Source organism: Phocoena phocoena, chromosome X (assembly GCF_963924675.1).
Source record: "Phocoena phocoena chromosome X, mPhoPho1.1, whole genome shotgun sequence".
Classification (NCBI taxonomy): domain Eukaryota; kingdom Metazoa; phylum Chordata; class Mammalia; order Artiodactyla; family Phocoenidae; genus Phocoena; species Phocoena phocoena.
The window spans coordinates 18,219,575-18,341,470 of record NC_089240.1 but is presented as its reverse complement, the minus strand read 5'-3'; the positions used below and the strand labels follow the sequence as shown (position 1 = coordinate 18,341,470).

General features: G+C 43.4%; 2 protein-coding genes and 1 pseudogene across 2 annotated transcripts; 1 reads left to right on the top strand and 2 right to left on the bottom strand.

The window, feature by feature from the left end:
- Positions 1–10,217: 10,217 nt before the first annotated feature.
- SMS (spermine synthase) lies at positions 10,218–62,993 on the bottom strand. Its single transcript, XM_065900700.1, has 11 exons — positions 62,817–62,993; positions 46,172–46,292; positions 40,971–41,061; positions 40,354–40,418; positions 35,080–35,255; positions 33,409–33,563; positions 32,658–32,747; positions 19,659–19,773; positions 18,727–18,806; positions 12,174–12,289; positions 10,218–10,731 (listed from the first exon to the last, which is right to left on the bottom strand). Exons 1-11 carry the CDS (start codon positions 62,863–62,865, stop codon positions 10,692–10,694), a joined length of 1,098 nt encoding a protein of 365 aa, XP_065756772.1. The 5' UTR covers positions 62,866–62,993; the 3' UTR covers positions 10,218–10,691.
- Positions 62,994–66,917: 3,924 nt separating this feature from the next.
- On the top strand, positions 66,918–68,020 carry LOC136142000 (centrosomal protein of 78 kDa-like). Its single transcript, XM_065900124.1, is given in 4 exon segments — positions 66,918–67,298; positions 67,365–67,669; positions 67,755–67,871; positions 67,873–68,020. Coding segments are annotated over 4 exon segments (951 nt in total).
- A 13,065-nt stretch (positions 68,021–81,085) lies between these two features.
- Positions 81,086–81,610, bottom strand: LOC136142679 (centrin-2 pseudogene; annotated as a pseudogene).
- Between the last annotated feature and the right edge of the window lie 40,286 nt (positions 81,611–121,896).

Here is a 121,896-nt window from a genome sequence, read left to right as displayed (position 1 = left end):
CTTCTATTTCCAGCAGCCCTCACAGCGCCCTGTTGCTTTTGAGCTGGTGTTTTCTGCTCATTTTTCTTTGCTGCTTAAGAGGGTGCCCACATGTTCTTTCCTCTACACATTGCCCTGAATATATCCCAAACATTGTGTTCTAGGACTCCCTCCACGGAGGCTGCGGCAAAAGTGGCCAATAAGTGCTCCTGAAAGCTGTTCTAGCACAACGTCAGGAATGAATCGTGTAACCTCCAATCCTTCCCCTTATTCTTCATTGTATTTTGAATAAACTTGGAAAAGACCCAAGAACGAATTAAAATTTGTTCTGGTTTTACCCTCCACAGAAATAAACAAATTTACCTAAACCCATGAAATCAAAGCATAATCCAGGCTTCAGTAACTTGTACGTTTAGCTGAATAAAAAGTATAATCCCTCATCCTTGTGTTTAGAAACTTCTAGCTGTCAGGGCAATGTCTGCACACTGAACAGGGTCTCCACATCCTTTCAAACTGCGGGGAGAACTTGAAAATATCTGCACTGATCATTGCTTCAAAGTCTCCACTAATTGGCCTCCATCCACCACCAGTTTTGTAATTTTTCAAATGCTGAGGGTGTACATGCCCTTTGGTGAGTACTGGGAGGTTAAACTTGAGCCCCAGATTAATGGTTTATCCAATTGCCTTTTTAACACTGTCCATGAGAACATTCCTAACCCTTGGAAGTCAAACAGGAACTCATTTTAGCAATTACCGTGGCAACATCTATTGCTTTGGAGGCCACCTCTAACAATGCTGATATTTAAAATATTTTGATTCAGCAGTGATTCATGCAACAGCTTTCTGTGAGTTTTTCTGCAAGGCCACCCACCCGATTTTCCACTTACCGGTGCACCAGGTCAGTACCACTCAGAGTGTGGTCCAAAGACCAGCAGCGTCAGCTGATGACTGTGAGAAATGCAGGCTCCCAGTCCCTGCCCCAGACCTCTAGAACCAGACTGGGTTTTAAGGAGATCTCGGGTATTCATTTGCAGTCAAGTTTGTGAAGTACTGCCCTCATTTTTCTATTCCTGTTTCTAACTAGCAGGGCAACTACAGTTCCAGCTGAAACTTTTTAAGTCCTCAATCAGTTTTCTCGTAAAACTAATTGAATAGTTTTTGGTTTTTTTTTTTTGGCCATGCAGCTTGCGGGATCTTAGTTCCCTGACCAGGGATCAAACCCGTGCCCCCTGTAATGGAAGCACAGAGTCCTAACCACAGGACCTCCAGGGATTTCCCTGAATAGCTTTCTTAAAAAAAAAATAAATTTATTTATTTTTGGCTGCGTTGGGTCTTTGTTGCTGCACGCGGGCTTTCTCTAGTTGCGTTGAGCGGGGGCCACTCTTCGCTGCGGTGCGCGGGCTTCTCAACACGATGGCTTCTCTTGTTGTGGAGCATGGGCTCTAGGTACGTGGGCTTCAGCAGTTGTGGCACTCAGGCTCAGTAGTTGTGGCTCACGGGCTCTAGAGCGCAGGCTCTGTAGTTGTGATGCACGGGTTTAGCTGCTCCACGGCACGTGGGATCTTCCCGGACCAGGGCTCAAACCCGTGTCCCCTGTGTTAGCAGGCGGATCCTTAACCACTGGGCCACCAGGGAAGTCCCTGAATAGCTTTTTAATGTGACCCTATTTTCAAATTTAAAATTTTAAAAAACGGGCTTTTTGCCTTAAGTAAAAAGAAGAGTTCAGTCCTACTCTCGCTCTCCATTCTTCTCTTCTGCCACATACGTAGGGAAAGAAAAAAAAATCAAAGCCCTCACGCCCTGCAGTGTATTAGCATAAGCTCAGGAAGAAACATCTAACGGCAAAGAAACAGTGGGGTATTTGAAGCAAGATCTTTGCCGGGCGCCTTCTGTCTCTAAGCCAAGTGGGAGCCCCAAGAACCCGAGTGCGGACCCAGAGCCCAGTGGTGCGCCCTCCTCTGAGTCTTGCTGGTATCTGCATTTAGCTCCACCGCAGCAGACATCCCGGGCAGAGAACTGCTCCCCTCGGTCTTCGTGATCTCCTGCGGGAGCCCTCACAGGTACATATTCTTCTTTGTGTAGCAGTCAGAAAGGCTGAAAGACATAATTTAGCCACTAGAACTTCTGCTGCCTCACGAACATCACATTTTACCGTCTCCTGTGCTAGATCTTAAAAGCAGCACATGCTTATTTGGGTGCTAGACAGGCCCCTTAAGCCTGGTTCCTCTTAGGTTTCTGATTCTGCGTCCAAAAATTTGCTGTCACATCCCTTAGGCAGACAGGAGACCAACTGTGTCAACAGAATTCCTTTTCTTTTTCTTAATGTTTAACGTTTTACTTGGAAATAATTTCAAACTTAGAGGAAAGTTACAATTAGAACTCATCGAGTTAATACAGATACAATACTTTATCAAAACTACCATCCGTATACCAATTTGTCAATTGATGCAATTTTACAGGATTTTCCCTCCAATACGGGATCCAGTGTCGGGTCAAATAATGCACTTATTTGCCTTGTCTCTTTAGCCTCCTTTAATCTGGAAACCTTTTCTCTCTTTTTTTTTTTTTTTTGCGGTACGCGGGCCTCTCACTGTTGTGGCCTCTCCCGTTGCGGAGCACAGGCTCCGGACGCGCAGGCTCAGCGGCCATGGCTCACGGGCCCAGCCGCTCCACGGCACGTGGGATCTTCCCGGACTGGGCCACGAACCCGCGTCCCCTGCCTCGGCAGGCGGACTCTCAACCACTGTGCCACCAGGGAAGCCCCCTTTCCTCTTTTTTGACATTGATACTTTTAAAGAATACAGGCCTTTTGAAAACAGAACATTTCTCATTGGGGATCTAATGTTTCCTAGAGGTTTAGACTCAGGCACCTGTTGCCAGACCAGAGACCCATGCTTCTGCTGAGAAGCCTCCTTGTGGACTCTCCTTGGGTTGGTTCGTTACCCTCTTTTCCCTAATTTGACTAACCTGTGTTGTGTGCTAATTGTGTACAATAAACCAAGTGATTCGTGAATTGAAAAAAAAAAAGATCAGCTTCAGGTAACGCATTCTTAGCCTAATGCCGCATAGGTGATGACAGACCCTTCTCACAACACTGGAAGCATAGGATGTCCACCTGCCCCTTGTTGATTTTGATCACCCAGCCAAAGTGTTCAGTTTCTCCACGAGAAAGTTATTTTCTCTAGCAATGCGTGGTAAGCTGAATAATCACCCCCTGTGGATGTCAACATCCTAAACCAAGAAACTTATATGTTACCTTATATCGCAAAAGGGACTTTGCAGCTGTAGTTGAGCTTCAACTGGGGAAGAGTATCGTGGATCATGCGGATGGGCCCAATGTAATCCCAGTAGGGCCTTACGACAGGGATGAAGCAGGAGTCGGAAAGAGGAGGTAATGTGACAACGGAAGCAGAGATTTGAAGGTGCTGTGCTGCTGACTTTGAGACTGAAGGACCCAGAAGCCAGAGAACGCAGGTGGCCTCTAGAAACTAGAAAAGGCAGGAAACGGATTCTCCCCTAGAGCCTCCAGAGGGAACCAGCCCTGCCAGTGCCCAGATCTGAGCCCTGTAAGACTCATTTCAGACTTCTGAGCTGAAACATTTGTGTTCTTTCAAGGAACTAAGTTCTCAGTAGTTTGTTCAAGTGGTAATAGGAAACTGATACACAACGCATAAGCAATCTGTGGGAGACACCTTAAAGCCACATAAATATGCTCCTTGTCAAAATTTTCCCGCAGATTTGACATCAGGGGATGATTCTTGCCTAATTCAGTCTTCATTATGATGATTACACAATGCTGTTTCAACTCCAGCACTCCCTCCCCCTTAACTAGCTGACACCCAGCTTTCTATAGTGTCTCATCTGTATTTGTGTCCTCCACTTACTTGTGTATTTTCCATATACCCTCATGACTTCCAGTTTTTTTCTGATGGTTTATAATTTATCATTCTGCTTAATTATTTTAAGGCACAAACACTTCTGGATTTATCCAGTGGGAGCCAAGGGTCAGGCTCAAACTAAGCGCAAGTGGCCAGGATCAGGGTCTCGTGGCCTTGCTGCCCGGTTTCCACCGAAACCCGAGCAATAGTCCACTGTAGGCTGACCCAGACCAAAGTGGAGGCCTGGAGTAAGAATTTCATCCAATGGGTAGGGAGCCACCAAGGGCAGAGACATTCAAGGGTGATAAATGGTGAAGCTCAAACAAACAGGAAAGGAAGACTCACAGCAATGGCTGACACCCAAACGGCCACAGATCCTACACGCCGTTCCGGTTTTCTGGTCTGAGTGCTTGCTCTACACCTTTCTGAGTTTCTACTCCTCTTCAGTCTTTGGGGGCACCGAGAAGGAACCCAAAATACACAAGCCCTGGTGAAAGGACCCTTCACCAACACAGCACTTTCACCCGCACTGAGACTGCACCTTTATCATCACGGGCTGCTTTTCTTCTTGAACATGCCCAACCCTGTGTCTACTTCTTCACACCAGCCTTTTCTTGTACATTCCACTTGGAAAATGCAATTCTAAGAGTTCCCTTTTACTCTGCACCTTAACTTCATGCACAAAACATTAGACAAGCTGAGCAAGAGGTAGCCGGTGACGGCATTGGAGTTTATATTCTAGCCGTCTGTCAACTGCCCCCACCAGGCTTCAGTTAAATGCCTCCAGCCCTTACCTGGCAGAGTCAGAAACCACACTCAGGCGTGTTCTTTCCCACCAGGACTCACCTCCTGTTCAGACATTAAACATTTAAATGTATGCGGACAATAGATAAGGGATGAAGACTGTTGAATAAGACTGAGGAGAAAAAACGGAATCACTGAGCATGAAGGGACCACGCAATGAACGCAAAGGATATGTTGACAGAAGCTCCCCCTTAGCCCTGGGAGGAAGAGAGGGGTAATTTCATGCATCAAATTTAACTCAGACAACTGAAAGCAGGCAAAGGCAGAGTTGTCTAGAAAGTAGAGGACATGGAATGCCGTCCAAGGAGCATTTCCATCTCTCTGAAACGAACTTAGAGCTGTCAGAATCACTTACTGAGAACCTAAGTCACCAACATAATCATCAACTGATATGTAAGACTATTTTAGCCCTAAAACAAGAAAAAAGGATTGCCTAATAGGCAGAACCAGGAATGATCTCTAACAAGTCAACTCCAGTGTCAAAGCCCGTATTTACAGAGAACTGCCCCTTGCCCATCTTTACAATCTTGGCCTTCCATCTCTAGGCCCCATGGGGTGGGGAACCCCCCCCCAGTCCTCTCTCTGGATATTGGAGGGCTATCAAAACAGATCTGGCTTGTTAAGCTTACTTTACCCGGGAGAACCCCTGACTCATTTATCCTGTTACGTTCCCTGCAAAGTTGCCCAAAGAGGGACCCATTCATCTGAAAGGAATCACTCATTGAAGTGACCACCGTTTGACTGGTCATTGCCCCGAGATGTGGTCTGAGTTAATGAACCGTCACTGGGACCTCTAGATACAGGAGATAAGCATACCTGTCCAGTCACATTAATCACCTGATTTCCCAGGGAAATCACATCCAAGAGTATTCAAATAGCCTTCCAAAAGCACTGGGCTGTTTCTTCCCATGTTCTTCTCATTTTTGAAATAATGAGTAAAGCAGAAATCAGTGGAATGACTGCACTAGGTAACTGAGATTTTAAATGGTTCTGGCCGAGGAGAACTGATCTGCCAGTATTGATTTGACGTTGTGACAGCAGGGCGACGGGACGCAGCTACCCTTCCCCACCACCTAAATACAATGCAACAGTGGAAGCAAAAACTGTGGGTCAGGGGTTCTTAAGCTGGCATCTATGGACGGAATTCTTTGTGGCTCTGAACTTGGATGGGAAAACCTTTCTATCTTTATTTTCACTAACGTCTAACTGAAATCTAGCATGTCCTTTAGGCATGAGCATAGGTCACAATCCATGTTAGCATGGACAGTACCTATGACTTTGTCAACAACAGAAGTCAGATGCGTTCTTAGCACCTTTCAGTTGCTGCAGATTTTCTACTTATGCTCATTATGCTTCAAAATTACAATATTTGACCCACAACTAGATCCAGCTATGTAACAAGTTATTAAAGCACAAATATTAAATCAGACGTCTTTGAAAAACATTGTAACCTGTCTCCTTGTAATCATATCTACTTTATGTATTAGAAAACATGCTTCTGAGGAGGGGCTCACAGGTTTCACCAGGTACCCAGAGTTCACGGTACCAAAAAGGTTGAGAAAGAACCCCTGGTGTGAGCTTTCCGACAGCAAATTCAGAAGGCTGGAACCTAAATTCAGACTGCTACTAGCCACAGGACCCTTGGGCATATTTCAAATTTTGACTGTTGGCCTACTCAGTGATAATCATAATTCACAAAGCTATTTTTTTTGTTGTTTTTGCGGTACGCGGGCCTCTCCCGCTGCAGAGCACAGGCTCCGGATGCGCAGCCTCGGCGGCCATGGCTCACGGGCCCAGCCGCTCTGCGGCATGCGGGATCCTCCCGGACCGGGGCACGAACCCGTGTCCCCTGCATCGGCAGGCGGACTCTCAACCACTGCACCACCAGGGAAGCCCCCACAAAGGTATTTTAAAAGCAAGAGAGGGCTTCCCTGGTGGCGCAGTGGTTGAGAATCCGCCTGCCGATGCAGGGGACACGGGTTTGAGCCCCGGTCTGGAAAGATCCCACATGCCACGGAGCAACTGGGCCCGTGAGCCACACTACTGAGCCTGCACATCTGGAGCCTGTGCTCCGCAACAGGAGAGGCCGCGACAGTGAGAGGCCCGCGCACTGCAATGAAGAGTGGCCCCGGCTCGCCGCAACCAGAGAAAGCCCTCGCGCAGAAACGAAGACCCAACGCAGCCAAATAAATAAATAAAGCAAGAGAATGTAAAGGAAAGTTGTGTATTAACCCAAAGCACAGCACCGTAAGAGATTATGTGGTACAAAGACACTCAGCAACAGGGTGATACAGAAGGTTGTTAAGTGTTATTTCAAGGCCACGTAGCAGCTCAAATCAAATAATGCTGCCAAGCTGGCCTCGAGAACAGTGCTACTCACAGTGCTGTTCCAAGACTGGGTAAGGAGCGTGCCCTGCGGTGGAGACCAACATAATGCTTCGTTCACTGACGAAGTCTTGCTGGGAACAAAACACTTCAGCTGAAGCAAACAAAACAATGTGCTTAGAACACAAAGAGCTGGTTGAAGCACCACACTTCGAATAATGCTGCTCTAGAGTCTTGGGTACAGGCCAACGATACATCACACACACACAACCTTCACTCTCACCCTCACCCACACACACCCACACCCACACCCTTCACCCTCCACCCTATCCCAGAAGTCATGGGAACAGAATAAAACTGATCAATCTGCTGAGACAAATGTAAACTCTTATGTCAGCAGTAGTTAAGCAAGAAGGTGTCTAGTCAACTGCACAGGAAGGAGCGGCACATTTTCCCTTTGCTTGGTAGCAACACTGTCAACCCAGCCTTCCTCCAGCCCAGGTGGATCACCATTAATCAAATTTTGAAAATATCCAATCACATTTTCAGGAGAGGGCATTACTTTTTTAATAAACAAGTTCTTGACATCTGTTGATGTGTTGACTAGAATTTAAACTACAGCCACATTTGTCTTGTCTTTAATTCAAAAGCAACTATATATTACAGTATATTCTACTTTAGAATATAAAGGAGACTACAACGGTAAATAACACTACACCCATTAAAGTAACAGTGCTTGGATCTTATAACATTTCCTTAAAATGCAGCAAAAGTAGAGGTTGTTTTTAGCTATCGAGTTCAGTTTGCACGCTTTTCTTTTAACAGTTATAAAGATGTTCAAAAAAACCAGGCATCCTTTCTCTACTAGAAAAGAATGATTGTGCTCGGAGTTCACCATTATCACCCAGAATAAAAAATTTCTTTCCATTCCCTTCTTCCTCCCATACCACATCCCTTAGTCTCTCCTGAATGTGTCTTCCGTGGCCTGGCCCAACCTGATCCATCTCATTCCTAACTCTCAGCTCTTGGCAGGACCCACCTGTGTGTCATGAAATTCATCAGCAGATTTAGCCTCAGCCTCAAGCTAGTCTTCAAGTACAAAGTGATGTCACATATTAACAATACCATAGCTAGACAGCAGATACACTTGCTTTCTTTTCTGAAACGGAAAAAAAAAAGAAAACCCTGGGACTTCCCTCGTGGTGCAGTGGTAAAGAATCCACCTTCCAATGCAGGCGACACATGTTCGATCCCTGGTCCGGGAAGATTCCACATGCCTCGGAGCAACTAAGCCCGTGTGCCACAACTACTAAGCCTGTCCTCTAGAGACCGCGAGCCACAACTACTGAAGCCTGTGCGCCTAGAGCCCGTGCTCTACGACAGAAGCCACCGCAATGAGAAGCCCGTGCACCGCAACGAAGAGTAGCCCCTGCTCACCGCAACTCGAGAAAGCCCGTGCGCAGCAACAAAGACCTAACGTAGCCACAAATAAAAATTAATTTAAAAAAGAAAACCCTCTAATTCTATTTACCCCAAACTGTGTTCTAACAGTAGTAGTATCATCATTTTTAATCTTACACAGTACACAGAGACTTTGAAAGCATAGAGCCGGAGGGCGGGGCTTGAGTAGGATTCTTAGTGTCTAACTACCAATGCTGTTTTTAACCTCTATCACAAGAAAAATATTTGCTGAAAGCCAATCTAGTTCCCACGTGAGTCTAACTCCTTTATTATTTTTCCCCCACGCCAATCGAACAAAAAAGAAAAAGTGGACATATATTCATTTTTAAAGAATATCTGTTTCATACCATGAGCCTATCTCAGGAGGAAGAATGTTCTCGGTTGACACTTATTCTGTCTCAAAACACACACTGGATATTTCATTTTTAATGCTTTGCCTACTGCAAATTCATTGTAAATGAACTCCACTAATAAAGCATAAAACCTTTTAAAAAAACAACAGGGGGGGCTTCCCTGGTGGCACAGTGGTTGAGAGTCCACCTGCCGATGCAGGGGACACGGGTTCGTGCCCCGGTCCGGGAAGATCCCACATGCCACGGAGCGGCTGGGCCCGTGAACCATGGCCACTGGGCCTGCGCGTCCGGAGCCTGTGCTCCGCAACGGGAGAGGCCACAACAGTGAGAGGCTCGCATACTGCAAAAAAAAAAAAAGAAAACAGGGGGACTTCCCTGGTGGTGCAGTGGTTAAGAATCCGCCTGCCAATGCATGCGACACGGGTTCGATCCCTGGTCCCGGAAGATCCCACATGCCGCAGAGTAACTAAGGCCTTGCACCACAACTTCTGAGCCTGTGCTCTAGAGCCCGCGAGCCACAACTTCTGAGCCTGTGCTCTAGAGCCCGCGAGCCACAACTACTGAAGCCCATGTGCCCTAGAGCCCATGCACCGCAACTACTGAGCCCACACACCGCACTACTGAAGCCCACGTGCTCTAGGGCCCGTGTGCCACAACTACTGAGCCCGGGTGCCCCAACTACTGAAGCCCGCACGCCTAGAGGCCGTGCTCCGCAACGACAGAAGCCACTGCAATGAGAAGCCCGTGTGCCGCAACGAAGAGTACCCCCGCTTGCCGCAACTAGAGAAAGCCCGTAGGCAGCAACAGAGAGCCAACACAGCCAAAAATAAATTTTAAAAATAAAAAAATTAAAGTTTGAAAAAAAAAAAAGCCAAACAGGACAACCCAGTGATGTCCAACAGTCCAGGTCAATATAACCTCACCTTTGATGTGGATTGTGACCCACAGGTACACTACCAAGCTGTTACACGTACTTCCTCAGGTGAGTTTAAGCTGCTCTTGCAGCTGTGGGCCTCTCCACAACTGTCATCTATCTATGCATCAAAAAACTCAGAAAACTTCACAGCAGCATTCCAAAATGGTCTTTATTTTCACATCTAATACACCAATAAGAGTTGGAATAGAAAGAAGCTTCTGACTTTCAACTTTACAGTAAGGCCAAATCTTTTCCTATCCTTAGGTCAATTTTATAATGAAGAACTGGTGAATGTAATAGGTTGTGTGTCATTTACCACGGTGGTAAATGAAGTCATTACTGCTGTTCAAAAAAGGCCCTAAGGCCATCCTATTAGAAAGAGATAAATGGCACCGAGTGATATAACAGAACTAAAAAAAGACCAAGGAGACATCTTTGTTCTGTGAGATCAGAAGCGAGAAAGAGAAGACCTGGCTGAAATAAAACAACAGACACATGAAATTTCTCATTTGTAATTTTAATCGAAAGCATTGCTATTCAGTTTTTAAAGTCTTTCCTTATAAGCACCAAATTTTAATACCTACGTCAATTTGGGGGGAAAAGAAACTCCCGTCAAGAGCTTCCCTCCAGAAGAAAACAATGGTGTTCATTCTTCCAAACAATCAAATTCGAAGTCTACCAAAACAGAAACAAAAGAAGCCCACACAGAAAAACAAAAACAAAATCAAAAATCACATTCTAGAGGTTCAGTGCATTTAGCAGCCTTCACTGTGCTGTCTGATCATCCTTCAAAAAAATAACACCCTAGTTCACCAAAATATACATTTTCCATTTGATTTTTAAATTAAAAAATAATTAAAAAAAGGAAACTTGAAGGAATTCACAACTAATTGCCTGACTCCTTTCGATGTCATGTACAGCATATGAAGGTCAGGAAGGCTATTTGCAGCACACATGATTAGGGGAAACTGATTTTCAAGGTTTAGCTTTCTTCCAAACAGTGTAAAATACCCACCTGCACAAGGAGTCAAGGAATAAGAACAGGTAATTCAAGGAAAAACAGGCATCACTTCAAATTTGTCTACTGGCCTACAAACTGGAAGATGGATGAAAGCTTCAGAGCTTACAGCACTGTGGTAATGAGAATGAAGGCCTCTTAAACAAGGGCACTTTGCAGCCGGATGCCCACCACCTGTGACGTCGGGGGGGGGGGGGGGGTGGGGAGGGAGGGCAGCAGGTGAGCAAAGAAAAGATTAAAGGGACACAAATATCCTCTCAGGTAACACTTCTGCTTCCGAGGACTCTAAAATGTTTTGGGGAATTAACAAGAGAGGAGAGACAAAGACAAGAGGGAGGTGAGAAGTGGGGTGGGAGAGATGGGAGGAAGAGAGAAAGGAGGGAGGTGGGAGAAGAGGGAGCTAGGAAGAGAAGGGGGAGAAAGGTGGAAGGATGGAGAGGAAAGAGGAACCAGAGGGGAGCCAGAGGGCGAAAGCCTTTTCTCCAGGTGTCATCAACTGCTTTCTAAAGTCTTTCAATGTATAAAGAAGAGCTGGGGAAAAAAAAAAAAAAAAAAAAAAGAAGAGCTGGCTATAACAAATGCTCTGGAGAGGAACCCTGATGAACATGCTCACCTGTTCGCCAGGGAGAGGTGTCAAAGCTCTCCACAGGCCAGGAGGAACCTGGCGGCCCCTCCTCCCTGGGAGACTGTCACGGTCACAGAGCTCAGGCTAGCAGGCAGCCATGAAACCTGCTCTCACAGGAAGCTAGACCCTGCCACCTCCGGTATGGTAGCTTTGGTCTACAGAACACAGTCCGGTTTTTAGGAGGAAGAAATGCACTATAAATTTCCAATGACAATGCTTTCATTTGGCATTTCTCTGGGTTCTTTTCTTATTTCCCTGGACTGACTTTACTAAGTGGAACTAATGGGGAACATCAACATTAACTTTATGATGCCCACTATTATTTTTAGCTCTATCTCTACTGCAAATCAGAATCAAGTGAAGTGTAGAAACTAATATTGAAGTAGGGTAATTTTAACATAAAAGGACAATGAGCTTCTTCAGTCAGCCTGCTCCAGCTGGGACGGTGTCTAGACTGGGGCTTCTGAAGCTTTAAAGTGCACATCAATCTCCTGGCAGGCTGGTCAAGACAGGTCACCGGGCCCCACCCTCCAGTGTTTCTGACTGGGCAGCAGGCTGGGGCAGGGCTCGAGAAACTAGTTCCCAGGGGATGCCACAGGTCTGGGGACTGCCTGTGAGAACCAGTGGTGCCAGACCATTAAAACCACCTGAGAAGCTGTGTCAGGCCACACCCCAGCATCTGAGGGGCTGGGGGGGGCGGAGAACCAGGGCCTTACATGTACTATACAACTAATTCTGTTTCTTTAAAATGTTAAACAGGCATGATATTTACACAGAGGTTCTGATTTGGCAACACAATGTGGTCAAAGGATACAATTCCAAGTATGAAGGGACACAGACGATCTCCTTCGAGAATTCCACAGGACAATACAGGTGCCCCAGCTGTTCTTCATAGAGTGACAGGGCTTCAGTCAAATTGACACAGTTTCCCTAAATCAAAGAGAGAAAAGCAAACAATAGGATTCTTAAGTCCTACTGAACGTCCCACTCATTTGAAGGTCTCTAATAAATGAGCAATTCCAGCTTTAGATAAAAGTTCAGCTCTGAAAATGAGATAAGGTTTCTGTACTTTCACAAATTGCACTGAGTTCTATTTATAGATCCATTAGCTCATTATCCTTCTACCTCATTTACCAAGCCATTTCAAATTATTTGAGTATGAAGCAACAGAAACCAGTGAGACCAATTTCTCATTAGTGACACAGTCATTGTATCAACACCATGCAATTAGCAAAGATTCATACACATAACCCATTCAAAACAGTCACCACTGTGTTGAGAATGAAGTATCAAAAAGATAATGTTCTTGGCTTCCAGAAACTACAACCCTCTTAAGAGTCTAAGATGTTGACACAGAACTATATTCACACCTCTGTGCTTTCCCCCAAAATCTGTGATTTATTTTATTTATTTCAATAGGAGAACAAAAGTCTATTCAGGATGTATACACTAAGGATATTCCCCAGTTCTACTCTTTATCAAACATTTTCTCTTGACTTCATTGTTCTAATTTTTCTCCCTTTTTTGCCACCCCTTTTCTGTCTCCCGAGCAGGTAGGAGTGCTCAATGAAATATAGTGGAAGTCTGCTGGGAAAGATTTATTTTTTGAAATGTGTTCTTTTTTTAAACTCTTGAAGTATAGCTGATTTACAATATTGTGTTAGTTTCAGCTGTACAGCAAAGTGATTCAGTTATATATACTATATATGTTATTATATATTATATATATATAGATAGATATAGATATCTATATATCTTTTCAGGTTATTTTCCATTATAGGTTATTACAAGATACTGAATACAGTTCCCTGTGCTATACAGTAGGTCCTTGTTTATCTATTTTATATATAGTAGTTTGTATCTATTAATCCCAAACTCCTAATTTATCCCTCCTCCTCCCTTTTCCCCTTTGGTAACTATAAGTTTGTTTTCTATGTCTGTGAGTCTGTTTCTGTTTTGTATATAGATTCATTTGTATGTTTTTTTTGTGGTACGCGGGCCTCTCACTGTTGCGGCCTCTCCCGTTGCGGAGCACAGGCTTCAGACGCGCAGGCTCAGTGGCCATGGCTCATGGGCCCAACCGCTCCGTGGCATGTGGGATCCTCCCAGATGGGGGCACGAACCTGTGTCCCCTGCATCGGCAGGCGGACTCTCAACCACTGCGCCACCAGGGAAGCCCTGTATTAATTTTTAGATTCCACATATAACTGATATTTGATTCTGGACAATCAAGGATAAATACAGTGACCCAGCTCCTTCAACTTTCTTCCAGCCTCCAACTTAGATAGGATATGTGGAGCTGCAGCAGCCACTCTAGGACCATTAAAAAAAAAAAGGTGAAGAGAATCAGAAATGCTGGCCAAGACACAGGAGAGCTGCTGAATGCATACAGTACCGGCATAATTCTACAGCAGTGATTCTCAATCTTTAATGTATGTATGAATCATAGGGGGCCTTATTAAAATGAAGATTTTCATTCAGTAGATCTGGGGTAGGGTTTATCATTTGAGCACAATTTCCCCCAAGGGCTTTTCATAATGGATTTAGAAAACAAGATGGATATTTAATACCAACTATTTCCTCTTAACCTCTAAAATTCTTATATATTTATTTATTTATTTTATTTGGTTGCGCAGGTCTTGGTTGCAGCAGGTGTGCTCCTTAGTTGTGGCACATGTACTCCTTAGTTGTGGCCAGCAGGCTCCTTATTTGCAGGTCACCAGCACCTTAGTTGCAGCACATGTACTCCTCGGTTGTGGCTGGTGGGCTCCTTAGTTGCGGCTTGAGGGCTCTTTAGTTGCAGTTTGCTGGCTCCTTAGTTGCAGCATGCGAACTCTTAGTTGCGGCATGCATGTGGGATCTAGTTCCCTGACCAGGGATCAAACCCGGGCCCCCTGCATTGGGAGCGTGGAGTTTTAACCACTGTGCCACCAGGGAAGTCCCAACCTCTGAAGCTCTTAACATTTGGAAGACAACTGAATATATGTGCTGATCACATTCCTTCATAAGAACTTTGCTATCAATTTGCCTCAAAATAGCCAAGTATAATGTAAGATGAAAACTATTCACATATAATAAAGCAGCCTGTGATATAAGCGTTCCTGAGGATGGCTTTCAAAACCAAAGAACCAGTCAGTCACGGGCAAGTGGGTAGACAGAACTATTCCAAGGGCTGGCCTGGGCGGTTTTAACGTAGCACATTCGCTCAGCACATCGTCATCCTTCAGTGCCAGCCTGTTTAGTAACCCATCATCTAGGGTCCTGCAGTGGGAACTGGCCAAAGTGCCCTTGGCCAGCATATAATTTGGTTTCAACATCAAGTTCACCATGAGAGTACATAAACACCACATGTGTAATTTAAGATTCACAAATAGAAAACACTGCCCGGTTGTTTTTAGAACACCTCACTACCGGGGAAGCTATAGAGTGGAAATGCCACCAAGGTTCACAGTTCAAGGTTTTCCTTGCCATCTTAAAAATGACACCACGCTCTCTCTTTACAGAGGGTATATGGGAAGTCCTCCTTACAAAGAATGTGGTAAAGAAATAGGATAGTTTCAATTTATGCTTCCCCAAAATTGTCAAAAAGCAGTTTAAAAAAGAAAAAAAAAAACCCACAGATACCTACCCAAAAAAAGTAATGTGATACATTTCACTTTTCTATGTATTTAAATGGAACTACACTGTTCTTTTCTTACGACACATGGAGGATGCATAATAACAATCTAATGGCAAAGAAGTTTCTCCTTGCCTCATGTTAGCTGTGGGTGACACTTGCTTTATTACTTTATAGATTTTAGTTCTGTTTGTATCTTTTACACAGCTTGTGTGATTTCTGTAATATAAAAAAGTCTGGACTTCCCTGGTGGTCCAGTGGCTAAGACTCCGTGCTCCCAAAGCAGGGTGCCCGGGTTCGATCCCTGGTCAGGGAACTTGATCCCACATGCGTGCCGCAACTAAGAGTTCGCATGCCTCAACTGAAAAGATCCCACATGCCGCAACTAAAAAAAAAAGTCTGGAAGAATACCTCCTTAAGGACACCATTTTTATCTAGTTCAAAAGCAAGCAAAAACAATATGATGATTTAGCAGATCACACGTGTGTAAAACATCTATAAAGAAAGCACAAGAGTAACTGAAACAAAAAAATCACACTAAAAATGGGTTACTTCCAGAAGGCGGGAGGGGATTAGGGAGGAATGCAGACGAGTCAAGCGTACTGGTAACATCCATGACTGCGGGGGGACGGGGAAGTTAATATCTTTGTATCATAACTAATATGAATATCACACACATATTTTTGTACTTTGAAATAACCTACAGTTTTTTTTATAATGGGGGGTGAGGGGAACCTGCCTCCTAGTCCCACAAAAGCAATTCTTCCCTGGATTCAAATTCCCCTAGCCTGCCAGCGGTGGATCGATGAATCCCCACACATTCCAGGACGCCTTCTCCAGCTCTGTGGCCCACAGACAAGGCTGTCTTCAACCAGCCACAGTGACACTAGTGACATCATGAACTTGCCATTGTGATGCAAGCAGTTTTAGGCAGGAACATTTAGCTTTTGTCAGTCACCAAGTTAACAAGCCAAACAACATTTTTGTCCCATCTTTAACCTTACTCCATTTCTAAGCTACAGGCTCAGGGAAGGGGGATGGGTGTGAATTAAAGGTATCTCCTGAGCATGCCACGTGGTAGTTTTTGAAAGTATTACACTGTGGGAATGACATCAGTACATACTGAGTCAAACCACACTGCAGCTCTTGACTCCTGCTTCTTCAAAGGCCTATGCCCCCTTGGTTCATACGACACATTCAACCACCCAACATACTGTGGGATTCCTGGGAATCATAAAAAGAGATCGCCTTGAGTTTCCAACTATAATGAATGCGGGGGTGGGAAGGATGTCCTAATACATCTTTTGGACAATTCTTAGAAACCAGCACAGCCTTAAGTATTTAAGGTGATTTTTAGTAAAAGTTGGCTGGCAAAGGCCAGGTTATCAAAGCCTGAATCATCAGTATTTAGGAATGGGCGGGGATGATCTGTCAAGTAAGCCTTTCTATTAGTTGTCCATACTGAGAAAGCAGTTCCCCAAGGAAGCAGTGTACCAGGTAAATACAACAAAAGAAAACACTCGTGCTTTCTTCCTAACGGTACCTATTCTCTACTATAAACTGACTGGTTTGCAGTAGATCCAAATTGTTTTCAGTCACTTTTGATTAAAGATGTCAAGGCCTCACATTCTCCCCAACTTAAGCTCCATGAGACTTCTATTTGCAGAAACATAAAAAGAACCAAATTCTATCAATATATGCTCTGCTTAAGAAATATCCACTTATGAAAAGCCCAACTCACTGAATTCGGGTTGTTTTTATAAGAATAAGACCACTTGGTTTGAGCAGGTTTCATTGTAGAGTTCCTGTAAAGCAGGGGTCAGAACCCTTTACAGGGTTCCTGTAAAGGGCCAGACAGAAAATATTTTAGGCTTTGCAGATCATATAGTTTTCACCAAAAGTGCTCCAAGCTGCCGCTGTAGCAAAAGCAGCCATGGACGCTCTGTAATGAATGGGCGTGACTGTGTGCCAAGAAAACTGCAAAACCTAGCAGTAGATGAGATCTGGCCCGTGGTTTACAGACCCCTGGACTCATGGCTTTTAAAAAGTCAATTCTACAATGTGTTTTAAAATCATTCTTAAGGATCAGGGTAAAAAAAAGTCCATTCGTCGACAGTTGTCTGTTCCCTTGAAGCTTGCTAACACTTTCACCAAGTGCAAGGTCCAGGATTAATTGCCCGTGCAGGGGGAGGAGGAAGAAAACAGGATGGGATGGAAACTAATTCAAGGTGTCTCTTAAGTTGCCAAGCTGTTTTCGGCACTATGAATCTCAGATCCCGTAAACTGTCTGGGGTCTGCTTAAAAATGCCTCCTTGGGAGAATAAAGTTAAGACCTTTCTAGTAGTTCTTGACATTTAACTATAACAATGCTTTAAAAAAGTTGGGGGGGAGGTGGAATTCTCCTGAAAATGCTGAAGAATTAATTACAGGGACCCGAGTACAATACTGTTTATCTTCTGCTTATGAATCAAGGGATTTCTGTACCAAGTAAAAAGACGGATCATCAATTAGCTGCTTTTGCTGTCATTTTCGAAAAGTTAAGGACTTTAGTAGGTTATATATATATGTATTTTTTACATATCAAGAAATACTAACTTCAAACCTTTTAAAATTAAGAATCCTCTAGAAAATGAGGAAAATACAATTTGCTTCCACCTGGTGGCAGCAGCTCATACTACAGCCAGAGCAGTTTATGAAATTATGTAGATGGCTTCTCCACTAAGAATCTCCTAGAGGATGAGGGGAAAAAACCACGGTCTGTGTCTCCATCTAGTGGCAGTAACTCATACTACAGCCAAAGCAGTTTATGAAATTATGCTGATGGCTTTTCCACTAAGAATTTCCTAGAGCAGCGGTCCCCAACCTTTTTGGCACCAGGGACCAGTTTTGTGGAAGACAGTTTTTCCACGGAAGGTGGGGGGATGGTTCAGGCGGTAATGCGAGCCGTGGGGAGCGGCAGATGAAGCTTCGCTGGCTCACTCGCCGCTCCCCTCCTGCTGTGCGGCCCGATTCCTAACAGGCCACAGGCCGGTACTGGCCCATGGCCCGGGAGTTGGGGACCCCTGCCCTAGAGTTTGGGGGTGGGGGGTGGAATCACAGTCTGTGTCTCCATCTGGTGACAACAGCTTATACTACATCCAAAGCCCAAGTTTAATAAATCAGAAGGTTGTGGTAACAGGACACAATAGAACTCATTAATTCCCTAAAAATGACAGGTCAGCTATTTACAAACTTACTGCTTGAGAACATAATCCAATTATACTGGTCTGTCCTTGAAATTTTTTTCAGTACAATACGGTTTTATTTATCCACTTTTCTACTACATCTTCAACTACTTCCTTCCATATTGACAATGTTGGGGATGATAGAATTAAAATATTGCATAATTGCTCGATTGCTTTATGCCACATTACAAATATAACAACCTCAATAACAATACTAATACCATCACCACCAACATGATTACTGAAAATATACAAAAGATTTTTGCATATACTTGTCCCAGTCTCCCCCACTCACCTCACCACTATTCTTAATAGTTGTATTATCCCTACATTGTCAGAGCATACAGCCATTACATACTATACGCACTCCCTTTTAACCTTCATTTAGTCTTAATTTTACAAGTAACTAAATAGTTAGTGCTACCATTAGTCTTTATGTTAATGTCTCCTTAAGTATTCTGGCCGTGTGAAGCACAAAACATAAAATTTGAGAGTTTTGGGGAAAAAACACTTAAGTAAGTCTATACCTGTGTAAAATATTTCCCATCCTGTTTCAATACTTTCATTGAGAGGTCAAGAATCAGTCTGAGAAACTCCCATGTGGAATCTGGATGTAAGAAAAAAATTAAGTTTTATAAATATGAGTTTACGTGCATCAGAAACAACATCTAAAGTCAAACATTCACATTAATATTCAACAATACAAAAAATAAGAAATAGCCATGAGCTTCTTAAGACCCAATATTCGAGGGCTTATTTGTGAATGACAGCATACTGTCACATATTTTGTGTCTTGGACACACGTGCACATACACGCATACACAAGCAAGATCAAAAGCAAATGTGCATGTACGTAGCAGTGTTCTCACCATACCCATAAAGATTTGACACAAAGGCAGTGGTTGAAATCTGAAAGACAACAGCTTTAAGTAACGGGGAAAGCAGCAACATCTCAAGAGAGAAACTGCAAGGGTGAGGGTCAGCAAGGGTCATCAGGTGGTGACCCGAGTCTGGAAACTCAGCAGGAAGACAAGGTAATAGAAAAAACATGAACACCGAAATCCTAAGCTAGCAGTAATTTCGAGTGGTGGTCTGAGAAGGGGAACTGTCTCTGGTGTGGCTTAGAAACGTCACCATATTGTCCCAGTACAGGTTAAAAAAATCACAGTATGTAAAAGTAAGTTATCCAACAAGCTAGTGTCTCAATGGTATAACTATGAGTCATTTTATTTCATGCTTATTTCAAACAACTGAATTAATTTTTCTCATTTAATGGCAAAACAGGATTTGACCAAAGCCAAATCTAGCCATCCTTCCACCTCTGGCCTCAGTTTAACTACCTTTAATAAATGAAGGAACTTTTCTAGACAATCTCTTAAGATCCTTTCATTCTCACATGGCGCCAAGAAAAACGTTTCCATGAGCATTATCTTGGTTAAAAAGAAAAAACAGAATCTACCTTCTTCCGGAGATGTGGAGATTGGAACAGCTGTCAAATCATTAATCACATAATCAAACTCTCTCCCTTCTTTGGCGTACCTCTTCAGTACTGGAATACAGTCTTCTATTAGAACCTTCCAGAGAGAACAGGAACAGATGCGGGTGAGCCAACACATATGGAAGTAGTTAAACACTTGTAAAAGGAAAGGGGAGACGGCATGCGGGGGCTGAGGGCCACAGCACCCTGCCGCACAAGCAAAAATGACTTCCACCCATACCTGCTAAGAGCTAAAATTCAGGACCTACTGCATGCTCTACAACTCCTTGCAGGTACTATTATCATCCCCATTTTACAAATAGAGACACAAACGAGAGAGGTCACAAAGCCTGCTCAAAGGCACCCAATAAGAAACGGAGCCAAGAAGCACACCTAGATCTGAAAACCAAGTTCACACTTTTAACTCTGCCTCTCCTACTACGTGTATTTTCTTCTACTTTTAGTTTTTCTTTTATACTAAGCACTGAATGACTTTGTTGTCTATTGATTTATTTTTTGCATCTTACCTCTAATACCTCAAGTACTGATGGTAATAAAGCCATGTGATAAATGCCAGCTCTCACAATCACAGAGTTATTAACAAGCAGAGTATAGCAGGTAGAAGCTGGAATTCTCATACAGACCCTTTACAGTAAATACAGGAAATAAGTTTGGGGTTTGCCGTATCTTTGGAGTACTGAAGCTATGAGCTAGGGACCCACCTAGCTGTAGGCAAATTCCTGAACAAGAAAGGAGTTATTCTCCTTGTCTTTTCATTTTTCTACTTAACAAAAAACATGTTCGTGTATAAAAAAAAAAAAAATCACATGTAACAAGTCAGAAATCGAGCTTGCCACAATTCCCTAAGATAAACTATTCCAGATCTTTTCCTATAAATGTTCTTACACATATCCTCAAAACCACAATTCTTGAAGAAACTGGATCTTTCTGTCTGGTTGTTACATAACTCGTTTCATTTACTGCATCAAGTGCAACCATGCAAAGATCTAGAAGGCACTAACACCTCAGCCGCCTCCAACTACATATCAGTCTTGTTTGATATGTTCAGTTTTCCCTTGTGCTCAAAGTCTTGTTCTCATTTGTATAACTAGGATCACACACATCGTTCTGAACTTGGCAACTTTCACCTAACACCATTCTAGGTGATGATGGTTTTTAAAAAATATTGACATACCACTAAAAATGCTATATATTCTTACCATCGTCAAGTCTTGGTCTCTACAAACACAGCCATAACAAACCTCCTTGTATAGATGACGGTTGCCTGGATGCCCAAACATTGGGTTGCCAGAACAAAAGGAATGTGTACTTTACTTTTTAATTCTGAAGGCAATTCTTGCTGCATAAAGCACCTGTGTCCTTGCAGCCTTCCCAGTACTGGATGTTGTCCCCGTTGTTTTATTTTGTCGAGTCCCTTGCTAACTTTTCACAAGAACTTCACGCCACCAATAGGGGTAAGCAGCTTGTCATAAGTTTGCAGGCTATTTGACTTTCGTCTTCTGAAAAGTACCAATGAAAGCGAGTCCCCCTAAAGCCGAATTCCTCTGCCAACTTTATGATTAACCTCTCTATCCAAAACTTTATTCCCTTTCTTGTCCCACACCTGTTCCCCTCAAGCCTGAGGAGTATCAAAGAAGTTGGGGGCGGGGGGTGTTGAAACTGAGCAGGGCCCTGCGGGCCCTCCCAGGTACAAAACCTTTCTGTATCCCTACACCTAACAATCTGATACATAACTCTGGGATCTTCGACAGGAACTAAGGCCCCCACCCCCGTGGAGGCTGGTAACTTCAGGCTGAGCACAAGTACTTACAACCAGAAGACTGATGACTGAGAATCCAGTTAACACCACCGGGGTACCTCACCACCAACCAATCAGAAGAAGACTACACACCCTGCAGCTCTCCCCTCAAATTTGCCTTAAAAAACTCTTCCCTGAAAACCCTTTAGAGCTTGACCTGCCTGTTCCTGCTTGGCCCTTGCAATAAACCTTTCTTTGCTCCAAACGCTGAAGTTTCAGTTTGTTCGGCCTCACTGTGTATCAGGCACACGAATTAGGTTTCACCAGTTTTGATGAGCCAACCAAGAGACTGTGCCCGAGACAGGTCGACCCTGGCCGAGGGCAGCCTTCTTCCCTGAGTCCCCAACAGCCACCAGAGCTCGTTTCACTCAGAGGAACTTGGAGGGACGCTCCCTGGCGATGCCGGATGCCAGCCCTTTCGGCACAGGACTGGTTAGAACCAAGAAACATTCTGACCTACGGCCCACCTTAGGTATCGGTTTGGGCCGAGTCTCTCCAGCATGCGTGAGCTAGGAATTCTACCGGCTCCGTCTAGGTTCACTCCCTTTCAGGAAGTGAGCCACTCTGGGTTCATTGTGAGTCAATCTGATTCTCTTTTGGGAGTCAGACGAATCTGTTTGGAGGCCTCCATCTGGGAGTGGGAAAGCAATTTTGAAATATACCTTATCTGATCTCTTGTCTATGCGACCGTATTTGTTTTTTATATCTGTGTATCAGTCAGTACTTGCATTGGCTGGTTGAGATATCTCTGGTAATGGAGCTCATACTGACACCATGGTTATTCTTCCCTATTGCACTGGCTTCGCCTACAGCAAAGAAATCTGCCTTTCTAGTTACAAAAAACATGTTCATGTAAAAAAAAAATCACATGTAACAAGTCAGAAATCGAGCTTGACACAATTCCCTAAGATAAAGGGACTAGGGGACTAGGCTTGGTCATTTGGCTTCACCTCTGATAGGGCATTGGCTGGCTCTCTCCCTTTCTGGGGCTAGGGAACTGTGACCCTGAGATTGTTCTGCATTGCATTGGTTTGCTCTTTGCTTGGTATTTGACACCACCAGCCATGAAGAACTACGGATGAGCACAGCTCTGGTCCATCTTGCAGTCCCCTAGAGTACATTTTTCAGAACTGGGAGATCAGCTTTGCTCCCATGAATGAAAGAAAATGATATTTCATCGTAACACTGCCTGGCCTCAGTACGCCTTGGGATCTGGACAACAATGGCCCTCTAAATTATAACAGCATCTTTCAACTAGAACTGTTTTATAAAAGGGAAGTGAAATGGGGTGAAATTCCTTATGTATAGGCTTTTGTGCTATGTCGTATCTAAGTGAGCCTTTTGGAACTGGTTTGGCTTTTATTTTGGGTGTGAGCATGAGTGTCTTGGTACACGAGTCCCAATCCTGTTCTCTCTTCCTGGTTTTAACCCTCTTTAAGGGAGTCTTGGTAACCTGAACGCTGATTCAAGTTCATCTGGAAGGGAAGCATGTGAATGTGCGTGAGTGATATGTATTACTGTCTATTACTGTTATTGATTTAAACCGAATTGGCTACTTACAAACTGAAGGAAATCTCACCCTGAAAATGGCTAAGATGGGGCTCTTCTGACATTCCAAAACTAGTTTGTGTGTGCACAGTTAGTAGAGGTTAGCTAATACCTTCGAGATGAAAATGATCTACCTGGGCTCTCAGAAACTTTAATCGTCTGTGATCCCTGAGACCGGGGTGGGGGTGGGGGGGACGGGGACAGGGAAGGGGGCTTTTTAAATGCAAACAGGAAAACTTTTACATCTGTGTCTATATAGACACATGTATGTCTATGTGTACATAATAAATATGTGTCTATCTCCAAATGGCATTGACAAGATTGGTTTGTGGACAAGTTCCATTTAACTGACCTAAAAAAAATTATGTGCTTATTTAAATTCTCAGAAATATAAAAAACTAGTTAAATTTCAGGTTCATGTGATCTGGGAAACATTATTAAATTGATATTTGATATTAAATCTAGCTTAAGCATGTTGGTTTAATATATACATGTCTTTAGAGTCATCAGTATTACGTATAATACTTTTATTGCATCTAGGGTTACTGAAAGTCAGTTCATATTGTTATAAAATTTGTCAACAAGAAAAACAACTTGATGAGACATTTGAGTAAATTAAATGTAAATTAGGTAAGTTTTCTAGGAGAAACCTTCTTTTCAAATGTTTAAAAAATAAGGGAAGGGCTTCCCTGGTAGCGCAGTGGTTGGGAGCCCGCCTGCCGATGCAGGGAACACAGGTTCGTGCCCCAGTCCGGGAAGATCCCACATGCCGCGGAGCGGCTGGTCCCGGGAGCCATGGCCGCTGAGCCTGCGCTCCCCAACGGGAGAGGCCACAACAGTGAGAGGCCCGCGTACTGCAAAAAAAAAAAAAAAGAAAAAAAAAAAAAGGCTGATGACGCGTGCGCCCTTTTTGGCCAACTGCATCATTGTCGAAGTTCTGCCGCTTTTCATGTGCTTTAAAGGCGAGTCCAATCTACCTCTTGAAAACTGTTTCCTGCAATTCTGCATTGCTTTCAAATCCTCTTCGTTGCCTTACCTCAATGTATTTTTGGACGATAGTTATCATTTATAACTGCAGGTTTGTGAACTGCAGTGCCCCTGAGCTCCATTTTTCAACTCGCTTATTTAGGAGCTGGCCGCAAAACCGCAGGATTGCTTCAGGCCCTATTCTGGTTCGGGGGTGGGGGGGGGCAGGCTGATCCTTTGGTTAATTCTTCTTCCTGATTGGAAATTAGAATGACATGTGCCTGTCCAAACAGCTAGAGCTAGTCTCTCATTGGTTCCCCCACTTCCTGTTCATCCTCCGGACAAATTGCAAACTGTATGAAACAGGAGGTTAAAGGTGCTGATTCTCCAAGTGGGGAGATTGTTAGTAAAGCGGCTGGAATGGCAAACCCGCGCACCAGGAGATGAAAAATGAGGTGCGTTTTAGAAACCTTTCCCAGTCACACGGTGTACCATCGTCTGGGTTTCCCATGCATGTTGTAGCTATAGGAAGATTTCCTTGAACCTGGAGATTTGGGACCCTTGGAATGGGTACCACGCAGTATTACTTTAAAGGGTCTGCATTTGCTCACCCAACCTCACCAATCCTCTCAGCCCCAAGATTGCCCAGCCTTATGTCTCATCCAGCTGTGGGTCTAGATGTGGTCAATCCAGGTTGCATCACAGCCCCTGAACGAATTTTGTAAAAATTTCTCTTTCACTGTCTTTTTTTTTGTAATTTATTTTTATAATGGGGTATCTGATTTTCACTGCTGTGTTTATGCCGCTTTACACCCACTTGATTCACTTACAAAGAGATATCAATAAATGTTTTTTTAAGATTCTTAAAAAAAAAAAGAATAGGTTGATGCAAGACTGGAGTTTGGTTTTTTGGTTTTCTCTCTCTGCTGGCAAAACAAAGTTTTCTTACAATGCTAAGCTGCTTTCAATAACAGATTGTGAGTTTTTTTGCCTTTCTGAGGGATCTGACTGTAACTTTCTATATTTGCCTTTGAGATCTTTTATTGTCACTTTGGTTAGGTGAATGGGTATTGTTTCACAATGACCTATGATCTTATTTGACCAGGTGTTTTGAAACTTTTTAATATTTTTGACAAACGTTCCAAATATCAAATTCTAACTGAAGTTCTTTTGACTTCCAGCTAACTTTAGGATGCTTCAGAAGAACGCTAAGGCATCTCAGAGATTAAATGAACTAGGATACTTCAGTATGTTAAATTACATGGGAAGCATTGTCAAATGAATGTTAAGCCTTATCAGGTTATACGGTATGGGCAAATGTTTTTATATTCTTAAAATTATATGAAACACAACACTATAAATCAAATATACTCCAGTAAATTTTTAAAAATTATACGGAATTTCTCAAAGTCTGGTGTGTCCTGATAAAATGTTACTCATAATTCTAGTTATTATAACCAAGTTTTTTGTCAGTTACATTGGGATCAGGTGTTTACCTGTACCTTTTAAGTCTTGTCACTCAGTTACTGTTTTACTGTTTTTCCAAAAGTGCTTCATCTTCAAGAAGATTCATAAAAAGGACTTTTTGACATGTCCAAGTCTCATAAATTTCAGATCATATCGATGAACTGGGTAAGCAATTACAGAATCCTAACAGAAAAACCTGGCGTCTTCATAAACACTGTTAACAAAAAGGATTACTGAGTGAACTGGTGAATATGGTTATAATTTTTATGGGTTTTGTCTAAAATACTACTGGTTTTGATCTGTGTTTTCCAGATATAAGGAAACACTTCCCCTCAAGCTAATTATGACTTACAGCAATGAAACAATGATTTTTTTTTTCTACCTGAGCCCTCCAAAAATTGGCAACTCAGATTTCCCAGCAACCTTATCAAGGTGAACAAGAAAGGTCACTACCTGACAAGCACAGGAGTCTCAAGATGTTTTGGAGACCTCTAGAAGAGAGGAATTCACCCAGATCTACAGACATGGCAGGCAGAATCTGTGGCAAGCCCTTGGCATAGCTTTCCTGGCCCTGATGGGCCTTTTAAAAATTCAGTCTGGGATTCCTTATGAAAAGTTCCAGCACAGCCAATTTAAAGGATCAATTACACGTATGTAAATAATCAGACCAGGTTTGTGAAAGTCTGATTTCCATAATTTGGCTAAAATATTTGGTAAAAAATGAGGGTAATTTTGGATAAAGATTGTTTCAATAGATATTAAATTCTAGTTCTGTTGGGGTCTGTATTTATTGCCTAAGACTTACTTCCCAGATAGCCCCTTGTTATATAGTTGTAAAGTTTAACCGAATTATTAAAGACACTGAGCTTGTTTCTGAAGCTTATAACAGCAACCTATCTTGAGATGAAGATCAGATGTCCCATGACCTGTGTGTGACAAGGCCCTATCAAAATTGAAAGCTACTGTGTTAACCATATCGTTGCCCCCAATGTTCAGGATAGAAAGAAAATTTTCTAGCGAAGTTGTCAGGGTATAACTACTCATACATGACATACATAATTGCTAGCTTTAAGTCTACTGCTAAAAGCACATACACACTGCTTGTGTTACAATTCGGTATAATTAACTAAATGTGTAGCCTATGAAATGTTTCCCCATTAGCATACCTCTGAGCCTGTTGACAGTATCTGATTAGTTTTCCCCCAAAGTAGATACCTAGGCAAATTTATATAAACAAAAAGGAGGCCTAGCACAGAGGAACATGAGGGACCCAGGGGGAGGCAGCAACCACCCTGACATCGAGGGACAAGTACTTTGGTCTACTGAAAGATTTGCAATCAAAAGGGGAAATGATAGAAAAATCTTCACATATGGAAGTATGGGGGAGTCATTCTGGCTTATACACGGTTTAACTTAAACTTTACTGACCAGAGCGGCCTGGTCATATGGTACATATACTTTGGCCATTGAGGAGGGGAATGAATTTGTCAAGTCAAAATGGAAGACATATGGTTCAGACATCCAAGGGAGAACTAGGTGGCCTTTGAGGACGTGATTTTAGACACATCTGTCTTGTTGAGAACTTGAATTTTCTGAACTGTATCAGACTTTGGGATACCACCAGCCTTTCTCGAAGTAGTGCTGGCTGGCAGCTGCAACCTTATCTCAAGGTCTCCTCTTGTAACTATTAAATTTTTTAGACAACGAAACTGCTTTAGATGATACATTAGCAGAAAAAGGAGACATTGTAATGGCCAATAGCTCCTTTCATGTATGTTAATATCGTATCAAAAGTTATAACCTACTTAGGGGGAGACTTGTAACCAGTTAATGTAATTTTATCTAAGCGCCAGGTCCAGACTGGTTTTCAGGCTCATCCTCCTGAATTTCTCAGGGAATGATATCTACTTTCCAAAGTCTGTGTGGGTTGTCACTACTACTCCTAACTAGATCTGGCACACCAAAACAGTGGACTAAAGAACCGAGATCTTTTTGTTTTAAAGATTTTTTTTGATGCGGACCATTTTTAAAGTCGTTATTGAATTTGTTACAATATTGCTTCTGTTTTATGTTTTGGTCTTTTGGCCATGAGGCATGTGGGATCCTAGCTCCCAGACCAGGGATCAAACCTGTACCCCCTGCATTGGACGGCAAAGTCTTAACCACTGGACCACCAGGGAAGTCCCAGGAACTGAGATCTTAATCATACAAGACTCTGATTCAAGACTTGGAACTTGGGAGTATTTCCAACTCAGTGTCCACTCCCCAAGCTGAGGCAGGACTATGCCCCATTTTAGCAGGAAGTAGCCAGACAGGTCATCACCCTATTCCCTCAAAGATTTGGAGAAGGTTGAAACAGGGGTGGGGTATTAAAACTGAGTCATCCATCTCCCCAGCCACCAAAAGTGGACTCCCTCGGCAGAGTTTATGATTAACCTCTTTACCCAAAAGTTTATTCCCTTTCTTATCCCACACCTGTTCCCATCAAGACTGAGGAGTATCAAAGAAAAGGGGAATTTAAAGTGAGTGGGGCGCCGCAGGCCCCTCCCAGGTACAAGTCTTTCTGTGTCCCTATAGATAACAATCTGATACATAACTGAGTTCTTAACCAGGAACTAAGTCCCCCACCCAGGCAGAGGACAGTAACTTCAGGCTGTGCACAAGCACATGGACCCAGCCTGGCTGAAACAAGACGGCTGATGATTGAGATTTCTTTAACACCACCCTGTTACCATCAACCAGAGGAAGGTCACACACCCTGCACCTTCCCCCAAATTTTGCCTGTAAAACCACTTCCCTAGACACCACCAGGGAGTTCGGGTCTTTATAACATGAGCTGCCTGTTCTTTGCTTGCCCTTTGCAATAAACTTTGCTCCAAATTCCATTTCAGTTTGTTTGGCCTCACTGTGCACTGGGCACACGAACTTGGGGTCTACAACACCAGTTCATACCCTTTACACCTTTAGTTAATATTTTAAAATATTAGTAGGGGCTCTTTGTATTATTAACGGGATTAACTCCCTATCAGGTTTGTTGCCATTATTTTCAGACTTTTGGCTTGGTTTATATACTATGATGTTACTGGTTTCTTGTCTTTCCTTATGAGGTTTCCCAACTCCAAGGTTAGATACTCTAAATTTCTCTAAATGTATTAGTTTTAGTATCTGGAGCTTAAGTCATCTGAAATTATTGTTTTCTATGGCTTCTAGGGTTAATTTTGTTCTCATGCAGATGGACAGCCCATTATATGTCGACATTTACTAAATCAACTAAACCTTTTCCCAAACTGAAAACACCTTAGTCCATATATTAGCTTTGTGTCTACACAAACACCAAGGTGTGGTCAAGTCTCTGTGCCATACTTCTGTATTTGTCATCATCATACTTCCTCTATTTGCTTACTGTACTTCACAGTAAATTAATAAGAGGACAAATCTCCCTTCGCTGTGATCTTTTTTTAATTTTTTCTTGGCTAGTCTTAGATAATTACGGTTTCAAGAGAACTTCAAAATCATTTGGTCTAATTCTAAAAACCCCCTTGGGGATTATGGTACCTTTTTCATCTAAGAAATAACTTGTCTCTCCACATATTCACACTTCAGTTGCTTGTCTTTCAGTAAGATCTTAACATAATTCTATCAGTCTCAAAATCATTCTTGTTAAATTTATTCCTAGTATCAACTGGTCATTATTTTGAAAAGGATTTCTCGCCCACACTCAATTTCCATTCAAACTTTTGCATTTAGAATAAGGAAAAAAGTTTTAGTCTGCCTTTATCCTATCGCTACACCAAATTCTCATGAGTTCAACTTGTTTTCTAGATGAGTTTTCTATATTTTGTGAGCATTCATATCCTCTGCAAGTAATGTGGTTCTGTCTATGTTTATACTGTTTTCATTTTCCTACCTTACTGCATTAAGGAGTCAAAAACAAGGTTAAACAGAGCATCCTCTTCTACTTCCTAGTTTTAGTGGAAACCGCTTATGTATTTTGCCATTTAATACAGTATCTTTACATTTCTGATCGTTTCTATTATGTTTAATAGAAGGTACTTTCCCTTCTCTTGTAATTTTCTTACCAAGTTTTTATTAAGACTGCTAAATATTCTCAAATGGTTTGTCACCTGTTAATACCAAATTATTTTATTATTTTTATAATGGATTGTGTTGACAATAGATTTATGGATTGTGTTGATAAGAGATTTAAGATTCATATCTCTTTGGGATTCCCTGGTGGCGCAGTGGTTGAGAGTCCGCCTGCCGATGCAGGGGATGCGGGTTCGTGCCCCGGTCCGGGAGGATCCCACATGCCGCGGAGCGGCTAGTCCCGTGAGCCATGGCCGCTGAGCCTGCGCTCCGCAACGGGAGAGGCCACAACAGTGAGAGGCCCGCGTACCGCAAAAAAAAAAAAAAAAAGATTCATATCTTTATACTTAACTAAATTTTTTTTGGACATAACTGAGAATTCTTTAAACTGCTAGATTTACTGCTTATAAATCTATTTTCTAAAAAAGGATAACATTAATTATGTTTTATAAATGATAAACAGTTGCAAGGACCTGGTATTTTTTTAATGGTAGTATTTTAATGGCTAAGGGGCTTGCCTACTGCTGTCCCACAGACCAGGAACCCCCACCCCTTTAGAGCTCCAGGAAAACTCTCAGCCTCAGAAGAATTTTTCAGACTCCCCACGGTGGCTTTTCTGTTCCTGAAAGGGAACTCCACAGTACTGAAGGTTTAGGTTTGCGGTTCTTGTTACATTTTTTTCTTAATCCATAAGTCAACCTAAGGAGCCGCCAGGGAGACATGAATTTGAAACATTCCTCTGAAGTTACCCTATAAATTGCCCTTTAAACTCTCTAAACTTACTGTCTTCATCTACAAAATAGAAACAGTTGCCACTTGATACAGATGTGAGGATTAACACTTTAGGCAGAGGGTCTGGCCAACAATGCAAACATTTGCAAACAATGGTAACTTTTAGCTCATTGTGAAAAGTCTGTCATGCTCTGAAGAACCTAAATTCCCCTTCTTTTTCATGTGTATAGCATTATATTTTGACTTCCGTGTATACTATAGTATGCTCACTGCCAAAAGCATAGTTTCCATCCATTACCATACAGTTTGATCCCCTTTAGCCATTTCACCCTCCCCTACCCCTTCCCCTCTGAGAAGCACTACTCTGTTCTCTCTATCTATGTATTTTTATTTGGTTTGGTTTGTTCCTTTATTTAAATTTTTTTATATTCCACATGAGTGAAATCAGTATTTTTACAGTATTTCTCTTTCTCCATCTGACTTTATGCTAAGTGGAAATAATACCCTCAAGGTTCATCCACGTTGTCACAAATGTCAAGATTTCTTTCTTTTTTTATGGCTGAGTAGGATTCTATTGTGTATATATACACCACATCTTCTTTATCCGTTCATCTGTTGATGGACAGTTAGGGTGCTTCCATATCTTGGCTATTGTAAATAATGCTGCAATAAACATGGAGGTGCACGTATCTTTTCGAATTAGTGTTACCCTTTTCTTCAAATAAACACCCAGGATTGGAACTGCTGCATCCTCCCTCCCTTTTTAAACTTTCCAACAGTGTAAGTGAAATACGTACTTTCTTTTCCTTTTGCCCATAAAACAATCACAACTGCATTTTAACATTGATATAATTTCTCTCTGTTTAAAAAATTAACACATGTGGGCTTCCCTGGTGGCGCAGTGGTTGAGAGTCCGCCTGCCGACGCAGGGGACGCGGGTTTGTGCCCCGGTCTGGGAAGATCCCACATGCCGCGGAGCAGCTGGGCCCGTGAGCCATGGCCACTGAGCCTGCGCGTCTGGAGCCTGTGCTCCGCAACGGGAGAGGCCACAACAGTGAGAGGCCCGCGTACCGCAAAAAAAAAAAAAAAAAAAAAAAAAGAAAAAGAAAGAAAAAAGAAAAAATTAACACATGTACCATGAAATCAAATTTGGATACACATGTATTAGAGAACATGGGTAGGTGTAGGTAATTTACATAACAAATGAAAGCATGCATCTATATGTTTATAAAACTAGAGGTACACATTTAACATTCTGGTCAAATAAAAATATGCATTTGCTTAGTTATCTTGCTCTACCTAATAATGTAGGTATGGGCACCTAACATATGAATCCTCAAAATACAATACAAAATGTATCCTATAAACTATAATGATCAGTCAACTCACAAGCACAGTAGAATTTAGGAACTTATTTGCTTAGCAAGAAACAATTATTCCTACATCAAACATCATCTACACCCTCTGATAAATACCTGAATTCCTTCTCAAAGACCCAGACACAGAAAGACTCAGGCTAAAGAGACAAAAGTCAAAAGTGGTGGTTGCCAGGTCATAAAAAAGGTACATGGCATCTTTTATACAAGAATGAATTAATGTTATTAAATTCAAAGAATCTGGAGTTAGCCCTTTCTTTCTTTTTTTTAAACTATATGTACACACCTTCCCTGAATACAAATGTATATAGAACTCACATAAAGAGAATAAAGGATAGCAGAACAGGCTACCTCAAAATACGGTGCTTTGGCATATTGAACATTTTGAGCTGTAGGCACTTGAAAAACAGCAAATGTAGGGAGAGGCTTTCTCTGAACTCCCCTTTATCTGCCTAAAGACACATCCTCCAAAAGGAATTCAACTGCCATAGATCCCCTCCCCGAGGAATTCAACCAGGGAAGATCGCCTCTTATCACAGCAGATAAGGCTGACACCAAACACAGACAAACTCTGTCACAAACTATCATACTTCTTTTTCTACTCTTCTAAGGGCCCTGTTCATTTTTCCTAAGTCATTTATTCTCCCTTAAGACTCCTACATCCCTCTGACCCATTAGGATCATATTTAAGCCTAAATTCTAAAGCTACCTCTGAGTTGCTCATTTTTCTGTGCATCTCCCATAAATACATGAGTTTAAAACATTTAATAAGTTGTTTTTCCTCTTGTTAGTCTTTTATTACAGGGGTCTCAGGCAAGTACTAGAAGGGTAGAGGGAAAATTTTTCCTCCCCTACAAGATGACCTATCATCTTGATTATTTATCTTCTTAACCAATTATACTTAAAGCTGTTTTCAGAAGGCACAGTTCTGATGAACATATTATCAGTTGACATAATAAAAAAACATTACCTGATAAATATAATTACCTGATAGCAGTCTCCTTTAAGATTGTCTAGGACATCACCACATGTTTTTCGCATGTATTTCTTACATCCGTCAATCACCATTTGGTCAATGTTCGAAACTGGTTAAGGAGAAATTTCCCCTGGATTTGGATGTATCAAAGAATTCTGAGATATACTTTTTAAAAAGGTTAAGATGAACATACATTTTTTAACACTAATTTGCGTATCATAAGTTTAAAAAATGATAAATGAGACAATGACTTCATTTGTTGTACACCAAGGACACTCAAAAGGAACTCAATTTTCTTCTAATGAAGAAGCCATTTCAGCAACTGCTGAACAGTAGACACAGTACAAAGGTTACTTGCTCTTTAATTCTCAACTCTGCTTCTTTGTTGGTAGCCATATAAAAAGGTACTGGTGGGCTTCCCTGGTGGCGCAGTGGTCGAGAGTCCGCCTGCCGATGCAGGGGACACGGGTTCTTGCCCCGGTCTGGGAAGATCCCACGTGCCGCGGAGCAGCTGGGCCCGTGAGCCACGGCCGCTGAGCCTGTGCGTCCGGAGCCTGTGCTCCGCAACGGGAGAGGCCACAACAGTGAGAGGCCCGCGTACAGAAAAAAAAAAAAAGGTACTGGTACTAAGTGGAAATGTTTGTTCAAGGTAGTCTTTATAACACATTTACCTCGTGACATTAACTTGAGTCTTAAGACAAAAAACGAGGAAGAAAACAAACAAAGCCCACTTAACTTGATCTCTTATACCACAAAGGATATCTCTACCATAGTGACCATCTTTGGTTTCAGTTTGACTATTTCACATAATATGCCCCCATCTCCGCCTCCTAGAATCAGTACATCTTTGCCAGTGTAATCTTCTTTGCCGCTGCCCATGATGGCCCGGGTATATGCCAGATCACTTTCCGCCAAATCTAGTGAGAAGAAACATCCAAAATGGTGACTATAACCAAAGCCATACACCACCTGACTTATACCAGAAAGTGCTAGAATCTAGAAAATTCAGAAATTTTCATTTTCAATCTTTAAAAACAGCAGTATACAGAGGTGTTGTTTTTTTGGTTTTTTGGATTGTGGACTTTCATCAACCCTACTCATCTTAACACCCAACATAAAATGTTACCTACATAGATTATATACATATATACTTTGGTAAGTAGGAAGAAAATTCAGTCTTTAGACTGTTCTGATATGATAATTAAAAAGCAATTGCATGTTTCCAGATGAAATATGAAGCAGAGTTGCTTCAAAAGAATATGAGAGAGGGCTTCCCTGGTGGCGCAGTGGTTGAGAGTCCGCCTGCCGATGCAGGGGACACGGGTTCGTGCCCCGGTCCGGAAAGATCCCACATGCCGCACAGCGGCTGGGCCCATGAGCCATGGCCGCTGAGCCTGTGCTCCGCAACGGGAGAGGCCACAACTCTGAGAGGCCCGCGTACCGCAAAAAAAAAAGAATATGAGAGGTATGTATGTCCATGCCTCTCTCTCACTTTGTCACAGACATATATATACACTACCAAACGTAAGGTAGATAGCTAGTGGGAAGCAGCCGCATAGCACAGGGAGATCAGCTCAGGGAGGTCAGTTCTCGGTGCTTTGTGACCGCCTGGAGGGGTGGGATAGGGAAGGTGGGAGGGAGGGAGACGGAGACGCAAGAGGGAAGAGATATGGGAACATATGTATATTTATAACTGATTCCCTTTGTTATAAAGCAGAAACTAACACACCACTGTAAAGCAATTATACTCCAATAAAGATGTAAAAAAAAAAAAAAAAAAAAAGAATATGAGAGGGAGAAAAGTAGACCGGAGTTCAGGGGAAACAAGACTGGCCAGGAGTTGATAATTGTTGGCACTCAGTGGTGAGTATATGTGGGTTCATCTTACTGTTCTGTCTACTTTGGTTTGGAATTTCCCATCTAAAAGACTTCTTAAAAAATAAGCAACATAAAATAGATAACCAACAAGGACCTACTGTATAGCACAGGGAACTCTACTCAATATCTTGTAATAACCTATAATGGGAGAGAATATAAATAACAATAATATATATTTCTATACATATGTATAACTGAATCACTTTACTGTACACCTGAAACTAACAACACTGTAAATCAACTATACTTCAATAAAAAAATTTTTTTAAAAAGGCAATTACATTTTCTTTTGAAATACAATCTAAATACTAATCACTAAGAAAACTAAGGAAAAAAGAGTAACAAGACAAAATTTTCATGGCTCTACTATAAAACATGAAAGCCCAGACAAGCCACAGGTTAATCCAATGCAAATACTCATCTCAAAAAAAAACAACAACCCAGCAGGGCCATGGACAAATCTGGACAAATCCACAACGGTGGTATCTGTCAGGAAAACACAGTCTAATACATTCTCACTTTGTCACGCGATCGGGGTAGGGATGGAATACTTACTAACATCCCCACTGAGGATGAGAATATTTCCAAATTGTTTTGAGTGTAAAATTTTAATGTTCTGGTAAGGTGAGTCTTCATCATACACCACTTCATCTATGTCGTACTCAACCAGGCGGCCATCTGCAGTGGGCCAGTATCTGTCAATGGCCCCTCCTCGAACTATGGGTGGTAATCTGGAAAAAAAGGAAAACAGGAATGAGCCTTAAAAGAAAGGCTGCTTAGGTGAGGCTGCCTTAAAAGAGGACCTGGGAACAAGCATGTGCAGGAGCCACATGACCCCAGGCACACTCCTAAATAGTATACAACCAATCTAAAACTTGCGCTTTGAGGTCTATACAAACATGGCCACTACCAAATTTCAACACTGTTGTACATTAAGAATTTACTTTTTAAAAAACCTTTCTGGCATACTTTAAATTTTCCCTAAAAAATGTTGAAGGAAAAAAAAAAAAAAAAAATGTTGAAGGAGAAAATGGCCATCGCAGACATCATCCTTCACCCCCAAATACTCCAGCAGGAATCTGTTAAGACTGCCTACATAGCTACTTTGTCACTACCACATCCACTGAAGTCCACATGGATGGAATACCAGCACCTAGTAAGGAATCCATGTTCAAGTATCCCCAACTGCCAATTATCTCCTTCAGAGCTATTCTACTTTTGAATGAAGAATCATATACTGTATTTTGCCGTTTCCCTTTTTTACCCTCATTTAATCGAAAATAGTCTGCTGCAGGAATAGACAGACAGAGAATGGACTTGAGGACACGGACGAAGTGAGAGGTTGGCATGGACATATATACACTACCCAACGTAAAATAGACAGCTAGTGGGAAGCAGCCTCATAGCACAGGGAGATCAGCTCGGTGCTTTGTGACCACCTGGAGGGGTGGGATAGGGAGGGTGGGAGGGAGACGCAAGAGGGAAGAGATATGGGGATATATGTATATGTATAGCTGATTCACTTTGTTATAAAGCAGAACACAGCACTGTAAAGCAATTATACTCCAATAAAGATGTTAAAAAAGAAAAAATAGTCTGTTGGCGTCGTCAACCCTTCACCCCTTCCCCGTGTTTCATGACATTGACATCACAGCAAAGTCCAAACCAGGTGTTCTGCAGGAAATCCCTCAAGTGGGTTTGCCTGAAGATCTCTTCAATAGAGTCAAGTTGGCATATTATGCAAGCATCACAGCAGGGGCATGAGATGTGTTCCTGTCCTATTATTGGTGATGCAAAGAGTGACCACATGGTTAAAGCAGATGCCCACGAGATCCCTACACTTGCAAAGGTACCGTTTTTCCCTTTGAAATTACTAAGCAGGGTGTGGAGCGGTCCTGTGAAACTGGGTCAAGGTCCTGATCTCTCAACAAACCTTCACCAGTGGCTTTGGCATGTAGAACATTCTTGCCTGAACCAATTATTACGAGAAGAGCTGCAAACTGATGATTTTCTCATTCAGTTCTTTCTGTTAATACTGAGTATTTTAGATAGGGTGAATGTACTAGAAACTAACAGCAAAGGACACTACATGACAAGGAAAACCAGACCTGGAAAGGGGGCTTGGCAAATTAAGTGGAACACAAACAAGATGAGAACTCACTGCATACATAACACAACCATGGGCAAGTCCTGTGTTCTCAAGTACAGTGGGGTTTACAGTAAACAAGCCACAGGTACCTAAAATGCTGGCCTGGGCTACCTCTGACTCGCTTTGGTAAGTCTTTGCTCTTCTGCTCACCTGTTTCCAAGAATACAGTCTGAACCTGTTACAGGTTAATGAGGCTTTCTATGAGGAAATACTAACATCCGCAAAAAGCACTGAATTTACAAAGCAAATTCCCATAAACTGTCATTTAATCTTAACTCCTCCTAATTTAACCACCTTTTCATCTTCCAGGAGAACAAACTCAGCTGTTGGAATTAGGCAGATCAGAGGTTTTTCTTGTAAAACGTGGCACCCCAAACAGGACAAACCCCGAGAGTAGGCAAACAGCACTTGGGGGAAGCCTCTTCCACCTCTGGCTGATCGGTGGTGGGTGGCATGAGGTGGGAGCATGAGCTACCTGTGACACTGGATGAAAGTAACAAATAGCAACTCAAGGGCTTTCAGGGGAGGAAACCCACCCCTCGGGGTCGACAGCCAGCCAGCTACAGGCAATTACTGAACTTTGCACAAACCCAATGAAAACAATGTCCATTCTCAATTGAGTCAGTGGTGCCTTGGGTGCAGGTAAGAGCTCTTTCCTCCACAGCAACACAGTGGTTTTTAAAGAGATGCAAAGAAGCAAGGATCTTTTTCTTTTTCTTTTTAACATCTTTATTGGAGTATAATTGCTTTACAATAATGTGTTAGTTTCTGCTTTATAACAAAGTGAATCAGTTATACATATACACATGTTCCCATATCTCTTCCCTCTTGCATCTGCCTCCCTCCCACCCTCCCTATCCCACCCCTCTAAGTGGTCACAAAGCACCGAGGTGATGCAAGGATCTTTAAGGATGGGGAAGCCATCACCTTGATCATACCGAGCAGGACCCTGTGGGGCTCCTGGGCACAAAAGCCTTTCTGTGTCCCCCATTTCTTGATTACAAGAAATGGGGCTTCATTCAGCCTCCAAGACCTTCCCTGAGTGCCGATGGGCAGTTCAAACAGATGCTAATTAGGGAAGGGAGGGGATGTGCAGAAGAGGGAGGAACAGTCAAAGGAAACAATAGTGCAGCCTTGGGGCAAGGTCCTGGTTCCCCTCAAGGGACACACATAACAGTATCTTTGAGCTGTTTTGCAGATGCTGAAGCCCCCACCAGGTGGCAGAAGTTAACTGCATGCTGCCCACAAGCACGTAGACCCCAGACCAGTTGCAACCAGAAGGCTGAGGATGCTGACGCCCACTTACCTCCCCACCAGCCAATCAGAAGAATGTCCACGAGTGGATCACGCTCTCCTTGAATCATTACTATAAAACTCCTCACTACCCCCTCCAGGTCGGGACATGCAGTTCTGAGGGCATTAGTCCACTGTGGCCCCCTTTGCCTGGCAAAGCAATAAACCTATTCTTTTCTACTTCACCCAAAACTCTGTCTCCAAGATTTAATTCAGTGTTGGGGTACAGAGGCCGGATTTGGCTTCACTAACATGAAGCGCATCTCCCTGAAACGGGCTTTGGGAGATATTCTGGAGCCCTACATAACTCTCTTTTTAACCTTCACTACAGAAAATTGAAAATAGATGGTAGAAAGATAGAATATGTCCCGGGCCTCAGGTACACCGTGTAAATTGCAAGAATTTTTCTTTTCAACAAAACATTACTGATGTAAGCTTGTTTTTCCTGTTTCTTTTCTTTTGAATAGCAGGATATGAAAATAAAGTTTCTAATGAATCCCATGGCTTCTTAATTCAGATTTAAATCACTGGCCACAGGGGAGTAATCATTTCAGATGTTACTGAGTCATTTGTTAATGATTCAGTCTCTAACAATGTCATTCCCCAGACAGAAAAGTGGCACCATTCTTGTCCTTTTGAGGCCAAAAACAAAGGGCCTACAACAAAGTATTCCCAACAACTTCCTGCCCCCTCCACCCTGATTTTATGAAAAGATGTAAAAACAGTGACAAGGAAAAACAAGGCCTGTGCTGTTTTGAACTGAAGATCGGAAGTATAACTGCATTCTCACTTCAAAAACTCCCATACCAAAACCACAAAGGAACCAGACTTCTCATGAGTGGGGAAGCCCATAAATGCATTCCATCTATTTGCTCACTCCTAGAAGTAATCCCAATAAAAACCAGACCAATTAAAAAAAAAAAATCAGGCATTTTGATGTTGGCCAATTCATTATCACCGAGTTAAAGACACAGTGGGAACCCGTTCAATTCAGATGGACCAGGAAAGATTAGGAAAATTCTGCAAGCAGGAAAAGAGGGAAATTCCAGAAAAGATTGTAGGTGTGGACAAGTTCTTTAAGGATGGGGAAGGCCCGAGGACATGACACGTAAGCTGAACTTGGGTGGGGTAAACAAGTCTGGGTGCTCCAACAGATTTCAATCAAGTGGCCGAGTTCTACACTGTGTCCTGCTCTCTTCACATGCAGTTTCCTGCTTTGTGTCCATGTTGGAGGTTAAACAATTTTCCAGTTATCTTACATCTGCCCTGGGGCTTTCCTCTAGGCTGATCAAATTTAGCAGGATGAGCCATTATGTACTTAAAGGTCCTTAAACAGCCAATAAGGACTCCCTCTTGTGGAAAGTGCCCTGAAATGGAGAAGTCTGTATTCTGGATGGTCACTTCCATCAGTGATGCCCCGACCTTACTGAAGTCTCTCTGTGTTTCTACATGTACGTGTTTGCCTTTATGAGCAAGGGACAAGCCCACTTTCAAGGGCCTGATAAGGAGCCACCCAGGCAGGGCAAGGCAGAACCGCTCAGAATTACCTGCTGTGCAGCCATGATTAATTCCCAGGACCTACCAGACTCTATCCCTCGCAACAAATGTCAAAACTATTACTTCTATCAAAGCTCTTTTAACATCTGACACCACTGACAAATACTTCTGTTCTGTCCAACAGAACATTTCTGGCACCACAGAAATGTTCTTTATCTGCGTTGTCCAATATGGCCGTCACTAGCCATTAGCTAGAGACATGAGGCGAGACTGAGGAACTGAACTGTTTTTTTTTATTAACTTAGTTTTAAATAGCCACATGTGGCATATAGTGGCTGCACTCCTCAAGAAAGGTTAATGGTCTTCGTTTTCTTCTGAAATGAACCCACCAGGGGCTGCTCAAGGTGGGTGGCCTCTGAAACTCTTAGTACCTTGCAGTATCAATGTCATCTTACCCGAAAGCACTGAGGCAAATTTTCTATCATCCCATGCTGTCATAAATCTCTTAAAACTGCTTAATTCTACTCTGGGGCCCAGAACTCTGAGGAAAGACAAGACAATCTTTTCTCTTTACTGGACAGGGTCGAGGAGTTTTCTAGCTCCCCTTCGAGGTGCCAGCCCCACCTGATTCTCTGCGTTACACAGTTCCAGCCCCTTGGAATCACTGTACACTCCCTTCTGCCTTTGTTCCACTTTGTCTAGCATCTCTTTCTCTCATATACAGTTAGTCTTCTGTCGTAAGGGCCCACTACCTCAGTCTACCAAGTGGCCAGAAGCAGAAGTCGATTTTGATCTCTTCTACATCTTAGACACTGCTCAGGGATAACAGCACCATTCTGATTATTTTATCGATGAACCAAATATAAAAGAACATTCAGGAGTGGACTTACCGCTTCACCCGCTCAGTACTGTCCTGACTCAATTCTTTCATTCTTTCTTCTACTTTGTTCAAAAGCTGCAATGAAAAGAAAAGAAATGGGCTTATCGAATAAGCTGAGCGGAACAGGAGGTTGAGACCGTGTTGGCAGAGCTGTGATACTGGCAGATGCCCAGATACACCTGTCCTCCCCAACCCCTACAGCAGCCTGCAGGCCTGGCACAATTCCACACGCCACTAGTGCAACACAGTGTCAACCTCGCTTCAGCCTAAAGTACCAACAAAATAATGGCAAAGGGAAAGCCTCAAGAATACTGCAGCTGTAACATCCTGGATAAAGGTTTACATTCCCTCCAGTGCAAAAGTAAAATCATAACTCAGTACTCAAGCAGTCAAGGGAAAGATGACAGCCAGGTTCCTAAAAACTACTGAGGAACAACTATTTTCCTTCTAAAATCACTTATTTGAAGGGAGGCAAGTTTAAAATTAAGTGAATATTTAAGATAAAATCGAAATTTTATTGAAAAACAGTAAGTGAAAGTCAGCAAATAGGTGAAAATAATTTTATCATTAAACTGAGCAGTTTTTGTGATCCTCAAATACTTGAGTAAATAAAAGTGGAAAACTGACACTGTCAACTTCTTTGCCTTGCGCATCACCGTCGTAACTCTGAAGGTCCAGCAACACCAATCCATGCGGGTAAATTCTCAAATTGGCAAAGCTACAGAGGAAAGCATAATTTTAAGGTTAGGAATTGCATCACGGCACTCAAAAGAAAAAAGACACCAACCCAGTTAAAAGGCAAAACCACCGCTCTTTTTTCCCTATATTACATAATTGTCCCTGTTGCTTTCTCATTAGAGCCTCTTCATGGGGGCAGGGAAGCCAATCATTTAGGGAAGATTTTAGAGAGAGCCATCAAGTGCTAAGGTTTTCAAAACAGGTTCTTGGGTCCAGAAAGTGATTCAGCAGCAAGTCCTATGCATCTGATTTTTAAGAAGGTTCCTCAGCAGTGATTGACTCCTCCTTAGAAGGAAGCGAGGGTAGTGAAGAGCAAACTGGGTTCTCCCAATTATCCTCAGAGTTCAAAACAGAGCCGTGGTATTTCTTTTGTTTGTTTGAATAAATTTATTTATTTATTTATTTTTGGCTGCGTTGGGTCTTCATTGCTGTGCACGGGCTTTCTCTAGTTGTGGCGAGCAGGGGCTACTCTTCTTTGCGGTGCGCAGGCTTCTCATTACAGTGGCTTCTCTTGTTGCGGAGCACGGGCTCTAGGCGCGCAGGCTTCAGTAGCTGTGGCACGCGGGCTCAGTAGTTGTGGCACACGGGCTTAGTTGCTCTGCGGCATGTGGGACCTTTCCGGACCAGGGCTCGAACCCGTGTCCCCTGCACTGGCAGGCAGATTCTTCACCACTGTGCCACCAGGGAAGTCCCCAGAGCCGTGTTTTTCTGACTGCAGGCAGGTGGTGGCTAAATTCACTGAGCTCGGGGCCTGCAAGCCAGATCCAGCCCGCAGCATGTTTTGTAAAGCCCGCAGATTAAATATGTTTTTTTACATTTTTAAAGAGTTGCTTACGAAAAAAGAGGGAGTATGTGACAGGGACCTTATGTAGCTCCTTACAGGAAAAGCTTTAACCTCTAATTTAGTGTATCTGACCAGCTTTTTTATGGAATAAAAATAAAGAGTGTATCACACATGTGTAAGAATTATCTGAAGAAACTTTTCTTTCAATTAGACATGTATATTTGTATATATGCAGATGTGTATGCGCACATCTGATATGAAATCACTTTTTACTATAAGGTGTGGTTAAAGAAACGTTTGAATGACACTAAATAAGATGAAGAGTTCTGTTTGGAGAATATGGGCAGTGTGCTTAGATTAAAAAATAAATACAACTGTGGGAGTTCCCTGGTGGTCAGTGGTTAAGAATCTGCCTTCCAATGCAGGGGACATAGGTTCAATCCCTGTTCGGGGAACTAAGATCCCACACGCTGTGAAGCAACTAAGCCCGCGCGCTCTAGAGCCTGCGCAGCACAACTAGAGAGCCTGTGCTGCAACAGAAGATCCCGCGTGCCGCAATGAAGATCCTGCGTGCCACAGCTAAGACCCGATGCAGCCAAATAAATAAATATTAAAAAAAAAATACAGGAGAAAGGACAGCCTCTTCAATAAATGGTGCTGGGAAAACTGGACAGGTACATGTAAAAGTATGAGATTAGATCACTCCCTAACACCATACACAAAAATAAGCTCAAAATGGATTAAAGACCTAAATGTAAGGCCAGAAACTATCAAACTCTTAGAAGAAAACATAGGCAGAACACTCTATGACATAAATCACAGCAAGATCCTTTTTGACGCACCTCCTAGAGAAATGGAAATAAAAACAAAAATCAACAAATGGGACCTAATGAAACTTCAAAGCTTTTGCACAGCAAAGGAAACCATAATCAAGACCAAAAGACAACCCTCAGAATGGGAGAAAACATTTGCAAATGAAGCAACTGACAAAGGATTCATCTCCAAAATTTACAAGCAGCTCATGCAGCTCAATAACAAAAAAACAAACAACCCCATCCAAAAATGGGCAGAAGACCTAAACAGACATTTCTCCAAAGAAGATATACAGAATGCCAACAAACACATGAAAGAATGCTCAACATCATTAATCATTAGAGAAATGCAAATCAAAACTACAATGAAATATCATCTCACACCAGTCAGAATGGCCATCATCAAAAAATCTAGAAACAATAAATGCTGGAGAGGGTGTGGAGAAAAGGGGACACTCTTGCACTGCTGGTGGGAATGTGAATTGGTTCAGCCACTACGGAGAACAGTATGGAGATTCCTTAAAAAACTACAAATAGAACTACCATATGACCCAGCAATCCCACTATACTGGGCATATACCCTGAGAAAACCAAAATTCAAAAAGAGTCATGTACCAAAATGTTCATTGCAGCTCTATTTACAATAGCCCGGAGATGGAAAGAACCTAAGCGCCCATCATCGGACGAATGGATAAAGAAGATGTGGCACATATACACAATGGAATATTACTCAGCCTTAAAAAGAAATGAAATTGAGTTATTTGTAATGAGATGGATAGACCTAGAGTCTGTCATACAGAGTGAAGTAAGTCAGAAAGACAAAGACAAATACCGTATGCTAACACATATATATGGAATTTAAGAAAAAAAAATATCATGAAGAACCTAGGGATAAGACAGGAATAGAGGCGCAGACCTACTGGAGAACGGACTTGAGGATATGGGGAGGGGGGAAGGGTGAGTTTTGACAGGGCGAGAGAGAGTCATGGACATATACACACTAACAAACGTAGTAAGGTAGATAGCTAGGGGGAAGCAGCCGCAAGGCACAGGGATATTAGCTCGGGGCTTTGGGACAGCCTGGAGGGGTGGGGGGGGGAGAGTGGGAGGGAGGGAGACGCAAGAGGGAAGACACATGGGAGCACATGTATATGTATGGCTGATTCACTTTGTTATAAATCAGAAACTAACACACCATTGTAAAGCAATTATACCCCAATAAAGATGTTAAAAAAAAAAAAAATCAAGTTCAGGCCCAGGACACCACAAACTCATCTGCACCTGCACGAGCTGACCATCCCCACCCACCACCACCACCAGTCACACAAAGGAGAAGGGCCAGGGGTAAAGGAAGGAGAGAGAAATGCCACCTCTTAACCAGCTAGGTGGTTCTAGCAAAGAATCCCCCGCCAGAGAACCTAGGAACACAGAGAATGCCGAAAGGTAGAGTCAAATCTCACCAGATTAAAACCGGAAATAAAGAAAGAGGAAAAGTTGCAAGGGGGAGAAAATGGAGACCAAGAAAAAAGGTGACTGAGGACCAGGACCACACACAAAGGGGTCATTAACCAGAAGTGAGGCCAAAAGCCCAGCTGGGAGCTGCAGTCCCTACCCTGAGCCAACAGGTGCCTGGGCATGGAAGACAGGAATGAGTGAGGTTTCACGACAGGCCACATGGGGATGGGTCCCAGCTAACCAAGTGAGAGAAGAGTAAGACCAATGTGGAAAACAAGTTTTTAAACTAAGCATATTAGGGAATTCCCTAGTAGACTAGTGCTTAGGACTCCGTGCTTCCACTGCAAGGGGCCAGGTTCCATCCCTGGTTGGGGAACTAAGATCCTGCAAGCTATACAGCACGGCCAAAAAACAAAAAAGTAAACTAATAAGTATGTTAATTTTTCTCTTTTTTTTTGCTTTCAGAACCAACTTCCAACAGCTCTTATTACTCAAAAACTCCCTTCCAGGAAGAATCCTAAGCCTTCTAGAAAACTGGGATTGGTGTCTAGGGCAGAAGATTCAAGAACTGAGGTAAAGAGGTTGGTCGTGGCCAGCTGCAAAGGCCCTTAGGAGGTGGTAAGAGATGCAAGGCTTCACCTGGAGTGGAGGAGGAACCTACCAAGGTGGGAGAGAGGCAAGGCCTGATTGCTGTGTCCCCAAAGGACGGACCACAGCTAGGACAGTGAGACATGGGGGCAGGGAGGATGGAGAAGAGAGGCTGGAGGGCGCAAGGCCAGCTGCAGACCTCTGCTTCTATGGGACTCACCATTAACTGGGCCAGAGCCCGAGGACAGAGGCAGTAGAAGGTTTGGGCCACCCTTGAGAAGAAATCATTTTAGATATGTTGGAGGTATCTGCTACAGGCATATATGGACGTTTGCTACATAGTCAGAAACAACAATCACCACCACAGGGGTGAACCATGTACCCTTATAAAGAAAATAATGGAAGCGGGGCTGAGCTCAAAAGTACAAGTTTCCCTCACCTCACAGCACTGTCTTCTGGGCCTCTGTAAGATTTGGGGGGGGAGTGTCTTCTTTTAATTAGAAAAACAAGGGAGAGAGTATGGGACATTAATGAAGCCACGTGGAATTCTAGAACTTAGAGAACAGAATGAAAGCCATCAAAAATACCCAGGAGTTCACATTTTAAAATTAATAGTGCAAATTACTAAGAATCTTAACGGGTTTTACACACGAGACAGTCTAGAAGATACAAACCAAGACTTAGGGAAATGCAAAGAGCTCAATGCACCAGTGTCTTCTGTTATCAGTCATTTCCTTTCCCAGTCTTAGGCTGACTTTCATTTACATATGATCAGGTAAGAAGTCTAGACCATCTATAAAGTCTTAAGGAGAAAAAACAAACAAAATCAACTCCTGGATCCCTTCAGCTTCCTGTCAAGCTACTTGCAGACTTTCTCACCCTGAATTTGACTACAGTCTGCGTTAGCGGATAACCACGTACTACAGCGCTCCTCACAGTGGGGTCAGCTGACCGGCAGCACTGACATCCCCTGGGAGCTTGTCAGAAATGCAGCAGAAACTCTTGCAGTGGAGCATGCCATCTGGATCACTGCCTGCCGGTTCACACTGCTTATGCTGCTCAAGGGTTCTGGGTCTTGGCCACACAGAATCGCCGGGGGGTGTTTGGAGAAGCAGCGATGCCCAGTGGCCTCAACCTCTGGGGGGAGTGCCTGGGCATGGGATTTTGTGAAGGCACTCCCAGGCAATTCTACTGTGCAGCTAGAGCTGAGAAGCACTGAATTCTAGCCCCTCCTCAAAGATGCCAACGGAGGAAAGAAAAAAACCAGGACACCACCCCACCACCACCCTTTACGCACACATCCACCCACACATACAAACACACATCCCCGCCCCTCCACACACACACACACACACACACACACACACACACACACACACACACACACACACACACACACACACACTGCTGAAGTGCTCAGACCTGAATAGGAGCACTCAAGGCCGCCTCACCTGCCGTTTTTGTTTACGTAGGTCGCTAAATAGCCATGGTCCTGCCAGGTATGCACCGACTCCATCATCCCCTGCTCCTGGAAAATGGACTGGAGGCCTTTCAGAATGGTCTCACCATCAGCTGGAGAACAGGGGGAGAAGGCAAGATGGTCAGAGTGAAACATTCAGAAGCAAAGCCAGCGAGGCACAGTTTGATGAATGAACTTTTAAGAAAACCTGAACAGAGCTGCCAGCGTCGCTTATCCCCTTTGTCGTGAGCTACAACGTTCTGAACCCTATAAGGAGAGGCTTCAGATTACCAAGGAACAAAATATGAATGGCAACACCAACCACAAAACAGCTGTGCCAAAAATGCAGACAGATATTCAGGAAACTAGAAATAGTCTAACAAAATATTCAGGCTAGCCAGAAACCAGAAATACAAACACAATAAAAGACATTCCACTTCAGGTTAAGTAAGTTAATGAGAATACAGAGTACTAGAAAAAGAATTCCATCCACTGTTGATGGGTATCATAAACAACTTCAAAACTTTTGGCTTTGTGTTCCAGGTTTTCTACAATAAGGATGGCTTGCTTTTATTATTGGAAAAAATAAATGGCGCCACTCAGTAACCTATCTCTAACTGGTAGAAACCGAACAACAATTCAATATGGTACAAGCTGCTAGGCATTGTGACCCCATCTCCCATCCCACTCCCTGCTACCAAAGTGGGGCTCAGGTCAAGGACTGAGGTCAAGGTTATAGAAATTGCGTTAACCTCTGTAGGTTCACTTGAAGCCACAATCTTCAAGAACATCCATCATTATGATATTTAGATAAAAACAAAATGCAATTTATTCTTATCTAGTTGTATCTGCAAAAGTACTCACTCCTTGAGAAGGGTAAGATAAAGAAGCAAGATGAGACAAAAGGAATTACTCTGTATTGTCTCAAGAGCCCGCCACAGGCTGGTGCTTTTTCCACACAAAGGAAAAGAGCAGGGGCTGCAAAGCGTCAAAACAAAGCATCCCTGTGACCTGAACCGAGGGCAAAAGAAAAAAAAAAAAACAAGATCCACAGCTGACCACAGTGTGGTTTCACAAGAAAATTACACTAGAATTCCTTCCAGAAACTAAGGAGTGCCAAAACAGACTGGAAGGATTTCCTCAATCTACGCAAGAGTCTATCTCCAATGACATTTGGAACTACGCTCCCAACACCTTCCAGTGCACAATAAGAACGAAGGCCACAAACTGGGTTCAGAGGCCAAACTGGGCAGCACATGTGTCTTATTCTGGCCTATGCAGACATTTTTAAAAATGTAAATTGCCACTTACAAAGCGGATGATTTCATCCACTCCAACTGTCGTGGGTGGAATAGTGGCCCCCCAAAGTTATGTCCACACCCTAACCCCCAGAACTTGGGAGTACAACCTGATTTGGAAAAGGGTTTTTGCAGATGTAGTTAATTTAAGGATCTAGCGATGGATCATCCTGGAGTATCCAGGTAGGTCCTAATTCCAGTTAAGTCCTAATTAGAGACTGAAGCCTGGAAGACCCAGGGAGGAGGAGGGGGGGGAGGGGAGGAGAGGGGTGGGGGAAGACAAAGGTAGAGACTGGTGTGATAATGGCCACAAGCCAAGAACACGTGGAGCCACCAGAAGCTGGAAGAGGCAAGCAAGGACTCTCCCCTAGAGCCCTTAGAGGGAGTGAGTGTGGCCCTGATGATACTCTGTTTTCAGACTCTAGCCTCCAAAACTGGAAGAGAACGCGTTTCTGTAGTTTTAAGTCACCCAGTTTGTAGTACTTTGTTACAACAGCCCTGGCCGACTAATATACCCACCAAAAGTCCTATTTTAACTCTGCTTAACAAACAAAAGCAAATGGAGTAGCAAAAATGGCAGTGAAGGAGTGATTTTTTTAATCTTCTCAATCTCCAAACACAGAGCAATTAGGCTAGCACAACCAAACCTCACAGACAGCATTTAGAACAAAACTAAATGACAGACTGCATCCCCAAACAGCACACCAGGAGTAGGTAGAGACAAGCAGCCCTGGCCCAGAGACCTGGTGGGGTACCAGCAAGTGTGAGAGAAGTGAGCAGAGCGAAGGGACTGCAAACCCCCATAAAAAATACCAACAGCGGTTCACCCACAAAGGAGGGGGCTCCTCCTTTCAGAAGGCAGTGAGCGCCCAGCAGGTCGCGGAGACCTGGGCAGGGTGGAAGAGCCACGACCTGTGCCCGGCCAAAATGAACTGAGGCCCCTTCAGGAAAAAGCCCCGCATCGGGAAGGGACCACTGGAGCAGCGGCCACACCACGGCCCCACCCGAGCACAAGCACCGCCCAGCATGAGCAGTGGCCTCGGTCTCATTCGAGTCTCCCTCGTTCCCAGCAAAACTGTGCCTTTGGGAAACTCATTTGGCAAAGACTAATCTAGCTGGCTTTGCAAAATTCTGGAACTGGTTTCAGGAAATTAAAACGGGGAGGCCTGAATTATATCCCCCAGAACTGTGGTTTTAAGACTGAATTCAGCCCCTGAAAAAAATTTCAATTTCAAACTTGATACAAAGAACTGACCTCGTTCCATTTGTGTTTGTCAACGAAGCCTGGTGGGGTCGGGCCACCGTGGAAGTGACTGAGCTGCGGGGCGGTGGAGACAAGTGCGCCCAGCAGTACTTGAACTGTGACTAGGAAAGCCACTATGCAATTATTCAATCCCTCCCTGGCCAGAACAGATGTTTTCTGTTTTGAAAGTGTATAAAACAAATCATCACTCCCGGTAAACGGCCTCAAGACCGTGTTCAGCTGGCACATCACAAAACAGGACACAAACTCCCCATGCCGGTGAAGAGGGCTGTGCAGGCAGGGTCATCCTGCGGATCACTGGCCAGGCTGTGCACCGACTGAGGGCCCTGGGGCTGAGCTGGAGCAAACTCTGTCCCCTGGGCAGGAAAAGGGGGTGTCTTTGTCTGATACACGCAAAGCCCTTGACTGCTGGCCAAGCCCAGCGTGGCAACCATCCCCTTTTTCTAACTGGCACAATTAGCAGAAAGGCACTGAGTGGGCTAATGGAGGCCCTCCAGCCAGGTTTCAAACTCAAGGAAAACAGATTACAAAAGAGATCCAGTTTAGTGTTCCCTTATTTCTATACTGTGGGCTTACCCCCCCAGCTCAGTAGAAATAGTCCGGGTCTGAATGATCCTTCTGGCTGTTGCCACCGCCCAGTCCCTGTGGCCAGAGTGTGCCGGCCCTGCCAGGGACATGGGGACCATGCCGTTTTGCCCACTGTTCACCTCACTTCATATTCACCTTCCTCCTGACCTGGGGGCTCCCCTGTCACCCAAGCTGCTCCCAGCCCTTGGAGAGGGCTCCAGAAAGCAGAGCTGGAGCTGAAACAACTACCTAGCATCTCTTTTCCAGAACCAAGGTTTTAAGATGAAAACTGGAAACCAAAGAAATGAGATCCACTAGCCTTAACAAGGTAGCTTCCTTGGTCATCTTGATCTCAAGTGCTCAATAAATGTTTTGTGGCTAAATGAAAATTTCATCTAGCTAAATTAATCATCCTTATTCCTGTATCTCTGCAGAGCTTCTGGAACACCTAGACCAGTGGATTTCAATCCTAGCTGTGCATTATAACCACCTGGGGAGTTACAAAACTTCTGATGCCACATCCTAGACCAATTAAAGAAAAATCTGGGGGTGGAACCCAGGCAACACTTTTTTAAAGCTCCCTGGGAAATTCAATGTGCAGCCACGTGTGAGAACCACTGATCTAAACAACTAGATAAAAAAAGAAAAATAAACCCCCACTAACTCCAAGCTAACTACACTACAGTCACTAGAAGGTTATAGAAAATATTCAACACAACAGGAGGCCTGAAAAAAGTCCAAACTCCCTGCTAGCTATAGCCACAGGTAACCCGTGACAGGCCCCCAGAAAATGCTCTGCAATCAATTATCCAATTTCAACCTTTATGCCTGTCTAGTAAGGAGCACGTAACATGACCAAACAAAATGTGCTTGCTCTATCAGGGTTCCTCAACTTGGGTTGAAAGTACAGTGTAAGTGACTTTCCTGTCCCTCACAGGACTTTTGATAATCCCAGCCATACCCACTAAATACAAGAAGAGCCCCCTTTGTTAAAAAAAAAAAAGACCCCACACCCCAATTTCCCAGGGGCAGAAGGGAGGTGGGTAATGCAATCCCTTGAGAACTACTAGATGCTCTACACGTGAGCGAGTAGGAGCCTGGGGTCAAAGCGCACCCAAATTTGGGAACACAAAACAGCAACGTCATAAGTGCCTACGAATCAGAAAATATGAAAATAGATTCAATGCTAAAAGAGATATAAGTACACCGCTTTCAAGTAGACATGGTAATCCAAACTAGGCTAATAAAATGTTGCTTGGCACAAGTTCTTAGAAAACTCTGCCCAGGCAAGAATGATGTGCAACTAGTAAAGCACTCAGAGCCTTCCAAAGTGCTCAGAAACACAGAGACCTGTCCCAGGGCAAATGTGTCCTTTGTCCAATGGGCAACTCAGTGTCCTCGTTTCCAGACCACTGCCCACTTTGTGTGTGTTTATTCAACAATAACTTAAGAAGAATCAACTTGGAGGTCTACTGGAGGTCTAGTCCAAATTAAATATACCGCTATCAAAAGGCGACAAGGGAAGACAAGGTTTCATCTCCCTGCCTCATTTTGTCCCAGGGATCCAGTCATAGGCCTCTCTTGGAGAATGAACCTCATTCCTCTGACCCTGGCCATCAGCTCCAGACAGCCGAATCCCAAATCTGTACATCCAGCTACAACCTGCCTCTCACCCAAATGCTCACCACACTGTCCCAATCTCAAGTCTGGAATAAAATCCAGACTTCCCCACTCCTTCCCACCAATGGTTAATACCCCTGCCACTTAAGATCTCCCTTAACGGTCCCCTGAAGCTTCTCCCACAAGTCCCCCACCACAGCCTCTCTGCACCACTCAAACTCACTGGCCTCACAGACCTCATTTCATCAAACATCAAATGGAGGCACCACTTCACAGGGTTCCTATAAGGAAGCCAGCACCAATGTTCGAGCCCTCCATCCCTCACAGTCGGGCACTGCCATTTAATCATTATCCATAAGGTGGGCAACCCTGTGGACATAAGTAGATTAGCTGCACCCCCCAACATTACTAGCCCAAGTAGAAAAGAGAGTCCTCCCCAATAAAAACCTATGACACCAGGTGCCCTGCTTCAGGTAGATTCCCTCTTCTCCAGCTTCAAGAGGCTAAAATACTGTACCCTCCTTAACTAAGTGAATTCCATTAGAGAGGCTGCCCTCAGGAAATAAGCAATTCTCACACTTCCAGAAAAACTCCTGGACTCTCCACCCCATGACCGTGACTTGTGCCTCTAAGTCTTTTACAACTTCAAACACTTCAACTAAGAAAACTCTGGACATAAATTATGAGGGCTTTAAGCTACACAATGCCAAGTCTCTGCCGCTGCAGGGTCATCACCCTGCACCAGCTGTGGGCCAGAGCCACACTAGTCCCCCCTCTGCACAATTAGGTGGCTGCATTCCTCTCTGCTCTCTCACATTTAAGCAGCACCTGGCTTATAAAATTAGAAGATGAATTTCTATTCTTGCTAAACGTATCTTTATATGCGCTGGAAATGCCACACTTCACCATCAAGGACCACCCCCCTCCCCGAATTTTACTGTCTCCTAGGTCTCTCTCTCCCACAAAGCTCGGGCAATTTAAGCTCCAACAGGTGGTTAATTATTTCCATGGTTGCACCATGCCCAAGTGGTGAGGCCCAAAACCTAGCCTCCTTCCATCCCACCTCCCACTCCCCAGACCCTGGAATTTCCAGAGCCCCCTGATGTGCCTCCTCCATGCACACTTCCCATTTACCATCCAGGTCAGACGCCCCACCCCCGCTCCCACCTCCCCCTCTCAGAGATCTGCACTCTCTCAGTGGGAAGATGGCCCAAAGCTGTTGGCCGATCCGTTTGCAGCTCCCTGCAAGGGGAAACATAAATGCAGGTATCCTTTCCCCAAAACCCCAGACTCTCATGTCAGAGAACCTATGAGCCAGGCTTGGGTTGTACAGTTTACCAGCTTTCTGGTCTCCTCGACAGACCCCTAAACCTAAAAGAGGAAGGTAAGGAAAATGGACTCCAAATACAGTTTGAAATCATTCAAGTATCTGCTTTAAAAAATCCTCTCAGATATTGTCATCTTCACAGTGGTGTGTTCACAGGACAGTATGCATTGGTCAAAGCTCACAACTGTACACTAGGGACTTCCCTGGTGGCGCAGTGGTTAAGAATCCGCCTGCCAGTGCAGGGGACACGGGTTCAAGCCCTGGTCCGGGAAGATCCCACATGCCTCAGAGCAACCAAGCCCGTGCGCCACAACTACTGAGCCCACGGCCACAACTACTGAGCCTGCGCTCTAGAGCCCACAAGCCACAACTACCGAAGCACGCGCACCTAGAGCCCGTGCTCCGCAACAGGAAAAGCCACCGCAATGAGAATCCCGCGCACCGCAACAAAGAGTAGCCCCCGCTCGCTGCAACTAGAGAAAGCCTGCGCGCGCAGCAACAAAGACCCAACACAGCCCAAAATAAATAAATAAATATGTGAAAAAAAAGTACAACCAGCATCCTACTTAATGGTAATAGACTGAATGCTATCAGTAAGCAGGCAAGGATGTCTCAATAAGGCCTAGAGGTCAAGATGTGCCCAAGGTTACACATTTAAGGCTTGTAAGTGGTAGAGCTAAGAGCTAGGATCCAAACTCAAGCAGCGGGCTCCAAAGATCCAGTGCTTTTAATCATGACACTGTGTTGCCCCCTGCTTAGTTAAATACGGGACAGTAAGCCATTTGTCCCAGACACCAAAATATCAACAGGTTATCTACTTGTGATAAGGTGAGAGATCTGGGTTTCCCCCTTTCTATTTCCCTACACCCTGCAGGTAGTCTAAAATGAGCACATAACTTAAACAAAAATATGTAAAAAGACAAATGCATAAACCATTATTTGAACAGCTTCTGGAGTTTCTTCAAGCAAAGCCATATCCTTCATTAAAAGAAAAAAATATGCATGGGAACTCTTAACAAACAAACAAAAATTTTTTTTAAGACCTATCATATTCCAAAGGGAATAAAGTGATAGTAAGCTCTTTTTCTCTCCAACCTACACAAACCCCACTTAGGAACACTTGGACTGACAGGCCCATGATCCCCTTCCTCACAACCCCAGACCAACTGGGCCACTTACCTGCAGCATTAAACAGTTCAAAAATTCAGTGTTAAACCATTTATAAAACCTACACCACTACTGTTTCCCCAAGTGTGATCCATGGCACCGGTTCTAAGAAAAAGGGTCCCATAAGTAAGTCATAGGATATAATGTACAGCATGCGTGACTATAGTTAATACCGTACTGCATATGTGAAAGTTACTAAGAGTAGGTGTTAAAAGTTCTCATCACAGGAAAAAATAATTTTCAACCTATGTATGGTGACAGATGTTAACTAGACTTATTGTGATCATTTCACAACATATACAAGTATCGAATTACGATGTTGTAGTTAGTTGTAACCTGCAACTAATACAATGTTATGTGTCAGTAACACCTCAATAAAAAAAAGAGAAAGGACCCCATGTTGAACCCAGTTTGAGAAATCTTCTAATATTTTCTAGAAATTCAGAATGCCCATTATCCTATCGGTCTTGCTTGACCACTGTGATCTGCAGTCCTTGAGAAGAGATAATTTGGCGCTAAATGTAACAGTATCCTAGAAATTGCTCAGGATCCTCACAGGAGAAATTTCCATTCCAGAGAAAACAGTCGTGCCACACAAACCCATGGAAGTGCTATCTTAAAAATCAAAACGTCTTCATAAAATTCTGCTTTAGTAACTTAGAGAGGTCAAGTAAAGTAGACCAACCTTCAAATCACATGCCAACCCTTTATTTTCTGCCTCTTCTTTTGCCAGGAGAACTTTCCTTATCTTTCAGTAAGTGAAATTCACACCTCTTTATAACAGATCATCTTTACCCACTGGCACAATTTCAAAGTACTCAGCGCTAAGTACTGCAATTAGTGTTAAGTGTTTTATGTATCATTTGACACTCTTCCAAACATTTTATTGGACATCCCACCCAACAACACAGTGTGTGGGATATTGGTATCACTGGTGCCTTCACGCAAAGGGCGAAATTAAGGTACATGAGAAACTACCCAGAGCGTCAAGTCAGCTCAGGAACCCAGAACACGCTCCTGGCTCTTACCAGCTCCTTTTGACTTTGCCGCTTAGCCCATGAATGCCTTTGATCACAAGTGCGGCCACTAGCTCAGGAGCTCACTCCAGAACACAGGTGACATCATCAGTTTAACGAACTGCAGGCCCACCACAACTCTGGGCTCCAGAGTTGCCTTTTTCCTGGGGTCTGGAAAAATGCCCAGTCGTAAGGGTTTAAAAGAGCATTTGTGCAATGGTTTACATACTTGGCTGGCAGAATTCAACTGAGGAGGTTTCCTGACTTTTCAAAAGAACTGAGCCTGTATTTAAACTACCATGAAATGGTGGTTGGAGCCGCAGCACACACCAGCAGGCTTAGGTTACAACTGCAGTGAAATGGTGGATTAAAACGCGCAGAGCATGCGTGACTCCAAAAACTAAACTCAATAATAGCTTTCTTGAACACGTTTTGAAACAGAGGCCCAACCACAATCCAGTAACTTTCGAGCTAATCCTTACGTGCCAAGGGTTAGTATAACCACGGTGGTCTCAATTCAAATTATAAAGCCCGTAATTCCAAATCTTACCCAGGGTCCCAAATCCAACACCAAAAGCTCTAACTTTTCAAAGCTATGAGAGACCACAGCACTTCAGTCTACCTCCCAAGAAGGTAGGGAAGGCCTGTGAATGCTGATTCAAATACGGCCAATTTCATTACAATTAAGAGGATTCAAAGAATCCAGGACTTCCCTGTTGGTCCAGTGGTTAAGACTCAGCGCTTCCACTGCAGGGGGCACAGGTTTGATTCCCTGGTGGGGGAACTAAGATCCCACATACCGGGCAGGGAGGCCAAAAAAAGAAAAAAAGAAGAGGGGCTTCCCCGGTGGCACAGTGGTTTAGAGTCTGCCTGCCGATGCAGGGGACACGGGTTCGTGCCCCGGTCCGGGAGGATCCCACATACCGCAGGGTGGCTGGGCCCGTGAGCCATGGCCGCTGAGCCTGCGCGTCCAGAGTCTGTGCTCCGCAACGGGAGAGGCCACAACAGTGAGAGGCCTGCGTATCGCAAAAAAAAAAAAAAAAAAAAAAAGATACAAAGATTCCAAATTGGTAACTCCTCCACTGCAAGACAAAACTAGCTTTCCCCCACAAAAACAAAACAGACAAAAAACCCACAAATCATCCACCAGTTGCTTATTAAATTGGAAAACACTCTTTTTAAGAAACATCACCTGCAGAGCTTCAGGTTACTTGAAAAAATACCTCACTTGTTAGCTGGGGTGATTGTTCCTAAATGCCTGGATCATGGAATCAATTTCTTAAACAGCTGTTATCCCTTCCAAAGCATTTAAAACAATAGAGAACTATCAAGTAGGAAATAGATGAGGCTTTTTGATACAAAGCACAAACTAACTTTACCCTATACCACCTCTACAGGTTTAAAGACATAGGTATAACTGCGGAACTATACTCTAAAAAACCATTAAGGTTTACACAATTTTTAATGGCAAGCTCACAAAATGAATTCCCAGCAATGTGCAATTATTCAGCCTGGGGTCAAATACAGCATGATCAGTGCAATTAAGAATCTTGCAGAGTTGGGGAAAAGGGAGGTTTTTTTTTTAAATCCCAACAAAGCAAAGGAGCATGCCAAATGTAGTCAGACCCTAACAAGGGACCTAACCCCAAGCAGTCCAGAAAACATTTTCAAAGACAATGAAGGTATGAGAGAATACCTACGTCACACAAAAATATACCTTCCCCAGAGCTGTTAGAAAATTCTGAGTCCAGGTTCTACCTCGAAGCACAAGGAGTGTGAGACTCAAGTGTGTGTTGGGTGAGGATGGAGAATCGGGTAGAAATGGACCTTCATGGACCTTGGAAGTGCTGATAAGGAGTTTCAACTTCATCTGTAGAGTAATGAGGACTCACAGGAGGGCTTTTAAATGGGAAAAGGGACAGGGATCTGTTGCGTTTCTGTTGACTGAGCCCTTCCCAAACAAGGGAGGGAGACAAGTAGGGAGACTGTGGCCAAGGACTGTAGCCAGGAAAAGGGTGAGCAAGGAATCTGAGAGGGTAGCAGGTAGAATCCATAGGACTTACTGACGTGGATGGGTGCCTCGAAGGTTTCTGATACACGGGTTTTTTTTTTCTTTTTAATGAGGATCCTATTATAGTGGTTCTCATATAATCAGTATCAGAATTGCTAGGAGGAAAGCTGGTTAAAAATGTAAATTCCAAGTACTACCCTCCCCTCAAAGACTGTGATTCACGTCGGTCTAGAGTGGGGCCCACGCATGCATTTTCCCATTCATCAGCCGCCCAAGGTTTCATCGTTAAAGCGGGTGTGGATGTTCTCTATCACAGTGGTGGATAAAGTGTGATGGGACAATGATAATGCTGAGGGGGTAGGGAGAAAGCTTTTTCTACTCTTGAACAAAAGAACCAAAAAGCTAGATGCAATCAAAACTGGTTTAGGTTTTATGCTTATAGTTATAGCTATTTAAAATACACGAAGATGGGCTTCCGTGGTGGCTCAGTGGTTGGGAATCGGCCTGCCAATGCAGGGGACACGGGTTCAAACCCTGGTCCAGGAAGATCCCACATGCCACGGAGCAGCTGGGCCCGTGTGCCACAACTACTGAGCCCACGAGCCACAACTACTGAAGCCGGCATGGCTGAGCCCATGCTCCACAGTAAAATAGGCCACCTCAATGAGAGGCCTGCGCACCTCAACGAAGAGTAGCCCCTGCTCGCCACTGCTGGAAAGGGCCCGCGCGCAGCAACGAAGACCTAACACAGCCAAAAAAAATAAATTAAATAAATTAAAAATACACGAAGACAGTGGGAGGGAGACAGAAGCGGGAGGGGATATGGGAATATATGTATACATACAGCTGATTCACTTTGTTATACAGCAGAAACACACCACTGTAAAGCAATTATACTCCAATAAAGATGTTAAATTAATTAAGTAAGTAAGTACATGAAGATGATCTGCTTCCGCCAGAAAGGAGCTCAATAAATACATGGAAGAGCGGGAGCTTGGTGGAGAGGGTCCAAGATGGTTCAGGAAATGGGGGGTGGGGGGTCACCTGAAGCCACAGGCTTTGCTCAGTAGGAAGTGCTAACTGACCCCAGTGCAAACCTCAGGGGAAGGTAAGGCCCATCCTCCTTCCCTGCACCACGGACACTTCCAAAAAGAACCAGGGAAATTTTGCTGAGGATTTGTCATCCAGATCACTGCAACAACCTGGTTAGAATTTACACCAGGGATTCTCTACCCCAGCACCACAGATATGTTGGCTTGTCAACGTTGTGCACTGTAGGATGTTTAAAATCACCCCTGGCCTACTAGATGCTGGTAGCACCTCCCAAGGTGAAGAGACAAAAAAGTCTCCATATAGTGATAAATTGGGGGGGAGGGGGGGAACACGCAGCCATTGCCTTAACTTAGAGGCTTCCCGGTTGTGGAATTAACAAAGGACTTGGAATCAAATAGACAGGGTTTTGAATCACAGGTAGCCCACTTAAAAAGAGAAAAACTTCAATGTGCCTATTTACTCATCTTTAAAATGGGGATAAAACCCACCATATGCCTGTTGTGAAGATTACATAAAATAATGTGTTATGCGCTTAGGGCAATGCCTAGCCCAGGAGGCAATTAGTAAACACTGGCTTTTTTGTTTTCAAAAAGATGTTTTGAAGAAGCGGGGACATTTGCTTACAGCTTTGGCCTGAGTGGAAACCTCCTCCCAAAAGGAACAATATAGAGAAATGACAGTCCCAGTTCTCTCTCCAGCTCCTGGGGGCCCTGAACCTGGGGTCTATGGACTCCCAAGGGCCAAGGGACACAATTCAGGGGCTCTGTGAACATGGATGGCAAAAAGCATACATCCTTATTTTCACTAATTGAAACTCAGCATTTTTTTCAATTATGCTTGTAAAACCACACATTATCAACTACCTGGCCACTGTCACAACAGAAGCACAGCTTTTCCTGATCAAATGACAGCTGAAATACGGATTTCCTCGGCTCTACTCCGAAATTACGGAAATGTGGAAATTATGAGGCCTGCAGCTAGACTGTATTTTGTTATGAAAGAAGCACATATTACTATTTACTATGTCACATATTAGGGGTTTTATTTTGAGAATGTTATTTTAAATAAATGGGTTATTTTATGCATTTAAAATTCTTATTCTGAGAAGCACTCCACAGGCTTCCCCAATGAGGGCCAAAGGCACACAACTTAAGAACCCCTACCCTCAACATTTTTCGGCTAAGCCCATAATTCCCAAGCAGGCTTATGGTTTTTTTGTTGTTTTGTTTTGGGTTTGTTTTTTTTTTTTTTTTTTTGGCCGCGCTGCGCACTTGTGGGATCTCAGTTCCCCGACCAGGGACTGAACCTGGGCCATGGCAGTGAAAGCCCAGAATCCTAACCACTAGGCCACCAGGGAACTCCCGTGTCCTTAATTTACTAAATAAATTTCTGTTATAAAACTAATTTGTTAATTTGAATGACATAAGTCACTTTGTTTCCCTACATAAACTATAGTGATCCAAAGGACAGACACAACAGCATCAGTCACATTTCCTCACTCAGGACCCATCCTCTTAATTCTAAAGGTAAATGTGTGCCTCGTTTTCCCCTAGTGAACTTGAACTAGCTTTCCACCTTTACCATAACATCAGTCAGGTCCATTTAACCAGTACTTCTTAAACATCTATGATGTATCAGAACTGTGTCCAGGATAAAAACCCTGGAGGTCACCCTTCAAAGACACTCCCAGCCCGGGGAAGAAATGGACATGGAAAGGAAGACTGCAACCCTACCCTTCCAGGATGGGCAGAGGTCGTGCGTACCTCACTCGGGTCTACGCAGAACACTCGCTGGCTGCCTAGCATAAACAAACCACGTGTCCTCCACCTGCCCAAAGATGCTTAAGCTGTACTAGTGTGGGACATGTTTATTCTTGTTAGCCTCAGGCTGAGAAGTCACAAAATGTTTTCTAGGCTCAAGAGTCTTCACAGTCCAATACTTCACTTACCAGAGGATCAAAGGTGAGATTTTTTTCCAGCAGAAATTAAAATTTCCTGAGTTACCTCATCAGCCAGAACTAAACAGGCACCGCCAGGCCCAACCTATAATTGCCCTCAGTGGCCCCATGGCTGCTGGGTACTAGCTGGCTTGCACTGGTAACCAAGTTATACAGAATCGTAACATAACATAACTAAGTGGTTCAAGTTTAATTCCATTAAAATCACATCGTGGAACTGGGGCATGAGGAAGGATTACTGACAAATGAGAAAAAGAACATGATTCCAGGCTCCACAGGCATTTGACTCACCCTTGAGTCACATCCAATACTCACATGCCAAGAGTAATGCCTTCTGACTCATTATTATCAATTAAAATAAATGTTTTTGAAGACCTCACAGGTGGTAGACTTCTCACCAAGTGCCCCTTAATGAAAACCAAAAACAGATCCTAGTTTAGCCAGATCCCCTTATTCTACAAGGGTGGATACCTACAGACAGCAAGGGTGACATGCCTCCCCCCAAAATCAAGTGATGGGGGTATACAATAAGAATCAGGGTCCTCTTACTCCCAAAACAGTTCTGTAGGGACTCAAGATCTAACACAGATGCATACATACATGTCCCCTTAGGATCTCTTTCTAGAATGTTCACCGTGTCATCAAAACTTTCTCATCTTTTTTTTTTCTTTTTTTTTTTTTTTCCTCATCTTTGAAAACAAAAAACTTTCTCATCTTGAAGATCAACAATCTGGGAATTAAGAGTAACTGGCTGGGGGACTTCCCTGGTGGCGCAGTGGTTAAGAATCCGCCTGCCAATGGGCTTCCCTGGTGGCGCAGTGGTTGAGAGTACGCCTGCCGATGAAGGGGACACGGGTTCGTGCCCCGGTCCGGGAAGATCCCACATGCCGCGGAGCGGCTGGGCCCGTGAGCCATGGCCGCTAAGCCTGCGCGTCCGGAGCCTGTGCTCCCCAACGGGAGAGGCCTCAACAGTGAGAGGCCCGCGACCGCAACAACAACAAAAAAAGGGCTTCCCTGGTGGTGCAGTGGTTAAGAATCCGCCTGCCAATGCAGGGGACACGGGTTCGAGGCCTGGTCCGGGAAGATCCCACATGCTGCAGAGCAACAGAGCCGGTGCGCTACAACTGCTGAGCCTGCGCTCTAGAGCCTGTGACCCACAACTACTGAAGCCCACGCGCCTAGAGCCCGTGCTCCACAACACGAGAAGCCACCACAATGAGAAGCCCGCGCACCGCAACGAAGAGTAGCCCCCGCTCACCGCAACTAGAGAAAGCCTGCGCGCAGCAACGAAAACCCAACGCAGACAAAAAAAAAAGAGTGACTGGGAATTCTCAATTATTTTTTACTTTCTCTTCACACGACTAAATTATTTGGATGCCACTTCCACACCTCGGCAACTTCGAACCCGCCGGCTTCTCCCGCTCCCTTCCAAACTGCACGTCCATGGTTCTCTCTCCCTCTCTAGCCGGTGCCTGCCCAAAATGTTCAAGTTCTCTCCCTTTTTCTTCATACAATTAAGGGAAGGTTTTCCCCGCTTCTACAATAGAACGCAGAAGTCCATTGGGAGCACCCATTTCAACAGACAACACCTGAATTTAGCTGCAAGCTGTTTAAGGCTTCAGGCAAGGACACTCAGGCTGAGGGAAGGGCAGGAATCTTCCGGCCTCATCGTTACCCTGCTTAGAGCCTGGAAAACTCACACTCAATAAGTACAGGTGAGCGCTCACACAAGACTGCCACCAGAAACTCAACTCAGCAGCTTAGTGGCTTTGAACCACTATTTCTCCCTCACGCCTCACCCTCCCAGTGAAACTGGCAGGCTAATTACTCAAAAAAACCTTTTACAGCTCCAATCACCATTTCATCTCCTGATTCTCCCCAGCCGCCTCCCTTCCCTCCAGCCTCACCTAAGAAAGGAGGGAACTAAGAAATGCTTTTTCTCCTAGTCACTTCCCCACCACCCAAATACGCTGATATTACTTCACAACCCTGTAGCGTTTTCCAGCAACTCCATTAACATTAAAAGCCCTGGGGGATGGGGGTGCCCAACGAAGTGCGCCCTATCCTTCCCCTTTTTTACCACAGGGAAGAAGCAGCTGGACAGGTTGAGAAATAAAGCCAAAGTCACAAGCAGAGCCAATCAACACAGGACAGAAAACTAGGTCTTGTCCAAATCCCTAAGGTCTTTTTTTCTTCCCCCTCATCTTATGCCTTCGGAAATCCTTTAAACTGGGGGAGAACATGCAAAGTGAGTACTCAGAAGTTTAAAAAAAGGGGCAGGGGAGAAAGAAAGTGTGAAAGTAATGTTTTCAATGGTAACAGAAAAGGTGGCTCCAGCCAATTGGAGGAAGACGGTGAAAAAGCAAGACCTGGGTGAGACGCTCCAAGTGGGACAAACCGGAAGCGCAGATTCAAGTCTGCGGCACTCACAGGTTTAAAAGCCACCAGAGGGACTTCCCTGGCGGTCCAGGGGTTAAGACTCCGCACTCCCAATGCAGGGGGCACGGGCTCGATCTCTGGTCGGGAAACTAAGGTCCCGCATGCCGCTGGGCCCGGCAAAAAAAAAAAAAAATCCACCAGAAAAAAGACCAGCAGTCCTACCCCTCCCCCTCCCCCCCCTTAGACGCACCCAGGAAAAAAGGATGCAAAATACCCTTCCTCTCCACAATTTCCGCAGTCGGTCCGGACTTTCCCAGCCCTCTGTTCTGGTCGGCTCGCAGTCTTCCGAGCCTCCCCGATTCGGAGAGTTACAGTTCCCGCGCTGGGACTTCACCCCCCACCCAATAATAATATAATCATCGTTTCCTTTTCCCGTGCCCCGTCCCTTTCCGGGGGATCTGTCTCCTACGCGGTCGCCTGAGAATTCTGCGAGCGCGACGCGGTCCTGCCCCAGGCCCGGCTCGCACGAGGGGAGCCCCCACCCCCGGGGGAATTTACCCGCCTCGGGGAACGTGGAAAGGTCCCGCGGGCAGGCCCCTCGCACGCCCCCCGCCCCACCCGGACTCTTCCTCCCGCGCCCAGGGCGCGAGGGGACCCCCGGCGGGGGCGGCCGAACCCGCGAAGGGCGCGGGTGGGCGACCCGGGCCCCGGAGGGCGGCCCGGTCGGGGTCGAAGAGGGAGCCAGCGCGGCCCTCCCGGGCCCCGCGCTGCCGCCGGGACAGAGCGCGGCGGGAGCAAGAGCGCGGCCTCCACGCGGGCGCCGGTGCAAGCGACAGCCTGGGAGACGACAGCGCCGGGGCTGGGGCCGCGCGACCGTCCGCATTGTTCGGCCCGCGGCGCGCGCCCCGCCCGGCCCCGCCGGCCCCAATCCGCCCGGCGGCGGGAGCGACGGGGCAGGTGGCGGGCGCGCGCCCTCACCTTTGGTGCCGAGCATGAAGTCAAGGGTGCTGTGCCGTGCTGCTGCCATAGTGAGGCGAGGCCCTGGGCCATGCCTGGGGGAGGCGGCCGGGGAGACTGGGGGGCCGCGCGGCGTGTCAGGCTGCGGCCGGCGGGGAGTGCGCCGCGCCGGGGAGGCTGAGGGTAGGAGGTAGGAGGGACCGCGGGGAGCCACCCGGGGAGCGGGGGCGGGGTCGGGCCCGCCTCCGGGAGGGAGGAAGCGAGGACGCCCGCAGCCCCGAACTCCGAGCGCAGCGTGTGAGGCCGCGCTAAGGCAACTGTGGAAACGTGGGCGCCGTGCTCCCCGGCGTGCGTCACCAATGGCCGCGCCCCGCGCCGAGGATCTGGCGGGCGCTCCCGCCATCCGTTAGGTCACCTTAGGTTTAAACCACGCAGCACGACTTCCGGGGGGCCCACCCCCTGCGCTTCCCCCAGACCGGCCCCCCGAGCCCAGGCCCCTCTGATTTCCTGGCCAAGCCAAGAAAATAAAATGCTGGGAACCACCCTGGAGTCTAAAAGTACTGCCGCCTTTTCCTTAACTCTTCAAATGCTACAATTTAATCTATTAGAATTGTCATTTACATTATCTATAGCCAGGGCCGGCTCTGCGTTTCGGCACAGAACAGAAAGCTCTTGGGTATTCAAGTTAGTTGCCTACGTTTTTGCGAAAAATGGGAATGGGGAAGAAGCAAGTGAGAGGAAAACGTTGTTAATGTTGACTTGAGAAATTACAGCTTCTAGAGTTGCTCGTCCAGCACTGATGTCTACATTCGTGGCAGTGAACCTTTTCGCTGTGAGCTTGTCTTTGACTTCGGGGTTGTAGCTAGTGATCAACAAGATGCGACAAAGGAGAGAACATCAGTGTCTGGCCACTAAAGCCCTCTTTATGACACTGACAGTATCACTGGGCAAATGCCTCCATCATCCCATCAGTCCTCTGTGCCTCTCTAGGCGCTCCCAGGCTCCTCAGGAATTGCTGTAATGGCTGGACAAAGTCTAGATCAGTGAAGTCTTGTACCTCCACAAGCGCAGGAGGAACCTAGATATTAAGCTTAATCTCTCCTGCAAACAGTCCCTAGTGGCTGTTTTGCTGAGTCCTTCACCTTTCCACAGGAACTGGGCAGTGTCTTCACAAGTGTCTGTTAATAGACCATCCTGTTAAGAACCGGGGCCCCGGGCTTCCCTGGTGGCACAGTGGTTGGGAGTCCGCCTGCCGATGCAGGGGACACGGGTTCGTGCCCCGGTCCGGGAGGATCCCACATGCCGCGGAGTGGCTGGGCCTGTGGGCCATGGCCACTGAGCCTGGGTGTCCGGAGCCTGTGCTCTGCAAAGGGAGAGGCATAACAGTGAGAGGCCCGCGTACCGCCAAAAAAAAAAAAAACAAAAAACCGGGGCCCCTTTTCAGCCCCCACATTAATTTTCTCCAGCCCAGGCCACCTGTTTGTTACCCTGCATGTTTTCCTTTCTTCTGTGGATCCCAGGGTCCTCAATTTCCATAGCTCTTCTGCTATCTCAGCCTTCAGTCTCTATTCTTCAGACTGCAGCTCTTGCTTGCTTCCTGGGATGCTCTCCAGTTCTGGTCATTCCTCCAGAGTCAGGTCCCCGGGAACCCAGTTGTCCTTGTCTGCCACACTGCAGGGGCAGCAAGGCTCCACAGGCCTCCTCAGGCTCAGAACAGCCCTGCACTTGCTTTAACTTTCTGCTCTCGCTGTCTTGAAATTGTGAATGATTTTTGAACAAGGGGTCCCGTGTTTCCATTTTGTACTGGGCCTGCAAATTATGTAGCCGGTCCTGCTCAGCAGCTCGTGTCCTCCAGGACAGGTGGCAGTGGCCAGCGATAGTGCCCCGCCTTGCTTCTGCGGGTGCAAAATAGACGGAGATAAAAGTCCCTGAGATACTCTGCCATTAACTAATCAGAAAGCCACAACAAAACCCTAACGCTTCATAATGTTAGCACAGCATCAGAGATAAATGGGCCTTGAAATGGAGCTGGCATTGTTGGGTAATTTTAAGCATGTTCACAGCGCCTGTATTACCTACCAATGACACAATCCTGGTGAGACTGTTACAGGTAGGACATGGACAGGAATCAAGGGCTTGAGGCCTTTGTAAATACCTCCAACTGGGCTGTGAGTACCTATTTGGATTCTGGAACGTGTTCTCTTTCCCTGGGTTTTATAATCTAGGCCCCTGACTTCAAGGCCTGTTAGAGGACGAATAATCACTTTGTTTGTGGGAATTGCTTGTGTTAGAGTTGACCGGTGTATCCTGTGCAACTGTTATCACATCAGAGAATTCAGCAACTTATCCTGCAACAAAAAAGCAGGAGAGACTTACCCAACGCCAGCCTGCATTTCCTCATCAACAAAATCTTGGCAATGGTGAAAATGTAGATATCATGGATTAATGTCCTCTTGCCTGCCCTCGTCTGCTCTTGGCCCAAAGGAGGCCTGAGACAGAGAAAAGCAGTACCTGGCATCCAGCAGGAGCTGGCCAGGTGCCCTCCTGTTGAACATAAACAATTCCCCACAACCCTGACATCAGACAAGGCCACTCTGTGACCAGGATAGGACGGAACAAAAACAAGACCACTCCGTAATCATGTCAAAACACGGACAAAGCAGGAACTTGTCCAAACCACCAAAGTCACCCACCCAACGTCCCTGGGTCCTGGCTCCTAGAAGAGACTGCTGCTTCTTCACCAATCCCAGCCTTTGTCTGGTCTTCCCCGCTTCTCGGGCAAGAAGACTAAGACGCCTGATCAGGACTCACCCCCGCTTCCTGACAGCATCCAATCCAGAGCGACACCCGGCTTCCTTAAACGCTCCCCAAAGCACCAGACACAGGCCCCACTGCTACGTGTGGTCCTTCCTGACCCCCTCTCGCTGTGATGCCCCGCGGGTCCCCATGGCATACGGCTGTTCCATTGCAGGTGCTCCTGAGGACGGGGGGAGTGGCTGGAGGGCGGTGAAAATAAGCTGAAGTCAATACTTAGAGTGGAAAAGTGACCTCTTAGCAAAATCCTACTTGCTGTTAGATATTACACTTATCCAAAACTCACATTCACATGGACCCATCTGCTTATTGGCAGTCAGGCCAACTTGCACGTCTGCAACAGTTTTTAAAAACTCAGAGAGGGGCTTCCCTGGTGGCACAGTGGTTGAGAGTCCGCCTGCCGATGCAGGGGACACGGGTTCATGCCCCGGTCCGGGAAGATCCCACATGCCGCAGAGCGGCTAGGCCCGTGAGCCATGGCCGCTGAGCCTGCGCTTCCGGAGCCTGTGCTCTGCAACGGGAGAGGCCACAACAGTGAGAGACCTGCGTATCACAAAAAACAAACAAACAAACAAAAAACCTCAGATAAAGAGCCACACTGTCCTGCACAGTTAGCAACAATAACTACCTCCTGGGAAGAAGAGAATGGAAAACAGAAGAGATTTCTGTTAAAAAGGAGAAGACAGTGGCCATGGCAGGGAAGTTGGGGTGCTATCTGGAAACTTCCCCAGCTGAAAGAATGCACGGGCCATTCTATGGGGCCGCAGTCCAAACCTCTCTTGTGAAGAGAGGTGGGGGGGAGGCAGGGGCGAGCACTACCCAGTAGCCGTTTGTTCTACTGTTTTGTTTTTTGCTTTTTCACCAGTTCACTTGGGACCCCAGGAGACATTCTGCCTCCCTGCCCCCTGTGTGCAGCTGTGGTGAAATCACTTCCTCTCTTAAAAAAAAAAAAAAAAAAAAAAGAACTGGCCTTAGCTGTTTGTTAGGGTTACAATGTCTGACAGATATCTGGATCACTCCCCCATCACTACCCCACCATTTCTCAGATGAATGTGGGCCTAGCCTAGCTAGTTAAACACGATTTAAATTTCTGATTAAAAAGAGCGTATAACCAAGAGGGGCCTGGAATCTTTGATACAACGATTCTCAACTTTGGCTGCAGACTGGAATCACCTAGGGAGCTTTAAAAGCTATTGCTGCTACCTGGGCCCGGACTCAGGTGCAGCTCAGGCACTGGATTGTTAAACTAAATATATAAAAACCCGGGAGGCCTGCCGGTTTGAACCGCAGCCCCGCGCGCGGAGGTCCATGAGGCTGGCGCCAAGGGCCGGCGATTCGCCGCGGGAGTCGGCGCAGGAGCGCGGCATGGAGGGCCTGGCCTACCTGGGGCTCGTGGCCCTGCGTCATCTGGCTGCGACGCGGGTCCTGCGCACGCTGCGGGGCCGCAGACCCCGGGCGGTGAGCGCCCGAGGGGCCGGGAGGCGAGCCGGGGACCCCAGGCGGGTGTGGGCATCGTGTCCACAGCCAACGTCCCCGAAGCCGCACTCGGGCCATGATCACTCAGTGAAGCTGCGCTGCGACACCGCGGCCGACTTCTTCCCGCGCTGTGAGGACCTGTGCGCGCTGCAGGACTCAGTGCCTCTGCCCGCCTTGCGCGCTTCCCTGAAGGAGGGCCTGCTGGAGTTAACGGCGACCGCCTCCGCGGGGTAGACTGGGCGCCGGTCCTGAGCACCCTCTGCCCCGATCTGTATCCAGAGCTTCTTCCAGCGACGGCTGGGCGAGACAGTTATTTGTCAAGGTGTAAAGAACTCTAACACTCTTAAGACAGTAAACTTCACGGGGTGTAATCTGACGTGGCAGGGAGCAGATCACATGACCAAGACCTTAAAGTATCTGACTACCAGAAGGCATGAAGAAACCTGGGCTGAGAATCTCCATTCCAGGAGACCTGGTCTTGACTGTATGGCTGGTTTGAGGCGCATCACTCTGAACTGCGACATGCTCATGGGTGACCTGGGTGCAAGTGCTTCTGCAGAATCTCTTAGTGAGGATTTGTGGCTTGGAGGACTCTTCCACACATGAGAAAATGAGAGTTGTCTATATGTTAAATCTGTAGAGTTAGCAAGTGACCTTTTGTCTTTCATCAAAAGCACTTGACCTGCAGCAGTGTGGCCTCACCAGTGAAGGAGCAAAGGCTTTACTAAAGGCCCTTGAAACCAACGGAACTCTGCTCGTTCTGGATGTAAGAAAAAATCCACTTGTTGTACCAGTGGATAACTTCTCCATCGGTGAAGGAACCATCCAAAGCTGCTAGACAGAAGAAGAGAACTCTAATTTTGGAAAGTGGTCGAAAAGGAAAAGCTACTATTAGAATTGATGTCCAGTGGAGCCCCAGAATGGAAGCAAGATGAATATTCCATTCCACATTGGCAACACCAAAGGAGATGATGCTTTAGAAAAAAGATTTGTCGACAAAGCTCTTGAACTCAATATGATCTCCCTAAAAGGGCACAGAGAACAGCAAAACATCCACAGCTATCCCAAGCTGTTGAAACTTAACCTTAATTCTGACTTGAACTGGAAGCTTTTAAAAAGTCTTCTCTTGCTTTTCTACCAAATTCCAGCTACTGTTGTCTTTGCTGCTACTTTTTCTGCCTAGATCTCATATTCAAAGCTGCCTATGGGTTTAATTATATGCAAATTGCAGGTTGTTGTTTTTAGAGACACACAGACACACAGCATGGAGGGTGGGTGGGGCCCTCTAGGTGCTGAATTTTGATCCTTTGCAAGATGACAGCAGTGGGGTCTTCTGGACTTTCTTTATACGGTTATTCTCATAAAGCGATAAAAGTGACTTACTATATGTTTATATAGCAAGGTCTGTTTTTAATACCAAATAGCTTATATCTCTATGCATTTATATCTCTGTGCCTTTATATTTCTAATAATATGGTTCTTGTTGGTATATGTTGAGACTTTCAGAATTTGTTAGGATCCTTGACCTTGTGCATTAGAGTGTTACATTCTCAACAGTTGTGTGCCTCCCATTCCCCCTCCCCTCTCCCTTTTTAAGCTGCTTCACAAGATTTGGAAGCTCCCTGATTCACTTTTACTTTCCTTTCAGTGGGTAGAACGGTTGGTTGGTTGGTTGGTTGGTTTTGTTTTTCAGTTATGCTGTTAAACTAAAAATCTGTGTTAAATTCCCTTACTGTTTCTTCACGTGACTGTTCTCTTTCTGGTGTTTGACCAGTGATGCCGTGAGTTCGGGAAGATTTTTGCTGAAGAGTCTTTTCCCCTCTTGTTCATCCATTGTCAGTGTTTTATGTTGACCGTGTGAAGGACATTAAAGTCCTAAAACATCTTAAAGAAAAAACCAAAAACAAACAAACAAAAAAAAATGGGAGATTCCAGTGCAAAGTGAAGAGTGCCTCTGCCAAACCCCAAAGCAGTGTGAACCCCAATAGATAAAGCCATGAGACTGGCTCTGATACAAGTAAATAAATACATTTTAAAAGCGAGAAAGGGCTTCCTTGATGGCACAGTGGTTGAGAGTCTGCCTGCCGATGCAGGGGACGCGGGTTCGTGCCCCGATCCTGGAAGATCCCACATACGGCACAGCGGCTGGGCCCGTGAGCCATGGCCGCTGAGCCTGTGCGTCCGGAGCCTGTGCTTCGCAACGGGAGAGGTCACAACAGTGAGAGGCCTGCGTACTGCAAAAAAAATAAATAAAATAAAATAAAAGCGAGAAAATAACAAATGTTGGGGAGGATGTGGAGGAATTTCTGGTGGGAATGTCAAATAGCGCAGCCACTGTGGAAAACAGTTCGGTAGTTCCTCAAAACGTTAAACAGTTACCATGCAACCCAGCAATTCCCCTCTTGGGTGTATACCCAAGAGAATGGAAAACAGGTGTTCAAACAAAAACTTGTACACAAATGTTTATGGCAGCACTATTTACAATGGCAAAAAGGTGGAAACAACCAAATTTCCATCAACAGATGAATGGATAAACAAACTATTTTCAGCCACAAAAAGGAATGAAGTACTGATACATGGCACAACATAGGTGAACCTCAAAAACATTATGATAAGTGGAAGAAGCTAGTCACAAAAGGACAAATACTGTATGATTCCACTAGAAATGTCCAGAATAGGTAAATCCATAGAGACAGAAATTGGGTTAGTGCTTGCCAGGGGCTGGGAGAAGGAAGGAAGTGAAGTGACTGCTTAATGGGTATAGGGTTTCCTATTGGGGGGGGATGAAAATGTCTTGGAATTACATACAGTTACCCCAAATTGTAAATGTACTAAATGCCGGTGAATTTTTCACTGTAAAATGGCTACTTCCATGTTATGTACATCTTACCTCAATTAAAAAAAAAAAGACGTAGCCAAACCAAGTTTGTCAGGTAAAGCTGTATAGAAATTTTTATTGGGCTTCCCTGGTGGCGCAGTGGTTAAGAGTCCGCCTGCCGATGCAGAGGACACGGGTTCGCGCCCTGGTCTGGGAAGATCCCACATGCCGCACAGCAACCAGCCCCGTGAGTCACAATTACTGAGCCTGCGCGTCTGGAGCCTGTGCTCCGCAATGGGAGAGGCCACGATAGTGAGAGGCCCGCGCACTGCGATGAGGAGTGGCCCCCACTTGCCGCAATTAGGGAAAGCCCTCGCAGAGAAACGAAGAGCCAACACAGCCAAAAATAAATAAATAAATAAATAATTTTTTAAAAAAAAAGAAATTTTTATTAAGTGAACTTCATCACCTATAGCAAATTCCAAGTAAATGCCTGATGGGGTGGACTTGAAGTGAGATGTTTGCAAAAAGGAGCAAATTGAAGGCAGCTGCGAAACCAGCCTCATGGTTGTGGTTTTCCCAGAAAGAAGCATTCTTCAGCCTCTCAGCCTCGAATGCTAACTTATTTAATCCTTACAATAGCCCTAAGAGGTAGGTGCAATTATCCCCATTTTACAAATGGACTAACTGAGGCACAAAGAGGTTAGGTAGCTAGAAAGTGCTGGAGCCAGGACTCAGACCCAGGCAGGTGGCTCCAGAGTCTGGCTAGTCACCCCTTCATGGTGCTGCCTCTGATTGCCCTGCCTGTTGTCTCAAAGTGTCCCCACTTTTCTTTCTTTCTTTCTTTTTTTTTTTTTTTTGCAGTACGTGGGCCTCTCCCGCTGCGGAGCACAGGCTCCGGACGCACAGGCTCAGCGGCCATGGCTCACGGGCCCAGCCGCTGTGCGGTATGTGGGATCTTCCAGGACCGGGGCACGAACCCGTGTCCCCTGCATCGGCAGGCGTACTCTCAACCACTGCGCCACCAGGGAAGCCCCGCCCCCACTTTTCTTATAACTCCCCAAACCGGAGGTGTGTGAGTCTGCCTGCCTCCCACCAGTAGGCGCCCCCTCCCCGTCACGGAGCGTGTGATTGGATAGGGTGTCCTGCCCCCCTCCTCTCTGGAGCCATCGCCTATCTCCACCAATTTCTGGGCTGAACCCCGACCCAATCTCTTACTAGTTGTGTGACAGTGAATAGGTTCACCAACCTCTCTGTGCCTGTTTCCCCTCTCTGTAAAATGGAGCTAATAACAGTAGAGCTGTTGTGAGGATTAAATGAATAACTATATGACAAGCATAGAGGGCAGTATCTGACACATGACAAGTATTCAATAAATGGCTATGCTGATGAGGATGTTTGATATTACTAAGGCACACCCTACTCTGGGCACTGAGCTACTTCAGGACTCTTTTTCATCCTTGGGTTCCCAGTGCTTAGCACTGTGCCTGGCACACAGCAGGTGCTCCACATCTGTGTCCTTTGAAATGAACTGAGGAATAGAGCATCATGCTCAACATCCCAAAGGACCCCAAGCAGAGACCCAGTTCTCAGGAGTCCTATGTCGGGAAAGGAAGATGATGGTGACAGCCAACCCACTCTGTTCCCCACTCTGGACTTCCCCACTCTCTTCCCAGTCATTCACCTCTACAGTTGGCCCTCCAAATCCGTGGGTTCCGCATCTGTAGATTCAACCAACCTCAGATTGAAAATATTAAAAAAACAAATTCCAGGGCTGCCCTGGTGGCACAGTGGTTGAGAGTCCGCCTGCCGATGCAGGGGACATGGGTTCGTGCCCCAGTCCAGGGGGATCCCATATGCCGCGGAGCGGCTGGGGTCGTGAGCCATGGCCGCTGAGCTTGCGCGTCCGGAGCCTGTGCTCCGCAACAGGAGAGGCCACAACAGTGAGAGGCCCGCGTACCGGGAAAAAAAAAAAAATCCATAAAGTCCCTAAAAACAAAACTTAAATTTCCCTCTGTCTGGCAACTATTTACATAGCATATACATTGTATTTATAATTATTTACATAGTATTTACATTATATTAGGTATTATAAGTAACCAAGTAATAACCGAGGGAATTCCCTGGCGGTTAAGACTCTGCACTTTCACTGCCAATGGCCCAGGTTCGATCCCTAGTTGGGGAAATAAGATCCTACAAGCCTTGGGGCACGCCCCCCCCAAAATACAAAAAGTAACCGAGAGACGGTTTTAAGTATACTAGAGGGTATGCCCAGGTTGGTTAAATGGAAACATTAGGCCATTTTATATAAGGGAATTGAGCATCCTCAGATTTTGCTGAGGGGGGCGGGGGGTCCTGGAACCAATCCTCTACAGATACCGGGGCAAACTGTATTCCTGACCCCCAGGGTGCCAGGCAGTTCACAGCCCATTCAGAACCTCCTTAAGAGTTTGTTGGTAGAACCCTCTGGATGATTATTTAAGAAAAGTAAATGACAAAATAGGTTTTCCGCAAGACATTTCAAGCCAGCACCCCGAGTGCCAGTCATAATCCTCATTTGTGTCCCCGCTGACCCTTTTATTTTATTTTTTTTATTTTTTAACATCTTTATTGGGGTATAATTGCTTTACAATGGTGTGTTAGTTTCTGCTTTATAACAAAGTGAATCAGTTATACATATACATATGTTCCCATATGTCTTCCCTCTTGCGTCTCCCTCCCTCCCACCCTCCCTATCCCACCCCTCCAGGCGGTCACAAAGCACCGAGCTAATATCCCTGTGCCATGCGGCTGCTTCCCCCTAGCTATCTACCTTACTACGTTTGTTAGTGTGTATATGTCCATGACTCTCTCTCGCCCTGTCAAAGCTCACCCTTCTTCCTCCCCATATCCTCAAGTCCGTTCTCCAGTAGGTCTGCGTCTTTATTCCTGTCTTACCCCTAGGTTCTTCATGACATTTTTTCCCCCTTAAATTCCATATACATGTGTTAGCATACGGTATTTGTCTTTTTCTTTCTGACTTACTTCACTCTGTATGACAAACTCTAGGTCTATCCATCTCATTACAAATAAATCAGATTTTCCTTTTTTTTTTTTTTTTTTTTTTGCGGTACGCGGGCCCCTCACTGTTGTGGCCTCTTCCGTTGCGGAGCACAGGCTCCGGACGCGCAGGCCCAGCGGCCATGGCTCACGGGCCAGCCGCTCTGCGGCATGTGGGATCCTTCCGGACCGGGGCACAAACCCGTGTCCCCTGCATTGGCAGGGCGGACTCTCAACCACTGCGCCACCAGGGAAGCCCCCCGCTGACCCTTTTAGAATTAGCATGTAGAACACAAAAGGATGAGAAGTAGATTCCTATTATTACCCTGCAGCCACTTTCCTCACCCTTGCAGAATCGCAGTGCCCTGAGATATGTCCGCACACCGCCCGCCCCACCAAAGGGTTCCTCCAGTTTGAGAAAGCCTGACTTAGAGGGAAGGTTGGCAGCCTGAGGCTCCATTACTCAGCCCTGAGAAGACATACTGGTCCAGGCTTTCTTAAGAGAATCTCCGCTTGAGACTCTTTACAAAGCCCACATTGCTCCAAGTAAAATGCTGTCCAACCCATTCCACTTCCTTCTTTCCTCTCATTTCCAACAAAGAATGGTGCATTAGGGGGAGGGGAGACTGAAGTGTTGTAAGGCATTACTTAACCGCCTATGTTCAAATAATGACACAATCAAAATTGTTACCAAAGCAAATAATAGAGCATGTTTTGGTCCCAAAAGTAATGCCCTGGCTTCTCATCTGAAGGCAGCATTTCCTACAGCTATACTCAAAGATGTGACTAAATTCTCAACTGTTAGTGCTAGTTAAATATATACTTTTCTGTTGTAAAACAACTATACTTCGATTAAAAAATTATGATATATATATAAATATATTTTTTTTTATTTTATTATTTTTTTTCTGTAACATTGATTCCTTACTTCCTCAGTCTCTAGAGAGGCAGCCTGCAGAATGGTTAGGATCAGGGGGGCCTGGATTCTAATTCTGATTCTCCCATTTCCTTGCAGGTGACCTTTGGCAAATGATCTAATTTTTCTAACTTTCTTTATTTGTGAAGGAAGTAACACAACAGCATGTCTTTCACACGATTGTTCTGAGAATTAAATAAATTAATAGAAGTATAGCACTTCAACAGTGCCTGGCACATAGAACACACCATGGAACGATTAGTTACTATTATTAGTGAGTTAAGACTTATGTTTAACTGGTAGTTTCCTTTGCCCCAGTCCAAATGGTGAGTACCTGGGGTTTACAGGGCAACTCCCATTTCAGTTAACATTTCCCTAGAGTAGAGCTAAAAGATTTCCAAAGCCCACAGAGGGTCCACTTGTCTTAAATGTATTTGATACAACTCAACAGTCAGAGGTAGTCCCAGAAGCTGATTGCAGTGGGGTTGGATATGAGCCGCCATTGGACAGCACCATGCTCTTTCACCTGCCGGACACTTGGGTCTTTGTCCTCACCTGAAACACCTGCTTTCTCCAGTGGAAAAGCCCACGCATGAGCACTGAAGGCCCAGCTCAGGTGCCACACCTGATCCAGCCAGAGCTGATTGCTCGTTTCCTTGCTCACCTGTGTTCCCACAGCACAGCAGTCAGCTCCCCAGTGAAGAACTTTCCACCTCGCATTAGTGGCAGCATGCTAGCGCCCCTCCAACTGGAACTAGTTTCTCTCCAGCCAACACTTCTTCCCTAATGGGACAAAAATCCAGAAAGTTTGAGGGACTAGCTCAAGTTTACATGCTTCTTAGTGAAATGAAGGCTCAGGGACCAGGACTGTAAGCAGGTAGGATAGGGAGTCCCCAGAGAAAGAGAACCAGGCACGGCTTTCTTGACATAAGAGAAACCATCTTTGGCCTAAGCCATTTTGTGATCTAAGCCTGGCCACAATGCTTGCCCTTGAACAGGTCTCAGTAATTAATGATTTTAAGGGAAGTGAGGGAATGCAGGAACAAAGGAAAAACAGTCAAGAAACAATAGTTCACAGATAAAACAGAGTCCTAGTTCCTCCTTAAGGGATATACATAACAATCTGATACATATCTTTGAGTTCTGTGGGAACTAAGACCCCCCCACCCAGATGGAGGATGGAATGAGGATGTTGATCTTTTCTGACCCTTAAGACTTCGTTCAACTACAGCTTGGACTCTGTCAACCTTTACCCCAATTCTATGCTATAGTCTCCTCTGCCCAAACCCCTTCAAAAATATGCATGTACCCTTAGCTTAAAACTTCCCCAGTTTTGGTGTTTGGGGAGACATTGCTTTGGGAAAGATCCTCAGTGTTCTCCTTACTTGATGCAAGTAGTTAATCCTTCCTTCTCCCAATCAATCTGTTGTAGGAAAGGGGTCCCTTCCAGGGTCTGAGAGTAGGCGCTTGTCTGACACTCGGAAATGAACTGTCCAAGGAGACACATGTGCTGACAAAGCAAGAGACTTTATTGGGAAGGGGGACCCGGGTGGAGAGCAACAGGGTAAGGGAACCCAGGAGAACTGCTCTGCTACATGGCTCGCAGCCTCGGGTTTTATGGTAATAGGGTTAGTTTCCTGGTTGTCTCTGGCCAATCACTCTGACTCAGGGTCCTTCCTGGTGGCGTGTGCATCACTCAGCCAGGATGGGTTCCAGCGAGAAGGATTCTGGGAGGTTGGTAGGACATATGGACTGGTGTCTCCTCTCTCCTTTTGACCTTTCCCAAATCCTTCTGGTTGGTGGTAGCTTGTTAGTTCCGCATTCCTTACCAGGACTTCCTGTTGTAAGAGAACTCATGTAAGTGGTTACTATGGTGCCTGGCTAGGGCAGGTGGTTTCAGTCAGTGGTTCCCCTAACAATTCCCCCAGAGAGACATCATACTCAAGATACTTCTTGGGAATTGGGGCAGAGGTCTCTTTCTTCTGTAACTACTTCCTGATGAGAGTGGACGTAGTCCTGCCTAGTGGAATAGAAGTCTTTCTCCACCTGACTGACTGATTGATTGATTGATCTGCATTGGGTCTTCGTTGCTGCATGCGGGCTTTCTCTAGTTGCGGCAAGTGGGGGCTACTGTTTGTTGCGGTGCACAGGCTTCTCATTGCCGTGGCTTCTCTTGTTGCAGAACACGGGCTCTAGATGTATGGGCTTAAGTAGTTTCAGGACACAGGCTCAGTAGTTATGGCGTGCAGGCTCTAGGGTGCACAGACTTCAGTAGTTGTGGCTCGCGGGCTCTAGAGCACAGGCTCAGTAGTTGTGGCACACAGGCTTAGCTGCTCCACGGCATGTTGGATCTTCCTGGACCAGGGATCGAACCCGTGTCTCCTGCATTGGCAGGTGGATTCTTAAACACTGTGCCACCAGGGAAGTCCCACTCTCTCCACCTGATTTAAATCGAGGTATTCTGTGCCCCAAATCAGCATTCACCCTCGTAGTAACAACAGTTTAGCCTGAAACTGTTGGACCCTATCAGAGATGAACCTTGTTAGCAGCTGAAATAGACAAGGGCCAAACAGGAGGCCGAACAGGATGGTCATTGCCGGGCCCAGAAAAGGAAGGCAAAATTTGGGGTGAGAGCTGCAGTGTCTGTGACTTTTTTCTGATCAGCTGGTAGTGAGGTAACAGGGCAGTGCTCCAAGAGTCTTGTGCTCAGCCTGAAGTTACCATGCTTCACCTGGGTGGGGGCCTTAGTTCCTGCAGAAGAACTCAGAGAGATTGTTATGCATACTCCTTGAGGAGGAACCAGGACCCTGCCCCAAGGCCATACCATCACTTGACTGTTCCTCCCCTGTTTCTATATCCCCACCATTCCCTGATTAGCAACTGTTTGAATCTGCTCTTTGGAACTCAGGGAAGGTCAAGGAGGCTGAATGAAGCCTATTCCTACAAACAAGAAATAGGTGACACAGAAAGGATTTGTACTCCAGAGCCAACAGAGTCCTGCTCAGTTTCAATTCAGGGAACTGGGGTACAACAGCTCTGGCCACTCCCTGCTAAAAGGGGGACTAGTCCCGCCTCAATTTGGAAAATAGACACCGAGTTGGAAATATTTCTGAGTTCCAAGTCCTGGATCTGAGTCTTGTATGATTAAAATCTCAATCCCCGCATGCTCTAGGGCCTGCATGCCACAACTACTGAGCCCGAATGCTGCAACTACTGAAGCCCACGCACCTAGAGCCCGTGCTCCGCAACAAGAGAAGTCACCGCACTAAGAAGCCTGCGCACCGCAACGAAAAGTAGCCCCTGCTTGTCACAACTAGAGAAAGCCCACGCGCAGCAACAAAGACCCAAAACAGCCAAAAATAAATTTAAAAAAAAATTAAAATCTCAATTCCTTGGTCCGCCATTTTGGTGTAATAGACCCAATTAGAAGTAGTTGGGGACTTCCCTGGTGGTGCAGTGGTTAAGAATCTGCCTACCAATGCAGGATATGTGGGTTCAAGCCCTGGTTCAGGAAGGTCCCACGTGCCGCGGAGCAACTAAGCCCGTGCGTCACAACTACTGAGCCTGTGCTCTAGAGCCCATGAGCCACAACTACTGAGCCCACGTGCCACAACTATTGAAGCCCATGCACCTAGAGCCTGTGCTCCACAACAAGAGAAGCCACTGCAATGAGAAGCCTGCGCGCCACAACAAAGAGTAGCCCCCACTCGCTGCAACTAGAGAAAACCCGCACGCAGCAACAAAGACCCAATGCAGCCAAAAATAAATAAGTTAATTAATTAAATAATTTAAAAAAGAAGTATTTGGACGAGTGACAACTGGAATTTTAAGAGAAAAAATAAATCTCATTCCCTGAGGAATTCAGAAGAGTAAGCCGGAAACCCAGTCTGGACCTCGCACTTTGGGGAGACTTGTAACCAGGTAGCCAGTTGTTTATTCTTATCTAATCTAAGTAGGTTTTAACTTCAGATATGGTATTAATATGTACATAACAGGAGCTATTGGCCACTACACATCTCTTTTTTCTACTACTATCTGATCTAAAACAATTTCATTTTCTAAAAATTTAGTAGTTACAAGAGGATACCTTGAAACCATAAGGTTGCAGCTACCAGCTGCCAGCAGACATTTTTTTGCGAATGGCTGGTGGCATCCCAAGTATGACACAGCTCAGAAAACTCAAGTTCTTAGCAATACAAGGACTTGTCTGAAATCATGTCCATAATGCCACCTAGTGTTACCTTGGATGTCTGAATCACAGCTACTCCATTTTGACTTTCAGTTGCACTTCTCTCTTTAATGGCCAAAGCAGATGTCACTGTTAATGATTTTCGAGCTTTTCTAGATATGAGAAGATGGAAGAATTTGGGCTCATAAAGTCTTCTCCTGAAAGTATCTAACGATCTGCAGGCCTGTTCTACCAGTTTTTCCCAGAGCACAGAGTGCCTCATTCCTGATCTCCACCCTGAACTCCTTTCAGGGTATGTTAAGGTCAGTGGCTGCAGTGGCCATTGACCTAATCCTTGCATAAGCATACGGCAAGTGACAGTCTTCATTTGGCAGGGCCCCTTCAGAGTCATAAATTCAACCACGGTTTCGGGGGCACTTCATGACCACTTCGTCCCATGGTGCTAGGAATGATCACTCCCAGGTCGGGCAAAGATTTCACTGACAGGCCACTCAATGTGCTATTACTAGACTAGGCCTTATTCACAGTAGCCAAAAATCTCTGGAGCACCTGTCTTACTAGTCTTTTATGGTCCACGAAAATACTCCCTCTTGTTGCTTCTTCCCATATCTAGAGTTACTATTACCATCACTGATCTTATATGGAACTATATGTCATCATTTTATCAGAGGTTCAATCACACATTTGGTAATACAAAGAGCAACAATTCTGTAAAACACTCAATATAAAAAATAATATAGGGACTTCCATGGCAGTGCAGTAGTTAAGAATCCGCCTGCCAATGCAGGGGACACGGGTTTGAGCCCTGGTCCGGGAAGATCCCACATACCGTGGAGCAGCTAAGCCCATGCACCACAACTACTGAGCCTGCACTCTAGAGCCACAACTACTGAGCCTGCATGCCACAACTACTGCAGCCTGTGAGCTCAGAGCCCATGCTCCACAACAAGAGAAGCCACCGCAATGAGAAGCCAGTGCACCACAACAAAGAGTAGCCGCTGCTCGCTGCAACTGGAGAAAGCCCGTGTGCAGCAACGAAGACCCAATGCAGGCATAAATAAATAAATGTATTTATTTATTAAAAAAATAATATAGCTAGCAGTATTAGTAAGCTCACAAGTAAGAATTTAAGTCAAGAATTTCCAGGATATCCCAGGTTTTCTTAGCCTGCTCTGTACCAATCTTTATCTTTAAGGGAAATAATATATTGGCACTATCCATAAGGCACCCAGCCCAGTTTCCTAGTGTTACTAGGCTGGTTATCTCTGGTATGGTTTAATTGTCCCCAAATAAAGTTGCCTTTAAATTTAAATGACCATAACCTGGCGTTAACCTCCCGGTTGCAGATCATGGAGCATCTGAGCTTCGTCCAAAGACAGATTACCGAGTTCAGCTTCAGAAACAAACTTAAAATGTCCTTTTAATAATTCAATTAAAACTTTACAACAATATAACATAACAGCAAAAACTATCCAAGAAGTGAGTCTTAGTGAATATAGACCTCAATAAACAGAATTAGATTTTGATGTCCATTGAAGCATCACTTTCTGTCTAAAGTTACCCTCATTTTTACCAATATAGTCAAAGCAAGATTAATTTGTCTGCAAATTAAGTCTGATTAATTGATAAAAGGCTTCCCCAGACCAGGAAAGCAAAGCCAAGGGCTTGTCACAGATTCTGCCTCACAGATTTAGGTGAATTCCTCCCTTTTTAAGGTCCACAAAAATACCTTCAGATTCCTGCACCTATTAGGAGGTGGCCTTTCTAATTTATCTGATAAAGCTGCTGGGAACCCAAGAGTTTCCAATCTCTGGAGGGGTCAGGTAGAGAGAAAAGAGAAATGTGTCAATTCTGCTTACAAAGGTGTAATTTACCAAATTGCTGTAAGTCATAATTAGCTTGAGGGGAAGGGTTTCTTTGTATCTGGAAAACACAAATTAACAGCTTGTAATGTTTCAGATAGAAACATAAACATTACAACTATATTCACCAGCCCATTCAGTAACTAATCCTCTTGTTAAACTTTTGATGAAGCATCAGGTTTCCTTAAGATTCTTTAATTTCTTACCCAGTTCCCCAGGATAATTGGAGATTTATCAGAGTACAACAACTGTCTATAAATGACAGAAAGACTTAAAAAGTCACAGTTAAACATCTGATCACAATGTAACTGACAAAAGAAACTTACTGCTGTGACATGCAACATTTTAAAATAACTAGAATTATGACTGGCAACATTTTACCAGGACATACTAGATTTTTAGGAATTCCATGTAATTTCTAGAATAACAACATCCATACAGTATATATATATATTTTTTTTTTCAAAATAAGAAAGGCTTTATTTGAAGACAAAACAATAGCACACACACACACACATCCAAATGCAAGTAAGAGAGTTCACTGGGTTTTATAAAAGAGAAAGCTGCACTCAGGCACCAATTAACATTGGAACCATTGAAGAGATGCCCCCTGCTTGTGGTGACACAGGTACAACATGTGCTTGTGAAGAAGTTGTTCTGCCGTAGCATAAATGTGGGAATGCGGGACAAAGCGATACAAGGCAGAGCAGCAGGTGGGCAAAAGCTTGAAGACCCTTTTCTCCACTCTAACGTGCTCTCGTTCTGCCCTGGGGAATTAAAGCACTCAGAAGGTCACCTTACAAAGAACCTCAATTTCGGGCTTCCCTGGTGGCGCGCAGTGGTTGAGGGTCCGCCTGCCGATGCAGGGGACAGGGGTTCGTGCCCCGGTCTGGGAAGATCCCACATGCCGCGGAGCAACTAAGCCCATGCGCCACAACTACTGAGCCTGAGCTCTAGAGCCCGTGAGCCACAACTACTGAGCCCATGTGCCACAACTACTGAAGCCTGCACACCTAGAGCCCATGATCTGCAACAAGAGAAGCCACAACAGTGAGAAGCCGCAACAAATAGTAGCCCCTGCTCACCACAACTAGAGAAAGCCTGCGCGCAGCAACGAAGACCCAACATAACCAAAAATAAAAATTAATTAATTTAAAAAAAAAGATGACACTGATCTTAATAAAGGCTGGTCTTCTTCATGATACACAGGAACTCTTGCTCATTGACTTCTCAATCTCCATTTCTATCTCCATTTCTATTCATCAATCATTTCCTGCCCCTCCTCATCGGTGAGGTTTTCACCCAACTCCTTGGCCACACATTTTAGATTTTTGAACTATATCTTCCCAGTTTCATCATCATTGAAGAGCTTCAAAGCTTTCAGGATTTCTTCTTTGGTATCTTTCTCAGACATTTCCTGACTCATCACCATAAAAAAGTAGCTACAGTTCATTTTTCCTGTCCCTTCCTTATCAACTTTGCTTATCATTTTCTTATCTCTTCTTTCTTGGGTTCAAAGCCCAGTGCCCTCACTGCCACCTTAAGTTCCTTAACATCAGTTGTCCCAGTTCCGTCAGCATCAAAGAGATCAAAAGCTTCTCGAATTTCCTGTTTCTGCTCTTCAGTAAGCTCCGGTTTAGGACTCATCCTTTTTCACTGAGCAGTTGAGGCCATGTTTGCCTTCTTAAAGTTAGAGGTCATCGCAGATGGACTCCACTTCCTGTTCCATACAGTATATTTTTTAAAAAGTTTATCACTCATGTAATAATGCTCTCCATGTATTGTAATTTAACATACTGATGAAATATTTCTCTGTGAGATGCTTCATGGGTCTTCTAAAGCATCTCGAACTTAGCTGGAGGTCAAAAGAACTGTAATTAAAATTTGATATTTGGAAAGTTTGTCAGAAAAATATCAAAAGCGTTTAGAACACTCAGTCAGATAAGATCACAGGTCACTGTGAAACAATAGTTATTCACTTAGCCAAAGTAACAAAAGATTTCAAAGGCAAATACAGAACATATCGCTTAAAAGGTAAAGAAACTTAAAATCTGTTATCAAAGGCAGTTCAACATTTTAAGAAAACTTGTTCTCTTAACAGAGAGAAAAGCCAAATTCAAGTTTTGTACCAGCTTACTTTTAAAATTCATTTAATCAATTAAATTTATTCTAAACTTAGCCAGTCCTGACCATGCACAAAACTCTTTCTTCAGGGTCCACTCCCCACAAATCTTCCATCACTTTCTGTATCCATCACTTTTTCTTCTATCCAGAAACAACCAGCTCTCAGTCAGACTTACTTTCTTTTCACTAATAAAATGCAATTCTATTCCTCATAACTTCTTTTTTTTTTTTTAAGCAGAGGGAGTTTTATTTTATTTTATTTATTTATTTATTTATTTTTGGCTGTGTTGGGTCTTCATTGCTGTGTGCAGGCTTTCTTTAGTTGCAGCAAGCGGGGGCTACTCTTCATTGCAGTTCATGGGTGTCTCATTGCAGTGGCTTCTCTTGTTGCAGAGCATGGGCTCTAGGCACACAGGCCTCAGTAGTTGTGGCTCATGGGCTCTAGAGTGCAGGCTCAGTAGTTGTGGCACACAGGCTCAGTTGCTCTGTGGCATGTAGGATCTTCCTGGACCAGGGATCGAACCTGTGTCCCCTGCACTGGCAGGCAGATTCTTAACCACTGTGCCACCATGAAAGTACCACATTTGCTTTCAAATAGAGAACATCTCAGGGTGGCACTAAACCTATTCATTAATAGTCCTAAATATCTTTAGTTTCTCTGTTTAGTAGCTGATGTCTCAGCATCTTATTTTATTTGGGAATGACCCAGCTATTCAACAAACTTCCATCATTTAACTTAACACAACTGTAAAATTTCACATGACCAAATATCTGGAGAGATCATCCTCAAGTAGACATTTCTAAAACATAATTATTCCTAAAAAGTTCATCCAAAAGCTCTTATCTCACTTGCATTTAATACACTTATAAAAATTTCATCATACCAAGTTATTTTTCTTGCTGAAAAATTTGCAACAGACATAATAAGGTCTTATTTGACTTCTATTAAACCCAAGTACAATAAAGGTATTATATTTGATGTTGATGACTCTAAAGACATGTCTATATTAATTAGATCAACAAACTTAAACATTAATACCAGGTATTAATTTAATACTGAATATTTCCCAGTTCACGTGAACCTAAAATTAATTCTGGCCAGTTACCTTCTGTGTGTTTTTGAGAATTTATATAAGCGCTTAATTTCCTTTAATCCAATTAAGTAGAGCCCACTTACAAATTAATTTTGTTAATACCATCCAAAGGTAAAAACAAAGATAATGCACACATAAACATATAGACAGATACAACCAGAGGTCTCAGAGCCTCGTTTCTAAGCTGAGTCATGAATCAGGTATTACAATATAAAACTCACTAGCTTATAAATAACAGTTGGAATAGGTAAAATTTAAAAGTCTTCTTACCTTTTTTTCCCCCTCAGTCTCAGGAATTAGAGATGGTCTAGATAAGTGATCCTGAGAGCACTGGTCTCAAGGCACAGGGAGAGAAAGTCAAGTTCTCCTAGTAGGACTTGTTCCCTCAAGGTCAGGATTCTGAAAAGACGTTTTATCAGGCTTGCTTTTACTAACTGTATATGCAAAAAGAACCAGTTTTGGAATTTTCAAGAGCTTTACCTAGACCAACTTTCTCTGGAGTCTAAATAATATGGTGGCCACACAATGTTGTAGTAAAATATCTTTTTCTTAGTTATAGGTTCATAGCTAAAATCTTTCCAGTCAGACAGAATTTGCCCAAGAGGGCTTCACAGTGGAACAAAACTAGAATTTCCCATTTCACAAGGCAGAATGGCCATCACAAATCACCACACAGAACACAAAGCATAAAACACACACAGGCTCGGCCATCCTAATCAGTCACTCCCTTAAATACAAGATTGCAGTCTCTCAGAAAACTTCCTGCAGAGACACAGAACTTCAGATCTGAGTACTGACAGAGTAAACGGAAATATCTTGGGTCTTCAGAGATTTCAAAGGGAGGAAAAGAGGTTGAAAGAAGAGGGGAAGGAGGGGGATAAAAGGGATGGCCTTACAGATATCTCCTGCCACCTGCAGATGCCCAGGTGTTACGGGACTTTTCCCTGGGCTTCCAGGAAGGGAGGATGGGAACTTGGCCCTACCAGAAACCAGAAACCAGAAACCAGATACCACATACCACATACCAGACCAGAATTTGAGTTCTCTGCCCACTGGAGGTGATCAGGCTCCGACCCTCAGATTAGGCTGAGGCCCTTCAACTAGACTCCTGCATCCACGACCAGGATAGAAGAAAAAAGGGTAGGATAGGAGGGGTTGAAAAGAGGAAGGGAAGTGGGAAGGGGAAAGAGGTCAATAAAGTCTCTTGTTCCTTACCTGGTCAGGGCACTCTGGCCAGTCATGTGTGTCAGAAGGACATGAGGGACAAAAGGGTCCCAGTTGCGGCCTCTGGGTCTGGTCTGTCGGCAGGCGAGCTGGTCCCTGAGTACCCCGAGTGGCCAGGATGTCAGTCGTAGCGAAGGAGAGGCCCACCAGAGTCACCATTTGTTGCAGGAAGGGGGACCCCTTCCAGGGCCCGAGAGTGGGCTCTTGTCTAACACTTGGTAATGAACTGTCCAAGGAGACACACGTGCTGACAAAGCAAGAGACTTTATTGGGAAGGGGCGCCGGGGCAGAGAGCAACAGGGTAAGGGAACCCAGGAGAACTGCTCTGCTTCGTGGCTCGCAGTCTCCGGTTTTATGGTAATGGCGTTAGTTTCCTGATTGTCTCTGGCCAATCACTCTGACTCAGGGTCCTTCCTGGTGGCGTGTGCATCACTCAGCCAAGATGGATTCCAGCGAGAAGGATTCTGGGAGGTTGGTAGGACATATGGACTGGTTTCTCCTCTCTCCTTTTGACCTTTCCCAAATTATCCCGGTTGCTGATAGCTTGTCAGTTCCACATTCCCTACCAGGACATCTTGTTGTAAGAGAACTCATGCAAGTGGTTACTATCGGGCCTGGCTAGGGCGGGTGGCTTCAGTCAGTGGTTCCCCTAATAGATCTTTGGCTTGGTTGTGTCTTTTGACTTGACACCCACCAAGAGATGAACCCAGTGTTTGGGTAACAGAACCCTGGTACCCCAGTTCCCAGGCCAGGGCTCTTTTCTTTAAACTACATCATCCTTATGTGCAGCTTCCATTATTGAATGTCCACTATGGGCCACAGTATTTGTAAAGTACGGTGAGTTCTTTACATATGTCATTTCTAATCCTCCCAATCCAGCAAGGTTCATTCCTTGTATAAAGACATAGACACTGAGGCCAATTGCGGGCGTCAGTCTGACTCCAAAGTCAGGAGACTTCTAGTCTATCATGTTGTCACTCAGTACTGGAAATGAGAGCAGAAAAGAGCACTGAATGGTTCATTTAAAACACATTCATTCTACATGCAGACAGTTGTTGCTTTAAGGGAAGGGTAGAAGAAAAGAAGAGATTACATTTTGGCGTGCAAAGGCAAAACAGTAAATATTCTTTTTTCCTGTTCCTGGATCCTACTGCAGCTTCTTCAAAGCAAGTGATTGTATGCATGTTGACACAGCTCTTATTTTAAAATCTTCTTTGGCTCAGCTTTCAGCTGCTTCTTTCAACCAGTCCCATGACTCCCCTCTGTCGGGCTCTGAGAATCTGCCTAAAATCATTACGCAGCAGTTACTGTTAAGATCCACTCTGCAAAAATAATTCACTTCTCTCCACTTCTTCTGGTTTTAGAGTATATTGCCTGGCATGGCGCCATGTTAATCATAAAGGTCTTGCACTTTCAGTATACTTTAATATTAATATTTAAAAAATAGGTTCATTCTTATTTACAAGTATATAGTTTTCTCATTTTTGTCTGAAATAGTACATTTTTTTGCCCCCGCCCCCACCCCTGCCCATGCCTGCCAAGTCTAAGTACATTTTGCTTTAACCTAAGTATACTGAGACTTGCCTGGTGGTGCAGTGGTTAAGAATCTGCCTACCAATGCAGGGGACACAGGTTCGAGCCCTGGTCCGGGAAGATCCCACATGCTGCGGAGCAACTAAGCCTGCGAGCCACAGCTACTGAGTCTGCGCTCTAGAGCCCACGAGCCACAACTACTGAAGCCTGTGCGCCTAGAGCCTGTGCTCCGCAACAAGAGAAGCCACCACAATGAGAAGCCCACGCACCGCAACGAAGAGTAGCCCCTGCTCGCCACAACTAGAGAAGGCCTGCGCACAGCAACGAAGACCCAACACAGCCATAAATTAATTAATTAATTAAAAAAAAAATCTAAGTATACCTGTTGACGTTAAAACTCCACAAGTAAAAATGAATGGATAGGGAATTCCACGATGGTCCAGTGGTTAGGACTCTGCACTCTCACTGCCAAACCCTGGTCTAGGAATTATAAAAATCCCTCAAGCCGCGAGACATGGCCAGAAAAAAAATGGATATTATTTTTAACTTGCTTCCTTAAAAAACACCAGGTTATTGTACTTTGGTTATTTGCAAGTAATCAAAACTAATTTAGAAACTTCACATTATCATGGCTGTGCAAAAAAGAAAGTTATACTGCAATGCAAGATGCCTGCCAAATGGGAAAAATAAAGCTCAAAGAACGTTCTATTGCTGTTATAAAGCAATGGTAAGATCTCCAATTGGGCCAAACTGACATCATGTGTCTCCTGCTGGGATGTACTGAGAAGGAACAAACATCCCTTCTGTGGTCTTTTTGCCAAAAATGCACAACCTGAATCTAATCATGAAGAAACATCAGATAAACTCAAACTAAAGGACCTTCCACAAGATGAATGACCTATATTCTTCAAAAAATGTCAAGATCAAGAAATACAAAGTAAAGTTGAGGAACAGTTCCACATGAAAAGAAACTAAGAAGACAAGACAACTAAATCACAATTTGTGAGTCTGGACTGGATCCTAGACCAGGAAAGAAAAATAGCCATAGGAGACGTTACTGGGACAATTGACAAAAGTAGAACAAGGACTGTGGATTGAACAATAGCTTTAACACAATGTTAAATTTCCTGACTTTGATCAGTGTACTGGGGTTGCATAAGATAATGTCCTTGTTCTTAGGAATTACAGCCTGAAGCATTTTGGGTAAAGGACTATAACATCTCAAACTAACTAGTGGTTTGGGGGGAAAAAAAATGCATGTAAACATAAAGAGAGAGAGAATGATAAATAAATGGAGCAAAATATCAACACTAGTTGTATCTGGATAGAGTATAAAAGAATTCCTTGTACTCTTTTTACAGCTTTTCTGTGCATGCATTTAAAATTATATCAAAATGAAAAGTTATCGAAAACAGTGAATGTATAGAAAATGTAAGAATATAAGGAAAAAAAGAAAAACAATGCTCCTGAATTATATATGACACAGCACCATCTAAGACATGTTTAAAGCTCTCAATAACAGGCAAGCTTGACTTAAGGGAAACAAATGGTCTGCCTTTTAAAGTGCAGGGTTGACGAAAACAGGAAGGTGGCCTTTTTGATACTTTCAGCCCATTGTTCACAGAGTTAATAAAATAACCCCAGGAGGTACATGCCTCATCCAGCCCAGTCACTCTCTACCAGGCCTCCAGGTCTCAGCTCACTTTCACTGACAACTTTTTTTTTAAACAAATTTACTTATTTATTTATGGCTGCGTTGGGGCTGCGTTGCTGCACGCGGGCTTTCTTTAGTTTGCGTCAAGTGGGGGCTACTCTTCGTTGCGGTGCGCGGGCTTCTCACTGCAGTGGCTTCTCTTGTTGCGCAGCATGGGCTCTAGAGCGCAGGCTCAGTACTTGTGTCACGGGCTTAGTTGCTCTGTGGCATGTGGGATCTTCCCGGACCAGGGCTCAAACCCGTGTCCCCTGCATTGGCAGGTGGATTCTTAACCACTGTGCCACCAGGGAAGCCCCACTGACAACTTTGACACCTGTGTGACCTCAATTCAATGCCTGCCTCATTCTGGGTGGAGTTTCTGCTTCTCTGTGGAAGATTCAGCCAAGGCCCTGTCTCAGTTCCTTAATCTCCTCAACTCCAGTACTTCTGGATACTTGGGGCAGAGCGGGAGGAGGAAGCAGTTTCACGTAAAGGCCATAGGCCACTCAGAATATGTATGCTGTGCCCGTTCCTTGATCATATCAAGACCTTCAGTCCCAAACCACCTTATCTCCCTTCACATTATCCCTCACCTTGTTTCCATTCTCTCCCCATGGTTAATCATCGCATCCTCAACCTCTCAAGCCCCTGTCCTTTGTCCCTGCAAACTCCCAACCCTGGATCAATCCAGCCTTTTGCCTCTTCTGGTCCTTCCCACTTGTTGTTCAGGATAATGGGAAAAACCTCATGTTGGTGCTGACTGGTATGTGCATGTACACACACACACGTGTGTATGTGTGTATGTGTTTCCCCCAACATGATTGGGCTTTCACCTTATTTGGCTTTTTTTTTTTTTTTTTTTTTTGCGGTACGCGGGCCTCCTCTCCCGCTGCGGAGCACAGGCTCCGGAGGGCTCAGGCTTCGGACGCACAGGCTCAGCGGCCATGTATCACGGGCTGAGCCGCTCCGCAGCATGTGGGATCTTCCCGGACCGGGGCACGAACCCGCGTCCCCTGCATTGGCAGGCGGACTCTCAACCACTGCACCACCAGGGAAGCCCTTGGCAATCTTTTTTCACCTTTTCTCGGTTCTTTTATTCTTTGAACTTATTTCATATTGTTGAAACCTCCTTTTCCCGTGGCTTCCATGACATCACTATCTGGGTTCCCACTGCTTCTTTGCCCTGCTCTCTGTTGTCTCTCTAAATGTTGAGTTTCTGCAGGATTCTATCATTGGCATGTCTTTTTTTCTTACCCTGTACCAGTGGTTCTCAAACTTGGCTGCATATTAGAATTGTTACAGCAGGCAGGTAGCTAGATATGAGCAGAAAAAGGGGGGCATGGCCAGATGGCAGGAAACCACGCATCTTGTAAATAGCGGTTGGCCCATGGACAGACAAAGAAAAGCAGGACCTCCAGACTGACAGGAAACCACACATTTTGGGGTGATAATTGTTCTGAAAGCAGAGAAAGAAAGGTGGGAAAAGGCGGGAACCTCCAGTATCTGGATGTAACCTTTTGCTCATTATGCTCTCCTTACAATAAAATTAGCCTTGCAGGGCTTCCCTGGTGGCGCAGTGGTTGGGAGTCCGCCTGCCGATACAGGGGGCACGGGTTCGAGCCCAGGTCCGGGAGGATCCCACATGCCACGGAGCGGCTGGGCCCGTGAGCCATGGCCAGTGAGCCTGCGCATCCGGAGCCTGTGCTCCGCAACGGGAGAGGCCACAGCAGTGAGAGGCCCGCGTACCACAAAAAAAAAAAAAAAATTAGCCTTGCAGATAAGTACCCATCATGCACTGAAGCCATGACACTTCCAATCAAAGCTAAATAAGCACCGAGCTGATAGAGATATCGGCTCGGTGCTTTGTGACCGCCTGGAGGGGTGGGATAGGGAGGGTGGGAGGGAGGGAGATGCAAGAGGGAAGAGATATGGGAACATATGTATATGTATAACTGATTCACTTTGTTATAAAGCAGAAACTAACACACCATTGTAAAGCAATTATACCCTAATAAAGATGTTAAAAAAAATTGAAACACAAAAATAAAACACCCTATGAACCTCTGGTTTAAAAAAAAAAAAAAACTAAATAAGGACAAAATCCCTCCTCCCCTCGGGAAGGTGGTGGTGGGGTGAAAATCAGAGAATACAACTTCCAACCCCTCCCTCCCCAATGAATATTCTGCCCCTTCATTTGTACACCCCACATAACCAGCTTGCCAAAGAAACTCAAGGCAGCTTATTCACCTGAAACTGCCCGCTCTCATCTCCAGAGCATACAATCACTTAAATGAATCCTCACTTTACTTATTTTACTGACCTCCCTGTCTCGTTTCTGAATTCTTTCTGTGATGAGACAACAACCTTTCACTGGGAACAGAATCACCTGGTTAATTTAAAAAAACATCATGCCTGGGTCCCACCCCTGATTTGATTTGTTGGTAGGATGGCCTGGGCATTGGGGTTTTTCAGTCCCTCCAAGTGATCATAAGGTGCAGCCAAGGTAGAGAATTTCTTCATCCAGGTGATCTTCTCTACTCCCACAATTCTAGCCACCTATATGCAGAAGATTCCTAAATCTCCACTCCTAGCTCCCACCTTTTCCCCTGAGCTTTGGACCTGTCTATTGGTTATGTTCACCCCCTAGAGAGACAAAGTCAAATGACCAAACTGAACACTTGACCTTCCTCCCCAGCTTGATCTTTCTCAAGTAATCTCAATCTTGAGATATTTACATGTTAGTACATAGTGATAGTCTGTAGCATCGCTGTTCACTGAGCTGACCACATCAAAAACTCCGGACTCATCCTTTACTCTTTACCTTCACTTCCCACACTCCACCAATCTCCAAATCTTTCTTAAATCCATCTCATCATTTCCCCCACCCCTTATTTCCAATTACCTAAACTTGGGTCTTTATTCTTTCTATTCTGTATACTAATAACTGGCTTCCTGCGATTCATGTCCCACAGGCTTCAATAGTTACCTTTCCAGAATACGAATCTAATGATGAAAAAAAAAACCCTTTCTAAAACTCTTCAATGGCTGTCAATTGCCGGCAGAATAAAGATCAAATGCTTAAAGATTTCTCATAGCTTGGCCTTAGACTTCCTTTTCTGACTCAACTGCTATTATTCTTCCAAAGACACAGGCTCAAAACCTGCTGCTGAGTTACTACAAGTCTCAGACATATCATGGTCTTTCATGAGCCAATAATATTAAGAAAAATTATCCAAAATTTGGGAATAAGATTACTTATCAAATAATAAAAAGACTATTCTGTACTCTTTCAGTGTTGTACTGGAGGATGTCAAATAAGTACGACTATGTTACCTGATGCAAAGCAGTGCTGTCCAACGGAGCCACATATGCAGTTTTAAATTTTCTAGTAGCCATATTAAAAAAAGAAGTTAAAAAGAAACTAGAGAAATAGATGTTAATAATGCATATTATTTTACTCAGTATATCTAAAATATTATCCTTTCAACATATGAGAAAAAAGAGTACCAAAAATCATTTTCCTTTAATATTTGCATCCACACTGATAAAACTAGTTTATTTTTTTCGAAGAATTGATTTGACCTTAAAGTTAAAGCATGTCAATTTCAAAACCACATCTGTCCAAGTTAAGCAAATGCACTTATTTGTGTCAACTTAGTATTCTTGACGTTAAATCCACAGGGGTAGTGTGTGATTTGAGAAGCAATTCTACTTCTCAATGTAGAAATGTACTTCAAAATGTAAATGAGGCATTCTTCAAATTTTTCTTCCAGTATTTACAGTCAATTTACATAATACTATTAAAATTAAAATCTTCTACACATTGATTCATGATAGAAAAATGTATAAAATCACTATTATTGCTTTGAATCATTGAAAAATTTCAACTTTAACATAAATTCTTAGACCTGTCTAGCCAAATCACAAGCTTCTTCTTGGACTTTCAAATTTATCTTGTTCATATGTAGTATGAAATCCGTGAGAAAACATGTAAGACACATTGACTTTTTTTTTTTAATTAGTGAATATTTGGCAAGCATTACTTTTTTGTTTTGTTTTGTTTTGTTTTGGGGTTTTTTTTTTTGCGATACGCAGGACTCTCACTGTTGTGGCATCTCCCGTTGCAGAACACAGGCTCTGGACACGCAGGCCCAGCGGCCATGGCTCACGGGCCCAGCCGCTCCGCGGCATGTGGGATCTTCCCAGACCAGGGCACAAACCCGTGTCCCCTGCATAGGCAGGTGGACTCTCAACCACTGCACCACCAGGGAAGCCCTATGCCTTTGTTTTAAGTTTAAAAATTAGTCCATACTTATTTTTTATTTAAAAAATAGCTTAATTATATTATCATTTAAAGCATAAGAAGTATTTCAATTTAGTTACCAATTATGATTCACAAAGGTATCACTGTAAACGGTGCTGATTGCATAAGATGCTCAAATAAACACATTTCAGTGTTATATTAATGCATATAAAAAATAATTTGAATTGATTCAACCCATTGACACTTACTAGAGAGATGAGTTTACGTGTAATACTGGAGACAACTCTTGAAATACAGTACAGCAATATCCACGAGATGCAACAGTTAAAGTGAAATGTAGTCCTACGGAAACAATAAAGTTGAATTTAATGGAAAAATATTTTACACTGCTTCAGTTTTACATTTAAATTAAAATTGAGTAAAATTAAAAAAAACTAACACTTCAGTTCCTTAGTCTATCACACTAGCCTGTCAGGTGCTCAGTAGACATGTGTGGTTAGTGGCTACTGTATTGGATAGTGTTAGCTCTAGAGAAATGTAACTTTAACTTATTAATTACTATTGATTAGGGTCCAGACTCTATGAAGTTACATATTTACAATGTTAACTTGCAGAAGAGATGGATAAGTTGGGAATGAATTTTATATATTTTTGGTCCAGTAGAATTGCCTGGTAAAAATGATAACACTAACGGTTGCATCTGTACCTAGCTTTGTAGCTTAGTAATTTTATTTCAACATTCTCTCTTTCCATATAGTGCTACCCTTTAATTTGATATCCTAGGAGAATATTTGATGATGTAGAAAGATAATCACAAAGTATTGTTAAATGAGAAAAAAGTAGGTCACAAAAGAAAATATAGATCAGTCCTATTTTCATATATTTTTAAGTATATATGTTCTAGAAAAATAGGAAGGATATAAACAAAGATGCTTACCTATGGGTGGAATTATACATGATTTAAAAATATTTTTCTTGGACTTCCCTGGCGGTCCAGTGGTTAAGACTGTGCACTTCCACTGCAGGGGGTGCGGTTGGATCCCTGGTGGGGAACTAAGATCTCACATGCCACGTGGTGTGGCCAAAATAATAATAATAAAAATATTTTTCTTTCTTTGATTGTCTTCATTGTTAAAACTACAGTTTATACTAACAAAAATCTCATTAAAGTATTTTATAATTTTAACTCAGGTTAACTGCAGGAGGCCTTTTTTCACCCCAGTTTAGCAACACTGGTAATCCTAGGTACTTGTCAGCTAATTCAAGTACTACTTTTAAAAAATGATGATGGGGCTTCCCTGGTGGCGCGGTGGTTGAGAGTCCGCCTGCCGAAGCAGGGGACGCGGGTTCATGCCCCGGTCCGGGAAGATCCCACATGCCGCGGAGCGGCTGGTCCCGTGAGCCATGGCCACTGAGCCTGTGCGTCCAGAGCCTGCGCTCCGCAGCAGGAGAGGCCACAATAGTGAGAGGCCCGCGTACCACCAAAAAAAAAAAAAAAAAAAAAATGATGATGATGGTGATGACACTGAGACTGTACAGTTCTCTAACTGTCTTTTCTATAGCTATGCTAGGTTCTTTCGGCTGCTAACTGAGATGCTGTGCTTTTTTTGCCCTTCCCTATGAATACTATTCTGATGTGCCTAAATTGTGAATAATTTGACAATGCCTTATAAATACAACAACAACAAACCCAGTGCACATTTATATCAGTGCCTGCCTCTCCCCCCAGGATTTATAATTCGTTGTTTATGTTTCTCACTTTCCATCTAGCCTGTGAGCCCTTGAAGCAGGCGCTGTGGTTTATTAACCTCAGTGGCTCAATGCCTAGGAGAATTCCTGGCACATAACAGGAGAGTGGGTGTGATATAAATCTGTGAGGAATGAATGAAAGAATGGGAATCCTCATGTATTCATCTATTCATGTGTGTACACACTCAGGCCCTATTTGCTAACCTAGGCATGAGGGATATAGCCATGAACGTCTGTAAGTTTGGAATATAAGAGGACCATGACTTAATTGCTTGAATATGATTAAATAGTATATTTAATAGCAGAAATTAAGAGACATGGAACCAAGAAGGCAACATAGACCTGAGTAGTTTTATATAGTGGGATGTTCACCCTAACTAGGAAACAATTGCATTGCTGTCAAAGAGAGAAGCAGTGTCCTTAATAGACTTCTTTCTCAGCAGACACCCGATCCTAACTCCATGTGAAAAGCTTAAAATAAAAAGACTGTTCTTTGCTTTTTTTCTTTCTCCAAATCTCATAATTTGGGATCAGAATCACCAGTTGGCAAACCTACACACAGTTTGTAGCATTCTGTTTTAAGCACAGACTCTGTTGAACTACAAATAGAATTGAATGTTTTCATCACAGCTGGATTTCCACCTTTTTATGCCAGCTGTGGAGCCCACTCGCTGGGTAATCAGTCACTGGAGCTCACCTTCTGTCTGTATTCCAATGGCATTAAGGCAGGTATTTCCACAGAGAAAAATGTAACTCTGAAGTAGGGTCCCTTGACTGCTATTGTTACGGCGGTCTTAAATCCACGTAGCAACAGTTACTAAAGAAAGAAGATGAGACACCCCACAGATTACTTATTAATGGAACAATCTGGTAGACAAGACTTTAACCAAATGATACAACTTTTCATCACTGTTAATGGGACAAACTGACATCATGTGCCTTGTGATATAATGCCATGGTGTCTGGGCTATCCATTGCTGTCTGATAAACTACCTCAGAAGTTAGTCGCTTAAAGTAACAATTGAAGGGGACCTTAAAATTGAATACAGGGGACTTCCCTGGTTGCACAGTGGTTAAGAATCCGCCTGCCAATGCAGGGGATACGGGTTCAAGCCCTGGTCCAGGAAGATCCCACGTGCCGCTGAGCAACTAAGCCCATGAGCCACAGCTACTGAAGCCCGCATGCCTAGAGCCCATGCTCTGCAACAAGAGAAGCCACCGCAATGAGAAGCCTGCGCACCGCAACGAAGAGTAGCCCCGGCTCGCTGCAACTAGAGAAAGACGGCACGCAGCAACGAAGACCCAATGCAGCCAAAAATAAATAAATAAATTTATATTAAAAAATTGAAAAAAAAATTTGAATACAAACAGAAACAAATGAACTATGGTTTTTTTCAAATAAATAACATAACAATGGGGAGGGAGTATTAATCCAAGTAACTTTGATACATAAAATTTGTACCACATGCCCTCAGGCTAAAGAGAAAAAGAACTCTAAACAAATATTGAACTCTCTAGTAAGAAAGCTTTTTTTTGGATAGGCAAAAGTTCACAATTCTGAAACTACTTTCTACACATTCTAGGATTAGGCCAATAAGTAAATATATTCTGTATAATGGGATCCAGGTTTTCCTGTTTTGGAGAAGGTAGTCACAATTATGGAAAGAGGAAGGAGTAGATTGAACACGGCTGTGTTGGAATGGAACTAGAGGTATCAGTCAGATGGATAGATAGATAGGTACATAGATAGATACATAGATAGCTTGATATGGAAATGGATATAGATATGTGTGACTATGTATATGTATTCACTACATATATACATCTATTTCCCAGCTCTGTCTGCTGAGAGGGTCTAGAAGTAATGACACCCCAGGAACAATGAACATACCCAGGACCCAGATGATAGTTCCCAAATAACATTCTCCACTAAAAGGAACCAGGGATCCTTGGAGAAATGAGTGGAGCAAGGAAAATACAAACTGAACCTAGATCACCTTCTGCTAAATAATAAAGAAGAACTCAAGAAATGATGGGGGCATGTTAAAAGTTCACAGAAGCCAGCTTGAAGAACTCCTTCTGGCTAACTCCAGAAAAATTTGAGCATAAAATAAATAATAACATTAAGGGTTATAATTTATTGAATAAAGTAAGAATCCATGAGTCCACACTTAACTGAATGAACAAACAAGTAAATAAATAAGAAGAGAAAGATTTTTCTTACAGTAGAAAAAGCCAAATAATAAATGTAGAAGGAATGATGGAAATATCAATATAAAAATCACCATTTGGCCACTATCGTAATAATAGTCGCTTCAGACAAGAATCATCGATGTGTGCTAAAACCAGTAGGTGAAATTTGAAGTAGTAACAGGATAGTTACAGTCTCAAAGCATCTCTCCAGAAGAAATTTGTTAACCACAAAGAGGAAAGCAGTAACTTTATAGTTACTGGCAGATGCTAGCTTAACCCAACAATCAAAATTAACATTCTCAGTAACAGGTCTAATTGACAGGAAGTGCCTCTTGGTAGGATGCCGAGAAGAACTCAGCATCACTTCTGCGGGATTCTTGCCCCAAATGCATGATCGGAATCTAATCATGAGGAACAGCAGACAAACTGCAAGTGAGGGACAATCTACAAAACAACTGACCTGCACTCTTTTAAAAATGTCAGTGTTACGAAATAAAGAGAAGACTCACGAAATCTTCCAGATTAAAGGAGACTAAACAGACATGATAACTGAAAACAACATGTTATCTTGGAATTTTCTGGGGTTTTTTGTTTTTCTGTTTTTTGCTATAAAAACAAGTCATTGAGGGCTTCCCTGGTGGTGCAGTGGTTAAGAATCCGCCTGCCAGTGCAGGGGACACGGGTTCGATCCCTGGTCCGGGAAGATCCTACATGCCACGGAGCAACTAAGCCCGTGCGCCACAATTACTGAACCTGCGCTCTAGAGCCCGCGAGCCACAACTACTGAAGCCCGTGCGCCTAGAGCCCGTGCTCCGCAACAAGAGAAGTCACCGCAATGAGAAACCCGCGCACCGCAACGAAGAGTAGCCCCTGCTCACCGCAACTAGAGAAAGCCGGTGCTCAGCAACGAAGACCCAATGCAGCCAAAAATAAGTAAAATAAAATAAATACATTTATTTAAAAAAAAGGAGATACTAGTACAATACATTTGATAATCTAATATATGATAAAGGAGGCACCATAAATCAATGGTAGAGACATGAATTCAGTAAAATTTTTGCCATATTTAGTTAATTATTAGGTTTAAAAATATTTTAGAGCCTTACTCCAGAATGCCTATTATTTTAAAAGTCAAATTAGGGAATTCCCTGGTGGTCCAGTGGTTAGGACTCTGCGCTTTCACTGCTGAGGGCCCTGATCAGGGAACTAAGATCCCAGGAACACCCAGCAGAAGGCAGAGATGGTTTAAAAGCAGCCTCCCTTTTCCAAGTCTGCTTTTAAAAGCCCAAGCTCCCTGAGGGATATGTGCTGAGTGGAGAGAGGCCAACTGCATAGACTCCATCAATGTTTTTTTTAATTAATTTTATTTGAACTCATCATACATATTTCACATAAAAGATTCCTCACCTTTAAAATGAAGAGAGTGTATTAACCTAGGCATTCTCAACCTGGGGTTTAGTAGATCAGTGCACTTCAAAGAAAAAAACGTTTCCTCTTCACTTTCAGTGATCTCTAACAAAAGGTAAATGTTTCCTTCAACTGCGAATATAAGTATCAAAGCACAGTTGTGTTAGAAGGACCTGTGACTTGTCACCAATGGAAATCACAAATATTTTCCTATCACATGACAGTTGTCCCAGATGCCTTGAAATATTATTTACACTCATTGCCACTTCAAAATCATGGGTAGTTATTAGACTGCTGCTAGATCTTGTTATTTAATAGATTAAATAAAGAAGTACATCTATCACACATTTATAATATTTAATACTTTGATAATCACATTTTCAATGTAGTTGGCTTCCTTTGTATTCCTATGTATGAAGTTTTATGCATTCAGAAACATTATTCTGAGAAGGCAGATTGAAAGGGCCCCTGGATCAAAAAGACATGTAGAGCCCCTGGACTGAATGCTCTCTGGCTTTCAACGTGCACATCGGTACATACCCAATATCTCTACCTGTTCCTCTTGGAAAGTGACTCACAACTTAGATAATCATCTCTGTGACAAGGTTACAGTGATATTTTGATCATTCCATATATGACTTGAAGTACAACCTCAGGCCTAAACATCTGCAGGCTGAAACTTTTAAACTTAACTTTCCAGACAAACCCTTCTATTAAAATTATTCTCTAGGATTTTCACGGCAAAATGTAGGAAAACAGCACCAGAAACTGAACCAGAAAACACACGTCTTACTCCCACTTCTGCTATCTGATCCTGAGAAAGTCATTTAACTTCTCTGAACCTCATCTATAAACACATTTAGATGAACTTTAAAATCTATAAGTTCTCAGCTGGGGGCGGGGAGGGGTGGAGGGATGAATTGGGAGATTGGAACTGACATATATACACTACTATATATAAAATAGATAACTAATAAGAACCTACTGTATAGCACAGGGAACTCTTCTCAATACACTGTAATGACCCATATGGGAAAAGAATCTAAAAAAAGAGTGGATATATGTATAACTGATTCACTTTGCTGTACATCAGAAACTAACACAACATTGTAAATCAAGTATACTACAATAAAAATTAATTAAAAAAATAAAATAAAATCTATAAGTTCCCTTTACTATATGTATAGAATTAGTAAAATTCTATACTTCTGACATTTTCTGCCTTTTTGCTGGGTGTGTTCTTTGGGATTTAGTTCTTAGTATTCTATCTTTAATTAGTTCATTCACTTATCAAATATTGAGGTGGGAATAACTAAGCAACTAAGCTAGAGAATTCTGGGAAAATTTTCTAATAAGTCATATTTAAGCTGGGCTTCAAAGGCTGAGTAGGAGTCTGTGAAGAGAGGACTAGGACATTCCAGGCAGAGAGGACACTGCTAATGCCCAGTGTGCTCAGGGCACAGAGCACACTGAGGGGCTTGATAGGAGTTCAAAGGAAACCAGATTTTGTTTGTTTGTTTTGCGGTACGCGGGCCTCTCACTGCTGTGGCCTCTCCCGTTGCGGAGCACGGGCTCCGGACGCGCAGGCTCAGCGGCCATGGCTCACGGGCCCAGCCGCTCCGCGGCATGTCGGATCTTCCCGGACCGGGGCACGAACCCGTGTCCCCTGCATCGGCAGGCGGACTCTCAACTACTGCGCCATCAGGGAAGCCCCTGAGCTTGCTATTAAGGCTTAAAACAATTGCTTCCTCCTCACTCCTACCTTTCCAACTCACCTTTCTTACTCTATAACACATCTCTGTATTAGTTAGAGTACAGGCAAAGTTGCTGTAGCAAAGGAACCCCAAAGTGCAATAGCTTATATATGATAGGAGTTTCTTTCTTATATACCAGTCCAGGGCCTGCAGGGCAGCTCTGTTCCATGACATACAGGAACCTAAGCGGGTGGGCAGCTCTGCCACTCTCAGCATCCCTCTTAGCACTGAAACGATTGTTCCAATCATCGCCATTTCCCAATTGGTGGGGAAAAAAATTCCTGGCAAGCAGCTTCATCTTTATGGAGGTAATACACATAGCTTCTTCTCATACTGCATTGGCCCAAACTAGGTCACACAACCACACCTACCTTTGAGGGAGATCGGAAATGTAGCATCTTGCTGGGCAGTTGTGTGGTAAGCTCACACTCAAGAGAGGCTCCTTTACTGAAGTGCAGAAAGGGAAAATGGACACCAGGAACAATTAGCAAACTGTGACATTTCTAAACCCCTGGCTGTCTAAATATCCATGCGCACCCTTATTTCCAAGACTAAACTACATTCATCCCTCCCCTCGGGAGATAATCCACAGTACGATCCATTTACTGAGTACAAAATAAAGTCTAATATCTCTGGGTAATGGGCAATCCTCTCCATCAAGTCTAGCTCCAGCTATCTGTATAATAACAGAACGTTATTCCCCCACCACTACTCAACTTTCAGTATGTAATGTGAAGCAGAAACAGGATATCTACAGTGAAAACTCCCATTTGGAAAAGAGAAGAAAGGAAAGCACTTAGCAGTCACTGGTGCATAGCAAAAATGAACCATGTTGGACAAGAAGTGCAGATTCCCTCCCCCAGAGTGAAGGAAGTTCTCGTGTCAGGACTTGGATCTGCTCTCTGGGAGGAATGCTCTGTACCTGGTCCTCTCTGGACTTTGTCTTTGTCCATTATTCTCCATGATCATACCTGAAATGGGATGTAGAGAGATTAATATAGCTATATCAGCTTTCTTTTAGTTAACAATTGTGGGGTAAATGTCATTTCTTTTCTTTCTATCTTTTTAAATTCTCATGTATTTATTTATTTATTTGGCTGTGTCAGGTCTTAGTTGCAGCACGCGGGATCTTCGTTGCGGCATAGCGGGCTCTTCCTTGTGGTGCACAGGCTCCAGAGCGTGCAGGCTCAGTAGTTGCAGCACGTGGGCTCTCTACTAGAGGCTCTCGTAGTTCCCCAACCAGGAATCGAACCTGCATCCCCTGCATTGGAAGGTGGATTCTTAACCACTGGACCACCAGGGAAGTCCTACTCTTATGTTTTAAATGTATCTCTTTAAACAACAGATAGTTGGGTTTTGTTTGTTTGTTTTCCATCTCACGATCTTTGTTTTTTCACTGGAAAATTGAATAAATCAGACAAAGACAAATGTCATATGATATCACTTATATGTAGAATCTAAAAAAGTGATACAAATGAACTTATTTACAAAACAGAATCAGACTCACAAACTTAGAAAACAAACTTATGACTAACAAGGGGGAAAGGTGGGGGGAGGGATAAATTAGGGGGTTGGGATTAACATATACACATTACTATACATAAGATACATAATCAACAAGGACCTGCTGTATAGCACAGGGAACTCTACTCAATACTCTGTAATAACCGATACGGGAAAGGAATCTGAAAATGAATAGATATAAGTAAAAAAAAAAAAAAGAAAGTTGAGTTCACTTATATTCAATGTTAATTACTGATATATTTTTGTTTAAATCTACTGTCTTATTACATACGTCTTTTTTCCCTTCTGCTCTGTGTTCCTTTTTCATTTTTCCCTTGCCTTCTTTTGGATTAATCATTTTTATCATTCATTTCAAAAAATCTCTTTTAGTTTAGAAATCATGTACTCTTCTTCTATTCTTTTGGTAGTTATCCTAGAATTGCAGCATGTACCTTTACTTATCTAATGTTAATTGGTATCTTTCCTCTCCTCTAAATGTAAGAAATTTAGAACATTTACCTCCACTTAATCCCCTCCCAAACCTTTATGGTATTATTGTCATGCATTTTAAATATCTATCCATCTATCTATCCCCACAGGACATTATAATAATTGTTCCACATAGTCAATGTTCATTTCGATTTACCCAGTGTAATCCCTTTGTGTCTGCTTTGTTGTTTATTTTTCCTAGTGGTTCTTGCTCATGGTTTTCTGTCTCCTATTAAGGCTTAGTTATCTTTGATTGTGTACAAATTAGTTGTAGAAATAATTTGATACCCAGGTTGATGTGTCTTCCTCTAGAGAGGATGTTCATTTGCTTTTTCCATGTTTGCCTTAATTCAAGATTTGAGATTCTGTAAGCAAGCCACTTCCAATTCACCCTTACTTCTAGGGGTGTGTGTGTATGATGGGGAACGTTTTACCAGATCTCCACCTTGGCAGGTCCTGATCCAACTTTTGTCCCCCTAGTCCCATGAGATTGTTACAAAGCCAGCTCACCCTCTCAATTGTCTCTTCAAAATCAGTTCATGACCCTAAGGGAAAGAAGTTTAAAATTAGGCAGCCTAGGGGGCTTCCCTGGTGGCGCAGTGGTTGAGAGTCCACCTGCCAATGCAGGGGACGCGGGTTCGAGCCCCCATCCGGGAAGATCCCACATGCCGCGGAGCGGCTGGGCCCGTGAGCCATGGCCGCTGAGCCTGTGTGTCCGGAGCCTGCGCTCCGCAACGGGAGAGGCCACAACAGTGAGAGGCCCACAAAAAAAAAAAAAAAAAAAAAAAAAATTAGGCAGCCTCATCCCTCTGAATTTCTATTCTCTTCTGGATCTCATCCCAGTAATTTATCAGTACTTTCTTAGCTTTCTGATGCTTAAAAAAATATGCTTAATAAATTATGTTCAGCAAGAAGGCTGATCTGAATTAGCTAGTGTGCCATTACTGAAACTGGATGTGTTGCTTCTCTACAGCTCCTAGAACAATGTTTCTCAAGATGGGGGTCCATGGACTATGTGCATCAGAATTACATTATGTTTGTTAAAAACTGAGATTCCAACGCTGCCATCTCTGACGTCATTCAGAACCTATGACACAAAAACCTAGATATCTGCTCTTTTGATAGGTTCTCAGGCTATAATTATGAAGACTTAAGTTTAAGAAGTTTTGCCCCAGAGCTTAGCCCAACACTCTTAGTAATAGGCATTCAATGAATTGATTTGATTCTTGTTTAAAGGTCAGTTAGGGAGAACAGTTCTCAGAGCTTTCTGAGACGCTCTTCCTAGGTTATAATCCTCAAACAAATTTGGCTCGAATAAAATTTCCCATTTCTTAAATGAACGAATGAATGAATGTCAGGTAAGGCAGAAGAAAGCTGAATACATGTCCCAGTCAGAATTTGGTCAATGTTCAAATCTCCTATCTACTCACCTTTTGAAAAAATCCTCCTTAAGACAAGAGGATCCTAAAGAAAAATTCTCAAGAACCAAGCCCCTATCTGGAGCTAAAGTCTAATCCTGTCACATTCACCTGTCTCATTTTGATCATTTTGAGTAGGATTCATTTTGATCATTCATGGATGACAGGTAGTTCAATGTGTCTCTTAGTCACTAATGAAAGGTATGAGAAAGAATTTACCTAAAGATATCTTGACCCCAAATCCACTGGTAAATCCAATTATGAACTAGCTTCAAAAAAAGTCTGAAAGGAATAAAGATGCAGACCTACTGGAGAACGGACTTGAGGATATGGGGAGGGGGAAGGGTGAGCTGACAGAGCGAGAGAGAGTCATGGACATATACACACTAACAAACGTAAGGTAGATAGCTAGTGGGAAGCAGCCGCATGGCACAGGGATATTGGCTCGGTGCTTTGTGACCGCCTGGAGCGGTGGGATAGGGAGGGTGGGAGGGAGGGAGACGCAAGAGGGAAGACATATGGGAACATATGTATATGTATAACTGATTCACTTTGTTATAAAGCAGAAACTAATACACCATTGTAAAGCAATTATACCCCAGTAAAGATGTTAAAAAAAAAAAAGTCTGTGAAAAAATAATAGTCTGTGAAGCCCCATCTTTTATGAAATGATGGCAATGATAAATAGTAAGGTTTTTTCCCCCAGTATTATTGTTTGGCAAAATAAGAAGTTAACACCATTTTAGCTTTCAATATTATTTTGAAAGTTTACTGGTCTAAGAAATCTGCAGATTTTGGAATCACTGATTTAGAATTTCTCAAACCACTCCAGGCTCCAGTATTCAAGAAAGCTCTTAGCCTGAATGCTAAAGTCTCTGCAAACAGCAGGCGAATCTGCATTCCACACTGTCAGGAACATGATTGATTATCTGTTTTGGTTAGCCAGCAGAATCTATGTTCCCATGTTTCTGTGACAGTTACTTAAATTTCTTAGTTTTGGTCATACTTCTTTCTCAAATGCTTGTTTTTGCTTCCTTGCAGGAAAACAAACAAACAAACAAACAAAAAACACAGCCAAACAGTCAGTGAGCAACACCTTTAGATTTCTCATTTCTGCACCAACATGCGGTGTCTTAGATTTCTTCAACTTTTAAAGGAAAATGTTTATGTGAGTTCTTGTATTTTCCACAACTGAATAACCTTACTATGGAAATGTGCTCATGTTACATACCATAGACTTCAATAAAAAGTTTCAGAGAATTTGAGCTTTTTAATCAGATGATCTTACTCTCAGAAAATGAAATTCCATGGGGAAACTGCTACTCAGAGCAGGCTTTGTTCTTTTATAATATTCGTTTTCTTTTATTTCTCTTTAACCAACAGGATACTTCAAAAACCATCTGAATAAGGAGGATGGTATTACAAATGAGCTGTTATGAGCTTTTTAAAAATCAAAACTGTTTTGGAAACTACTATCAGTTGGAGAGTGGGTTAAATGTGAACTGGGCTAAATTCCTTAAAGTTAAGCCAACTCTGAATATGCCTTATCCATGAAATAATGTTTGTCACTTCAGTAACCTAATAGACTAGCATCCATTTCATGGGCTGTGGTGACCTACATAATGCAAGATGACTGAAAATTATCACATGCCCTTATGGTTTCATTTAACCCGATTAATCTGCTTTTAATGGAATCATTTAGGCCTAATTAAATCTATCTAGATATGAATCTAAAAACAGAAAGGGTAATTTGTAATAAAATATCTGTAAAACTGTAAGTTTGGAGCAACATCACAATTCTATGTTTTTAAAGATACCTATTCATTTGTGTCTCTAAAGCAGAAACCCAGACTTGCTTTAAATGCCTATCTTTTATTTCTGTAGGCTCTTTATAAATTCATTCATGGCTCTTTGTTCCAGCAGCTGTCACCAGACTAGGTTCGTGTCTGTTAAGGTGGATGGGGTGTATGTAGTGTTTGACTATGTTAAGAAAAAATTACCTAACATTTGGAAACAAGGCAAAAGGATGACTGCTTGTCCTTTCAATGTGGGACTGAAGCTTTATTTAAGGGCCTTTATCTAACAGGCCCACCCAAGGATTCAGTTCTCCATGGGAATGCTCTGTGGCTTGATTAAGGCTCAGACAGTTAACTTGTAGATTTTTGTCCAGTAGAGATGCAAAAGATTTCTGTGCAGAAGTGAGAGCCCCAAAGATTATGGTTTTTTTTTTTTTTTTTTTTTTTTTTTTTTTTTTTTTTTTTTTTGCTGTACACGGGCCTCTCACTGCTGTGGCCTCTCCCGTTGCGGAGCACAGGCTCCGGACGCTCAGGCCAAGCGGCCATGGCTCACGGGCCCAGCCGCTCCGCGGCATGTGGGATCTTCCCAGACCGGGGCACGAACCCGTGTCCCCTGCATCGGCAGGCGGACTCTCAACCACTGCGCCACCAGGGAAGCCCAAGATTATGGTTTTATTGCCCTGTTTTGCTTCTAATTTAGCAAACTTATTTCAGCATTCTTTTCCTTTTTGAACATATAAATCTCTGTCTCCTGAATTCTCTTTTGTACCAGATTTACCATCCTGCTGGCTCCCCCATTAATGCATAAAACCTGTGACAAGTATTCACACCATATTTTCATCAGAGTTTCGTTTATGTTTTTTAAAAACCTTAAAAAAAAATTTTTTTTAATTACACTTTGTCTCTATGAAGATAAGAGATGGATCTCACAAGACATCCAAGAAAATGAATCTCATCACTTTAGTTCATCTAATTTCACCCCTCTAGGGAACACATTTGATAAGAATTAAACCAATGCATTTTGATTCCCCCCTTTAAATCCTATTCCCTGGTAGCCTTCTGACAGAGTCATCAAGCTTATTGTCCCAGGAAAGAAAGGACAGACAGGTGCTGCCCAGAACAGAGAGGCCATTCATCAACTTTGAATTTCAAAGCTGATTTTCTTGACCTCTTTTTAGTAAGACAATGTACATAAAACCCAGGCTTTCTGAAGAGAGGGATTTCTAAATAACAAAGCTTCCTTTTTAATGCATAGGCTGTGTGTGCAGAATAGAAGGAAGGCCCCCCCCACCCCAGGCTGTAAAGAAGAGAGGGGAAAAGCATTCCCCCAATCCTTCTGGATTCACTTGTAGGGGAAAAACAAGGGGGGAGAGGAGCCTGGGAGGGAGATCACAGGGAACAATTGTCCTGATCTCCTTGTTCCAGGTTGAAATACTAGGGCAGGAGGTATGTTAGCTGGGTTGCTGGGCAAGCAGAGGACAGGAAGAGGCGCTCGGGGTCTGGATCCTACTTTTCTCTGGCAGGATTAACATCTGCCCTTTGCCATTTTGAGGTCAAGGAAACCACATCCCCCCCTCACACACCCAGATGCCTTCTATGAGAGGAGCAGAGGGAGGGGCGGAACTCTTACCGTTGAGCACTTAACTGAGTCATCCAAGTAGAGACTGTTTACCTACAAAGGCATTGTAAATTATGGGATTGAATTGAGGTTAACAAATTGGACTTGATCTTATTCCTCCCTCCCTGCTTCTTCTACCTAGAGGAAGGGAGCTTGTCAGGTAAATCAGAGCAGACTTAGAGAAATAAGCTACATTTTTAACCTAGTTGAGTAATCTTGAGTAAATTTGAAAGGCTGCCACCTATGTATGTATTGCACGTTCTTCTATCCTCTTTCTGTCATACACGATTAACAAATGCATTGATGGTGTGATGAATTGGGAGATTGGGATTGACGTATATACACTAATATGTATAAAATGGATAACTAATAACTTGCTGTATAAAAAATTAATAAAATAACCCCAATAAAGATGTTTAAAAAAATTAATAAAATAAAATTCAAAAATTAAAAAAACAAAACAAAACAAAAACCAAATGCATTGCTGCTTTCTGATTTTACAAAGATCATGTCCTATTCTCTTGTGATTTCTGGTCACCACCTGACACATCTGTGCACTTTCTTCAATGCCTGTATCTGACAAGATCAAGTCGGCCACAGACTCCAGTAGCTGGTGCCAGAAGTACAACCACTGTGATTACAGATTTACTACAGGAATATGAAAAATACATATAAGCAAAATTTTCAAAACATCACCCTCTAATCCCACCACTCAAGCCCATTTTGGGCTTGTTATTTCTTCTTTGGGGAGACGATCCTTACAGACTTATATTCATGCATATAAACATTTTTATCTCTTCCTATTCTTTTAAAGGATGTTTTAATGTATGCACTTTTTTAACTTGCATTTTTTTCACTTAATATATTGTGAACATGTTGTCAGTAGACATGTTTCTACATCATTTTATTGGCTGCTCATTTTTCTATTGTATATTTATACCATAGTTGACTTCACTAATCCTTTATGTTTGAGTTGTTGAACATTTGGGTTGTTTCCAATTTTTTTTTTTCCAATTTTTTACTAAAAAACCATTAAAGTTGTTTCTACTTTTTTTGCATGGTGATTAATTTCATTATAGCCAATCATCATTTCCCTAGGATCATCTCTTAGAAGTGGAATTTCTGGGCAAGCAGCTGTTTTTTTTTTTTGGCTGCGCCACACAGACTGCAAAATCTTATTTCCCCGACCAGGGATTGAACCCATGCCCCCTGCAGTGGAAGCACAGAGTCCTAGCCGTGGGTAAGCAGCTTTGATTATACCATTTTATAGGACTTTGCTTAATTTCTTTTCTTATGCTATTATAGTCATGCAATGAACAAAGTTTCATATCCTGTTCTCTCTCTCTCTCTCTCTTTTTAACAGCTTTGGTTTTTTGTTTGTTTGTTTTTAAATTTTTATGGGAGTATAGCTGATTTACAATGTTGTGTTAGCTTCAGGGGTACGGCAAAAGTGAATCAGTTATACATACATCCACTCTTTTTTCTTTTTTTTTTCCATCCACTCTTTTTTAGATTCTTTTCCCATATGGGTCATTACAGTGTATTGAGAAGAGTTCCCTGTGCTATTCAACAGGTTCTTATTAGTTATATATTTTATATATAATAGTGTGTATATGTCAATCCCAGTCTTCCAATTTATCCCTCCCCCCCTCATCCCCTGGTAACCATAAGTTTGTTTTCTACATCCAACTACTTCTGTTTTGTAAATAAGTTCATTTGTACCATTTTCTTTTAAGATTCCACATATAAGCAATATCATATATTTGTCTTTCTGTGTCTGACTTAATTCACTCAGTATGACAACCTCTAGGTCCATCCATGTTGCTGTACCTGTTCTCTTTTTTAATGAAAATATCTCCCAACGTTATCACATGTGTTCTGTAAAACAATTTTTAATAGCTTTATGGGAATATAACGCTGAGTCATTAATCAATTTAATCTACCCAGTCCACTATTTTGGTTGTTGGGCAATTAGGTAGTTTCCATTTATTCACTGGGGTAAATCACACTTTTAGGAACATCTCTTTGTAGAAAACCTAGTGTGTACTTAGGATAAATTCCCAGAAAAGGAATTATAGCCTGAAAGGCTATAACCGAGCAGGACCCTATGGGGCCTTCCCACAGGCTTTCCCCCATACCTTCTGCTTTAGCTCCTCTCTGAAGTACCTAGATAATAGTAGTTGATGCAAATTTCCTGAGTTGTTTTGCAGATGTGAAAACCCCCCACCAAATGGAAGATGTTAACTACTTGATGACCATGAGCACATCGCCCCAGGCCTCCTGGAGCCTAAGGACTGATAATGTGAACCCCTGTGACACCACCTGTTCCCTCACCATCAGCCAGTCAGAGGACTGTGCACCATCTGATCACGTACCCTGTGACGCCCCCACCCACCCACCCACCCACCCACTCACCCCCGGCTTTTTTTCTTTATTTGGCTGCGCAGTGCGGCTTGTGGGATCTTAGTTCCCTGACCAGGGATCGAACCCAGGCCCTCAGCAGTGAGAGCTCAGAGTTCTAACCTCTGGACCATCAGGGAATTCCCTCACCAGGCTTTTAAAAATGCTTTGCTGAAACTCTTTGAGGAGCTCAGGGCATTTTAGGGCATGAGCCACCTGTCTCCTTGTATGGCCCTGCAATAAACCTTTCTCTGCTCCAAACTCTGACGTTTCAGTTTGTTTGGCCTCACTGTGTGTCGGGCACATGAACTTGCACTAACAAGGCCATGAACATTTTTGAGGTTAGTTGATAAGTATTGTAAATTGCTTTCCAAACTAGTTATATCAATCTACATTGTAATGTATCATGTCTTACCATGCTAAATTATAGGCTAGATGTTACAACAGCCTGATAGACTGTAGGACAATCTTCCTTAGAGATCTTCAAAGAGAAAACAAATTTCCTTTTTTGTGTTCCAGGTCAGACTTTCAAAGACATAAAAAAGGGTTGCCAACTCTCAATTAAAAAAAAAAAAAGACATTTAGGGACTTCCCTGGTGGCGCAGTGGTTAAGACTCCGTGCTCCTGATCCGGGAACTAGATCCCACATGCATGCCACAACTAAGAGTTCGCATGCCACAAGTAGGGAGCCTGCAAGCTGCAACTAGGGAGCCCGCTTGCCACAACTAAGACCCAGTGCAACCAAATAAATAAATATTAAAAATAAATAAAGGGCTTCCCTGGTGGTGCAGTGGCTAAGAATCTGCCTGCCAATGCAGGGGACACGGGTTCGAGCCCTGGTCCGGGAAGATCCCACATGCCACGGAGCAACTAAGCCCGTGCGCCACAACTACTGAGCCCACGTGCCACAACTACTGAAGCCCGCGCGCCTAGAGCCCATGCTCCGCAACAAGAGGAGCCACTGCAATGAGAAGCCCGTGCACTGCAACGAAGAGTAGCCCACACTCGCCTCAACCAGAGAAAGCCTGCGCACAGCAATGAAGACCTAACACACAGTCAAAAATAAATAAATAAAATAAATAAATAAAGACATTTAAATCATAAACACCAGGAAGGTTAACATGCATTTGGTGTTCTTTACCTTCTCTCTTATTTCAGATCTTAGACTTGGATGGTAACTTTCTTTTCAAGTGAAATGTTCTCACATTATCTCTGAGAGTAAAGTAGGTACCTATTCTATGGATAGGGAAATACTGAGGCACAAGAGTTTTATAAGTGACTTTCTTTTTTTTAAGTGACTTTCTTATAGCCATATAATTTACATGGCACTCATATCTATAGTCCATACCTTGGGGAGGATCCTTTGCCATGCTAGTCAAGTTCAGGTTCACCTCCGAAAAGACTAGATAAAAAACAATATTTTTAGAGAGGGGGTTCCAGGAAGAAAGGCTTCATCTAAGTTCTGTTAAAAAACAAAATTCAACTGAGTAAATTTGAAGATCTAATTGACTGTGCTCAATGATTCATGAATCTGGCAGCATCCCATCTAGTAAACAGAAGGGTATTGTGAAGGGTTGTACAAAATGGAAGGTTTTTATAGGTAGAGGCGGGTGGGGCAAGAAGGCATTGGCAAAAGCAAAGAAAGGATAGTTTCAGGCCAGGCCATCTTCTTCTGTGGGGGGAAGGGAATAGCAGGGGTCTTTATCGTGCAGATTACCTACCTCACTAGTGTTGATCAAGAAATTTCAGATTGCCTACTTAAAGGTCACATTCCTGGAAGTGGTTGAAACTGCAAGTAAGTCTTGGTATGTTGTTATCCCTGGGGGCAAATGATTCCATTTTGGGGCTTGTTATTTCTTTTCAACAATTCCCTTCTGATCAAACTCACCCTAACGGAGAGATGTGATAAAAATTTAAGGCATTAGCACCACTCTCAGCTACTGCTCTGTAGTTCCCACAGCTTTGCTGATCCTTGGTGTGGTATCCATAGGTCATGACTTTTTGTTTAATCCCCGTGACAGTCACAGGTCACGCTTCCAGGTCCATAATCCTTAAATCTGTCATTTTCTTCATTCCCTTTTTGACAGTCCTGTCTTAGGGAGATCATTTGCCTGGTGGTTAGTGGCTGTGAACATGCATTTAAAGCTTTTGAGAGGATACAATGCGAGGGAGAACATTATGATAGCGATAAGCAGGATAATTTCCTAGGAGTACACTTTGGAGTCCCTATTGACTGAAAAACAAAATGCACAAGCTAAAAGTTGAGAATTATATTTTATTTGGTGGACTTTCTGAGGACTTCAAGCCCTAGAGGTAGCCTCTTAGATAGCCCTGACGGACTGCTCTGAAGAGGTAAGGGGGAGCCAGGAGATATGGGAGTTTTGCGACAAAAACCAGGTAGTCAGGACATTAAAAGATGACTGTTAATTAAAGAAAATCACACATTCCAAGTTAATGACTTTAGAGGTTTTCTAAAGTATGGGAAGATGCAAGAGTCTGGGCTCACTGAAATCCTTCCTTTGCTAAGCGCCTCAGCTATCTGGGGCCAGTATCCTGTGCTTTCCCATCCTGAGTCCCCTCAGGGGTACACTGTTGGGGGTGGCTGCAGTGGCTGAGGGCTTGGCAGCAGGCATCCTGTTGGTCTCCATCCTGAGTTCCCCCAGGCTCACCTTCAGGGGTGGTGGCAGTGGCTGATGGCTTGATGGCCGCAACATCCTTTGTTTGCTGAGATGGCGGACAACATCTTTTGCCCACATCCTCAAGACCCAAACCAAAGAAAGACCCCATTGAAGGACCCCATTTTAAGCCACATGGCTTGTTCAGTGATCTTACATAACTGAATTTCAACTTCCCCAGAAATATTGATCCAGGTTGTGGACAAAGAATGTCGTATCAGTAAACAAAGTTTACTTTGTTACTGCCTTATCAGTAAACAATGAATGTTGAGGCCATCCAGCCATCAGCCACTGCAGCCACTTGGACCATGTGCCCTCAGAGGACTCAGGATGGAGAAAAACAAGATACTAGCCCTAGATAGTTAAGGTGTATACCAAAGGAATGATTTCAAAGAGCCCAGACTCTTGCATCTTCCCATAAATAGAAAAGCGCTAAATTCATTAACTGGGGATGTATGGTTTTCCTTAATTAACAGTCATCTTTTGATGTTTCAACTACCTGGTTTTTGTTGCAAAAATTCCTATATATCCTGGTTGCTCCCTTACCTCTTTGGAGCAGTCTCTCAGTACTGAGAGGCTGTCTTCTGGGCTTAAGTCCTTAGAAAGTCCACAGAATAAAACATAATTCTCAACTTTTAGGTTGTGCAAATTTTTTTTCAGTGGATAAGATGTAAGCACTTATGGTAGGGGGTCCCTGGAGAAAGAGAACCAGGCATGGCTTTCTTGACATAAAAGAAACATTTCTGGCCTAAGCATTTTGTTATCTAAGCCTGGCCACAATGGTTGTCCTTGAACAGGTCTCAGTAATTAATGATCTTAAGGGAAGTAAGGGAATGCAGGAACAAAGGAAAATCAGTCAAGAAACAATAGTTCAGAGATAAAACAGAGTCCTAATTCCCTCTCAAGGGATATACATAACAATCTGATACATATCTTTGAGTTCTGTGGAAACTAAGGCCCCCACCCAGGTGGAGGATGAAATAAGGAGTTGACCTTTTCTGACCCTCGTGACTTCAATCAACAAAGCTTGGACTCTGTTGACCTTTGCCCCAACTCTATGCTGAATCCTCCTCTGCTCAAGCCCCTTCATGAATATGCATGTACCCTTAGCTTCAAACTTCCCCAATTTTGGTGTTCGGGGAGATTCTGCTTTGGGAAAGATCCTTGGGGGTCTCCTTACTTGCTGCAAGTAATAAATCCTTCCTTTTCCTGCTCTTTGTCTTGGTTATGTCTTTGGCTCGACACCCACCAAGAAATGAACCCAGTTTTTCGGGTAACACTCCCAACAACTATGTTTAGATTACCCACCAAAACTTCATGAGACATTGGACAAAAATCAGCCATCGTTCTAAGTTATTTTTCTTGACAAATCCCATAACAGAGATAACATGGACTTATTTGAGTAGTAAGACCAAGTAGAATAAATGTTGGTTATCTGCCTTATATTCGGTGTTGATAACTTTAAAGACATGTCTTAACTAAACCAATGAACTTAAACTACCTTTATTTACTGAAGATTATCAACTTAAACTACCTTTATTTACTGAAGATTATCCCAGATTACTTGAACTTGAAAAGTATCTGGGGTACTTTCCTGCTGGTCCAGTGGCTAAGACTCCGCGCTCATAATGCAGAGGGCCCAGGTTCTATCCCTGGCCAGGAACTAGATCCCACACGCTGCAACTAAGATCCCACAAGCCACAGCTAAAGATCCCGCATGCCGCAACGAAGATCCTGCACCTAGCAATGAAGGTCCTGCAAACCGCAACTAAGACCCAGCACAGCCAAATAAATAAATAAGTATTTTCTTTAAATCCTTTATTTAAAAAAAAAAAAAGAAAAGCATTTGGGTTAGTTTCTGTTAATGCCCCATCCTTGCAAGTGCTTGCCTTCAAACCAACTAAATAGAGCTCTCTTACAAATTAATTTTGGCAATACCGTCAAGAGGTAGGAAAACACCACACATTTAATATATATACATATATGTGTGTGTATATATATATATATATATATATACAGACAGATGCAAACAGATAACTTACAGTTACTAACATCTGTGGAGAAGATTTGCAAGATTTTTCATTAGCCCAATTGCAAAATACCCCTTTTTCTTTTTTTTTTTTCTTTTGATGGGAAACTTCTTAAAGTTTGCATTTCAAAGAATGGCTCTTAGGTGCTGGAGAAGATGTGGGTAGAAAATCTGTATCACAAATGCATAGTTTAAGCTCAGGACGATTCTGTTTCCAATGTCCTGATCTTTTCAAGCATTTTGAGAGGAATAGGTGAGGTCTGGAGGATTGGCAAAGAAAAAAACAGCAGGTAAACTTTAAACTTTAGGATTGCAGCCTAAATGATAAAGAGGCTGACCTGTTCTTACAACTACCTTTTCTCCAATTTGCATCTTTCCTTCTGGGTACATGGTTTTATTTTAGCTAAGGAGAGAAAGCATTTAAAAAAAAATTCCTATCAGGCTCTGAATATCAGCTTCTGATTTGGCCAAATTTCTGATCATATAGTTATTAAATCCTTTCAAATATCTTATCAGATTTCTGGTTGGATAAACAGTACTTCTGGCAGTATTAAACAATCCCATTAATTTTAGTTTCCCCTTGCTGCTTAAGGGAATAATGTAGCAGTTTACCAAAAATTCCTGAGTTTCATCAATTCTAGGAGTACATACAGGTGCATTGGAGTTGATGTTGAAGAATTCACATAGGGCTTTTGAGGACAATCTGTCTTCCAGTGCCCCAGTTGATTGCAATGGAGACATCAATTTTTGGGCCAGTGATTTGATAATGAACCCTAGGAGGGTGAAATGTAGGAGGCCTAGGTATTGTTTTAAATACCTTTTGTGTCTTTAATTTTTCATTAGCCTTTTGCCATGAATCTTTCAACAAAGCAAGTTTGGAATTTTGAAAAGTTTTGGAGCCTCCTGCATGCTAATCAAAATCAAAATCGGTATTCCATTCTGTTAGTTTGATTTGGGAGCCCTTTTTTGAGTCGCATTAGAAAGGATCTTATCTATTTGGAACATTCCTCATAATGGCCATTGTAATCTCCCTGAGGGCTGGCAGCAGGTTGGTAGGTTCCTGGCTGCAAATGGAGTTTAACCCCCATTTCTATGCTGGCCATATTTTGGAGCCCCTACCCTTTCAGCTACCAAGCTAAGCTCTTAGGACACAGAACAAGCTTAGCAAGATATTACCATTTTTGTAACTATCTACAGCTTCCAGAATCACAGTTCTCAAACATATAATAAGCAGGTGTGCTTATTTTAGAGTTGAACTTTCAACTCTTTGGATGTAAAGGATCCCATTAGCAGTTAGCCTTTATCTACAAAAAATAAGTCAAGCAAATACATGAAGATATTGGCAGGAACCAAGAGATGTTACTGTGTCCTGGCTGAAAGATGGCCTAGTGCACACGACCAACAATTCCTGTGGACCCTTGAATGGGGGAAGGATTGAACCAGCAAACTTGAAACAATGGGGACTGAGGACTGATTCCAAACAAAATGGAGAACTGCAGCTGCCACCAACAGTGCCAAATGTGGAATCTGGGGAAGGATTCCAAACAAATGGGGGGATTGCAGACTAAATGATCAGCAGTTCCCAATGTGGAATCTGGGAACTGAATCAAGGGCTGGGGTTTTCCATTAAAAAACTTGGGAACTGTGGTCAGAAAGGCTAGGGGCTTGGCTCTGGGCAGAACTATCTGCTAGCTCGACTGAGCTCTGGGCAGAATCATCTACCAGCTCAAGCTGACCTGCCCCAAAAAGGAAAGCCAGTTAGTTTGGGAGCTTGAATGCAAAGAGAGTGGAGCTCAAATTGAGAGGAACTTACCAATGGCCTTCAGAAACAGCGGAACAACAGTGAACTCAAAAGGGTTTGTGGGGCACCACGCCTGTGTTTCTTGTTGTCCCCGAATGCCATCATAAGTTTGCTTTGGATCCCACCACTGCCAACAAGTCTATTAAAAAACAAAATTAAACCAAGTAAGTTTGAAGATCTAATTGGCTCGATTCAATGATTCATGACTCAGGTAGCACTCCATCTCGTAAACAGAAGGGTATTGTGAAGCATTGTACAAAACGCAAGGTTTTTATAGGCAGAAGGAGGGTGGAGCAAGAAGGTATTAGCAAAAGAAAAGAAAGGATTGTTTCAGGCGAGACCATACTATTTTGGGGGAAGGGAACAGCAGGGGTCTGTGTCATGCAGATGACCTCACTAGTGTTGATCAAGAAATTTCAGATTGTCTGCTTAAAGGTCACATTCCTGGGAGAGGCTGAAAGTGCAAGTAAGCCTTGGTTTGCTGTTGTGGAGGCAAATGACTCCATTTTGGACTTGTTTCTTTTTATCAGTTTTGTCTTTGCATGAAAGAAAATATAACATCAAAAGGAGTTTCTCATACAAAACACACAATACATACAAGCTGAATGTTAACCTAATGTTTTACAGTTTGTAAGAATCCAGCCTTCCCCTGAGAAAATGTTGAGATGATTTTAAAATGATAATAATCTATTCTTTCCTCTATAGGAATTCTAGTGAACAAAGAAATGTTGTCGAACCCAAGTTCATGTGCCCAATGTACAGTGAGACCAAAGTAAATGAAAAAGTCCGAGTTTGTTTCTTCTTTTTCCTTTGTTTCTGCATTCCCTCACTTCCCTAGTTAGTTTGAATGTACCCTTCGGAACTCAGAGAAGGTCTAGGAGGCTGAAGCCTTTTTCGTACAAAGAAGAAAGAGCGGACACAGAAAGGCTTTGTACCTGGCAGGGCCTTGCAGGGTCCTGCTTGGTTTTAAGCCCCCTCTTCTTTGATACTCCTCAATCTTGAGGGGAACAGGTGTCCGACAAGAAAGGGAATAAAGTTTTGGATAGAAAAGTTAATCATAAACTCGGCAGAGAAACTCAGTTTTAGGTGGACTAGGTTTCAGAACCAGTTTGTGCTGTATTTTAAACATCAGGGTGCTTGGTGTAGACCAGAGTTTCTCAACCCTGGAACTATTGATACTTTGGAGATCATTCTTTGTTTTGGGGGGCTGTTTTGTGCATTGTGGGATATTTAGCAGCATCCCTGGCCTCTACCCACTAGATACCACAGGCACCCTGCTAATTCTCCAGTTGTGACAATCAAAAGTGTCTCCCGACATTGCCAAATATCCCCTGGAGGACACAATCATCCCAGTTGAGAATCACTTGTGTGGTACATATGGTATATTAATTGTATTTGATAAGCTCTGATTATGTCCAGATGAGTAACAGATGGCAAAAGATGAAGAGCTTGGACACTAACATGCTTTAACAGATATTTTTATATTAATTTCATTTATTCAACTCGATTTGATGCATTTTGAGAAAAATATATGTCTTAGCAAAATAAATGGAAAAGGAAAATGGACATCAATTGCTAAGTATAAAGTGTTCCAAATCTGCAAATCAAATGTGTGGGTCCCATATAAATTACAGTAAATCTAAATGTTAATGAAGATAGTTTTCTAGCAAACTCGATAAAAAACAATGGATTTGTTCATTACGTAATTACCTGTGAACGACAATACTTTATCAGTCAATGGCTTTTCCTGTTTTATTAAGAAAAATACAAGGTCAGATAGCTAGGTTTTCTAAGATATTACAGAAACTACTTCTAAGCTGCTTTATTTATTAATTCTACTTTCAATCTGGATGATTTATGTGGCATTTCAAACTGGACAATTTAAAAACCTCATTACAATCAGAATAAATGACAGATTTGAATCCATAAGAAAATCCTTGACTAATTAAGATTGGCAGTCTTATCTTTGCCCTTATTTATTCACTTAGCATAAAACCCTCCAAGTCTATCCCTGTTGTAAATGGCAAAATTTTGTTCTTTTTAATGGCTGAGTAGAATTCCAGTGTGTATTTATATAAATATACATTCTTTACCCATTCATCTGTTGATGGACACTTAGGTTGCTTCCATATCTTGGCTATTGTAAATAATCCTGCTAAGAACATTGGGGTGCACGTATAATATCTCTTTGAATTACTGTCTTCATTTTCTTCGGATATATACCCAGGAATGGAATTGCTGGATCATATGGTGTTTCTATTTTTAGCTTTTTTGAGGAATCTTCATACTACTTTCAGCAGTGGCTGCACCAATTTACATTCCCACCAACAGTGTATAAGGGTTCCCTTTTCTCCACATCCTCACCAACATTTATTTGTGGTCTTTTTGATGATAGCCATTCTGACAGGTGTGAGGTGATATTTCATTGTGGTTTGGATTTGCATTTCTCCAATGATTAGTGATGTTGAGCATTTTCTCATGTGCCTGTCGACCATCTGTATGTCTTCTTTCAAAAAATGTCTATTCAGGTCTTCTGCCCATTTTTTTTTTTTTTTTTTTTTTTGTGGTACGCGGGCCTCTCACTGTTGTGGCCTCTCCCGTTGCGGAGCACAGGCTCCGGACGCGCAGGCTCAGCGGCCACGGCTCACGGGCCCAGCCGCTCCGCGGCATGTGGGATCTTCCTGTACCGGGGCACGAACCCGTGTCCCCTGCATCGGCAGGCAGACTCTCAACCACTGCGCCACCAGGGAAGCCCCATTCTGCCCATTTTTTGATTGGGTTGTTTGTTTTCTGATGTTGAGTTTTATGAACTGTCTATATATTTTGGATTAGCCCCATATCTAGCCAAGTCATTTAGCTTCATTAAATGTCCCAACCTGTAAGGCAGAGAAAATGACTGTAAAGGAGGAATCAAAGAGGTAATGTATGAAATTTAGCCACTTAGCTAAACATATGGTGTGATACAAAATAAGTTGTTATCGTGGGGGTGATGAGGGGAGGTTTCATAAGGGCAATGAGATTTGAACTGGTACCGGAAGGGTAGAGAATAACAGTTATTGTGTGCCTACTCTGTGCCTATCTCAGTTTACATAACAACATTTTTGAAGGTATTATCCTCAAAAAGAAGGAATTAAAACACAGAGATATAATTTGCCCAAACCTCAAAGTAGCTCCATATTTCAAATTCCTCATTTTTTCCACTCATAGAAAGTTGTGAAATAAAAAGGTGTTGATATTGGAAATAGATGATAATAGAACATAAAAAAGCAGAGATGATCAATAAATGCAGAAGCTGGTTCTTTTCTAAAAAAACATTTTATTTTAAAATAATTTCATACAAAAGTCTCAATAAGAGTACAAAGAACTGCCTCATACCCTTCTTCCAGATTCAATAATTGTTAATATTCTGCCATATTTGCTTTATCATCTCCCTCTCTCTCTCAACCATCTGAGAGGATCATGCCCCTTTACTCTGTCAGAGAGAAAACAGTTTTTCCTCTACCCTCTTAGGTTAATGATTTGGGGCCTACAAATTAAACTGACAAAAGACAGATTAGCAAGAGAAAAAAAACACACCAGATTTAATTACATATATAACACAGGGGTTCACCAAGAAATGTGACTCAAGGAGGCAGCTGGAATTTAGGGCTTATCTAACATCTTAATGGGGGATGGGAAGGGGTGGAGGGGCACTTCTAGAAGAACAAATGACTTCTTAGAAGCAGGGGAGAAAAGGCACTTAGGAAAAACAAATGACTCTTTGGAAAGATAAATGGGCCCTTAGGAGTATACGTAGGAGATAGGGTAGTTTTGTGACAATGTTTGAGAAGATTAGAGGTGCACCTGGGGAGGCACTTTATGATAATTGAGCTCTTCTGGGAGGCTCTGCTTTTAGGCAGATAGAGGGTTTTAGGAACTCAAATGCCTTCCGCTCAAAATCATTTTTATGCCACAATGCCTTATTCTGGACCTCTTCGACTTTTGTACTTCAGCCCTGTGTTTCCTGAGAATTTAGGTAAACACAAAACATTCCTGAAATCACTAAATTCAGTGCTGTTATCCCAGAGCTGAGCACTGTGTGCCTGTTCCTCAAGTGCCTCCGCTGGCAGGTCTTACCTAGAAGTGGGTTTGGCTAGGCTGCTTCTTGCAGCTATGTGAGGACTATCTTACTCAACAAAGATTTCTAGTGCCTACTCCGTGCCAAGCACTATTCTAGACACTTAAGACTCAGATGATGTTTGATGGAGAACTTCAACTGAGGTTCTCCATCAAACCCACAGATAACCACACCTGAATCCGTGTTTCCTCTTTCTCCCCTCTTAGAAAGGCATCCCTCTTGCCGCTTTGCTTGTGCTCTGGATCCCATCTCCTCCCTTGATGGTCTTTCTTTCTCTAGGGTTCTTTCCATTAGCACCAAAAACATGCCTCATGAACTTCCCATTGCTAAAGCAACGACAGTAACACTAAAAACTTTCCCCTACATCCTTCACCAAGTCCCTTCACTCTTTCTCCCCACCCCTTCCAAATGGAACTTCGTGAGGGCATTTTCTGCACTTGCAGTCTCTATCTGCACGCCCCCCCTTCCCCTGTCCCCACAATTCCTCCATTCACTTCAACCTGGCTCAGCTTCCCCTGCTGTACTGGTGCTGCTCTCTTAAGATCACCTATGAACTCCTGCTAATCCCATGGACATTTTGCAGCTTCTCTCAACCACATCTCATGTTATCGACACCTCCTTCTTGACACATGCTCTTCCTTTGGTTTCTCTAATACCAAACTCTCACTTATAATTTTCTTACTAATTTTTCTGAAGCTCCTTCTGTTTCCTCTTCCTTGTACCCTTCTTACCTAAATGCTGGTGTTCCTGAGAGCTCCATTCTAGGACACCTTCTCTTCCCTTTTCCTTTTTCTACATTCTCCCTGGACTATTTATCCACTCCCATGGGTTCAATTACATATTTGGTTTGCATGGTATCTCCAACTAATTTCTTTTGAGTTCCAGACCTGTATACCCAGTGGCCCACTTGAAGTCCTCTCAGGCATTCAGACTCAAGAGTTCCAAATTGAACTGTGCATTTTCTGATGTTCCCTAGCTCTGTTAATGGCACTGCCATCATTTAATTATCCAAGCCAGAAATGTGAAGTCCTCTTGACTCCTTCCTGAACCTAAACTATGTGTAACCATCAAATATAGTGGATTCTACTCTTGAGTTGGTCCTTTTCTCTCTTTTGGTCTTTACGGCCACCATTCCATTCTCTCTTTCTTTTATTTTATATTATTTTTTAATCTTTTGGCCATGCTGTGCAGCATGTGGGATCCTAGTTCTTCAACCAGGGATCGAACCGCGCCCCCTGCAGTAGAAGCACGGAGTCTTAACCACTGGACCGCCAGGGAAGTCCCGTGCCACCATTCTATTCTGTATCATCATCATCTCTTGCTGAGATTACTGAAATAGTCTCCTAACCAGTTTTGTTGCCTACAGACTTGCTTCCCTCCAATCCATGCTTTACCCTCAGCCAAGGTGATCCATACAAAATGTAATTCTGATTATGGCACTCTCCTGCTTGAAATTTTCAATGACTTCCTATTTTTAATGAGGTTAAAGTCCACAGTCTCCTTATCATATTTGTAAGACTTGGCCTCTGCTAACCTTCGTTTTCTTTCTCTTTTTGGCTGCATTGGGTCTTCGTTGTTGTGCACGGGCTTTCTCTCTAGTTGTGGTGAGTGGGGTCTACTCTTCGTTGCAGTGTGCAGGCTTCTCATCGCGGTGGCTTCTCTTGTTGCAGCGCGCAGGCTCTAGGGCCTGCGGGCTTCAGTAGTTGTGGCTCGTGGGCTTAGTTGCTCCATGGCATGTGGGATCTTCCCGGACCAGGGCTCGAACCCGTGTCCCCTGCATTGGCAGGCAGGTTCTTAACCACTGCACCACTAGGGAAGTCCCTCTGCTAACCTTTAATCTCTTGCCACCCCATGCCTACAATACTTAGTAGTAGTCAGCATATACTTACTGTTTTAAAAATAAATGGCATTTTTTTCTTTCAAAATACAAAAGAGAAAAATTGTCTTACTTACTGCAGCATCCTCAGAGCCCAGAACACTGCCCAGAACATAGTAGGTATGCAATAAATATTTCTTAAATGAAGGAAAGAATATATGTATCAGTTCTAGTGACAGCAGAATGAGGATGAGCAAGAAAAAATGGGACATTTTTAATCCAATAAGCATCTATTAGAGTAGCATACTTACAAGTGTCATACTCTAAAATCTGGCAAGTTAAAAAACCAAGTACAATGATCTCAGAAGCATTTTAAATGCGGGGGGGAAAAGCACACTTAACCAACTTCTTTTAAACTGATCATTTATTATGAATAGAAAAAGTTAAATTTTTATAAGAAATAAAATACAAATTCATAGTATCCTAACCTCTCATTTTCCTGATTTTAAACCATGACTAAAATTAACGCATATATTTGAACAAGTAATCAAGAAATGCAGTGTTCCATACTTAATCATTATATAACTAAAACAGATGAAGATAAGATACTTACTTTAAAATCAGGACATCTATTTCAAAGAGAGATTTTTTTTTAAGCTTTAAAGACTAATATTTAAAATTCCACAGAAAGAAGAATTAATGTTTGAAAATCTCAGCAAAAAAAATTTTAATTAAGAAGTTGATGAAAACAGTACCTTTAGATAATGATATATATTAAGGATAATCTCCAGATTGCTAATCTATATTGTTTAGGAATGAGAAACACTATTTCAAAAAAAACCAAAAACCCGAAAAACTTACCTTAAGGAAAATAAATTAAGCACTCTATTCAATTAAAACACATGAGATATACTCTCAGTTCATTGTATTAATGAATTGGAAAAGTAAAATAATAAATAGTTGCTTCCTATATAAATAAGAATGATTTATCAAATGAGAGATAATTTCACTTATTATATCTATTCTCTCCAAGGTATATAAATGTATGCCTCTTCCTGGCTGGTATGAAAAATCTCTTAAGGCTAAACCATCTCCTTTGAGACGACTGGTTAATCATTTGGGGATAACAAAACACAAGGTTACATCCCTACTTTGCACCAACATCAAAATACACTGCACGTAGATTAATGATTTGAATGTTTGAAAAACAAAATAATAAAAATATTATAAGAAAATGTGAATACTTATAAAATCTTGAGGAGACTTTCAAAACATATCATCAAAGGTGGA

What these genes read in the sequence shown, in the direction of transcription:
- SMS (XM_065900700.1), bottom strand. Translation starts at nt 62,865, where the DNA reads ATGGCAGCAGCACGGCACAGCACCCTTGACTTCATGCTCGGCACCAAA. An exon ending in TTAAAGGAGACTGCTATCAG is followed by an intron (nt 19,774 to 32,657) that starts GTAATTATATTT and finishes TCTCTCTGGAAG; the next exon opens with GTTCTAATAGAAGACTGTAT. An exon ending in ATGGGAAATATTTTACACAG is followed by an intron (nt 12,290 to 18,726) that starts GTATAGACTTAC and finishes TCTTTGATTTAG; the next exon opens with GGAAACTGTGTCAATTTGAC.